General features: G+C 41.1%; 2 protein-coding genes and 1 non-coding gene across 6 annotated transcripts; 2 read left to right on the top strand and 1 right to left on the bottom strand.

Annotated features, from left to right (window-relative positions):
* Positions 1-8,387: 8,387 nt before the first annotated feature.
* STAT5A (signal transducer and activator of transcription 5A) lies at positions 8,388-32,246 on the top strand. Its single transcript, XM_001366365.4, has 19 exons — positions 8,388-8,523; positions 9,924-10,061; positions 10,754-10,910; positions 11,963-12,052; positions 13,430-13,604; positions 14,792-14,922; positions 15,396-15,547; positions 16,043-16,198; positions 17,072-17,251; positions 17,656-17,743; positions 17,883-18,005; positions 23,033-23,125; positions 23,755-23,961; positions 24,460-24,554; positions 24,721-24,851; positions 25,532-25,687; positions 28,703-28,754; positions 29,335-29,442; positions 30,656-32,246. The coding sequence occupies exons 2-19, from the start codon at positions 9,934-9,936 to the stop codon at positions 30,780-30,782; spliced, it is 2,349 nt and encodes a 782-aa protein (XP_001366402.2). The 5' UTR covers positions 8,388-8,523; positions 9,924-9,933; the 3' UTR covers positions 30,783-32,246.
* MIR12322 (microRNA mir-12322) lies at positions 17,010-17,069 on the top strand. The gene is given in 1 exon segment (NR_162857.1): positions 17,010-17,069. It is a non-coding gene; the product is annotated as a microRNA mir-12322 (primary transcript).
* A 3,043-nt stretch (positions 32,247-35,289) lies between the features above and the next one.
* Positions 35,290-103,715, bottom strand: STAT3 (signal transducer and activator of transcription 3). Of its 4 annotated transcripts, none has more exons than XM_056816738.1 (24): positions 103,574-103,715; positions 59,752-59,903; positions 56,571-56,715; positions 55,763-55,861; positions 54,287-54,382; positions 54,017-54,098; positions 53,691-53,785; positions 53,374-53,525; positions 51,391-51,549; positions 51,175-51,267; positions 50,161-50,220; positions 49,129-49,158; positions 48,940-49,033; positions 48,807-48,854; positions 47,610-47,693; positions 46,523-46,621; positions 46,247-46,382; positions 45,478-45,530; positions 45,077-45,171; positions 44,782-44,921; positions 43,944-44,156; positions 39,402-39,444; positions 38,998-39,113; positions 35,290-37,676 (listed from the first exon to the last, which is right to left on the bottom strand). In XM_056816738.1, the coding sequence occupies exons 2-24, from the start codon at positions 59,877-59,879 to the stop codon at positions 37,621-37,623; spliced, it is 2,316 nt and encodes a 771-aa protein (XP_056672716.1). In that variant the 5' UTR covers positions 59,880-59,903; positions 103,574-103,715; the 3' UTR covers positions 35,290-37,620. The 4 variants fall into 4 exon arrangements, with proteins under 4 accessions (XP_056672716.1, XP_056672718.1, XP_056672717.1 ...); XM_056816740.1 differs by having other exon boundaries at positions 38,998-39,063; XM_056816739.1 differs by having other exon boundaries at positions 43,947-44,156.
* Positions 103,716-107,374: the final 3,659 nt, after the last annotated feature.

Genomic DNA, 107,374 nt, shown 5'->3' with positions numbered 1-107,374 from the left:
CAATTCTGAGGGACTTGTGAGAAAGAACACTATCCACATTCAGAGGAAGAGCTGTGAGAGTAGAAACACAGAAGAAAAACAACTCCTTGATTACATGGGTCCATGGGGATATGATTGGAGATGTACTCTAAACGATCACCCTAGTGCAAATATTAATAATGTGGAAATAGTGCTCTTACAACAATGACCAATATGGGAGTGTTTTGCATGACAACAAAAATTAAAAAAATTTTAAATACTTCTTGAATAGAAAAAGTAGAACAGTGGTGACAGAATGATTAGGGGAGGAAGCTAAGTTCCCACTTAGGTTGCTGGCATTACTCCCCTAAGAATATCTGTCTGTAATATTTTTTGTTCTATTCTCTGGGTAGGTATGGAGATGAAAATGGAAGACAAGCAAATGTAGGTTCGAAGCAATGGAAGTCTTACTGACTCCTTTGAGAGCATTTCTTCTTTCCCAACCTCAAGCTCCAAGTTTGGGCTGACACTGGATTACTTTGCCCTTTCCATCCATCTTCCTAAATCAATGGAATGTTACCTAAATAATACTGACAGAATGGGATAGCAGGAATTGTCTTAACCACCCCCCCTTCCCTTTTTTAAGTCCTTACTCCTTTAAATGTTCTGCCATCTGTTCCTGGAGGAATGTGTGCACAGATGTTAAAGACCAAATGTTCTGGATGACTCCCTCACTAAGAAATGTCAGCCAACCTGGGTCCATGGAAGAACTTCAGCCATTCTTCACCTGGAGATCACTTGGAACTGGAAAGGTTACTCTGAGAGTAAAAAAGATCTCACAGAAGCACCCCCTGAGTTGATGTCAGGCTCACATTTAATGCTTTATACTGAGAAATTGCCATAGGGCAAGCTGGCAAGAAAAATCTAACCAAAGTGTTTTATAGATCAAAAAAGAACAGACTGGGTCCTAGGTCCTGGAACTAAATGTAGAGAGCTTCCACAGAGGGATACATGGTAGCACACCCTCCTCTTAAAGAAAGGGAAAGCAAGATCCAGAAAATCAGATTGAAGGAAAGGCTTCTGGAGAAAGGAGCAGAAATTCATTTTGTAGTCTTGCCTGTGTTTTACTTCCATTTTTTTGTGCTGTACTTTACTTACATTTCATCAAGCCCAGCCTTTATATCACCAGCTTTCCATTCAGGGATAAAAAGTGATATTGCATAGAGCATCCACCCCCTACTTCCCTCTCCCTCATAATCCCTGCTTAGACAGAGATAGACCATGAGACCATTTTCTGGGAAAGTAATTAAGTAGAAACCAGAACCCTGCAGCTATAGGGAACAGAGTTTTTAGCTCATACTGCCTCCCAAGACTCCAGATTGCCAACTTCTTTCTGAGGTCTAAGGACTAGGTTTCCCTCTGAGCACTGCCAGGGGCAAGTAAGGAGGGTGGTGAGGTAGGAAAAACAGACCACACATAGACTGACAGAGGGAGGGCCTTTCAGCTTTAGGGAATTGAGGACCATACCAGTTTTTCTTCCCTACTTCTAAATTGTAGAAAACTACTAACTGCTAAGTTAGTGCAGACTGGTAGAGCTAAGAAGGGAGAATTTGCTATCCATAGAAGAAAGGAAAAACAGGTCTTCAGAGGCCTTCAGTTTGATAACTCTTTCCTGCATCTGTATTTGGGGGCAGCAACACCAGTATAGAGGTATGTCATGTCTCACATTCAATCTAACCCTAATCATTACGTTGGGAGCCAGACTGGGCCAAGATAGGGCTGGGTTTCTAGGGTACATAGGAGACAGGTCCCTGCAGGAATTCCCAGGCAGGAGATGCCCCAACCAGCCTTAAGAGCACTCTTCCAGAGCAGGCCAACATAGGGTGGCTCCCTTATTGCCTCTTCCTTCAAGAGATCTCTACCTGCCTGGGCTCCCTTCCAGCTTCTTATGGGGGTGGCTCTCCAGAGAGGCCTGAGGGCCCATGACAAGCTGCGGTCTGGGACAGGGTCACCCTGCCCTTCCTACCTGTATCCCTGGAGCAATGGCACATCATTCAGGGAGGGTGGGGTCTACAGAAAGGAGGGGGCATGGTGCCAGCCCAGCCTCTTTGGATTGCAGGTCTGGTTGAGAATTCAAAAGGCAACTTAGTAGCAGGCAAAGAGTTGGCTGCTTACATGGGGTGTCTAAAACTATCAGTGGGATTAAAAGGGGCACAGGCTAGACTGTAGGGCCCAGGGTCTGAATGGTGTAAGCACTGTGGTATGAGATGGGGCATGATCTGCAGGGAAATAAAAAGACATTAGGGTGGGGACCTGACCTGGATAACTTTGTGGGGATGTTTATGAAAGGAACAAATAGACAAATTTCAATAAGCCCATACCTGGATATAATTTCAGATAAAAAGGAGATGGAGATGAAGACAGGTTTAGAGCACCGATCAGAAGGCAGGAGATGTAGGACAAGAAAGAAGCAAAGCAGTATTGGATCTACCAGGGCATCTGCTCCAACTCTACCAAAGACACTTCCCCCACATCTTCCAGGATCTGGGTGCCCTTTGTTTGAGGGGGGAGGGGGGAAGGAAATGGGTGTGTCTGAGCTCTTGTGAAACTGGGGAACAATAAGAAACAGAGGGACTGAGAGAGAGAGGAACCCCCTCAAGCCATAACAAAGTGGGAAAGCAGTTTAGATGGCTGACAGACCACAGGAGGGAGGGAGGCAGAAAGGGAAGGAGGAGAGGAAGATGTACACACCCCTACTCCCCCAGAGGGCTTGAGATCTGGTATTGGGTTGAATAAAGTACAAAAGGTTTCCTGTTGGACTGGAAGGAGAAACCCCAGTGAGGGAAAGAAGTGGGGGTGGGGGGAGCAGAATAATAGAACAGATCCTATAGGAACCTGGAACAGCCCCTCACTCCACACCTTAAACTTTGCTACCTTTCCCTTATCCCTGCTAGATTTTTTTCTTGCTTCCCATGTACCCTCCCTCCCTTGAAAGAGGGTGATGCCCAAAAGTCTGACTGAGCCTTTCCCTCTATCCTTGGCCCTTTCCCTCTATCCTTGGCCCTTCACCTCATGGAGATTTGAGAAGCTAGCACAGATCCATCAATAGCCCTCTCTCCTTGAGCAGGGTTGTGCCATACTTCTGGAAGGCAGGGTTCCTGGGCAAATGGTGGCAGAAGACTCACAACTGGTATCTTCCTTACTCTCACCAGGGCTTCACCTTCACACCCTACCCAATCCTGTATCTCACTCCCCCCCTCCCCCATATATTCCCGGAAATATCAGGGACAGACAATATGCCTGGGGCAGGATGGGCTCCTTTTCCCTAGGTAACTTCACAGTAAATTGGCTTCTCTGAAGGGGGAGGGAGGAAAGAGAGATAAAAGATCCTGCACTATGAAAGTCTGCTTTGGGATGGGCGTGTGCCATTTCTCTGTTTATAGGTACAAACCCCCTAACTAGGTAGTCAATAGTTTACCCAGAACTCTCCAATATACCTCTCTGTTGCTCTCCATCTCCACCCCTCTCCAGGCTCAGAGAGCTGTCTCTGCATCTTCACAGGAAGACATGGGGGAGGGGACAATTATACTGGTCCCCATTGGACAGAGAGACTATAGCCTCCATGCCAGAGCTACTTGTCACCTCTCCTGGGTCCCTCCAGAGCCCATGGAGCAGGGGAGGAGGGAGAAGAGTGGGGGAGGAGGCAGAAACAGGATGTTTGCTAGCCCTGAGGCTTTGGTTCTCTCTGCCTCAGCACAGAGCAGCTTCCCAGAATGGCCCCAGATTTCTGGTGAAGCCCCCTCACAACCCATCCCTCCCTTTGGCTCCCCACCCACTAGGAACTCTCCTTGAAGAAGAGATTCAGAATAGAGAAAACAAAGGTAGTTCTGTACTTGCACCTCCTCCTCCTCACCTCAGGGCCAGTCAGGTCACCATGACCTCAATCAGGTTTTCTTAAGGGGATTTAGCACCTTCTCCCTGGGCATCCCAACCTCACCATGCACCAGTCTGGGACGCTCACTCTCCAGCTACTTACTCCATCCCAAAGCAGCACTGCTACCCCAACCAGAGGAAGAATGGAGGGGACCCTTGAAATAATAATTTCTTCCCATGATTCTCCCTACCAAGCCAAAAACACAGCAAACCTGACCAGTGTTTACATGGTAGGTGTGTATATAGGAGTGGTGAATGAATTAGGGATGAAGGGGAAAGCATCATAAAGGTTGGAACAGGTCAGGAATGGATAGCATCAAACTCGGAAACAGTGGAAAGAATACAGGAGTGGGAGTCAGAGTACCTGGCTATGCTAAAATATCCATTTAGGGTGGGGCAGCTGGATGGCTCAGTGGATTGAGAGCCATGTTTAAAGATGGAAGGTCCTAGGTTCAAATATGACCTCAAAGGTTTCCTAACTATGTGGCTCAGGGCAAGTCATTTAACCCCAGTTGCCTACACTTAATCATTCTTCACTCTTAGAACCAATAAACAATTTAATTCTAAAATGGAAGATAAGGTGGTTTGTTTGTTTGTTTTTAAATACCTGTAGGGCCTTAGATAAGTGACTTCATTTATCTGGGCTCTAAAAGGAGGCAGGTGGACTAGGTGACCTCTTAGATCCCTTCCAGCTCTAAATCTATAAAATGGGTCTATGATTTAGATTATTCAAGTAAAGGGAGATTCCTACAAAGGGAGAATTAAAATTAGAATTAGAACTGGTTCTATAGGTATAATATTAACTAATAATGTTGTATGTTAACGTGTACAAAGCAATTTACCAATATTATCTCGTTTGATCTTGGAAATATCTTTGTGGAATATGACAGGTCTTAGTCTCCCTTCCCCCAACACCAATCCCTATTATTTTCCTCATTTTTACCAGCTTGGCCAGTCACACAGCTAGTGTCTTATCTACTTTGTGTAGCTATTTGGAGAAAGTCATAGCAGTAGGGTCCCTAAGGCCTCCAGAAAGGGGACTAGGTGTGTGTGTGTGTGTGTGTGTGTGTGTGTGTGTGTGTGTGTGTGTGTGTGTGTGCGTGCGCGCAGGGGTCGGGGGCAGGGTGATCTACCCCCCAGCCCTGTCAGATTCAAGTCTTGGGCAGTCCCAGGCCTTCCTCATCCCTGGGTAAATCTCCAGACCCAAGCAAACCAAAGTGTTTTGCAATTTTTGCAATGGAAAACAGAAAGATGAAAATCCCACAATTTTCAGGCAATTTTCATAGCGTTAGTCCCAGATCTTACAAATTAGTCAGTCAATAAACATTAATTAAGCACCTACTACATGTCAGGCACTGTGCTAAATACTGAAAGTTACCTCTTATTAACTAATTGTGCTAAGCATTTCCCTCTTCTCTCTAACCCGGCTCTTACCACTCACCTCCATAGCTGTCAACTCTCACCTGGCCTCTTGCCTTCCCTGAGGAGCCTCCATCATTTTAGGAAGTGCCCACCTACCCAGAAATCTTAGCAGAGAATCAGAGGTGAAGGTAGGGAGAGACAGAGAAATAGGCTGAGACAGTACTACAGAGAGGCAAACAGGTGGAGACAAAGAAACAGAGAGCAGACTCAGACGGAGAAATGAAGATGGGGTGAAAGCTTGGAGAATAATTTTCTATTTTTGGACACAAAGGTAGTCTCATTCCCTGGTCCAAACTGGGGATCTAAGGTAGAGAGTGGGTCTGGGGGAGGTGGAGAAGAGAGGACAAGTGGAACTCAGAGGAGAATTTGATTCAGACAACTGTCAAGAGCCAAATCTCTTTTGCTGTCCATCATCTTGGGGCCAGCTTTCTGTAATCCAGGACTTCCTCCCCACTGAAATGGTAGGTGAGAACTGTGAGCCAGGGCAGTGACCTGAGAAGAAGCCAGGAGTGGAGTATTCCTAGAGGTGGGGTATTAAGGGTTCTAAGGCTGAGTATCAGGAAGGGGAGAGGAGGACCCAATAGTCCCAGAAATAAGGAGGGAGGAGGACAATAGAGATCCCTTCCTAGTCCTACATACTTACTTGTAGATGAGAGATCTCCCAAAGGGAGCCAACTCTTTGGAATGCAGGATATGAGAATCAGAAGAAATAGATAGGGATCTCCCCATGCCCCATCCCAAGTTCCTCAGAATTCTATTTAGAGTCTAGTGCATCAAACTCTAGTTCTGAGGGAACAGAGCTAATTACTAACATTCCACCTCATCAAGGCTAGGCAATGAGAAGTGCTGGAGAGTAAGAGTAAGTGCCTGCTTCTCATCAACTCCAAGTCAAGCAGGGGCTACAAACTCCCTCTCCCTAGGAATCAGTCTTTAGTGGGATATGGGTGGGTGGGGAAGTTTCTTTGATCTTCTCATCCTCTCTCTTCCATACCATGTTTGCACCTCCACAAAGGGGTGTACATACCTCTATTTCAATAGTATCTTATAACTATAGCACACATGACACTTTACAGAATTTTTTTCCTTAAGAACTGATGGAGTCTGCAGATCAAACATACTGTTTTTCACTTTATTTTGTGTGAGGTTGTTTTCTGTTTTTGCTTTTGTTTTATGGGAGTCTTCTTCCACAGCATGTCCAAGGTGGAGATATGTTTTGCACAATCACACACACACACATAACCTGGATCAAGTTGTTTGCCATCTCAGGGAGAAGAGAGGGGAGGAAGGTAGGGATAGAATTTAGAACTTGAAATTTTGTAAAACAAGTGTTAAAAAATCGTCATTATAGAGGGTAGCTGAGAGACTCAGTGGATTGAGATCCAGGCCTACAGACAGGAGATCCTAGGTTTCAATCTGACCTCAGATATTTCTAGCTGTGTGACTCTGGGCAAGTCACTTAACCCCATTGCCTAGTCCTTATTGCTCTTCTGCCTTGGAACCAATACACAGTATTATTCTGAGGTGGAAGGTGAGGGTTTTTTATTGTTATTACATGTAATTAAATATAAAATATATTAAATAGAAAAGAAAATATTTTCCTTACATCAGGACTGTTAGATAAGTGGTATAAATTTTATTATTTCCATTTTACAGCTGAGGAAAATTAAGCTCATTTTTTTCTAAACAGAAGAGTAGTTAAATGACTTCCTCACAGCCACTCAGTTAAGCATTCAAGCTAGAAGTTGTCCCTAGGTCACCTCCAAGTCCAGTGTTCTTTTCACTTTCCCTTTTCCCTTGTAATCCCTTTCTTTATTAATCTCACCAACTAAGTGATCTAGCCCAAGGGAGTGGAAATGGAGAGTAGTTAAGAGGAGGAGGAGGAGGAGGAGGAGGAGGAGGAGGAGGAGGAGGAGGAGGAGGAGGAGGAGGAGGAGGAGGAAGAAGCAAGGGGTGGAGAAATAGGGAAGATGCATTATGACTTCTGCTGATATTTAAAACTTTTCTTCTGAAATGAAGAGAATCGAGTGAGAGGGAGAGGGATGGCATGAGGTAGAGACAGAGATGGAAAGAAAAAGAATGGAGTGACAAGGAAAGCATGATGAGAAAGAGAGAAAAGGGCAGAGAGGGAAATAAGAGGAGGCAGAAGTGAATGGTTACCCCAGGACGGCTCAAAACCTTAGCCAAGCAGGGTTGGGGTGGGCAGTAGCTGCTCCTCCCTTTGGTCCTGCCAATGCCCAGTGGCTGGACAGTGGCCAGAGAAAAGGGAGGTCTGAAAAGAGAAGGGAAGCTGGGCAAAGGGAATGGAAGCCTTCCAAGTTGGCCTTACCCAACAGAATCCAAACTCAGCCTCGAACTCAAGGCTGGAGATGGGGGTGGGAGGAGGGTCTGATAAGATGGTAGAGGCTTCCACCAACTGTTTGCTACCTGAACTGGCAAGACCTTTAGGAGTCTTCACTGGAGAGTCTGTTTTCAGTCCTTTGCTGAAGTTTTGACAGGGCTCAGTCTCTGATGGCTAGGGGAAGGCAGCATAGCTATTTACTGGAACATATAGACAATCCCTTACATAGTGATTGATATCCTGATTACTTGGGTGTGGTGGGGGATAATTAGGGTTCCTCAGTCTTCCCCACACCTTTCCTATTCTAGTAGCTGTGCCCTTAGGGGTCAGTGGGCGAAGTCCCTACGTACTTATTTGGAACTCCCAGAGTCTGATTCCCCTTGTGGCTCCCTAGGGCGGCTGGTCTGGGATTCCCCACTTTCCTCCGGTCACTACTTTCGGCACTTTTGTCGCAGCGTCTACCACCCACCCCCTCCGGGACACTCCCACAGGAGACGCCAGAGCCCTTGAGTTGGGACCTTGGGGCGGGGGCACAATTGGTGGGACAGCCCCGTATCTCCGCTCCGCCTGCACTTCGCTGGGCTCCGGCGAAGAGAAGGCCCACGCTACAGAGCCAGTGGTAGCAGCCACCGCTATTAGTAGGATAGTACGCCGGATAGTACGCGAGCTAAGGAGGGAGGGAGACAGGGAGGGGAGCTGTCGAGAGCTTTGCGCTCTGTGTTTGGTCTGTTGGAGGCAGCTGACCTTTGAGGAGGAAATCGCTGCTCTCTGCTCCTTCCTGTAGTAGCAGCTCCAGCCGCAGCTGTTGCCGCCGGCCGAGGAGAGGAGAGCCCGAGCGCGGAAAGCCGCGATCCGCTGCTGGGGGCCAGGAGGTGAGGGCAGTTGGCTAATGCGTCCAGAGCGCACGGCGCGGGTCTGGGCTGGGGCAAGGAGGGCTACTCTTCTGGCCGGGTGAAGAGGGCCCTCGCGGTTGCTGGAAAGAAGAGGGCAAGGGGGCGCTCGTTTCATCTTCCGGCGCCTGGGCATCTCAGGGCTCCAGTCAGGCTGCTCTGGGTCCCGAAAACTGAACCAAAGGCTTAGAGAATTTTCCACAGTCCAGAGAGAGAGACAGCGTCTCGAGAGGGATGAGGCATGGAGATAGCACATCTCCTTGCCACTGGGGAGAGAGCAATGCCCAGGGTGGGATCAAAGGGGTTTGGAGGGTAGTTCACCTCTGGCTTTCCTTATCTCTAGCCACGTGGGATCATCTCCCAGCAGGGTGGGGAACTCTGGATTGGGGAAGGGGGTCTCCGTTGGAATATCCCTACCCACGTTGGGCCTCAGAGGGACTGTCCCACTCCTCCAGCTGGGGACTCCTGGGGCTTAGCCACCTGGTTTCCCTTTCTGTTTCTAGCACTACTACCTTTGGGGAAGCCCCAGTTAGGGGGCATAGGGAAAGGGGATGCAGGAAAGAGAGACCTAGCCATCTGACCCTTGATATCTCACTCCATCCTTTATTTCAGCCCCTGGCACTGGGGGATGGCTGGTTCTCTCATATACCCACTTCTCATCATCCTGCTCCCCCACAACAACAACAAAAAATTATAGGGCCCAAGAAGCTTAGAATTATAGGATTTAGAGCTAGAAAGGACCTTAGAGAACACCTAGTCTAACCACCTCATAGTACAGGAAAGGAAACTAAGGTCTAGAGGAAGAAACTGCCTTAAGTTACATAGTATGCAGCACATTAGAATTTTAACCCAGATCCTCCATCTCTAAAACCAATGCTCTCCCCATTATACCACTTAAGGGATGACGAGATATTGGTAGAAGGGAAAGGGCAGGATACCCTCACTATGTAGATAAGAGTAACCAGAGTTGGTGGATAGGAATGAAAATGAGCCCCTTTCCAGGTCCCTTACTCCCACTTTGTCCTGGTCTCATTTGTCACTTGTGCCCTTTCTCACTCTCATCTTTTTCTTCATATCCCCAGATCCTGGAAGGGTGCCTTGTACAAAGTGATAGCTTATTAAGTACTGTTGAATTAAATTGAATCAAATTCACCCATCTTTAAATAAAAAAAAACTCTAACTTTCTGTCTTGGAATTGGTACTAAGGCAAAAGACCATCAAGGGCTAGGCAATTGGGGTTAAGTCACTTGCCCAGAGTCACACAGCTAGAAAGTGTTTGAGGTCAAATTTGAGCCTAGTTCCTCCAAACTGTAGGCCTGATGCTCTATCCTCTGTGCTACATAGCTGTTCTGAATTCTTCCATTTTAAATTTTCTCCTTCAGGTGCAAAGTCATGGCAGGCTGGATCCAGGCACAGCAACTTCAAGGGGATGCTCTCCGTCAGATGCAGGTCCTCTATGGTCAGCACTTCCCCATTGAAGTCCGTCACTATTTGGCTCAATGGATTGAGAGTCAGGCCTGGTAAGTTATCCATCATCCATTCTTCTCCATTGGGAAGGATGGAGAAGGACTGGTCTCTTTCTCTAAAATTTTCAGATGGTCATCTCAAGCTTTGATCATGACTTTTTTGGCTTAATTGAGTTCTCTCTCTCTCTCTCTCTCTCTCTCTCTCTCTCTCTCTCTCTCTCTCTCTCTCTCTCTCTCTCTCTTTCTCTCTCTCAATTCTTAGTATCTATGTGTGGCATGTCTAACTTGGTATCTTCCTATTCTTTTTCTTTGTGGCTTGCTGTCTACACTTCCTCTCCCCTCCCCACCTCCTGCCCCTTTTCTGGCTTGGGCTGTGCTCATATATGTGGTATATTTGACTGCCTCTCCATCTTTCCATCTTTCCTGGTCTCTTAGTGGCACTACTATCAATCTCTTTCAGGTTTTGTCTCTTTCTGCCTGCTCTTTCTTTGTCTCTGCCCTGTGACTGTTAGAGGAAGGGGTGGTGTCTCTATAGGAAAGGGGAAGAGGGAGCGGGAAGGGTAGTGGGAGTTTTTCTCTGATTCATTCTGAGCAGTTTAGAATGAAATCTGTGGGCTCTTAGAAGACTAGAGCAGAGTCTCTAATTTATGTGAACTCACCTACAATTTCATTTGCCTCCAAGTCCTCTACTTTCTCCATAGGTGGGATGGTCGATTACTGTCCTTCTACTTCTCTTCCCACTCTAGGAATACCATTGACCTGGACAATCCCCAGGACAGTGTCCAAGCTGCCCAGCTCCTAGAGGGCTTAATCCAAGAGCTGCAGAAAAAGGCTGAACACCAAGTGGGGGAAGATGGGTTTTTACTGAAGATCAAACTAGGCCATTATGCAACTCAACTGCAGGTGAGTATGGAATCTAGGGCCATCTTCCTGGCACATTATGTTCTCTTTTCTTCTTCTTAGCATCAAAACATTTGGTTTCTGGTCTTGGACTTGCAAACTAATTCACTCTGTGACCTTGAGTCAACTGCTAAACTTTTCTGTGTTTCCATTCATGCCTCCCACCCCCTTCTTTGTGACTTGTATCCCAGCTTGTTTTTCTTATGTTACAAGGTAGAAGGGTATTGTCTAAAGGAGGATGATAAATGAAACAGTATCAAGGACATGAGACTGTGAGAGTTTACCACGCAGTAGGAAGATTAAAGTCAAAGTGGCTAATTTGAGAAAAAGAAAAAAAAAGATGACTAGATTATGGAATAGGAGGGAGAAGGAAGTGGCAAGGTCACCTACTAGAGGATCTTTTAAATAGGAGATTCCCATCTGGAGTAGGGGTAATCTGCCTTCTGAATTTAAAGTTAAGAAGACAAAATGTAGAATGTGGAGGTCCACTCCTACAGAAAAATTGGATCTTGGAGTGATTGGAATGAGAGAAAGGGATCGAATTTATTTTAAAACAGGCTAAGAATGAATAGAAATGACTCTGTGTGCCAAGGTTTGTCCTAGTCATGAACAATGAGGCAAGTGCTTGATAAGTATTTATTATTTTGAAATAAAATTTTATGTAGAGATGAGATATCTCTTTATATTTTATATAAATACATATCTATATCTATGTATAAGCACAAAGGGTCATGATGTAAATGAAATGAACCAGTCATGCAGAGTCAAGGAGAAATCCATTCCTTTCCTCTTTTAATCAATTCTTAATATAGATGAAGGATCAAAGTCCATGAGGACTTTCTGAAAGAACTAAATGCTGCTTTAGGTTTGAAGGATATCAAGGCTATAGGTTAGTTGAAAGGAAGAGAGGTAGTATTCTGGAATAAGGAGAGTGACAAAGACTGAAAAATTTAAAGTTAATGTTTTAGGGAAAATGGGTCTAGTTGGAACAGGAGACCATGAATGGGAATCTTAATGGTGGGAAGGTTCATTTGGTACTTGTTTGATTCCTTCAGAGTACATATGACCGCTGCCCCATGGAGTTGGTCCGATGCATCCGCCACATATTATACAATGAACAGAGGCTGGTCCGAGAAGCTACCAATGTGAGTGTGCCAGAGAGCTCTTTGAGCACATCCTCTCTCATCAAACTCTCTCTGTACATTGAGTGAATTTCACAAAAGATGGTTCCAAGGGCTGCTGAGGGGATACAAAAGAAATAAGAAAGATGGCTCGTGAATCCAGGTGGCTTACCATCTAGGAGGAGACATAGGATGCCCATGTGTCAGATGATTTGATTTGAATAATAAAGGCTCACAAAGAGAGGTCAATGAATACAGTTCAAAGACAGGGAGAAATGCTGAGGCTAAAGGTTTGATGAGGCAGGGAAAAGTGTTTAGGGAAGAGATGCTGGAAGAGGTGATCAGTTTAGAGCCAGCCCTTTTGAAAAACATTTTAAATTTTGTTCCTATCTTTTGGTTTTGAATCACCTTCTTTCCTGAATTATGTCCTTCCCCCCATCCTCCTCTTTCTTGTGGATGGCGCCATCCCTTGGAAGAGAGAAAGGGAAAGTCAGTCAGTCAGTCAGCAATCATTTATGAAGCAGTTGCTATGTTCCAGGCACTGTGCTAAGAAAGAAGTGCAAAGAAAGAAAAATAGCCCACAGTTCCTGCTCCCAGGGAGTTCACACTCTAATGGGAAAAGGAAAAAGGCAATTTAGCAAAACTAATCAGGGCTAACTGCGTCTGATAGCACAGAAAACTATTACGTTCCCCCATTCCCTCATCTCCTATCTCCTCTGGGAGAAGCTACCACCCCTGGGCAGATGTGATGTAATAGCAGTAAGAATTAGGCTTTGGTTGTGAATGATTATAATCTATGAGGGATGAGGATGATGCTGGTTTAAGAGAGACTGAGGACCCCAAGTCTTCTTCATCTAGGATCCTCTCCGTTAGAAGTGGGCTGACTGATAGGCTGGTTGATAAAGAGCAGAATGTCTTGATGGGAATAAATCACTGGGTGGTTGGTGCTATGGAAACCTGGTGCTATTAGCCTTGAAAGTCAATGGGCGTGTGGGGAGGAGGGGAGCTGAAATCTCTAGGGAGAATGCCATCTAGATGGCTAGAACACATTATTCCATAGCAAGAGGGAAGCAGCTGAGTGATTCAGCCAGGTGGGGTCTGCCTGCAGAGTCCAGAAGGAGGAGTCTTCGTTGTCCATGAAAGTCCCCAAAGGGACTAACCCCTGTCCTTGGGCCCTCTAGGGAGCCCACTGAGCATCTCCTCGGGGGAGACTAGGTCTGAAATCAACGGACTCCTTTTTCCTTCCTGGGGCCCAAATGGTAGGTGTCCCAGCCTTCTGGCTTTAGGCCCGGAGTCTGTGGAGTGTTCCCCCGAGAACCACTGGCTTTGTCTGAGGCTCCCCAGACTGAACTGGCCACGTGAACCTGCTGCCTCTCTCCCTGCCCCTCCCTCTGTGTGCAGTGTAGTTCTCCAGCTGGGAACCTGGCCGATGCTCTGTCCCAGAAACACCTGCAGATCAACCAGACATTTGAGGAGCTGCGACTGGTCACTCAGGACACAGAGAATGAGCTGAAGAAGCTACAGCAGACTCAGGAGTATTTCATCATCCAGTACCAGGAGAGTCTCAGAAACCAGGGTGAGGCCAGTGGGGCTGAAGGTGGGGCCAGGAAGCCCAAAGAGAGCTCAGGGCTGGAGAGCAAAATGGGGCCCTTGGTTTGGGGCAGCAGCCTTTGGCTGGAGCTGTCAGGGAGTCCCCATCCCTGACCAGGTCAGAACCCAATGGAAGGCGCTAAACAAGAAGGAAGAGACCCGATCTCTGTCCTCCCCTAGATCCCAGATCTATAGGGAAATAGGTTCCTCTCTCAGAAAGCTCCCCACCTGAGCTCAGCACCTACATTGGAGGCACTCCAAATGGGTCAGCTCAGCCCCCCAAGCGGGCCAGAACTTGTGAATGGCGATCCTTAGAGTACACGCCATATCAGGGTCTACTCTGCAGGGACGGTGGGAATTGCTTGACTTTTACCATTTGTGGGAGGGCTTGTTTCTAGAAGGCTTCCAGGTGGAGGTGTCTGTCAAGCAGCTCAGCTGAACAGCCCTTCCCCTGAGCAGGGGATAGTGTCTGCCTTGTGCCCAGGATGAAGTGACCTTCTGAGCAGAAGAACCAGGCTAGGGGCTGTCTGTGGAAGAAACCAGTTGTGGAGCTCCAGGAGCTCCCTCTCCTGGTGTTCCTGAAGCCATTGTCTTGGGCTGGAGCCTGGCCTTGTCCCAGAGGGAGCAAGATGGGCTTTGCTGTCAGAAATGCCAGCCCAAGTGCATGTGCTGGTGGGAGGCAGCCTGAGCAGGAGCACCCCCTGTCCATGGGAAGCTGTCCTGAGACCAGTCAACTTGCCCTCCCTTTGCACCTTCCATGGGAACATGGGATTCTCGTGCCCCTCTTTTTCCTTTCAACCACACACGTGTGCTCCGTTCCTCATCTGAGAGGAGCTGTCACCCCCAGGCAGAAGGCAGGGAGTGTGGAGCTAGAATTGGGCTCTGATTGCCCATTGTTGCATTTGAGGGGAAAGGATGAGACTGTTTCTGGAAGACCTCATGCCTCCATCATCTGGAGGCACTGAGGAATGGCTGAGAAGCTGCTGGTTGAAGTTGAGAGGAGAGTCAAACTTTGGGGGGGCTCAGAGAGGTGTCTCTCTTTTTGGGGGGCGGGTAGAGAGTATCCCCTCACTGTGGGCCTTGCTGTCTCCCAATCAGATGGTGCTTGGGTCCCTGAAGCTTCCTATGTGGAGGCTAAAGGAGGGTGCTGTGGTGTGTTCCTTTCCCCCACAGCTCAGTTTTCCCAGCTGTCACAGCTGAGTCCCCAGGAACGCTTGACGAGGGAAACAGCACTTCAACAGAAGCAGGTGTCCCTGGAGGCCTGGCTGCAGCGTGAGGCCCAGACTCTCCAGCAGTACCGTGTGGTGAGCTCCTTCCTTCCCACTCTTTCCTGGGCCGAATTGGGGGGAGGCAGGAATCAGAGGTGTCCTCCGATGGGCAACAATGTCCTGATCTCTTTGGGGGGAGCCAAGGCAAAGAGCCAGGCAGCGTGGCTACAATGGATTCCTTTCCCTGTGGGGAATCTGGTCTGGGGAACTTGGGACAAGGGAAGCATGGAAGCCATTTGAGAAAAGAAGGCCTTCCCTGTCAGTTTGCCTTATTTAATGGGGCAGCAGAAGGCTGTCTTCTGAGCCTTCCAAGAGGGGACCTGACCTTTGCCTCTCGCAGTCAGAGGCCCTGGATTCTAGTCCCAGATCTGCCTCTTCTTCCTGCTCCCTGTGGGGACTTGAGATTGACCTCTGTGGACTTGTTTCCTCCTTGGCCAAATGAGGGGTTAGACTAGAAGATGTGGAAGGCCCCTGCCAGCTCTGAATCTCTGATCCACTGGCGTTGGCAGGAGCTGGCAGAGAAACACCAGAAGACCCTCCAGCTGCTCAGGAAGCAGCAAACCATCATTCTGGACGATGAGCTGATCCAATGGAAGCGGCGGCAGCAGCTGGCAGGGAACGGAGGGCCCCCAGAGGGCAGCCTGGATGTCCTGCAGTCTTGGTATGTGAGGGAGGGAACTTTGGGTGGGTGGGGCTTTTGGCCTTGGGGGTCAGCTTTCAGGGCTGGTTCTGGTGAGTTGGGGAGCTCTCTTCTGGACTGAGGGGTGAGGGAGATGTGACTAAAACCAGGCACCCTTCTCCCCAACCCAGGTCTACTGTGAGTTCCCTTGGTCCCTTCCCATGGTGAGAGAGGAAGTCCTAGAGTGGGCTGTCTCTCCCTAGACGAGTTGTGGATCAGCCTGTATCTGGGCAATTAAAAAGCCCCAAACCCTTATCTTCTGCCTTGATGTCAGTTCCAAGACAGAAGAGTGGCAAGGACTAAGCAACTGGGGTGAAAGGACTAGCCCAGGGTCACACAGCTAGGAAGGTGTCTGAAGCCAGCTTTGAACCCAGGTCCTCCTGACTCTAGGCCTGGCCCTCTGTGCTAGTTAGATGCCTCCATCCTGTGCAGTTTAATCCATTGCCTTTGTGTTGCCCCATGGGCCCCCACACCCAGGTGTGAGAAGTTGGCAGAGATCATCTGGCAGAATCGGCAGCAGATCAGGCGGGCAGAGCATCTCTGCCAGCAGCTGCCCATTCCTGGGCCTGTAGAGGAGATACTGACCGAGCTCAATGCCACCATCACAGATATCATCTCTGCACTGGTGACCAGGTAACTGCTCTGAGCTTCCCTTCTTCTGGGGGCAGCTCCTGGGGAGCTCGGGAAGCTTCTGGGGATTGCTGAGACTGTGACATCTGCCTCTCCTGCCTTGGGCTCTTCAAGCTGCTCTAGACTGAGCTTCACTGGTTGGAGACAGTGTGTTGGAGTGTCTGATTCTGAGAGAATGTCACACACACACACACACACACACACACACACACACACACACACACCCTTCCCTTGTTCCCTCATTCACACACACACACACAGACACAGACACACACACACACACCCTTCCCTTGTTCCCTCATTCACACACACACACACCCTCTTCCCTTGTTCTCTCATTCACACACACACACACACACACACACACCCTTCCCTTGTTCCCTCATTCACACACACACACACAGAACAGACACACACACACACACCCTTCCCTTGTTCCCTCATTCACACACACACACACCCTCTTCCCTTGTTCTCTCATTCACACACACACACACACACACACACACACACACACACACACCCTTCCCTTGTTCCCTCATTCCAATTGTCCCCAGCTCCTTTTGACCTTCTACCTTAGGTCCCTTCCTCTCTCTCTCACCTTCTTACTCTCAGTATTCTTCTTTCGGGTCAAAGCGGGGTCATTCATCTTTTACAGCTACAGTCTTCTTGGGGGAGACCCACCCATAGCTAGAAGTGTAAAGGGCCCAAGGCATCCCTCCAGCCCCCAGCTGACTGCCCTCCAAAGCACAAGAAGCACATCTAGTGATTCTCTCCAGGGATCTAGAGAGGCATGTAGTGATGCCTCCTGGGAAGGGATGATGTCATCTGGCATCAGCGGCATCCCGGATGTCTGGTCATTTCTCTTCCCCGCAGCACCTTCATCATTGAGAAGCAGCCCCCTCAGGTCCTGAAGACGCAGACCAAGTTTGCAGCTACTGTACGTCTCCTGGTGGGTGGGAAGTTGAATGTGCATATGAACCCCCCTCAAGTGAAGGCCACCATCATCAGTGAGCAGCAGGCCAAGTCTTTGCTGAAGAATGAGAACACTCGAAAGTAAGGATCCCTTTCCTTCCTCTGTGCCGCTTACGCACAGGATGCCTGGGTCATTTTAGCAGCACCACTGACTTAGTGTGATTCTTTTCTTACTCCATCACCTTCCTCCCTTTCCCTATTGTTTTCCACCTCCTGTGGAGTCCCAGCTGTCAGAAAGTTTCCAATGTGGTGAGGCAAATGCAGTCCCTGGTCTCGAGGAGTCCCAGGCTTATATGATAAGTTAGATATCAAATAGAAACTAAGCTTTTGGTAGGCATCAGTTCTGGATGCAGTCTTTTCTCCAAGACAACTGAGGAATCTGAGATAACTTCTTGGAGAAAAGAAATCTGGACCCGGGGTTGCTGGGAGAGAGGACACTGGAGGATGGTGAAAGCTTAATCTTGGTTTATCTCTTTGTCTTGCAGTGAGTGCAGTGGAGAGATCTTGAACAATTGCTGCGTGATGGAGTATCACCAGGCAACTGGCACCCTCAGCGCACACTTCAGAAATATGGTGAGATTGCAGCTCAGCAGAAAAGCAGAGAAGGTTGTTGGGGGAAAGGGTTTGGGTCTCATGAGTAGAAACTAGGTCAGGATGAGGCTAAGCAGGGAACTTCTCATCTCTTTTCGTACGTGATCTCTTGCAATCATAGTCCCTGAAGAGGATCAAACGGGCAGACAGACGGGGTGCTGAGTCAGTGACGGAGGAGAAATTCACAGTCCTATTTGAGTCTCAGTTCAGCATTGGGGGAAATGAGCTTGTATTTCAAGTTAAGGTAAGAACTAGAGGACTCCTTTCTTTCTTTTTAAAATTTTATTTAATTAGTCAATTTAGAACTTTCCCCCCTGATTACAAGAATCATGTTCCTTCCCTCCCCGCAAATGCACAATTCCACTGGGTTTTACATGTGTCCTTGATCAAAACCTATTTCCATGTTGTTGATGTTTGCTCTAGGATGATCATTTAGAGTGTATATCCCCAGCCATATCCCCTCGACCCATGGATTCAAGCAATTGTTTTTCTTCTGTGTTTCTACTCCCACAGTTCTTCCTCTGAATGTGGATAGTGTTCTTTCTCACAAGTCCCTCCCAATTGTCCTGGATCATTGCATTGCTGCTAGTAGAGAAGTCCATTACATTTGATTGTGCCATAGTGTATCAGTCTTTGTGTACAATGTTCTCCTGGTTTTGCTCCTCTCACTCTGCATCAATTCCTGGAGGTTGTTCCAGTTCACATGGAATTCCTCCAGTTCATTATTCCTTTGAGCACAATAGTATTCCATCACCAACATATACCACAATTTGTTCAGCCATTCCCCAATTGAAGGGCATCTAGGAGACTCTTCTTCAGAAAGGAGGGATATTCAGAGAAAGATGTGGATCCAAGTGTTACTCCTGTCCCTAGGCTCATTGGTTTGGGACTCTCCTTATTGGTGGACATGAAAGTCATATCCTACATGAGGGAAAGGGCAGAGTTGGTGAAAGGGAAGAGACCTTCAGATCTAGGCCAGTCCCTTTTAGGACTCTTCAAGGTTAGGATTCACCAAGCTTCAAGCCTTTTTAAAGTGTCAGGCCATGCTGGGAGCTTCTGGCTTCTACCTTCAAGAGAGAAGATAGAAGAAACCAACACCACTTCAGGTGTTTGAAGGCAAAAACTCTGGGAAAACATGAGAGGAGCTGGCAGTCTTCTTCGTGTTCCTAGTCCCAGTTTGCTACTTTAGACTGAGAGCAAGGACCTGCCCTTTTGGTTGAACTGAATTATCTCATTCCCAATGGGAGAGCTCCTTTACTTTGTATTGTCTGGTATATATTCTCCTATGTATACTGCATGGGCCGGGGGCTCTGAGACAAGAGTGACATAAGTATAAAGGTGATTTATCAGCCAGAAGTCACACAGCTAATCAGAGCAACGCTGGTATAAGAATGTCAGGAGTCCCCTGCCACTGCCGCCATCATCATCATCTCTATGACAGTAATAAAAACCATTGTGTTAAACTTCAATCTTTAGTCTATATGGTGAGGGACAAGGAGCCAAGAAAAAGAAAGACTGTCAGAATGGTGGATCCAATAATCAAGAAACAGACAAGCATTTTTTTTCCAAACTCTTACCTTCTGTCTTAGAATTGTAAGAGCTAGGCAATTGGGGTTAAGTGACTTGCTTGGGGTCAAGCAGTTAGGAAGCAGCTGAGGCTACATTTGAACCCAGGTCCTCTCAACTCCAGGCCTGGTACTTTATCCATTGTGCTACCTACTAGTCCTTCAACAAGCATTTTTAAGACCCTCCTATGGGTCAGGTATTGTGCTAGGTTCTAGGAACTCAAAAAAAAAATTAAAACAGTTCCTGTCCTTAAGAAGTATATATTCTACTTGAGAAAAAAGGATAAATAAATAAAGACATAGTAATCTAGGTGGAGTAGAGCCAAGCCTAGATCAGGAAGATTCATCTTCTTGAATTCAAATCTAGCCTCTGACATTTTCTAGCTGTATGACTCTGGGTAAGTCACTTCACCTTTTGTGCCTCCATTTCCTCATATGTAAAATGAGCGAGGGAAGGAAATAGCAAACCAATCCACTATCTTTTTCCAAGAAAACCTCAAATGGGGTCACAAAAAGTTAGACACAACTGAAAAATAATGGAACAACAAATGTATACAATATATGTTTTTGTTGGGGGGCACCAGCAGACTTTGGGATCAGGAAGGCTTCCAAATGAGGTAGAACTGAGCTGAGTTTGTAAAAGGAATAACAGATTCTAAGAAGCAGAAATGAGATGGGAGTACATTCCAGGATTGGGGGACATAGCCAGGGCAAAGGTGCAGAGAGAAGAGATAAGAGTGTTATGTGTAAGGAACAACAAGCAGGCCAGTTTGCCTGGATTAGAGTGTGGGAATAAATGAATGAAAAAGTATTTCTTCAACCCTGCACTGTGCTTAAGCACTGAGGATACAAAAAGAAAAAATGAAGCAATTGCTTTCAATGAGCTCATGTTCAAATCGGGGAATGTAGCACATAAAGGATTTAGCAGTGAGGTTGGAGGGCAAGATTTAGTGAACCTTTGGTTCACTAAGTGTTAGTTCAGTGGGAAGGGAAATAATAAGTTTTTAAAAGTAGGTTGAGTTTAGATTGTGAAAGCCTTTTTAAAAGCTAAACAGAGCTTATATTTCATCCTAAAAGCAACAGAGAAAATGATGACCAGGATGATTTCAGAAAAAACTGGAAAGAACTATATGAACTAGTACAGAGTGAAATAACCAGGAGAACTCTGTACACGGTAACAGCAATGGGGTACAATGATCAATTGTGATAGACTTAGCTACTCTCAGCAATACAGCGATTCAGGACAATTCTGAAGAACCTATGACAAAGAATTTGATCTACCGCCAGAGAAAGAACTAATGGAATCTGAATGCAGTTGAAAGCATATGATCTTTCACTTTATTTTATTTGTGTGTTTTCATTTTCAGGTTTCGGTTTTATATAAATATTTTCTCACAACATGGCCAATATGGAAATATGTTCTACGTAATCATACATATATAACTCAAATTAAGCTGCTTGCTATGGGAGGGGTGGGAGGTGATAGGAGAGAGGGTGACAACTTGGACCTTATAATTTCAGAAAAAAATGTATGTTAAAAATTTTAGTACATGTAAATTGTAAAAATAAAATATTAAATTTTAAAAAAGTAAAGGCAATAGGGAGCCACTAGAATTCATCGAGTAGAGGAGTGACATGGTTTGACAGAGGCTATAAGAAAATCACCTTGACATTTGGGTGGAGGATTGATTGGATAGAAGAGAAATTTGAGACAAGGAGACCAATTAGGAGGCTCTTTCAATAGTACAATTGACAGATGAAGGCCTGAGCAAGGTGGTGGCCAGGGAAATAGAAAGGGGATAGATGTGAGACATTATGGAGACAGAAAAGACCAGATTTGACAACTGATTGGATATGAAGGCTGAGGGATATCTAGAATCAAGGACAACAATTCCAAGATTTCAAACTTAGGTGACTGGAAGAATGGTGATACCCTTAATAGAAACTGCGATGTTCAGAAGGCAGGTAAAATTTAAAAACAATATTTTATTTTTCTCCCAATTACATGTAATAATAATTTCAACATACATATTCCAAAATCTTGAGATCCAAATTTCCTCCCTCCTTTCTTTCCCTGCTCCTTCCCTGAGCTGGAAGTAATTTGATCTAGGTTATACATGTATGCAAATTGTGTACATGCAAAACATACTTCCATTTTGGTCATATTGTGAAAGAAGACTCATATAAAATAAAAAAACAACAAAAAAAGCATACACACAAATAACTTGAAAAATAGTGTGCTTTGATTTGCATTCAGATTCCATCAGTTCTTTCTCTGGAGGCAGATGGCATTTTTTATCATAAGTCTTTCAGAATTGACTTGGATCATTGTATTGCTGAGAGCTAGATCTGTGTTGATGAACCTATGGCATATATGCTGAAGGAGGCTGCTCCCCTCCCTCTCTCCACAAGCACCTAATGACATTTCTCTCATCACCTGCCCCTCCATCCAGCAGCCCAATGGGAGAGCTTCCTCTCTCCCCTGTCTGAGGTAAGGTGGGGGGCTTACATGCGGTGTGAGAGTTGCAGTTTGGGCACTCGGTCTCTAAAAGGTTCACCATCACTGAGCTAGGTCATTCATAGTTGATCATATACAATATTGTTGTTATCGATGCCAGTCAAGTTATTTCTTTTTTTAAACCCTTATATATATACTGTATATTATATATATGTATATGTATATGTATATGTATGTATATGTATATGTATATATATGTATATATATATATATATATATATATATATATATATATATATATATATATATATATATATATATATATACTGTGTATTGGTGTACAGTGTTCTCTGGGTTCTGCTCACTTCACTCAGGCAGGTGAATTTTGGGGAAAAGGTTTTGTTTTGGATATGTTGAGTTCATCCATTTTGAAATATCCAGTTGTGGGGGATGATCATTTAGATCAGAATACAGACTAGGTTTGGTTATATAGATTTGGTAATCATCTGCATGGAGACAGTCATTAAACCCAGAACATGGGTTTAACAGCTAACATTTATATAGTATATCAAGGTTTGCAAAATATCAAGTTTTATTGTTGTTCAGTTGTTTCAGTCATATCCAGCTCTTCATGATTGCATTTGGAGTTTTCTTGGCAAATATACTGGAGTGTTTGCCATTTCCTTCTCTAGCTCACTTTTTAAAACCCTTACCTTCCATCTTAGAATCAATACTGTGTATTGGTCCTAAGGACAGAAGAGGCATTAAGGGCTAGGCAATGGGGGTTAAGTGACTTGCCCAGGGTCACACAGCTAGGAAGTGTCTGAGGCCAGATTTTAAACTTGGGAAGATGAGTCTTTTTTACTTCAGATCCCATAGTCTATTCACTGTGCCACCTAGCTTCCTTGTACAGTATCTCTGTTGTGTTTGTCACAAAAATCCAGGGGGCATAGGTGTTATTTTTAGCTCTGTTTTGCAGATAAGAAAACTAAGGCTTAGGGAGGTCAAGTGCTTTACTCAGGATAACACGGCTACTAAGTGGTGGAATTTGAACTTTGTCTAAGCCTTGGAATTGTTTGTGTTGCAGGAGAAAGACAGTCTCCAATCTATGCTTGAAATTAATCAGTCAGGAGCCCAGAAGGGGCATTTCTGTAGGGGAATTTAGAACCCTCACTTCTGATTTGAGAAGCAAAGTGGATCCTATACTCCATCCCCTTCCCCAAACATTTGCTCTTTTCCCTCCTGCAGACTCTATCCCTTCCAGTGGTGGTCATTGTTCATGGGAGCCAGGACCACAATGCCACAGCCACGGTGTTATGGGACAATGCATTTGCTGAACCCGTGAGTGAACCCTTTTCTGTTATCCATCCTGGAGTGCAGGCTTCAGGATTCTTCAGAGTGTCATTCATTATTACCTGCACCCAGGGCCAGAGCTGGGAGGTTGGGAGGATAACTAGACTTGAGATCTGAGGAGCCAATAGTGACAGCTCCCGATTTCTGTCCATTTCTCCTCTCCTGGGGCTGGTATCTGTCTCTGCCTTGCCCCCCTTTTTTTTAAACTCTTAGCTAAGCTGGGTGGCTTAATGAATTGAGAGCCAGGCTTGGAGAGGGGAAGTTCTAGGTTTAAATGTGGCTTCAGACACTTCCTAGTTGTGTGACCTTAGGCAAGTCACTTAATTCCCATTACCTAACCCTTACCATTCTTATTCCTTGGAACCAATACCTAGTATTTATTCTAAGATGGAATGTAAAAGTTTTGGGGGAAGGAAGGGGAAGAATCCATTCTAGGTATCGGTTCCAAGGCAAAAGAACAGTAAAGATTGTGCAATAGGGGTTAAGTGACTTGCCCAGGGTCACACAGGAAGTATCTGAAGCCACATTTGAATCCAGGCCTGGTTCTCTATCCACTGTGCTACCTAAGTGCCCCTCTGACGTGCTCTTCATCTCTCTGTCATTTTTCCCTTCTCCAGGGCCGGGTGCCATTTGCTGTGCCTGACAAAGTGTTGTGGCCCCAGCTGTGTGAGGCTCTCAACATGAAGTTCAAGGCAGAAGTCCAGAGCAACCGAGGCCTGACAAAGGAGAACTTGGTGTTCCTGGCTCAAAAACTGTTCAACAGCAGCAGCAACAACATGGAAGACTACAACAACATGGCCATCTCTTGGTCCCAGTTCAACAGGGTGAGGGGAATGGGGGGTGGGGGTGGGTATCACACAACTGTACGGTCAGAGCCAGTTGACCCTGCCCCACTCTACTACCCTTCACCAAACAGACAGCTTCCTTATCTGCCCTCAGCCAACCCACCTTGACACCTGTCCTGTAACAGCAGCCACCTAATTGGCCTGTACCAGGATTTGGAAGAAAATGGACAGAAAACCTTAAAAAAAGTAGGCAATACGAATAATATGAATTTTAAAAAACCTTTATTTTCTGTCTTAGTCTAAGACAGAAAAGCAAGGGCTAGGCAAAAGGAGTTAAGTGAGTTGGCCAGGGTCACACAACTAGGAAATGTCCGAGGCCACATTTGAACCCAGGGTCTCACAACTCCAGACTTGGCTCTCTATCCACTATGCTACCTAGCTGTTCCCAAGCTATATAAATGATCTAAGTGAAGATATTTTGAGAAAGAATCTTAAGTCTCTTTGTTTTTTTGGGGGGGGGTGGTATGGGTTTTCTAGGAGAACTTACCAGGCTGGAATTACACATTCTGGCAGTGGTTTGATGGGGTGATGGACGTGCTGAGGAAACATCACAAGCCCCATTGGAATGATGGGTGAGGAGCTATGGCATGGGATAGCACTAGGGGATTGGGGGTGGTAGGGATGGAACTGGCTGGAATCTGGCTATGGAATTTTGGGAGCAAGCAGAGAAGTTAGATATGACAAGCTCTGAGCAGAGGGTAAGAAACCCTCCCTCCCCCAATGTTTCTCATCCTTTAGGGCCATCTTGGGTTTTGTGAACAAGCAGCAGGCTCATGACCTGCTCATCAACAAACCTGATGGGACCTTTCTGCTTCGATTCAGTGACTCTGAAATTGGAGGTATCACCATTGCCTGGAAGTTTGACTCCCGTGAGTTCCCAGGCTTCCAGCATCACAAGTCTTTCAACTTTCTCTCCTGTCCCTCTACCTTTCCTTTCCTTGACAACTCTCTGACTCTCTTTCCTCCACTCTCCACCTTGCTTGTCCTCTTTAGCATTCCCCTTCCAGGATCTTAAAGAGACATCAATTGGACTTCACACTTAGGGAAGGGAGTTGATCAAAAGTAGATTCCCTTCTAATCATTTTACCAAATGGGCAACTTAATTCAGATAATTCCTTCAGCCTTGCAGATAGCTAGATATCTGGAAATATTAAAAAGATTAGATTGTTCATCTTGGCATAAAGCTGATGTGGCTTTTTTCATTATGCTGGGGAGACTACGTGGTAGTCAGCCTAGTAAAAGTCCTGCTTTCTCAGAAAGCTTCTCATTAATAATAATAGCATTTATATAGTTCTTTAAGGGTTGAGGAACACTTTACAAATACTATCTTATTTGATTTTCATGAGACAGTGCTATTATCATCCCCATTTACAGATGAGGAAATTGACTTGTCCAGGGTCACATAGCAAGTATCAGGGACAGGAATTGAACTTGTCTTCCCAACTTCAAATCCCATGCTTTACCCTCTGTGCCATCTAGCTTCCTGTCCTCCTTTCTCCTCTGCAACTCTTAGGGTATCCGGATAGGCATGTTGTGTCTTTTCCCATAGCGGACCGGAACCTATGGAACCTGAAGCCATTCACAACAAAGGATTTCTCCATCCGATCCCTGGCTGATCGATTGGGAGACCTAAATTATCTCATCTATGTGTTCCCTGACCGACCCAAGGATGAAGTTTTCTCCAAGTATTACACTCCTGTGCTTGGTGAGTCCTGTCTCAGACATAGGATTTTTTCTCTTAGTGAGAGGGGTTTAAGTTGTCAGTGCTTGAGAAGAAGGTTGGTATTACAGGGGAATGATAAAGTCTATATGATCCAGATCCATAGATGTTCACTCATATATTGAGCAAAAGATGAAATGACTGAGGAAACAAAGGTTTGCTCTTTTGGGCATATCGATTTATTAAGCAATGCATGCCAGTTGCCTAACAAATTGGGACCAAGTCCCTTTCTTAGTTTAGGACTGGACCCTAAATACAAGGGAAGACAGACTTTTGTATATAATAAAAATATCAAATAAGCCCAATTAATTAAAAGTAAACAATATTACTTTGGTAATCTGGTTTCAAATTAGAGGAAAGAGTAGGGACTTTCCAGGTTGGGAAGGGAAGAGTAAACAAACAGGCAAAATTCCTTCAATTCAAGAAAAGAGGTGTCTCACTTTTGAAAGTGTCTGTCAGCAATCAAAGGAACATAGAAACAATAATTGATTGATCATTAGGGGTCTAGTTTTCAGATAAGACATATAGGTTGCTTGTTATGTACAATTATGAGAAAACCTATATCAATCTTAGGACTGACTATATTTCTGGTCAATATAATCTAAATCCTTGGTTAAAGGTCTCTAAATAGCAGATATAAGTGGTTTAATTTCCCAGCCTTGAAGGGCTGGTTTCAAACAAATGTGATACATATACAAAGATTGACCATGTACTAGAAATATTGCAAATAAATGCAGAAAAGCAGAAATAATAAATGTAACTTTTTTAGATCATAATGGAGTAAAAATTATAATTAACAAGAGTCCATGGAAAGGCAAATTTAAAATTAATTGGAAACTAAATAATCTAATTCTTCAAAACTTGTGGGTCAAAAAAGAAATCATAAACAATTACTTTTTATTAAAGAGAATGACAATGAGAAGACAACATATCAAAATTTATGTGATACAGCCAAAGCAGTACTCAGGGGAAATTTTCTATCTCTGAGTGCCTATAACAATAAAATCGAGAAGGGGGAGATCAATGAATTGGGTTGCAACTTAAAAAAATTGAAAAAGAACAAATTAAAAATCCCCAGATAAAAAGTTGGAAATCCTAAAAATTAAATCCTAAAAAAAATCCTAAAAATTAAAGGAGAAATTAATCAAATTGAAAGTAAAAGAACTATTGAACTAATAAATAAGACTAGGAGCTGGTACTTTGAAAAAACAAATAAAATAGATAAAGTACTGGTTAATCTAATAAAAAAAAAGAAGGAAGAGAATCAAACAATTCAATAAAGTTTTCTCCCAATTCTTGCAATTGAATAAACTTTTCTCTAAAACAGAATTTGGCCTAGGCTTATAATTGAATAGAAAGGGAACTAAGCTAGCTCCAGAACTGAGTCACAAGATGGAGTCAGTGTGGTTCACTTAGTTCCCACAATTAATCACTCAGTTCCCACAATTAACCACTTGTCCTAATTTCCTCAATTCCTTCAGTTTTCCTCATATCCACCAACCTTGAAACAACTTTTCCTTCTTAAGAACTTTCCTCAAAAGGGATGCTAGCAAGCAGCAGAATAAACTGGCTAATATCCCCTCTTGCCTCCAAATCAATTTGTGGAACAGTAGGGCAAATATATGGCAGAGTAAAAATAGAATTTTACAAACATGGCCCTCACTGACTTTGATTTATAAACAAACAATAACTACTAAACTTTTTAAGTACACAGGAAGTAAGGAAGGAAAAAGGCACAGGACAAATTGGTAGCTCCTGTCTTAATTTAATTAACATTCCTAACTTTACTCTTATAAAAATGTACATAGTTTGGAGTTAGAGTTTATTTGAGAGTTCATTCCTTATTTGGTTTGCAAATTCATATTTGTTGAAATTATGAAGTCTAGAATTTTGAAAAATACCATCTTTTTATTTTAAAAAATCTTTTTTTTAAGGAGAGCAAGGAAATATTTGACAAAATCCAAATTTAGTTCTGGAAGGGATCTTAGAGATCATCTACTGCAACCCCTTCATTTAACAGATGAGGAAACTGAGGCCCACAAGCATTATGTGACTTGCTCAGGGTCACACATCTAGCCAGTGTCTTAGGTGGGATTCAAACTCAGATCTTTCTACTCCAAATTATACAGGGAATAAATAAATGAGACATCATTTGAACCAAGTCCCTTTCCATCCAAATCCAGTGCTCTTTCTCACTAGATGGATGGATTCTATTTATAGCTGGATAGTTCTTTTTTTCTTTTAATCACACGGAGAAACAATTTTTGACAGTTGTTTTCTGATATTTTATAATTTAGATTCTCTCCCTCCTCCTCCCCAATTTCTGACAGGTGGTAAATAGTCTGACATAGGTTATTCCATGCAATAAATATTTCCACATTATTGCTGGATAATTTTTAAACTGCATTATCGATCCATCAACAAGTACTTCATATTTCTCCTAGGCTCCTGCTGCCCTGGGAACAAATTACACTGAGAGGAACAGCAAAAATTATTTGATAGAGAACACATTAGAAGAGGGGGCTGGCACTTAACTGCTCTTAACCTCAGCTTCCCTATCTATAAAATGAGAATAATAATAGCTTTTACTTGGGCAGCTAGGTATAGCAGTGGATAGAGTACCTCACCTGAAGTCAGGAAGACCCAAGTTCAAATTCAGCCTCAGACATGTCCTAGTTGTATGACTCTGGGCAAGTCACTTCACCCTGTTCCTCCCAATTTCCTCATCTGTAAAATGAGCTGGAAAAGGAAATGGCAAACCATTTCAGTATCTTTGCCAAGAAAACTCCAAATGGGGTAGCAGTCAGACAGGACTAAAAATGCCTGAATGACAAAAAGCAACAACAGCTACTAGTAAGGGTTGCTTTGAGATAATGAAACTCTGCTTTTGCAGACCAATATTGCTATACACGTTAACTATCATCATTTTTTATTTATAGTATTATATTTATTTCCATTTACCAGAGATTTACATTTCTTTCTCCTTTCTATCCTCGGTAGGTAAAGCTGTGGATGGATATGTGAAACCACAGATCAAGCAGGTGGTCCCAGAGTAAGTGTCCGGCTCCTGTCAGTATTTACATTTGGATTTTCTTCATTTCCATTTGGCTTCCCTTACCCATAACACTCTCTCCCCACCCCCATCCAAACATATAACCCATAAATCTACCCTTCCCCAGACTCAGATGCTGCTCAGTGATATTGGCTAAGATCTCACATTCTGTCCTGATTCAGTAACACCCTCAGTTCGCTGCTCCCATTCCCTGAGCCTTCGGAGCAGAGAGGGCACCTCCTCTTTTTCCCCACTCTTAAAAACAATTTCCTCAGGAAAAGTGACTACATGGCTTCCTGACATGCTCAGCCTCAATTAGCCGTCCATTAAAGAGCTGAGCCCAGGGGAGCTTCCCAAAGGATGGGAGCCAAGAGTGAAAGGGCAGATCTGGACTTCTCTGATGATCTAGCCCAGGCAGCCTTGTTGGGCAGTTGTGACAGGCTACACAGATGCTTAGCAAGTATGCTTCCCTCCAAGTCCAAGCCTTAGAACCATAGGATAGGAAGGGGTCCTAGTAGGCTTTCAAGTCAATCCTTCAGAAGGATGGGATTGAAGATTCTGTTTTTCCTTCTTCCTCCAGGTTCATCAGTGCATCTGCAGATTCTTCGGGGGGCACTGCCACATTCATGGATCAGGCCCCATCCCCAGCCGTGTGCTCCCAGTCTCATTATAACATGTATCCCCAGAAGTAGGTTGCACTCGCAATGAAAGTGGAGGGTGGTAACTGTGTGGAGCTGGTCTCAGATGGGTTCCCATATTGGGCCAGGTTTTACTAGTTTTAAGAGTAGGTTGAGGGAGAAACTAGGTGGTTCAGTGAATTGAGAATCAGTCCTGGAGATGGGATGTTCTGGTTTCAGAATTTGGTCTCAGATACTGCCTGGCTGTGTGACCCTGGGCAAGTCACTTAACCCCCATTGCCTAGCCCTTACTGCCCTTTTGCCTTGGAACTAATACAGAGTATTGATTCTAAGATGGAAGGTAAAGGCTTAAAAAAAAAATAAAGAGTATGTTGGTGGTTTGGGTCCAGAATCAGTGTTGGAAGGGACCAAGAATACCTTCTATATCCTCCTGGACTATTGGCCATGCACCCTTTGTTAGAAGACCTCTGTCTAGCAAAAGAGAATCTGGGTATAGCTCTAATTGTCCAGCTCTGCTGCAATTTCCAGAACCCCAAAGAGAGGGGTCTTTACCTTCAAGCCTTTAGACCCCATCTCAGAATAATTTTTTTTCAACCCTTACCTTTTGTTTGAGAATTGATACTAAGTATTGGTTCTAAGGTGGAAGAGTGGTAAGGGCTGGGCATTGGGGGTTAAGTGATATAGCTAGGAAGTATCTGAGGTCAAATTTGAACCCAGGACCTCCCATCTCTAGGTCTGGCTCTCTAACCACTGAGCCACCTAGCTGTCCCTCAGAATAATGTTTTTAAATGCATTAAATAAATGCACAGGAGCACAAAGGAAACCAAAGGTTAGTGAAAATGAATGTGTAAGTTCCCCCCACCCCATCCTGTGTATGGACTCCCCAGATTTGTGTCTGCAGACTCCTTGGGGAGTGTTGAGGGGAGCATCTGCGGGTCCCAGGCTGCCTAGGTATATAGCCCTGGACTCCCACTTCCCCTCAAGTATAGTAAGTGTGAGATTCTGAAAGAAAAACCTGGTGGTCACTGGGGGAGGAGATGAAGGGATGGAGTCGCCACTGCCCTTTGCACTAAGATTCCCCCCACCTTCCTGGAGCACACTAAGCCAGAACCCCGGGGGTCCTTGGGCAATCTGCCGTGTGGAGGGAGAGGGGAAGAGGCTGCCCTCTTTGGGTGTGCCCCAGACACACGCCCTGAGGTGCCCCAGGGAGGGGAATCCATTTTTTTCCTCTGGACTCTCAAGGCTTCCCTTTTATCCCACCAGCCCCGACTCTGTCCTTGACCCTGATGAGGATTTTGACCTGGACGAAACCATGGACGTAGCGAGACACGTGGAAGAACTCTTAAGCCGACCAATGGACAGTCAGTGGATCCCCCACACCCAGTCATGACTCGGACCCCTCCAGCCCATGTCTCATCGCCCTGCCCCCTCTCCTCACTGGCAGATGGGTGTCCTCTCTGTCTGGAGGCAAATACTCCTCACTCCAAGTGTTGATGGTTGCTGGGACTTCAGCACTTCTGTGTATGTGATGCCAGTGGGGTGGGTGGCTTCTTCCCCTACTGTCTAGTGTTTGCGGCATCTTCAGGGCCTTGAGGACTGACTCTTTCCTCTTGTCTAAAAGCCAGTCCATAAGCTCCGATGGTGGAGAGGGAGATAAGGGGGTGGGTGGGGAATGTCCTTTCTCTCCTTTGCCTAAAGAGCAGCCGTGGCCTGAGAGAAGGGGGAGAGGCAGGACATAATTGGCCCATGTATACCAGTTGGGTAGTCTGAGTGGCTCCCCAAAAGCACATGTATGTCTATGTGTCCACTTGTCCTGGCTCTCTCACACACGCACAGATGTCTAGATGCATGCAGACATGGATTAGTCTGTCTGTGTCATACAGTAGAAAGCCCTGGGGTTTGGAACTAGAGGGCCTGGATTTTAATTATGACTCTTCTTCCGTGTACTATTGTGCAACTCACTTCATCTTTCCACATCTGTAAAATGAAGAAGTTGGACTAGAGGACCTCCATGAACCCAACTAGCTCAAAATCTATGATCCTATAATCCCTTGCACAAAAGGGTTTGGGCTAGAACTCCTGGGAAATGTTTTGTCTTGACTCCTAACTATTCTTAGATTTCTCCGAGGGGTTATCTCTGCAGCAGCCATGCCTCCATCCTGGTCCAGAAAAGGACCATGGCGGAAGAGTTGCCTTGTTCCTGTAAGTGGTTGCCAGATCGCTTCCTCTCTTTTGGGTCTGAGGTCCGGATTGTTGTTTCGGCTTGACCGTCCTTTCTCAGAGATTCTGCCTTCTTTTCCTGACTCACATCCCCTCCCACCCCAAGACCGGCTCACGTACACCCCTGACCTCGGCAATGACAGATGACCTGAAAGCAGGATGGCTTTGGCAGCCGGAGAGGGGAGATGTCTGGGACCCAGTAAGCGGGACTGTCTTTAAAAAAAACCAACAAAACAGTATCAGAGAAAGGAGAAACTTTCTCTGATTTCTCTGAAGCGCATGACTGATTCGAGAAGATGTTTTCACTCGTCAAGTCCTTTTCCATGGTGGTCTTGGAAATCTCATTGCAAATGAGTAACTGGTTTTGGTACCCAAAGGAGTCTTTTCCCCCTATCCTCACATCTCTGAAGTCAAGTTCCCAGCATTCCTTTCAGCTCACCTAGGCTGGGGATTAAAGAGTCAGGTTTACAAAGTGGGAGAACATCCATCTGGGCTGTAGTGGGATGTAAGGGTTAAGATGAGGTTGGGTCAGATGAGGGCCAAAGGATGACGCCACACACTTTTTGTACTTTGTACAAAACATTTCAATGAAGTGAAGAAATGCTATTTTTGAATAAAATGCTTAAAAAAACAACCACCAAATGGCCTTGTTTCTTAGATGGGAGGAGCTGAAGTGCATACCTAGGGGGTGAATGAGGAGTGTGGAATAAATGTGACCTGAACATTTCACAATTCATTCTCTCCTTTGTGTTCCAGTGTGGGAAATTTCCAACTTGGGGCCATAAACATCACATATCTGAACATTTCTGAGATAGTTAATTATCATTGTTGTTCATTAATTTTTCAGTATTGTCTGATTCTTTGTGACCCTGTTTGGGGTTTTCTTGGCAGAGATACTGAAACGGTTTGCCAGTTCTTCTCCAGCTCATTTGACAGGTGAGGAAACTGAGGCAAACAATGTTGAGTGACTTGCCCACAGTCACACAGCTAGTTAAGTGTCTGAGGCCAGATTGGAACTCAGGAAGATGAGTCTTCCTAACTTCAGGCCCAGCGCTATCCATTGTGCCACTTAATTGCTCAGCTTGGGGAATGCCAAAACTTTCCCAGCTGTATCAGGAAGGAGACCAGGGACTCTCAGGAAACCAGTATGGGTGGAGACAGGTCTTGGGGGGAAATAGAGATGGATAGGGATTAAGAGGCACACTGAAATATGCCCAGTTTCATCACTATCACCAGAAGTGAATTCTGGAGTTGGGTCTTGCCCGAGAGAAAAAGAACTCCAAATCCTTTCCCTGTTGCTCATCCCTTGCTAGTATCTTAGTTGTGATTGCAGTGGCCTCCTTCTCCCCCCTCCTCCAGAAGACCAGTAGGTGGCAACATTGTCCCATGGCTGTTGTTTCCTGGACACTGCCCTAAGGTGTAGATGGGTGGTAATGTGAAGGCATCCTCTATCTACCTCTATCCTAGTCAGCCTGGCTCACTCTGTGAACAGCAGGCCCTACTTAATGGGATCCAGAGAGGTCACCCACCTAAAAATAAAGCTCATATCAGTACAGCTGGGAAAATTAGCTTAAGGTTGCCATCACCAAATGTTTAGATGTTGGAGTCACACAGATCCCCGATTCAGTGAAAGGTACTGACCCCAGTGGCAGAAAAGGCTTTTTTTTTTTTTAAATAGCTCATTAAAAAAAAAGGACAGGTCTTGGGTACATGCTACCAGGCCCTGGGGAGGAAGGCTTGGAACCATCCTGGGCTGTGTTCAAGGATCATGGCAACTCCTGGCAGGTTTGCAAAGGGCTGTGACTGTGGTTGAAGAGGGAAAGAGGGTGGGCTTGGTTCAGCAGAAGCAACATGATCCATCATCCTTTTCATCTCTGCAGGGGAGGCAGCTGGCTATCACGCACCCATCTCTGTCTCCATGGAGCTTGGGAGAGGGAGGAGGGAATGGGAGTAGCTAGTAGGCTCTATGGTGAGGGAATGAGAGCAAATTGAGCACCAATGAGCATTTCCCTGAATTATCTACCCATCAGCCCACCCTGCGTCCTTGCTTGTCAGAGCAGCTCCAGTCAAGTGTTTACATCTTGCAATCCCCAATGACAGACCTGGACAATAATAAAAGAGAGGCAGATAGTGGGAGAAGGGAGAGAAATTGGGGCTGACATCTTCTTTCCTTAATTTAGCAACTTCAGATAGGGCTCAGGGAAGCTATGGAAGAGGTGGAGAATCCCACTCTTTTATTTTATTTTTAAAAACCCTTACTGTCTGGGGGCAGCGGGGTAGCTCAGTGGACTGAGAGCCAGGCCTAAAGATGGGAGGTCCTAGGTTCAAATCGGACCTCAGACACTTCCCAGCTGTGTGACCCTGGGCAAGTCACTTGACCCCCATTGCCTAGCCCTTTACCACTCTTCTGCCTTGGAGCCAATACACAGTATTGACTCCAAGACGGAAGGTAAGGGTTTAAAAAAAAAATCCTTACTGCCTGTCTTAGAATCAATAGTACATTAATTCCAAGGCAGAAAAGCATTCAGGGATAGGCAATTACAGTTATGTGACTTGCCCAGGGTCACACAACTGGGAAGTGTCTGAGGCCAAAGTTGAAACCAATTCCTGATCTTTTAAACTAAAAATGCCTTTCATCATAGCCACTGGTTGTACCTGGAGTCATATATCGCACTAAGGGAGTCAGTAGAATGGGGTACTCCCAAGGGCCTTGACTTCTGAAAACAAGACTAAAGCCTTGTGAAAGGCTGCAGTCCAGATAATATTCCTCATGGGATTTTGCAAGTGTCATTCCACCTCCTGTACCCCCTAGGTTGGCACATGCTGCTTCCCAAGCTGGAATATTCCACCCTTCTCACTCTTGTCACTTGGAAACCAGATCTTCCTCTGAAGTTCAGTTCATACCCAACTCTAAGAGGACTTTCTTGATTCCACCAGTAAGTGGTTTCCCTCAAACCCCCACCTGTCTGCTTCTCAGAGTACATACTAGTTCTTCCTGGTAGAATTTAAATTAAGAGTAGGGGTTATTTCTTTTTTTTATTTTGCCTTGGCATTCCCCAGGACCTAACAATGCCCAGCAGTGATGGCAAACTATGGCACACTTGCAAAAAAGGGCACACAGAGCCCTCTCTGTGGGCACACCTTCAGTCACCTGCCAGAGTTCATTACTAGAAAGCCAGAGGGATTTGGGGAGGAGCTGTTCTCCTCCCCTTCTCCATGTGCCTGAGGACATTCCTTACTTCCTAGGGCACCTGTGCCCAGCGGCCCAATGGGAGCTCTTCTTCCTTCCTCCCTTGTCTGAGGTAAGGGAGGATGGGGGAGCTTAAGACTTGGAGGCACTGGGGGGATGTGGTACTAGGTCTAGGGGGGTGGGTTGGGCATAGCACTTGGTTTGGGGGTGGGTGGGCGGGGCTCAGCACTCCATCTCTAAAAGGCCTAGCACATGATAAGTGTGTAATAAAAGCTTGCTGAAGACATGGTTCTTCCCACCCTGGACCACTGGTTGCAGAATTTTTTTTGCAAGGCTGTTTGGGGAGCTTAGTTTTCTCTCTCTAGCTCTGACTAACTAAAGCCCTATAATATAGGAAGTGACAACAACAGGGGGGTTGGGGGAAGGGGAGGAGATCTCTGTCAGGGCAGATAGTGAGAGGGGGCAAGAAGGATGTTACACGGTCAGATAATTGCTTTAAAATGTTTATTTCTAGAAGTTAAAAGCAGATAGATATACAGCAATAAAATATACAAAAACCAACTTTTTTTTTTTTACAGTATGAAGTATACACTGGAATCAGAATGCAAGGAGGACTTAAAAGTTAGCAGCTCAGAGGTTGTTTTATAAACAAAACCAATGTACAAGATGATCTGGTAAAAGGGAAACCCCTTGGGGGCATGATGAGGGGGGAGAGGGGTTTGAAAAGAGTTTGAGAAGGGCAGTAGACCTACCCAAGATACTGTTCTTGAGAGGAAAGAACTAAATGTAGAAAAAGCTAAATCAAGTCTCCTTTTACAGCTTCTGTCATCACAAGAATTAGAAACATAAAGATACATGCCACCATAAAATCAATTTAAATGCTTGCCCTCCCTTAGGGCATTTTGAGGCACCCATTCCTCCTCCAGCCCCACATTGCAAAATAGCAACCAAGAGTTCTCCCAAGCACAGCCCTCAATTTTCCAGCCTATATAAAAAGGTGCTCCTGACTTTTGCTAAAAAGGGAAAAGGATTTACACTGGGTGCCAACTTCACCTCATCAGGAAGATGAATCAGATAGAGAATAACTTCTTTAGTGCTCCTCAGGAAGTAAGTCTTCTCATTCAGCTCAAAGGTTTTGAGGATAGGGAACAACTGAGAATATACTTGTCAAGGTCCTTAAATCCCAAGCTGCTGCCTCTGGAACAGAGTAGACCTAAATCCTCTTTGAGAAAGCACCTGGGACAATACTACAGATGTGCACTACCATTTGGCTGGCTATTACTAGGAAGGCAAAAAGAGAAGCACCAGAAGAGGCCTGAGAACAATTTAAGGCCAGACGAGAAGTGGGGTCTTCCCGATCTGAAAAGGGGGACCTCTAACTCACCACTAGGCTTGGGAAAGCCAAGAACACAAGCCGAACCAAAGTACAAGCTCTGGTCTCAGCAGAAAGTCTCCTGAAATTCCTTTGAAGTGGAACATTCTACAATCCTGTATGTTTCCACAATAGAAGTTAACCATTTAAAAAGTGAAATAAGTGCTGAAAATGTTCAAGAACCCAAGGAGAGAGCCATGTCCCCTGAAACCAACAGGGCACCTTGTGAGGCTCATGGCCTGACACTATTCTTGGTACCCACAGCTCTTTTATTTATCTATTTCACAAGGCTCCAAGACCAGGATTCCTAAAACAATGGGATTTAGAAAGCAGAAGGGAAGATGAGGATGTGCTGCCAGAAGGGTCATGCGGGCTGAAGAGGGAAGAAACCCTCTAGCCCAAATAAGGCACCCTAACAACCAAGCTCAGAACCAGAAACTAAGGCCTTAAGGTAAGAGACTAGCAAAGGGAGTAAAAAAGATTTACCAAAAAAAAATTATATATATACTTATATATATCTATATATATCTATATCTCGTTTTAGGCTCTTCCCAAACATGTCTGTTCTAAAAGCCAAGCGATAGCTTTAGAGCTTCAGCTACCATTTGAGGTAATCAATTGTAAGCTCCATGAGGACAGGGATCATGTCAGATTTTATCTTTGTGTCCCCAGCACTTTAAGCATGTTTATTGAATGAATCGATGAATGAATTCATGAACCCACTCTAGGAGTCAAAGTAAAGATTGCTATCTGGGACTGCTAAATACCTGCAAGAAGTCTCTGAGGAATCTTAAATACATTTTACAAAAAGCTTTGATACAGGAGAGAATAGGGTTTCTCTGCTTTTGCTTTTAACTTTCCCAAGTTTAAAAAGAAATCTAGAGGATTCAAGAATCCTCCCTTCTATTTGGATGGTAGCAAGATAATAGGTGCAGTGGGTGCTGGCAGCATGCAGTCAGACACAGCCTGGGACAGAAACTTACAAAACAGGCACTGGATGCAGCTGGCACCAGTAGGCACTTGTCTAGCAAAACAAAAACAAAACAGAAAAATCCAGAATACACACAAAAATCCCCAAATAGTTACTGAGGAAGAAGGTCGGAGGGAGAGCATGAACACACATTCCTTTCTTCTCCCTCCTGCCTCCCCCACCCCCATTCTCCCACCCCAAACAATCACAGCCTCAAAGGATGAACCATTGGACTGCTGTTTGGTTAATAGCATACAACCTAGAAGCACTCATTTCTCTAGGAGAAAGCTGCCTAATTACATAAGGATAAATGAGATGCAGGAGATCAAAGGAAATGATCTGGAGCCACAAAGGTATGAGTTTCAGTTGATCTGGGGTTCAGTTGTTGGGTCTGGGGTTTTTGGTTTTTTTTTGGAAAGGGGACTAGGATCTAGGTGCCTCCGGTACATAATTCTGTGGTTTCCATTCTTAGCCCATCACATGGGGGATGCTGCACACTCAGAAGTCAAGTCCATGTCAAACGTGAGGGTCTCTGGAAGGATACAGAGGGGAAGGAAGGACAGAGAGAGAAAGAGAGAGAGAAAGAGGGAGAGAAAGAGAGATAGCTCAGTGACCTGATTTTCTCAAAGCTAGAAGGGCAGATCCCAGCCCCTTACTCTGCCCCATATCCCAGGATCGCAGGTACAGTAGCTAGAGGCCTGGATCATTGTTGTTTCCACCCACTTTTCCATGTGGCTTTCTTTCAAAAATGGCAACCAATTCAGGTTAAACTCCAAGGAAATATGTCCCATTACCCTCTGGGAATCACACCTTGACCTCAAAAAAGGATCTCACATAAAAATTCTGCAAACAGGTATGAAAGGAAGTATTCTGAAACGTAAAAGTCTTAAAGCCCCTTTAGAAAATGGCATCATGCACTGGATGAATTGATTAGTGGGAGCCTGGAAGAATAGTCTCAGGAGCATGGACATCTACTTGCTCGGCAGTATTGGAAAGCAGATTTGTGTTTAGGTATGGATTGGACTAGAGTGCCTCTGAGCTCCCTTCTGGTTTGGAGATTCTATAGCACGACATAATTTTACATCTGACTTTGAACTTCATATCTAAAGGATAACTAACCTCAAGGTTTGGTTGATATGAATATTATATATAAACAGAGAAGTCTCTAATAACTTGCATTATCTGCCACCTTGACAAAGCCACAGCCTCACAACTCCTCATTACTACTGTGAGTTCCTAGAAGGTCTAAGAGATCCTTTTACTTGGTAAGGGTTGCCTAGTCTTTTGTTTGGTGTTAAAGTGGGTAATATGTGTAAATGAAATGTTTTAGGAGTCCAGAAAGCTACCTTCCAAGTTGTGGTAAGGTACCGTGTCTACTAAAATGAACCCACTGTATAAACAGCTATATAGCTGAGGCAGGGCAGCTAGGCAAGAATGCTGAGACTGAAGTTAGGAAGATTCATCTCCCTGAGTTCAAATCTGGCCTCAGATACTTACTAGTTGTGTGACCCTGGGCAAGTCAAGCAACCCTATTTCATCTTCTGTAAAATGAGCTAGAGAAGAAAATGGCAAACCTTTGCCAAGAAGACCCCAAATGGGGTCAACAAAGGGTTGGATATGATTGAAATGACTCAACAACAATAAAATATGGCTGAGTGATTTAGAGGGCGGATTACTTATCAGTCTTAAATGCCATCTATTCTGCTCCTTGTATACATAGAGCAGTTTTGGTCAAAAGCTAGTTAGGGAAAAGGTTAACAAATTGGGCTGAAATGAAGTGTGAAAATTTTTCACAATGATCTAGTTTCCACTCCAAGGAAGAAATCTGGGATTTTTGCCAACTGTACACTCACCAAACTGTCCCCCTCCTGATGAGGGCTCAGCTCCTTCACCATTATTTCCAAACTGCATCAATGAATCTAAAGTGCGGGGGGACATCGGCAGGTCAATGGTATTGCTGCAGGTCGTTCTGTAGGAAATGGGGAGCAGGGTGGGGGTGGGGGGAATGGGTGGGGTTGACACGACATAATAGAGAAAAAAAGAAAAACAACACACACACAACAAGCCATCAAACTCTGGTTTCCAACATAAAAAACAAAAGCTCAAGCTTCTAACACACAGAGGTCATTTTAGGAAATGACTGTGGTTTTCAGGGGACCCCTCCCTAGCCCCTCAATAGTTCTCTTTCACCCAGTTTTCTACTATGAGGGTAACTCAGGGCACAAGGAATGGAGGAACAATGGGGAAAAACACTTACGGGGTCACACAGATAAACTTTGTCTTCAGGTATGGGGCAGCACCTGTGAAAAGCAAGGAAACCCAGTCCTGTTAAATGGGACCTGAATTTACAAAAACATAAGAGAGCTATCCCTGGCCCAAGGAGACTCTATGATGTCAGATTTTCACTGCATCCTAGGCATCAGTATGGGATAGAAGTATTCATGAATGCTCCTATCTTCATTCAAATCACTGTCTAATAGAGTAGCATGAAGTTACCATCACCTTGCCCCCATCTGGACTTGGAGATCCCCATAAATCCTCCTCCCCAACTGATTCCAACTGTTTTCGTATTTACCCCAATTCTTCAGGATTTCCGAGCTTACTTTTAATTCAGACCCTGGCTGAACATTTTTGCTTCTGTTCTTTTACTTATTTGTTTGTGTCATGATGTGTCTAAAATCTAAAGGTCTCAGGAAACGAGGGCCAGATCCACAGAGCTCTCTGCAGGATACTCAGAACCACAAGCAATTATGGGTAATGGCCTGGGAATTTGTTAAAAACAAATTTGCCTTCCATTGTGTTTTTAAAAATACTCTAGGCTTACAATAGACTTCAAAATGAAAGTATCAACCTAATATAGTCCTCAGCAAAAACTATTAGCCCACAAAATGTAATACAAAGATAGTTATACTGGGTATTTTATAAAGCATACTTGATGGAGTGAGGAGAATGAAGTTCTACCCCTGGCCTATTAGGTAACCCCAAGTAAATCACCTACTATCACAGGGACTCAATTTCTTAATCTGTAAAGTGAAGATGTCTAGCAAAGGCAAATTATATGTAAGGTCTCTTTCATTCCTAATTCCATTCTGATTCCTGTTTGGGACAGTACAATTTGGCAAGGGCTGATTTAACTGAGTTTTAGATATTTTAAATGCTCGTATCTATGCTGATGGTACTTTAGGCCTTAGAATTCTGATGTGAGCTTTGTGCCCCTCAGGCAGGCAAATAACTTGAGAGTAAGAAGGCTGACAAGGCAGATATGTGAAGATAAGGGCTTAACCAGAAACTGAAATATCATAAAGAATGAAGAGGGATTGAATTAAGGGGCTATACAGGGAATTTCTCAAAGATAGGGGAGGTGTCAAGCAGAACCTGCTGGGTGAGGGTTCTGGTGGCTATATGAAAGGCTTCAAAATATAGAAGAAGCTACTATAGGCAGATGTGCATTCCAGAAAGAAAAGATCTTTAGTGACCAAGGTTATGGAAAGAAGGATCTTTGGCTTTTGTGAAGTGGGTATGGTGGATGAGAAAAGAGAATAGATAATCGCTTCACTCCTGGTAAAGTTATGAACCTGAAAACATCTATGAATGAGATTTACTTAAAATTGTAAGAAGTTCAAATTCTGAAGTTCCTTTAACTGGCAAACAGTTTGTGATTTTTAAATGGCTATGTTGTTTTAGAATGTGGAAGGAGCCATGGGGGGAGGATCTTAGGAGGAGACAGACTTGCCATCATGGGACCTAACAGTGGAAGCAGAAAATAGTGATAGCCAGAAAGCTCTTTGTTGGGGGGCTGTCTTGACCCTTTTCTTCATGCCACAAACACGGACCCATTTATTTTCCCATTCTTGATTTTAACTGCCTCATCATGTGCAGAAGGTACATGATCTGTGACTCATCCACTTTCCTCCTAACAAAGGCAATCGAGTTATTGCATGATCAGTTTCTTTCTTGTGACTGACATCCTTCCCCAGGAGACAATGGGAGCCTCAAAGAAGGCCAATCCTTCTCCAAACATGATAGGAAGAGGAAAACGCTAATCAAGGATGGTGTTTTAGATTGGGATCTTAGATCTTAAAGCATAAATAGCCAAACTACCAGCCAAAGGCCTGGATGGTCTCTACAAAACAAAAAGGCAGAAGTGACAGGGGCTGATTAACAGATCTCCAACTGAAGGGCAAGGTGGAGAGAGAGAGATAAGGAGCAACCAGGAAGCCACGTCATAAACTGCATCATGAACAAACTGAATTGGCAAAACAAAGAAAGGCAAAAGGAGACCTAATTAGTTCAGGTCAAAATCTCCTTCTCTACTTCCCCATTTCACACATGCAATTCTTAATGGATGCTTTTAATTTGTAAGAAGTTCATATTCTGAAATTCCCTTAAAATCGTGGTAAAACAAAAGGAAAATGGGACTAGATTAGGGGAAAAGAGGAGCAAATGAAGCTGACTGCAAGAAAGAACATTTTCCATTTTGTATTCTGTGAATTTTAACATAATTGTAGAATCTCTACCATGACTTGGATGAGTCCTCTAGAAAGTCTGGAAAATTACAGCAGAAAAAAGACCTAGAGGGGTGTGAATGAAAGCCCTGCACTCCCTCTTGGAAGGGGATTGAATGATGCAGCCATTGGTTTCAAGTATAAAAATATATAAACACAATAATATATAAATAAATATATATTTATATATATGGAATTTTTATGTACACATATCAAGGTCCATGGAATTCCAATTATAGGAATGAAGTACAGTCTGTTTATAACTTAGAATCTTACCAATGGATCAGTAGTCCGCAAATATGAACAAAATGTCCTCAAAAGATAAACTGTAAATTATTAACTCTAGAAAAGTCTGTTTTAAAGGGCTAAGAAAACTACACATTGAAACAATCATGAGGCTTCACCAAATACTAATAAATTGTCAAAGATGACAAAAGCTAAAAATAGTCAAAGTTGGATGGGCTATGAAGCCCATCTGTGTGCATTAGTGGAGGAGCTACTGTCATTATGGAAAGCAATTTGGAATTATTTTAAAGAATAAATGACTGGAAATATCTATACTCTTTGATTCAGAGATCCTTCAGCTAGATATATCCCCCAAGGGGGACAGAAAGGACAAGTCCCATATGCACCAAAATATTCAGAGTAGCACTTTTTTGTGGTAGCAAAAAAACAAAACAAAATGCTCATTGACAACAGAATGGCTAAACAAATTGTGTGATATATGTATCTACTAGAATTAAACTTCATTTTAGAAAAAAATTTAAGATGAAAAATTCAGAGAAACATGGTTAGATTTACATGAACTGTTGCATAGAGAAGTAAACCAGAACCAAGAAACAATATAAACAATAACTTTAGCAGTTAATAAAAAGAAAAGAAAAGGAAACTGAATTTTTAAAAATTATAATGACCAAGCTTGGCTTCAGAGAACAACTGAGGAAATATACTTCCATCTCTTCCCTGAAGAGGCAGATAACATGAATATGAAGTACTTACTGCATAAACTGTCAAATGTGATCAATATGTTAGACACATTGGTTTGAGTAAGGCTTTAAATCTTTGTTACATGGAATTAGGTAGGAGAGAGGAAGAGGAAGATATTTGGAAATCAAAGAGACATAAAAATGAGAGACAGCAATTTAAAGAAAACTTACAGTCTTAAAAGAACTGCCCACAGTACCAATAATTGCCTGGTTACTCTCCTCATGTTAGAAGTGGGACTTGAACCCAGGTCTTCTAGATTCTAAGTACCTCCCTCTGGTCACTATGTAGACTGTATTTCCTATGTTTGCATATATGAGAGTTCATGAATGATTTGTGATTGGTTTTACATCATGGTGGGAAATTCTTGGGGAGGAAATTCTAAGCAAAGCCAATCAAAACCAGCAATGCCTTAGAGTTTTGCTTACGGCTCCAGGGGTTAAGGGACTTGCCAATAGTCATCTAGCTATTAAGTTTCAGAGAAAAACTTAAACCCAGTCACTGGTCTCCCAATCTCACACTCTGTCCACTAAACCACACTACCTCTCCTATCACAAACCCCCAAAGAACAAAGCCTTTCCCTCATAGAATGTACATACTACTGTCTCTTACCTAGCCCACTGCCCCAACCTGCGCAAGAATCCAGATGGAGTGTGGTCAGTTGTTAGGGGGTTAGTCTTGGAGTAAGGAAGACCAGGGACAAATTCGATCAGATACCCCCTATCTATCTATGATTCTGGGGAAGTAACTAAATCCTCTGGGCTTTAGTTTGTTTCTTTCTGTGTAAAATAAGAGTTGGACTCACTGACCTCTAAGGTCTTTTCCAGCTCTAACTCTACAATCCTATGGTCTTACATTTCCTTCCTTCAGTGCAAATTAAATGCTTACCACATCCAGGAAATCTGTGACTAACCCCAATGCACTATTATCCCATCCTTTGCTTTAGCTCCTTTCACTTCTCATCTAGTGTTGCCACCTACAGTAAAAAAAAAACTTAGGAAACACAAGGCAGAGTTCTATGTATCCAACTGTTGCTGCAGCTCCTTTCTCAACATTGTCTGAAGGTTTAAGGTTTTGTATGTTTGTTCTGTGCCTCTCATTAAACTAAGAATTCCTAGAATGAATGACCCATTTCCTTCTTTCTCTGTATTTCTGCCACAAGGGCTCTCATCTATGGTGGTGACAGCAGTGAACATCACTGACTCACTAGATCATAACACATTACCTTTCTATCCTCCAGGGACCCAGTGACTTTCCACCTCTCCAAAGGGACTCAGAATTCAATTCCTGGTACAGGGAAAATCAACGACTACCTGGGTCAGCTTCAGGATGTTCCTGGCTCTCTGGCCGGCAATACTTTCCAAACGCCTCCTCCTTGGGAATGTCAGGGTAGAGATAGACCAGGGGAGACACCAGGATGTTGGTGGCATCCATGATTTTATAGCCCATGATGATCTCGGCAAAGGACATATTGTTCAGCTGCTGTTTGGTGTATGGTTCCACTGACTGGATCTGGGTCTTGCCTGTGGTGGAATATGAGAAGGGAAGACCATTAGCCATATGCTTACAGATCCCCTCAGAAGGACAAAATGACAATAACAATTACCAACACCTTACATTTATATGGAAAAGCATTTTATACAAAGTCTTTCATAGGTATGGTCTGAGGCTCTGGACACAGTGCCCAATGGTCTGGTGTTGGGAATCAGAAAGAGCTTTAGGGAACAAAGAGAAAGGAGGACAACCTTGAAGGTTAGTCATGGAGCCCCCTCTGGTGGAAAGACTTTATAGCAAAAGACTGAGCAGTCAGTTTCTTATTCAGTAAGGTAGGTTGGGAAATGTTCTCTTAGAAAATGTCCTAATCACAAGATCAAAGAAATGAAAATAAAGAGAATCCTTGGGCTAGAAAAGAACATGTCCGGCCATCTAGTTCAGCCCTTGCCTCTTAAATGCCCTGGGCAGATGAGACTTGTCTTAATTCAGTACTACTGATATCACCATAAAGGAAAACAAAGCACCTAAATGTCCCTTTGTAACTGAGGCAAGGCTGCTTAGAATACATCAAACACCACAAGGGGGCAGGCTGTGGATGGTCATGGTTACCAACAGCAAGGGGCGTGGTGAGGGAAGGCCTTTGTTCCAGCTCACCACTAATATCCTTCTCCACCCATGTGAAGGTGATGCCTCCCTCTTTGCTGCTCTCGCTGAACCTCAACAGGAAGGTCCCAGGGGGTTTCGTGCTCAGGATGGCTCTCTCTCGTTCCTTGCTAATGAAGCCCATTATATATCTGTGGCCAAAAAGGGCAAAGAAGAGAGTTAAGACCCATCCTCCTCACTACTCCAATGCTACATGTCAAGGAGCTTCTTCAGAAACTAGAATCCCCCCCCCCCCCCAAAGTGTGCTTTCTCTTCCTCCTCCAAGCAGCTGAGAGTATTGGCTTACCCTTCATTCCACAATGCCAAGATATACTTTTTCACAAGGTCAATAATGTTGTCCAACCAAACCCAGAAAGAGAAACCTTTGCCAGCCATGTTTTCCTGGGGAGAAGGATGTGTTAAATCTAGCATCTGCAATGGCTGTTACAATTCCTCACTCCATACAGTACTAAACTCCCCCCCAAAGAATACAGTGCATGTACTGAGAGTGTATGACTAATGCTCCCTTCTCACCTTAGACTAAGGTACACTGTCCTCCCCAAAATCTGAGTATATAGCTACACTCCATTATCTCAACAGAGAACCAATTTCTATTCTCAGAAAGATGTCAAATTTTCAAGGATACTCCTTCCTTCCCATCCCCAACTATAGGCAGGCCAACAGAGGCTCAATAACAGGAGTGCTTACTTTGCAAAATTTGGCCCATGTGATCTGGCACCCTGAGTAATTCACACCAGGTCCTAAAAAAGGGAAGAGAATCAAGTGGTGAGATTTTTAAACTCCATATCCAGGTCTGATTTCCTAAGAATAATCCATATTCATACTATTCTGGGTTATGGACACACACTCTGTAGTACCTAAGTATCTTGAAATTCTTTTTAAAATTATCTTTTGTCTTAGAATCAATACCATGTATTGTTTCCAAGGCAGAAGAGCAATAAAGGCTAGGCAAAAGGGGGAGGAGGGGAAGCAAGTAAGCAAGTGCCTTGTTCAGGGTTACACAGATAGAACATGTCTGAGACCAAATTTGAATCCAGGATCTCCCAGAACTGGCTCTCCCGGCCATTAAGCCACCTAGCTGTCCCTTGAAATTCTTCATTAAAAGAAGTCAGGGAGTTTGTAGGAGGACTGGACATGTGATGCTGTGACTTTGACTTTATCATCTAATGTGGGAACATAAGATTCCAGAGGGTAAGAGATCATGGGGAGGAATAACAGGAATCTCAAGAGAAGAATTTTGGCCCCTAAAGCCCACAGAAAGGCCTCCCTCAAATGTAAGTGCTTCTCCTTCCCCTATTCCTAGCCTCTATGGAGCATAAGTTTGTTGACACCTCATTCTCTTATACATCTGCAGTTAGATTTTCTGAATGAATAGCATTATAACAATAATTTTATTTTTTTCAGTGAAACATTACATTTCTAAAAAGGCAGAGAGAAGAGACAGAAGGTTACCCACCTAAGAGCTTCTCTGCTAGTGTAGTCAACTGCTCAATGCTCAAGCCCCGCTTTGTGGTAGAAGAAAACTGCCAGCTTAGCACTTCAGCAACTTGATCCCATGTCCCGATAGGGGGCTTCGTGAAAAAGTTAACGTTCTGCTCAAGAAACAAACATCACACACACACATCAGTGAGATGGCAAGAAGGTTAGGTTTAAAGATACCCACAGAAGAACAGGAAGCTACCCCTAACCACAGAAAAGAGCCACATGGCTCCCTTTGTGGCTGTACACTAACCTTGGGGTTATTGGTCAACATATTATACCAAAGGATTGAAGCCCAGGCATTTGGCATCTGACAAATGTTAGAGATCACCACAACAGGTAAGGAGTGTGTCTGTGGAAAAAAAATAAACAGAACTGTCAAAGTATCTTCCAACCTCTCAATCCCCCATCTCCTGGGAGGATAAAACATCCTGCAATCACATTTAACACTAATCTCAACCAAATGCTCTAGGTCTGCATCCTTGCACAGGTTAGTTTGTGCAAAGAACCCCAGGTTTGAAGTCAGAAGAGCAGAATGCTAGTTCCAGCATTGCTACTAACTCCCAAGGTAACCCTGACCAAGTCATTGAACTGTATGAGGTTTCAAATTTCCAAACTGAAAAACTAGGGGTATTTCTAAGCAGAGCTTCTCTCCTTTTACTAGACCCAGTGCTCTCAACAAGTGCCTTATTTTATCTAATGGAAGTGTTTCTGAAAGTTGGATGTGTAAACCAAACTGCTACAAAGAAAACTGTTTCAAATATGTTAGGAGTTTAAAAAAAATGACTTAAGGAATTCTATAGTGAATCCTTTTGCAAAACAAATTAGTCTCTTAGGCTTATCCAAATTTCATGTTAAGTTGGCTTAGATTGGAGAATTACTTCTGTTTCCTCCAAAGTGTCTAATTCAGGGTCATGCCTATAGAAATCACTAAGAAAGGGGGTAAGGCAAGTTGGAGGTGAGGACACAGGGAGAACAAGAAGCTCCAAATGATAACTGTTTAAAATGAAGTTGCTGGGAGCAGCTGGGTAGCTCAGTGGATTGAGAGCCAGGCCTGGAGACGGGAGCTCCTATGTTCAAATCTGGCCTCAAACATTTTCTATCTGTATGACTCTGGGCAAGGCACTTAACCTCCATTGCCTAGCCCTTACTGTTCTTCTACCTTGGAACCAATACATAGTGCTGATTCTAAGATGGAAGGTAAAAGCTTAAAAATAAATAAATAAAATAAAGTTGCTCAGCAACCAATACTCAGGTTATCTTGTCTCTAGACAACCCTGCCTGCCCTACTTTTTTCCTAAAGATGCCCCTCCCCACTCAGCTTCTCCTGTAAGGCTAACCTCCAAGTCAATCTTTAGGCCTTGATGGTAAACTTCTGTCTCAAAGGTGATGAGATGAAGTTCTTCAGTCACTATGAGAGAAGCCTGTAAAGAAGAGATAGAGATCCAGTTTCAGAGATCAGAGAGAACAGTGTTATCCACCAACATCAGCAGAAAAGGGAGGGAGTAACCTTTTCACCTCCAGTTTTCTATCTCACCAGGTAATATATCACTCAACCTTCAAGAGTGCTGCCTTTCCCAAGAATGAAGCATTCCTTGATTGCTTCCCTGCAATGGCCGCCTCCCACTTCTAACTTTAGGAAATTATTTTTTAACCTTACCTAATGACCTCACATGACACTTGGATTGTGTCTTATGCATTAATGGTCTATTGTATGTTTTTGTCATTGGTATAGATTTTGTATCCTTCCACTAAACTTAAGCAGTAGGAGGACAGGAATCATGTTTCCATTCGTTTTTCCATCTCCTTCAATGAGTACAAAGTATGTTTCTTTGCATATAGAAGTTAATTTTAAAATGTTTGTTAAATTAAACTAAATTAATGTACTGAGACCAAATTAGTCATGCAGAGGCCAAAAAATATCTGAATACATGCTCAGGAAGATCCAAGCTATGGAAGATATGATGCTTGTCCTCAACAGGGCTTAAAAGCACAATCCCAAAAGGTTGCAATCTGCAGTTTTAATGGCAGGAGGATTTTTTTCCAACAAAATTAGATGAATTAAGTACTCGAGTAATCACTTGAAGTTGAAGGATAGTTGGATACATAAAGAGTAAGGAAGAAAAAGAAAAGATAACCATATTCTCATAAAAATCTCCAATGTGGTACCCTCTCCCCATTTTTCCTACCATAACTATCCTTCCTGGACAGATAAAGTACTGGCCCTTAATTGGCACGTGTTGGAAATAAAACCTTTTAAGTTCCAGGCAAAAATGGGAAGATTCTGAGGGTTGTGTATAAGAGTTAAGGGAAAGCTGGAAAGTCCCCTGACTGATAATGAGTGAATTCCCAGAACAATTCAGAACTGGCATTTAACCAATAATATGGCACACCAGAATGATTTCTGATAAAGGCCCATGATTTACTTTTCTGAATGGTTGCAATACTAATCACTAGTTGCTTCTCCGTACTCACACTTGCTTGGTAAAATTAATACCTCCCAGGTCAGCACTCCCTCAACCATCCTGCCAACTTACATCACAATTGGCCCGGCCTCCATTGCCACATCTCTGCTCCCTCAGGGTCTATGGGAAGAAACATAACACATCACACAAATGTTCACTTCTTGCCCTATCTCTGAAAATAAGAGAGAAGTTGTTTCCTGCATACCAAGTGTTTGAACTCTGCAGAGAGGCTGCCATTGTTAGATTCCTCCATGTTCATCACTTTCGTATTTGTTCCCAGAATGTTGAATTTCCGGGATCTGAATCACAAAAGAAAAGCATCTGAGTGGCTGGGGAGTAGAGATATGGAAAATGGAATTAAAAGAATTAAAGGAATCTTCAAGAGAGAACTTACCCTCTTAATGCTGCAACGTCACCAGAGTCTCTGTTGAGAATAAGCAAATATTTTCAATAAAACAAGTCCCACTTTCCTTCATGAACCCCTGTTTGCTTACTCTGTATTCTCCTGTGGAAAAATCACTACACAGTTCTTTTTGAAAACTGTTCTATTTGAATGTGCTTTAAATATATACCCAGGATCCAAAAGTTGCTATTGCTTAAAACTGTACTGAGACTTTAGGGACAATCTATATATATAGCAATGGGATGCTCTAAGTAAAGAAAAAGGAGAAAAAGAAAGTTCTGAGCCCTTAAAAAGCAAAGTTAGAAACAGATTTCTTAAAAAGCAAGGTGTCTGTAAGGGTAGCTAGTAGTAATTTCTATTATTTTATTCAAATTGTATTTTGTATTAATTTCTGTCTTCAAAAGCAGTAAAAATTGGGTCAAACATGTTTTATTGAACAAAATCACATTGGAAAGAGACCATTGTGGGATTTTAGGTCAGTTCAGTGAGAAGTGCTGAAGTTTTCCTTTAAATTGTATGTTTTTGCCACAAGAGAAAGAAGTAAGGATATTAAAAGAATTAAAAGGGTTTCCCCCCTAAGGAGTTAATTTGAATAACAGCTTTCAGAATAAGAGAAAATCCATTATAAACACTAAAGATAGTTAGCAACCTGATTTTAAAAAATGATATTACTTAAACTCCAAGATAGTTGGAGGTAGATTTTAAACAACCCAAGATGCAATACTTAAACTGGAGGTTTTTTGGGAAGAGATTCTGGATTTTCCTTTTCTTTTCTGACTTCACTTTTCTGCCTTAGAAGCTATCTGTGCACACTCAATAAGTGAAAAGGACTGTCAGGTACAGACTTTCTAAATGAAGGGATTTTTTTTCCTTCTTTAAAAAAAACTAACAGTTCTGAATGAAGACTGAAGACTGAATCTTCACCTTTAAGCAGTCTTCGGAAAGTCCTTTCCTCCCACCCCCTCATTCAAAAAAACCAACCAACACAAAAAAATACCCAGGCTGAAGTCACAGGTTACTTACTTGTCAATGCACACTTTAATTTTGAGTTGATAGTTTAACTCAGGAAATTTGACCAATAACCTATTAAAAAAGTTGATACAGTTTCTTAATAGTCACATAGAAACCAATTATATTAGGGGGCAATGTATAAGTCAAAGATTCCCCAAGACAAAGAGAAGTCTAATTCTATCACGAAATCCTTATTTCCAGGTGATTACTTAATAATTTTAATAAAGTTTGGCAAATTCTGTCCCTCAAAAATCATGACATCAAATTACACTTTCATAATCCCTAAACCACTGTCTTTGTCATCTTAAGGTTGGGTATTTGTGGTGTTTGTAGGGAAGTCAAGAACTTAGGGTTATGGAAATCTGTATGAAGAGGCCATGAAAATGTAAAAACAACTTAATGAAAAGTATTAAGGAATACATATATCACAGCTGAAATACTGGTTACTAAACCTGAAACCAAAGGCACATTAACTGCACTTCTACAGAGGGAAATTCTGAGGGTGGCAAGGCAAAACCCTGACCTACCTGCTCAAGGACAAAAGTGTGAAATTAATACTCCCACTTACAAGTCTCATTGGTGTCTGCAAGGTGACATTTACTCCAACCTTCAATAAACTAATAATCAAAGAAGAATAGCAGTTTCTTTAGCAGCTAAAAGGAGAAAATCCTAGGGGCCTGCTAGTTTTTTCAACAGCTAAGCATAGATCCTCACCCAGAAAATTGGAAGGGATCACTGGCTAACCTTCCTGGAAGAACTCTCCCTAGAGGATAATATGAATAGAAGGCTAGGAAGTAACCTGCACCATTTATTGTTGTTGTTGGGGGACAGTGAAGTTATCATTGGAAACACTGGGAATCTTGCCAACTGGCCTAGAATCATAGGTATGTGCCAGGATGGATTTGAGGGGGGCTCACTCTTGCTCCTCACACTGATGTCAAATGAAAAGCCACCCATCTGGAAATAGAGAATCTTTTCCAGGTAATGCTTCTGCCTCCACCCTAAAAACAGCCAGACATGACCCACCTGACTTTGGTAGTGAACTGAACACCCGTCTTGATGACCAAGGGCCGATCAGGGTGCATAGGCATGCAGGGCTGCCGCTCCACAACAAAGGCACTAAAAAGAGATTAGGGCAGGGAGAAGAGAAGCAGCTTAGATAGAGGTTAAATTTGAGGCCCTCCTCACTTCAGGCTGAATAAACTGGGAATGACTTCTCCTAGATGACAAAGTCTCCATTACCTTTTCATTAAATTCCTAAACAGCTCCACAATTCTCTCTTCCAGCATCGGTCGGTGTTGGACAATGGGGTCCCCTTTGTAGGAAACTTTCTGTTGTAATTCTTCTAGCTTCTTTATCTGCTGTCGAGTCTGAAGCTGAGATTCAGCTAAGGAAGTTATCCTGCAGACAATATCAGTGACTCCAAGTTACATTAGTAGGGATGGAGATTTTGTGTATAGATGAATTTTCAAGGAGATAGGAAAAGAAAGGCTAAGGTATAAATACCATCCCAAAACTCCCCACACTGCAATAAGCCCCTGTCTGTTGACTGCAATTACTTTGTAATTTAAAAAATTTAAAAATTTAAATTTAAAAAATATAAAAGGGAATCTTTGGAAATCTTTTATTTGAGATCAAAGCTTATATTGAGAGGCATTATGAAGCTTGCACTTAAAAATTATTTACAAAACTGAACCCCGGGATCCAAGGACAAAGGATTTGAAATTTAGGGTAGTATTTCTCTATTAATAAATCTGTTCACAAGAGGCAACAAAGGGTGGTGGCAGAGGGCTGGCCTGGAGTCAGTAAGACCTAGGTTCATGCACTGCCTGAGACATATGCTAGCTGAATGATCATAGGCAAATACCTTAGCCTCTCAGTATCCCCAGAGTTGTTAGAGGTAGGGGTATTACAGTGGGAAGTGTGCTGGGCCTGGAGTCAGGAAGGTCTTACTACCCACTGGCTGTGTGATCTTGGACAAGTTACTTTACCTGTATGCCTCAGTTTTCTCATCTGTAAAATGGGGATAAATAACCACACTTTCATCCCAGGGTAGTTGTGAAGATCAAATGAGATAATAAAGTACTCTGAAAAACTTAAAAGTGCTATATAAATGCTGGCTTTTATTATTACTATAATGTTGGAGGAGGTTTCCGTATCAGTAGTTCCTTGGAGATATGAAGCCATAATCCAAACAACAACAAATTCATTTTTTCTAAGAGTGATAACATACACACAGATGGGGAAAAGGTCAGCCAGGCTGAATTCACCCTAGAGAAAGTGAATTAATGGGTGAGACAAAGAACAAGTGGTTAAAGACACTCACTTTAGCTTTTTCTCTTGATGGTCCAACACAGATAAAAGGCTCTCAAAAAAACAAAAAACCCAGAGGAGGAAGGCAAGGCAACCCTAGGGATTACTGAGCTTCTCACCAGGCACTTAGCACTCTATCTCAAGTACTTCCTTCCTTCCATTCCTAGTAATTTCCTTTATTCCCTGATACAACAGGTTTTTGAAAACATTTTGATCACAAAACTAAATTCCTGTGTCTATTTATTATTTTTCTAAAGCTAGGTCTTTCTGTGCAACCTAGATATGAAGAGCAGTATCCAAGGGTCTAGCCCCAGAGCTGATCAGCACAAAGTTCAAACCTGCTCCACTTTCAACCTGGACCAATTTCCCCCTCCCTGAGTAGCCTGATGGCCCTTCTGATTGGAGGTTCACCATACTGGTACACGACTAAAGACACCTGATTGGCTTTAATTCAGAACTTCTGATCTGAATCGATCAACCAGTCTCATCATGGGCCTCCCCAGTATTAAGGATTATATAGACCTGCTACCATGTTCAGTATAAATCTATATATATGAAAGTCCCCAGGCTTAGTTAATCTTTTTTTTTTTAATCCTTACTTTCAGGCTTAGTAACAACTCTAAGAGAGAAGGGCATGGGCTAGACAAATGGGGTTACAAATGGGGTTGCCCAGGGTCACACAGATAGTAAGTATACAAGGCCAAATTTGAATACAGCCCCTCTTGATTTAAGACATAGTGTTCTTATCCATTGAGCCACATAGCTGCCCCTATGAATGACTGTACAAGCCAAATAAAAGATCCTTAATCCTGGAGTATTTAGTCTTAATCCAGGGTTTTGGCCTATAGCTCTGACTATATCATAGCACAGCTCTAGGGAAAAGAGCAAAAAAAGTTCCTCCTTATGCTTTACCAGTTCTCTAGGCGATCTAGGCAGATGTTGGGAGGGCCTCCAATACAAGCAATCTGTTGTCTCCTCTTCCAGTCAGCTAGCTCCTCATCTGTGAGAGTCTTCTGCACGTACTCCATCGCTGAAAGAAGCCCTGCTAATTCACTCACAATTCCCTGTTTGGAATCCGGGACAAAAATGGGGAACGTTTGGATATTTTAACCACACTCTACAGTCAAGTCAAAATAAAGAAGCTGTGAAAAGTGGGACATGCAAGGCCACACTGTTACAAGAAAGCAATGCTTGGGATAAGGATCAAGGAAAGTGTCTAATCCTCCTACCCTACGCATCTGGTCCAGGGCAGTCAGCATCTGTTCCAGCTGCTGCATCTTTTGCCTAGTCACTGACTGGTTGTTTCCATTGAGATCTTGCATGTCTGTAGAGGAAAAACGAACTGCTTACTAACCAGGCAACAGATAATCTGTGCTCTAGCAAGCTCTTAGTGCTCAAGTACTGACAAATTCTGATGGACCTCAGAGCCAAAGAGAATAGGTATTGGGAAACAAAGCCACCCTCCAATGCCCTCTCCTCATTCCTTCACTCTCCTATCCTGAATTGACACTTTTTAGAGGATTTATTCCCCCTGACATCTCCAATATCTACGTGCCTCCTTGACTTTTTAGTGTCTTGTAGTTGAAATCAAAGTCATCCTGGAGATTCTCCACCACTTTCATCTTCTGTTCCAGATCCTGAAAAACATTCCATGTGTGGATTTATTTTGGGGGGGTCGAGAGGGGTAGAGAGGAGGAGAGAGGAGAAAGAAATCAATATATTCCTAGAGGGAACTAAAATGAGCCTCTAACTTTCAAGTAAGGCATACAGATGAGACTGAAGTGCCATGCACAGACTCCCTCCTTCGCAGGTGGGGCTCATTTACCTGTACTCTTTTCCTCACATCCTGCAAGTGTTGTTCTAGCATCTGTTGTTTTTCTGTCACCACAGCAGCTGTGGGGTGGTTGGCTTGCCCTCCTTGCTGCCATAAAGGGAAAAAAACAAGTGAGTACAGGTACAAAATGGGGGGAAATCCCACTCTCCATTCCCAGCAGCTCCTTGGAATTCTGCCATACCAGCATAAAACTGAAGCTGTAATGAACCTGGCACTGTGCCCAGCAGCCATATAATCACCCAATGCTCCCTGGGTGCTGCAGGCCTGAGCATCAACAACACTGACAACCAGCAAAAATGTTAACCCCAAGAAAACCGAGTCAGAGGCACAATGCTCCAGACAAGGGGACTGTGTTCTTCATTTTTATCTTTGTATCTCCAGTGTCCAGTAGAGTGCCTGGCCTATAGCAGGTACTTAATAAATGTGTGTTGAAGGAATTCTTGCCTTTAAAAGTTTATATTTGAGGCAGCTAAATAGCACATTGAATGTAGAGCCAGGCCTGCAGACAAGGATCTGAGTTCAAATTGAGCCTTAGATACTTCCTAGGTGTGTGACCCTGGGCAAGTCACTTAATCCCAATTGTTCAGCCCTTGCTGCTGTCTTAAAATCAATTCTTAGATTCTTTAGATCTTAAGCTACTTCATATGCTTATGTATTATGCTTAGATAAGTACTGATTCTAAGACAGACAGGTAAGGTTTGTTTTTTTTAAAGTTCATATTCTAAGAAAATATGTAAAGAGAGAAAAAGACAGATAGAGAACTCATCAGAAGAATTTTTGAAGAATGCAGAAATTGAGCATCTACTAAGTACAAATTGCTAATGTGGATGAATGTAAACTATCTTGTCCTCATGACAGAACCAATACCTGATGGGCTTGGCAATTTGGAAATACCAAATGTCAAATTAAGTGTTGCTTTTTTTTTTTTTAAGTCAGGAAAAGAAATATGACCCTATTCTGGGAAACATGAATTAAGACAATTAATCATACAGCTGGAAATGAACCACAAATATCTTCTGTATGAATAAATACCCACAGTTGGATACACATGTGACATTCCTATTTTTACTTAGTATTCCTATTACAAGTAAGAAGTTTAGAGGATTTACTCTTAAATTCCTTTACCTAAGGAATAGCCCAGCACTGACTTCCAGTATGGGAGCATACTACTAGTGTCTTGGATAATTAGCACCCTATTCTAACCAAATGAGCAAAGCAGGGTCAGGGTTTCATTCTTTCTATGGACCAATTAGGCTCACACTGCTCCAAGACAGAAGTGAGATTGCATTCTTAAGGCTCCATATGTCTGTCTCACAAACATATATAGAGTGATTGCATGAAGAATGTTGATAACTCAGTTCTGACTACCAGAAAACATCCAGAGTTAACAATACATAAGTAGTAGCAAATTATTACATGACAGAGAGTACATTATCAAACATTATTTTGTTCTTGCCCATGTCTCACCTGGGCAGCTGTGGCTGCAGTCTGAAGGAGACGAGACTCCTCCCACAGGCACCGAGCCACAATCCTGGCAATCTCCATTGGCTTTTCAAGATATCTGCTCTATAATGAAGGAGAGAAGGGGTAGGGTTGGGGAGGAGAAGGGTTAGCTAAAAAAAATATGAGTGTAGGCTATTTATTAGTTTTTTTTCCTTTTTGAATACCACAGTAGGAGTATCATCTCTCCTATCTCTTGTTCACAAGCTATTTTACATTTTTATTTTAGCATACTGAGAATCTAGCATAGTATCTTGTACATATTAAGTGCAAAATATTTGTGGAACTGGACAATGAAAGTCATAGATCCTTAAGAGTCATACCATACCCTCTACTGGAAAATAACATGCCTCAGGGGCTAGGAGGAAGGAGGAAAGGATGAGATGTGAGTTGCAGTTTTGTTCTGTTCTTTCAGAAGCAAAGAACTGTAGCTTAAGTTCAAGTACACAGCCTGCTAACTTGACTTCACTGGGAGATTGTCCAAGTAGTACCATATATCTCAATACCACAGGAAATGCTATGTCCTATCCTAGAGCTACCTATTAACAATGGATGCAGCTATTCTAATAGCCTGAGAGTTCCAAGTAACAAAACACTAATGCTGCAGTTACTGAGATTTTGGAGAAGAGTATCTCATCACGTCAAATGGCCAAAACTCTTTGGCTTTCACCTAGAGAAAAAGTAAGTGGAGTAGTATTCTCAAAGATAGAAAAAAGACTATTGGTCCTGTCCTAAAGGTCAAGTTTCTCTTTTCATCTTAGTTTTTCTGCCCTACCTGCAGGAACTGCTTGATTCTTCTCAGGTTGTGTTGATAGAGGACATTTGACTCCTGTAGGAAGCGACTATATTGCTGGTCAATCTCACCCAAGAGGTTATGGAAGACCAAGGTGGCATGTGACTCTTTACTGGCAGCATATGCCCTAGAAGGAAAAACGGAATTAGAGAATGAGCCAAAGAAGCAAAGAGTTTTCAAGCGGTTCATTCAAAAAGAAAAGCACCACCAAGAAGGGAAAAAAACAAGAGCTAATATTAGGTCTTGTGGATTCTAGGTCATGTTCACATTGAAAGTAAATGTCTGCATGCCACTGACAACTTCACCTTCTCCTTAGTTTGTTTTTTAAATATATAATTAATTCTCCTTAGGGTTTACCTACAGCAAAGGCTTAATTCCTGGCTGATTTTCTCTAGTCATCCAAAAAAGACCTGAGTTACTTCTCTTCAGTCTACGCTACCTTGTCAAACTTATATTAACATCAGTTTAAGCCACAAATATGCTGCCAAAATTATTCTCATACTTTAAAGATAACTAGAAAAGATGATTTGATTCCTACTTTTCTGAGACAGCCCAATATTGAATTTATTATGCCTTTCCCTTACTAGATGTCCCTTTTCCATTATTTTTAATGTTTTTTTAATTGAAGTTTTCTGTTTCTTACATTTACCATAGTTTGTTTCCAATGTATCCTTCCCTCTCCTCCTATGAGAGAGACCATCCCATATAACAATGAGAAAGTCTGAAAATGAGTGCAATGTGTAACACTTGTGGACCTCCCACCTCCATGAAACGGAAAGCTAGCAGGGGAGAAGAATCTTCTCAAGTCTCTTCATTTCGAGTCCCACTGGATCTTTATAATACTTCATTTACTTTTGATTTTTGGTGCATGGCTGTTCTTTCCATTTACATTTTTGTAGTAGCTGGGTATACTGTTTTCTTAGCTCTGCTTACTTCATTCTATATCAGTCAGTATGGATCTTTCCAGGTTTTTCTGTCTTCATCACACACATCACTTTTTATAGCACATTATATTCATGTAACACAATTTGTTTAGCCATTCTCCATGTGATGTGAATCTACTTTGCTTCCTATTCTTAGCTATCATCAAAAGTGTTACTATAAATATTTTGGAATGAGGAATTTTTTCTTAATGAAGGTTCTTTGCAGTATAAGTCTCATATTGGAGTTTCTGGTTCAAAGGGTCTATGTATAGATGAAAATGTATATACATTTTATTTGCATAATTTAAAATTTGCTTTCCAAAATGGTTGTACCATTTCCCAGCTCTACCAACAGTGTATTAGTGTACTTATCTTTCTACAACCATCCAATACCAAAAGTTGCCATTTTTTTCCTTTTTACCAATTTGCAGAATATGAATTGACACCTCAGAGTTGTTTTGATTTGCATTTCAAATATTATTCAAGATCTGGAGCATTTTGGTTGTGGTTGTGAATACTTTGTAGTTCTTTTGAGAACCATTTGTTCATATCTTTTGATCATTCATCTATTAAAGAGTGGCTATTAATTTTATATATGATATCTATTGTTTTTATATCTTGGTTATCAAAACTTTATCAGAGAAATTTTATGCAAAGACTTTTGTTCCTCATTTGATTACCTTCCTTCTTATCCTATATATATTAATGTTGTGTATGTTAAAGCATTTCAGTTTCAAGTAATCAAAGGTACCTATTTTAGCTTTTGTAATTTCTTGTTTCATTAAGAATACATCTCTTCTGGGGGCAGCTGGATTTGATTGAGAGCCAGGCCTAGAGATGGGAGGTCCTAGGTTCAAATCTGGCCTCAAGACACTTCCCAGTGGTGTGACCCTGGGCAAGTCACTTAGCCCCCATTGCCTAGTCTCTTTTGCCTTGGAGCCAATACACAGTATTGACTCCAAGATGGAAGGTAAGAGTTAAAAAAAAAATACATCTCTTCCCATAGCTGTGAAAGGTATATGATCTATTTTTCTTCTAATTTTTTTAATAGTATGATCTTTAATATTAAGGCCACATATCCATCTAGAAAGGTATTGTGGAGTGCAGTATAAGGTTTTAGTATAAGGCCAATTTCTGACAGACTACTTTCCAGTACTTTCTATTTTTTAACTAATACCAGATGGATTTGATGGCTACTGCTTTATAATATAGTTTGGGATCTGGAAGTGTTATTCTCCCTTTGTCCTTACTTTTTTTTCATCATTTCTTTTCATAGACTAGATTTTTTGTTTTTGTTTTCAAATGAATTTTGCTATTACTTTAGCAAGCTCTGTAAAGAATCCTCTTGGCAATTTGATTAGTATAGCATTAAAAGTGTAAATTTATTTTGGTAGAATTGTCATTTTTATTATAATAGCAAAGCTTATTTTTTAATTTTTTAATTCATTAAGAAGTGTTTTGTAATTTAAGTCTTTTTTTGTATCCCTTTTATTTTAAAATTTTTATTTATTTATTTATGATTTAAACCCATACTTTCCGTCTTAGAATCAATACCATGTATTGGTTCCAAAGCAGAAGACTGGTAAGGGCTAGGGGTTTAAGGGACTTGCCCAGGGTTACCCAACTAGTAAGTATATGAAGCCAGATTGAACCCAGGACCTCCTGTCTCTACTCCTGGCTCTTGGTCCACTGAGATACCTAGCTGTCCCCCCCTAAAAATTATTTATTTTAAACATTTAAAAAAATTTTCACGTTTCAAATTCTCTCCATCTCTTCCATCTCCTCTGATACCCCCTGAGAAGGTAAGCAATATGATACTGATTATATATATGTGAAATCATGAAAAACATATTTCTATATTAGCCACATTTCCAAAATAGGCAAGAAAAATAAAGTGGGAAAATTATATTTCAATTTGTACTCAAGAGTTTATCAGTTCTTTCTCTGGAGGATACCATTTTTTCATCATGAATCCTTATTTAATTGGCATCAGAGCTTGCTACCATATAAAATAAACCCAGTGGGGTTTCTTAAAGCCTGAAATGAACAAATAAACTGACAAGCATCAAATTTCATTTTACTGGATATTTCTCTGACCTCTCTCCTCTTCCCTATACCACATTTTGCTATACTGGTAAACAGGTGAAGTTAGGGCTTAACTAAGAAAGGTTTCTCTCAACTCAAAGCAAAGCTCAATTTTTTAGGGAGGAGTCATCTGACTCTCAAAAAAGAAGCTTTACCAGTCCTGGCTCTCTATCCAAGGGGCCAGGAATTGCCGCAACTCCATAGGAAAGCTGTCGCTGTACAACTGGTGAAGCTGCTCCAGGTATCGTGTATCGAGCTGCTGCAGCTGGTTCCATTGTGCCATCTTGCTGGAGAGGAGGGTTGTCAGCTATAAATCAAGAAATATATAAGGTTGATGTGAGTCCTGAGATAACTATTGCAATTAGTAGGGAACAGCAAGACCACTCTCAGAATTAGCCAGACTACCTATTCTGCACACAACTCAAAGCATGAAAAGGGAAGATAATATATTTTTCTTTTTTTTTTAAATTATATTTTATTTGATCATTTCCAAGCATTATTCATTAAAGACATAGATCATTTTCTTTTCCTCCCGAAGATAATATATTTTTAAAGAGAAGCCTTTTCATTACTTTGCTCCATCTGGGTGATGCATACACTGATAATATGTCTCCTGGTTTTGAAAAACAATTTTAGGGGCAGCTAGGTGACTGAGTGGATAAAGAACCAGATTGGGAGAGAGAAGGTCTTGGTTTCAAGCTTGGCTTCAGACACTTCCTTGCTGTGTGATCCTGAGCAAGTTATTTAACCCCAATTGCCTAGCCCTTAGCTCTTCTGCCTTAAAATCAATACTTAATACCAATTCTAAGACAGACAGTAGGGCTTAAAAAAGAAAAGAAAAGCAATCATGGTTTCCTCTAGGTGACAATGTTAACAATGTACATATTATGCAAATTTCTCAGGTAATTTAGCATAAGAGAAATCAAGATTGTGTTAAGAACACAGTAACAGAATAAGTTTGGAGAGAAGATAGAAGTGGGAGGCTAATTCTAGTGCTGTACTTTTAAATTTTTTTCAATTATCAAGCCACCTCTCTCCCCATTGGGAAAAAAGAAAAAACAAATACATATCATTGGACAAAATGTTAGTTATGTCCACAAATTTGTGCCTCATTCTGCATATTTAGACTAAACACTTTAAAATGCATACAAGGATTTATCCACAGCCTTTAACAACTCAATTTTAAATGCTCTTTATTGATGGGTTATTTATAAATAGATAGAATGAGAGTTTCATGAAACCAGTCCTACTCCAGGTTCCAGAAAACATGAATGAAACCTTCAGGTTTGAAAAACTAATTTGGCATATTAGATAACATGTTTCAAACCATTCTTAGACCAATCTGGATCATGACAGTGGAAACTCAAATGAGACCACATCAAACACCTGCAAAAGAGTAATGACTAATAGTGCCTTTAACTTATTTAATGGTTTAACAATCTGTAATTATGTTGGTGGGGGTATTTCCTCTACCAACATGGATCACAACCTTGTGAATCCTCAGCAGATGGTCTTCATGATTTCCTACAGCTAAAATATGTATCTTTCTGTAGCCAAACTGGTGATGAGCCTCTCTGAAATCAGACAGGCTGATCCTCAGTCCAAAGACCTGCAATATACAGTCTGTTATTAGGCTTGTTTTCAAAACTTTCTTTCTTGGCAGAATGTTGAGAACCCAAGCACTGGAGAAAGCCTCTCATGGAGGGATATTTAAAATGAGGTTTCAGAGTTATCCATGCACTGTTAGACAAAGGAATGCTTCTTCCCTTCTCACTTGGTAATAGCTTTCTCAAGGAGTTTAATCACAAAGAAGAGAAATAAGACAGTAACTAGCAGAAATGGTTGGAACAAGGGAAGTTTTTTTTTTTTTTAAGGATGGGGAGATCACAGAAGTGTTTAATAGAGTTAGAGAGCCAATAAGTAAGAGATGACTGAAGATTAGAGATAATGGGAAGGGGCAATCTGTTGGAGGAGACAGCAGGATCAAGGGTTCAAAAGGCTTGCCATGGCAAGAAGAAAAGTGAAGGAGAAAGTAGGGGTTCAATGTTTAAGTGATGTGAGTTGAAAAGGTTGGGAAAAGAGAGTTCTAGATGAATGGCCTCAATTTTTCCTGTTAAATATGAGGCAACGTTCTTGCCTGGGAGGTTGCAGGGAGAGAGTGCTGTAGACATGTGCTCTCCTACCCAGGTTCTGGACTAGTCAATAAATTCAAACTGCATGAACCTCAAAGAAGGAGAAGTTGCTTAGTGATGTGGTAGGAGGAAAGTATGGAAATGACAATGAAAAGAACAAAGGGTATTCCAACAGTGTAACAAGTGTTGGAAAGGGTGGCCAGGAAAGCAGCTTCATGAAGAGGGAGCCAAGTCTCAGGGGCTTCAAGAAGATGGAAGAAGTGAGCGGAATGTAATAATTATCTTCAGAGGTAGTGACATTCAAATCTTCATTGCCATTGACAATGACATTAATTGACATTCAAATCTTCATATAGCAACTTTTGGGTCAGTAAAAGAATTCTATAATTCTCTGAAAGCAATTCCAGTTTCCTTTCCTCCTCCTGGTTAATTTGAGGTGCAGCTCAATGTCCACTTGTACAAATTGTTGAACAAGTTCTACAGTGTCCATACAAAGGCATGGTTAAATCTGGGCAATTGATATTCTTCATCTACTTGGGTCATACCTATGTGGAAGGATGGGTGTGAGAAAATCAAATTGATTCTGATCCATTTTGTAATTCATTCTATTCTGTATCACTACCAACATTAGTTTAACTACCTAATGTCACATTCCTTTTGTCTTTAAAGTTCACAAACTTAAAAATTCAGTTCTCCTATAAATCACTTTTAATCGGAAGCAGCAATCTGTATAACACCAGCTATTCCTGACCAATTAGAGGAAATCTGTTATCTCTAGACCACTAGTTGTCTATGTACAATTAGAGGAAATATATTACCTGTATACCATTACCTACTCTTCAAGGATGTAGGTGGGCTCAATCAATTGTCATTTTCCTGGTGACAGGATTGGAAAGGTTGTTGCTAGCCCTGAGTTTCTGATGTCCATACAATCATATTGTTTTCTATGTCCATGATGTTTCTGACTTTTTTGGAACCAATCATTGTTTTCCCCATCTGCCTTCTACTTTTTGGAGGTTCCTCCTTTTATCTATAAAAATGATCTATCATCCTTCTCTCAATGTCTTGCTGAGGAGTTGAAAGACTCCCTCTGTTGATAATTGCTAGTCTTACCAATAAATTGATTGTGCTTGGAGCTCTGTGTCTCAGTTTATTTTATTTTCAATCAGGACTGGTCGAACTCCTTTGAGATGATTCCCAATCCCTTACAGGAGGTTTTATAATATTCCAGAGCTTAATGGATCAGCACAATATTATTTGCAAATAAGAGTATCTGGAGAACCTCCACATGCACAGAAAATTATCTCTTACCCAGATTCTGTATTGTATCTACTCTACCACCATGGTAAATACCTTTGATATTCGCATATCTTCCTGCTTTTACCTGGTGTTTATCATCAGATGACAAATGGGATTATTTCTGTTGTTAGATCTTCTAAGAAATCTTGAACAATTTTAATGAATGGATGGAAGATACTTTGTTCTAACAGCACTTTAGTTACTGTTTTGTTCTACCAAATCAAATGCTTTTCATCATCAACAAAAAATAAGTACTATTTTCTCTGTATCTTTCAGTTAATTGTGAGATAGTAAAAAAATAAGGCCTATTGTTGAACATTGCTCATGAAAGCCTGCTTGTTGCTTACTTACATCCTCCATCAAGATGCCTTTGCTTCCTGTATAGATGATTCTCAGAAAGATTTTGTATAGACAAGAGAGGGGAAATTCAGGTCAGCAATTACTAATCTTTTCTCACTCATTTTTTTCAGTATTAACAAGTTCCAATATTTTTTCCATGTCTCTGGTATCTTTCCCTCCTTCATATACCTCATATATTAATCCTTCAAACTGTTGTAATTGTGTTGCATCTAGCAGAGACCTCTTTATAAATTTGATATAATTTGGGTGCTTTTCCCATCTTTGTTTTATTTGCTGCCATTTCTACATCCTCGATAAGCACATCAAAGACTGTGATGTTAGGGATCAACAATAATGTTTTCCACAATTCTTGATGGAGAAAATGGTTTAAATAGTTTTTGTCCATCTTTTCCACTTTTTTCTGTCTATAGTCCTGTTTTCATCTTTCAATGTCCTTATGATGCTACTGCTTATCTGGAAAGCTTCCTTAGCATTCTTTAAATTGGTATTACATTCCCCTGCTTCTCTCTGTAGCATAAGATATTACTAATGCATAATCACCTATTATTGTTCTTCATAACACATCCTATTATGGAGTTACCTTTGGTAACCATCTCTCTCCAATTGGCAAGTAAGTCAGATATTTGCTAAGTTATTTTCTGGATTCTTTTAGTTAATCATGATTGTTATGTATAATGTACAGCTTCCCAAAAGTCTTAGTGCAGCTTTAGACTCTGAGACAACATATATATCCATCTCTTTATATCTATATCTCTATTACTTTGAAAGAAACAACAGCCATTAGACTAGTGCTCCTATTTTTTTTTTTTTAGCGCAGGAAGCTTATTCAGCTAGAAGAATAAGAAGTTTAAAGGGTTATATATCTGATAGGTTAGAATACTGATTGTGCTGTGAACCTCCTTTTTCTGGGAAAAAAGATATGCTTGGAAGCAGCTATAAGCTGGCCAAAGCCTAAATTGGATCCTTACAGGGAAGTACAGGTAAAAATATCATTGAAATTGCTGCTGCATTGAATAAGGACTGGAGAAGAAAAGGTACCCTTCTTAACTATTTGGCTACTAAGGATCCTATCCAAATCTTTTCTTTTTTCCTCAAGGGCTAGGAGTTGCTATTTAATTCCACTGGTAAAAGATCATATAGTGGAAAGGCCTAGACAATTTTATTAAATTGGCTTGTGCCAAATATTGTTTAAACTGAAGGATTCTATTACTGCAAAAATTGAGAACCAGTACTCTCATAAAGTCCAAGTAGGAAGATTTTCAAATGTTCAGTTATCCTGTTGAATTCCACTAAGATCATTTCAGACTATTTCTTCTCTCAGGTGCCTGCAGGTGCTAAATACCCTTGGATTACTCTATTGCCTTTTTCTAGGGTGCTAAAAAGCACCCATCCTTCTTCACAGAAACAAGGAAGATTCTAAATTACGGCCTGCCCTATGTTCTTTTTACTATCAAGAGGAGTAGAAATAGTAAAGAGAGAGCACATCAGTCTATTTCCCATTATGTCCACTGAATTCCTTTCTATCTATAGGGAAGGTCTAGTAACAGAGAAGACAGAAGTCAGATGCCTATTCTAGAATACAGTCTGAATTCTCATTTCTCTTCTTTACAACTTCACAACTTTAACCCTTACAAAAGTAACTTGTAGTTAAGACTTGAAGGTAACTGGTATGCCAAACAAATGTGAAAGGATCAGATTTTTAAAACAGCAATGTTTGGGGGAGGGGGGTTGTGTTAGTGTTGGGAGCTACAGGGTTGTTGTAGGCTACAAACCTCATCTAATAGCTAGGGAAATTAAAAAAAAAAAGAAAGAGAAATTTCTAAAAGTAAAAGTAAAATTTGAAACAATGCCAAAAAAAAGAGCCCTTTCCTGGGGTGATCAGTGTAGGAAGAATGAACTGACTAGAGGTGGTGGAGGGTGACCTCAGCTTTAATCTTTACTGCTGGAGTGTCTCAGGGTACTCAAGCACTAAAACATTTTAGAAATCAACATTTCCAAAACATTCTAGATTTTCTGTGGTGGAGTATATAATACAAAATACAACAACAATAATGATATCAGAAGGGATCACTAAAATGAAGGGTTTTAACATGTCATAACTCAGAATTTTTTAACTTAGAGAAAGCTGTTTTCTCACTATGAACAAGAGATTTGTCTTTATAGCAAGTCACAAAAAATCTATTATTGTGAATAATATTTAAGGGAGTGTAATCTCTGATAAATATTAACAGTGTGCTGATGTGAATATATTATTGGATACATATATAATGAATAATATGATTTAAAGTCAGAAAACAATTCTTCCTGGTTAGAAAGATGCTTAGGTAACTAGAGAGCTTCCATTTCAGTTTACTGCTTATACTGCTATGCCCCCAAACTTTGATCACATCTTGATAAACTGATAATTTGTTAGAAGGTTAAGGAAAGAGGGCAGGGAAGAAGAGGAGGAAGTATAGTTTTTAATAGCATTCAAGTTCTTTCTGCATCCAACTTTTAAAAGCCTTTCCTCTCCAAGAATTACCCCACCACTACCCCACAGTTAATGGGGTGATTGGGAAGAGAGGAGGTGGTCTTGATGTCACAGGTACAATCCTTCCCCCACTCTGCTTAATGACAAGGTTGTGAGGTCTTATCACGACTACACAGGCTCTACCTTTATGCTGCTGTCTGGTTTCTATCCAGAAATAGAGAATGAATTACTCTCAACTTACAGTAACTGCAGGAGGCGGAGACTACCAGGAATTTGAACAGCAAAGGAGGAAGGAAAACCCACTGTTCTACTCTGTAAGTGACAATCAGGATCAAAAACCTACCAGAAGAAACAATATCCAACCCCTCCCTAGGATATCTTCTCCCTTTGTGGGGCTAAAAGTCCTTTTTCTTTGGAGTATTTAAGTTGTCAAGCAATGGGAAGGATTATTAAACTGCTCATTATCTCAAATCCAACAACCTAGAGGATCCAAAGCCAGTATGCCTAATTCCCTTCAGGATGGGTTCCAAAGTTGACAATGCAAAAAATTTTTGAGCAAGAGAGGAAAGACAAGCCAAAAACTTTTACCTAGTGCTCCAAAATACAAAAGCAGGTATACCACTTCCCACAGACAGATTTAGAGCTTAGTAGTATAACTACTTTATGGCAGAGATCCTTTGCCACTTATGGAAATAATAAGCCCCACAATTCAGAACAGCAAAAGTGCCTTAGTCCTAGGATAGGTCCCTGCCAAAATTGGTCTTTTCAGACTTGTTACCTTTCTCCAACTTTACCTGCAAGTGTCTCATGTCCTCATGTTTCCTTGCTGCTTCTTTCCTAGGCAAGGACTCGTCCTCCACCCACTTTCCTTTCTTCCATCTAAATTTACCTGCCTAAAGTCCCATTCCTTCATAACCCCAAGTTTCAGAAGCAGTGGAAAGAGAACTGGATTTTATTTTATTTTAATTATTTTTTAAACCCTTATCTTCTGTCTCAGAATCAATACTTTGCATTGGTTCCAAAGCAAAGAGTGGTAAGAGCTAAGCAATGGGGGTTAAGTGACTTGCTCAGAGTCACACAGCTAAGAAGTATCTGAGGCCAGATTTGAACCTAGGACCTTCCTTTCTTAGGTCTGGTTCTCAATCCACTGAGCCATCTAATTGCTTAGAAGAGTACTGGACTTGAGAGTCAGAGGCTCTGGGTTCAAACTGTCATTCTACTATTTGGCCACAGCTATTTGACTCTATTTAAATGCTTCAGCTCAATGACTTCGGCTCACTCATCGGTAAAACGAAACGATTGAACAGCAATCTCTATGGGTCCTTCCAGCTCTAAATCTATGTTCCCTATGACTAGCCAAGGTATTGAGTCATCTCCATGTGCTGCCTCTCCCATATTTGCATTTTAATGGAGAATTCTGAGAATTTCTAGCACCTGGAGGCTAATGGAAGAAATATGAGAGAGAGCATTTTAACTGAGTAAGCCCTGTTTAGAAGAATTAATAAGTTGAGTAATATTCAAAGTGAAGGAACCAACCAGGTGAAATTTGATAGGATTAAGTAGAGTCATAGATTTGGGTCCTACAAAAATTAGTTGTACAGGTAGAGAGGGGAATCTGATCTGAGTAGCAGTTAAGAGAAAAAAACCTAAGAATTTTAACTAATCATGTTTAATAAAAGTAAACAAGTTAAGGCTGTCTTGTTCTCTCTGATCCCCCTCAATCATTGTCTACATTTGAGTCAACAAGCATTTGCTTACTTCATTAAAAGAAATGTATCCCAAAAGTTTTAGTGTAATTTAAAGCTCTTATGTGGTGTCTCCAGAATAATGAAGGTTGCATTTATTTTACTACTGGACACTATTCGGAGTAATGTGTTCAGTTCTATGTTTCATTTTAAGATAGACACTGATTAACTAATGTGTGTCAAGGAAGGAAATTAAGGCAGCAAGAACTCTGGCAATCATTTCATACGAGGGACAGTTGAAGGAGTTAGTGTTGTTTAGCTAATAGAAAAAGACAGAGATGGGAAGGAAAAAAGAGAATGTTGGATGGAAGACCAGTAGCTATTTTCAAAAAGCTAAAGATCTGTCATGTGGAAGAAAGAACAAAAAAATTTTTTTTCTGAGTTGCTCAAGGTAAAGTCAGGACCAATTAATGGATGGGTATTACAAAAAAGCAGACACTAGTTCCATATAGTCCTCTTAAGTGAAAAGGGTTACTTCCCAAAAAGATTTACACAAGCAAATTCTAGATGCTCATTCCTCAGGGATACTGTGGCAGGGGCATTCTTGCACTAGATAGAAATCTGTTTGTAAGATCAAAGACTGAACTTCATATCAAAGAGCTAGAAAGGACTTCAGGTCACCTAGATTCCAACTTCTTCTATAAATGAGAACTTTGAGGCTAGGGAAGTTTAGGAACTTGTATTAGTTTACATAAGAGAGTTAAATTGGAACCCAGCTCTTCTGGCTCTAAAGCTGTTCTTTAAAGTCTCAGATAAGCCAAGATGATATTTTGTGGTTCTTTTTAATTCTAAGATCTCATGAATTATGGATGAAGTCTAATTCCTTGAAAGAAATCCAGATGAAAAACTCAAGAACCATGAGCCTGATGGAAGAAGAGCTACCTCAAATGTTCTAGGTATTTTAAGATATTCTTATAAGGAAGTTAGATAAGGAAACTTGGCCACTTTCCATAACACAAAGATATTTGTATTCTGATTTGTAGAGGAATGACATTTCATTCATATAACAGGAAGAATATTAAGACCGGGAAGAGACCTTGAAGAGAGTCCAATTGTGACTAGAACTAACTAGATGCTGTGTTAATAGCTTTAAAGGACAAAGTTCATAGATTCATAAAATGTTAGTTAGAGGGGACCTTTGAGATCAACTATTTCAGCCATATTGTTTTAGGAGAAGGAAACCAAGGCCCAGAGGGGGAAAGTCATTCAGTGAGGTCATCCAAATTCAAGTTTTCACTTTCTATAAGAATATAATTCTAGAGGAAATAAGGTTGTCTAGGTCACTATGTTAGTAATAAGCAATGTATAAAAATACAATTAAGTTTTGCTGTGCAACTCATTATTTGATTTGGAACTAACCGATACTCAAGCATATTAAGAAGTTGCCTTTCTGGAAGGCAATTTGGAATTGTACCCAATGGGCTTTAAATGACTGCCTAACCTTTGATCCAGCCATACCACTGCTGGGTTTGTACTCCAAAGAGATAATAAGGAAAAAGACTTGTACAAGAATATTCATAGCTACACTCTTTGTGGTTACAAAGAAATAGAAAATGAGGGGATGTCCTTTGATTGGGGAATGGCTGAACACATTGTGGTATCTGTTGGTGATGGAATACTATTGTGCCAAAGGAATAATGAACCAGAGGAATTCCATATGAACTGGAACAACCTCCAGGAATTGATGCAGAGTGAAAGGAGCAGAACCAGGAGAACATTGTACACAGAGATGGATACACTGTGGCACAATTGAACGTAAAGGACTTCTCTACTAGCAGCAAAGCAACAATCAGGACAATTTTGAGGGATTAAAGAGAAAGAACACTATCCAAATCCAGAGAAAGAACTGAGGGAGTAGAAACACAGAAGAGTAACAGAAGAAGAAACAGAATTTTAAATAATCCCATATCAGAAAAAGAAATTGAAGAAGCCATCAAAGAACTCCCTAAGAAAAAATCCCCAGGGCTGATGGATTCATAAGTGAATTCTATCAAATATTCAAAGAACAGCTAATCCCAATACTATACAAACTATTTGACATAATAAGCAAAGAAGGAGTTCTACCAAATTCCTTTTATGACACAAATATGGTACTGATTCCAAAGCCAGGTAGGTCAAAAACAAAGAAAACTATAGACCAATCCCCTTAATGAACATAGATGCAAAAATCTTAAATAGGATACTAGCAAAAAGACTCCAGCAAGTCATCTCAAGGGTTATTCACTATGATCAGGTGGGATTTATACCAAGAATGCAAGGATGGTTCAATATTAGGAAAAATGTCCATATAACTGACCATATCAATAAGCAAACCAACAAAAATCACATGATTAACTCAAAAGATGCAGAAAAAGCCTTTGACAAAATACAACACTCATTCCTATTGAAAACACTAGAAAGTATAGGAATAGAAGGATCTTTCCTAAACATAACAAAGAGTATATATCTAAAACCATTAGCTAACATCATCTACAATGGGGATAAACTAGATGCATTCCCAATAAGATTAGGAGTGAAACAAGGATGCCCCTTATCACCTTTATTATTTAACATTGTACTAGAAACACTAGCAGTAGCAATTAGAGAAGAAAAAGAAACTGAAGGTATTAAAATTGGCAATGAAGAGACTAAGCTATCACTCTTTGTGGATGATATGATAGTCTACTTAAAGAATCCTAGAGAATAAACTAAAAAAGCTAGTGGAAATAATCAACAACGTTAGCAAAGTTGCAGGATGCAAAATAAACCCACCTAAGTCATCAGCATTTCTATATATCACCAACACATTTCAGCAGCAAGAATTAGAAAGAGAAACTCCATTTAAAATCACCCTAGACAATATAAAATACTTAGGAATCTATCTGCCGAGACAAACACAGGAACTATATGAACACAACTACAAAACACTTTCCACACAATTAAAACTAGATGTAGGGGGCAGCTGAGTGGCTCAGTGGATTAAGAGTCAGGCCTAGAGATGGAAGGTACTGTGTTCAAATCTGGCCTTAGACACTTCCCAGCTGTGTGACCCTGGGCAAGTCACTTAACCTCCATTGCCTAGCCCTTACCACTCTTCTGCCTTGGAGCCAATACACAGTATTGACTCCAAGATGGAAGGTAAGGTTTTAAAAAACAAACAAACAAACAACTAGATCTAAACAACTGGAAAAACATTAACTGCTCATGGGTAGGACGAGCTAACGTAATAAAAATGACCATCCTACCCAAACTTATTTACTTAGTTAGTGCCATACCCATCAAACTACCAAAATATTTTTTTACTAAATGAGAAAAAACCATAACAAAGTTCATTTGGAAGAACAAAAGATCAAGGATATCCAGGGAAATAAGGAAAAAAATACAAAGGAAAGTGGCCTTGCAGTACCAGATCTCAAACTATACTATAAAGCAGTGGTCATCAAAACAATATGATACAAGCTAAGAAACAGAAGGGACGATCAGTGGAATAGACTTGGGGTAAGTAACCTCAGCAAAACAGTCTATGACAAGTCCCCAAATCCCAGCTTTTGGGACAAAAATCCACTATCTGATAAAAACTGCTGGGAAAATTGGAAGACAGTGTGGGAGAGATTAGGTTTGGATCAACACCTCACACCCTACACCAAGATAAACTCAAAATGGGTGAATGACTTGAACTTAAAGAAGGAAACTATAAGTAAATTATGTGAACACAGAATAGTATACATGTCAGACCTTTGGGAAAGGAAAGATCTTAAAACCAAGCAAGACTTAGAGAGTCACAAAATGTAAAATAAATAATTTTGATTACATCAAATTAAAAAGGTTTTATACAAACAAAACCAATGTAACCAAAATTAGAAGGGAAGCAACAAATTGGGAAACAATCTTCATATCAAAAATCTCTGACAAAGGTCTAATTACTCAAAATTTATAAAGAGCTAAACCAATTGTACAAAAAATCAAGCCATTCTCCAATTGGTAAATGGGCATGGAACATGAATAGGCAATTTTCAGATGAAGAAATCAGAACTATTAATAAACACATGAAAAAGTGTTCTAAATCTCTTATAATCAGAGAGATGCAAATCAATACAACTCACCCCACACCTAACAGATTGGCTAATATGACAGCAAAGGAAAGTAATGAATGCCGGAGGGGCTGTGACAAAGTCGGGACATTAATTTATTGCTGGTGGAGTTGTGAATTGATCCAACCATTCTGGAGGGCAATTTGGAACTATGCCCAAAGGGCACTAAAAGACTGTCTGCCCTTTGATCCAGCCATAGCACTGCTGTGTCTGCACCCCAAAGAGATAATGAGGAAAAAGACATGTACAAGAATATTCATAGCTGCTCTCTTTGTGGTGGCAAAAAATTGGAAAATGAGGGGATGCCCTTCAATTGGGGAATGGCTGAACAAATTGTGGTATATGTTGGTGATGGAATACTATTGTGCTCAAAGGAACAATAAAGTGGAGGAATTCCATGGGGATTGGAACAACCTCCAGGAATTGATGCAGAGTGAGAGGAGCAGAACCAGGAAAACATTGTACACAGAGACTGATACAGTGTGGTACAATCAAATGTAATGGACTTCTCCATTAGTGGCCATGCAGTGATCCTGAACAACCCAGAGAAATCTATGAGAAATAACACTATCCACATCCAGAGGACAAACCGTGGTAGTAGAAACACAGAAGTAAAACAACAGCTTGATTACATGGGTTGAGGGGATATGGCTGGGGAAGTAAGACTCTAAATGAACATCCTAAAGCAAACACCAACAACATGGAAATAGGTTCTGATCAAGGACACATGCAATACCCAGTGGAATTGCGCATCGGCTATGGGAGGGATGGGCGGAGGAGAGGGAAGAATAGAATATGATTTTTGTAACCAAAGAATAATATTTGAAATTGACCAAATAAAATAAAAATTAAAAAATAGGAGAAACACAGAAGAAAAACATTTCCTTGATCACATGGTTTGATGGAGATATGATTGAGGAAGTAGACTAAGTGATCACTCTATTGCAAATATTAATAATATGGAAATAGTTCTTTATCAATGGTACATGTAAAACCCAGTTGAATTGCTCGTTGGCTACAAGAGGGGGGAGGGAGGAGGAGAGGGAAAGAATATGAATCATGTAACCATGGAAAAATATTCTAAATTACTTAAATAAATAACTAAATATTTTTTTAAAGTTGCCTTATGTGAACAATGCCCACAAATACATGGGGCAAACTTTTATCCAAAAGTATTCCTACTCTACCCATATCCCTAGTTATGTTGGAAAGAGAGCCATTTCCTGAACTGATGATGATAAGATATTAATCTAATTTGTGCTCTTATTCAAAAATCTCATTTTGGGAAACTGGCATATTGTATCAACTTCTCACTATTGGAATGATTTAAAAGCCTAAAACTCAAGTCTGTGGTTAAGTGATAGTATCACTACATTCTGAAAATAAGACAAGAAACAACTCAGATGACTAAATTTCATTCAGAAGGGCTGGTGGTGTGAATAGTACTCAATGGCTAAATTGGGCACTCAAAGCAAAAGTTCTAAGCCTTTGCCAGGAGAATAATAATTATAAAGTCAAAATTCTGCCTATTCTTCAAAGCCCTGAGATTCCAACTAGACAACCAATACAAGTGGAGCAGCAGAATTTTTTTTTTAAACCCTTAACTCCTGTCTTAGAATTGATATTAGAAATTGCTTCCAAGACAAAAGAATGGTAAAGACTAAGCAATTAGGATTAAGTGATTTGCCCAGGGTCACACAGCTAGGAAATATCTGAGGCCAGATTTAAACTAAGGACCATCTGTCTCTATGACTGTATCCACTTGTGAATTTTAGATTTACTAAACCCTGCTTAGTGTAACAAAACAGGAATGTCTACACCCCTACTTAAGGATCAAATGTTGAGAAGGATGGCCTATGACAGACATGTGCTAGCAAATGACAAATCAGAAACAACTGACAGACCCCCTGGGCTGTCTTAAGTCAAGCTTAAACTACCATTGGTACATGTGAGATGGAGGAAGTGATGTAAAAAACTGTCTATATATTTTGTGTCACTTCCTCTCTTGGGTCTCTTTTCGCGGAGAGATGGCTCTGGCTCTTGTGGCAGAGAGGTGGCCAGTGGCAGCGTGCTGAGCATCTTGGCATCTTGGCATGGCTGCAGCTATTGTCCGGGTTTGGCTGTGAGTGTCCTTGATACAGTAACTGGGAGAAGCTTAATATCATAGATCAGGTGAGGCATCTTCTCTGAGCTCTCTTGGAGTTTAGGCTGATTCTTTTTTTTTCCTTTACCTCCTAAAAATGCCATCCTCCTAGGAGGCCCCTCATCTCAGAGGAGGCCTCATGGCTGGAAGGTCTCTGAACTCCCCCTTGGCTCAGGCTAGGCAAGAAAAATCCTATACCCTTTTCCCTCTCTCTTCTTCTTAATTCCTTCCCTCTATATTAATTAAACCACCATAAAATTTCCAAACTGACTTGAGTATTTGGGATTTTGGATTAAATCCCTGGCGACCAATTAAATTTATATTCAGTCTCAACCCTATATTTACCCTTACAGACTGAACCCCAAGCACCAGAATTTTTGAGAGCTCAAACATCTAGTCCAACCTCTTCATTTTACAAATGAAGAAATTGAGGACTTGAGAAGTTAACCTGTCCTGCAAAACATAACTAGTTATTGAAAAACCAGAACTCAGGTGTCCTGAACATAGCTTCTTCAGGGCAACAATCATTGATGTTTATGTTTGTTTGTTTGTTTGTTTTTATCCCTAGCTCCCAGCATGACATCTGGCATAATTAGGTACTTAATATTTACTTATCTTTGTCTTTGTGTCTTTGTGCACAAAAACACACAAAGACAATAGTCATCCTCGGTTACCAAGAGACGACGACTACTACTACTACTACTACTACTACTACTACTACTACTACTACTACTACTACTACTACTACTACTACTACTACTACTACTACTACTACTACTAATTTACTGATCTACTGTCTCTTTTCATTACGCCACGCTTCCTCAGGGTGAAGAAAAGGACATGATTTAGGTTTTGACTTCATGACAAATAACAATGTGATGCAAGAAAACCCATTCAAACAAACAAAATTCCTCACTGTCTTAGAGTCCTAGCACAAAAGTAAAAATCACATATCTGGACAAGGGTTATAGCAATGGTTCTAAGCAAAGTGATCTCTAAGTGTTGAAACCTGTCCCTGGTCTGACTATATTAAAATTCAAGGTATAAAATAGTACTGGGAATTTGTGGCATCTCAAAATAAAAGCCCAAGAGTTACACTAATTAAGATTCCACAAGCTTAGTACTGATTCTTAGACAGAAGGGTTTTAAAAAAAGAAAAAGATTCCACAAACATTAATAAATGCCTATTACATGCAGAACATTGTGCAAAGCTCCAGGAGAGATACAAAGCTATGATATAGCTCCCTAAAAGAGGAGCTGTCATTTTGCTTTGGATTCTTCTTAGAAACTTTTAAACACCACTGATTGAGACACTAGGGAGAATACCTAAATTTTTATTCAAATGACAAAAAAATCAATAAAATGAAAAGCAGGTGTAGGTTTCCCAACACCCATTCCTACTCATGGCCATCTTTCCTTCATTACTATTGCCACTCTACTACAAGTTTCTGGGAGGTCAGGCCACCAATATATCCCTTTTCCTTATGCAAGGGCTTTTAGGTAGTAAAAAAGTGTTCCAGTCCATATATAACCAAAGTTCTGAAACACTAAGACAGCAGAAGGGAAAAAAACCCAAGATGATAAGTGAGAGGCAACAGGCTAAAACCAAGGTGAAGGGTCAGAAACATGGAGTAGAGGTTGAAAGGTGGCATAGGACCATATTCACGTGGTTTGATTCAAGAAATGGAAAGTGAGACTCAGAATTATTCCTCATTAGGAATTTTGAAGCAAAGACTGAACAGTGGCAATTTGTGTTCAGGTATGGACTGAAGGTATCTCTCTTTCTTTTCTGTCTCTCCTTCTCTCTGTCTCCCTCCCTCTTTTTGTCTATCTCTCTGTCCTTCCCTCTCCTCCCTCTTTTTCCTTTTCTTTCCCTTTACTCTTTCTTCCTTCCCTCCCTCTTCCTTTCTCTTCCTCTCTCCTTCATTAATGACCAAAATAGCCCACACTCAGATAGGGCTTTTGTCTTACAGGGAAATCAACAGGGAGGCCAACAGTATCTTGAGGAATTTATAGCCTCCCTGTCCCGGCTGGCTCTAAGTCATAAGCCATTTTGTGAAGGAGAGGAAATGGACTAGAAAAAGACGAGAGATATAGACAGAAATAAACCCCAGCTGAATTGAGGATGCATTGTCTCAGTCCTGCTAAGATTCTGTACATCTGACTTATATAAAACATCAGAGCAACCTATAATTGCCTTCTAAGTTTAAAGGTTCTGGGTAGAGTCAATCTAAGTCTACAGAGTCTCTTTATACATAAAATACTGAAAATCTTATTTGAGAACAATAACAAAAAAGAAGATATTTCATTTCCAAATGTACTAACCACCAAGTAACATTTTCCTCCCCCAAAAGGTTTAGAAAAAAGGGTGCCCATTATCACCTCTATTATTTAACATGGTACTATTAACACTAGTAGTAGCAATTAGAGAAGAAAAAGAAATTGAAGGTATTAAAATGGGCAATGAGGAGACCAAGCTATCACTCTTTGCAGATGACATGATAGTCTACTTAAAGAATCCTAGAGAATCAACTAAGAAGTTAGTGGAAATAACCAAAATAAGATTTACTTCTGCATAAGCTCATGTTACAATGGGAGGAAAAATTATGGAAGATTTCTTCTTGATGTCAAATTACACAATCTTTCTTAAAACCCAAAACCAATGTGAGAAAGATCACTTGTCTCTAAGATGTTAGGCATCTTGCCAGTTAGCAAAGTGTTTCTTTAAAATATTACTGAGATTACTGCTTAGCTAACAGTGACCATGGTATATTATGGCTATACAGCTGATATCATCTATTAGCTTCCACAAAAGATAAGGTAAAGAAAAGGCTAATTGATCAGAGAGTCAGCAGTCCAGGCAGTGAGAGTGGGGTGACTATCATGACTAAATTTTTGGAAAGACAAATTAATTAACTGCTTGGAAAGCATTAGATCATGATTAATTCCAACAGAGAAAGGAAAAAAGGAATACCTCACTAACAGCTAGAATTCAAAACTGGTGAAAAGTTTTGTTCTTAGTTTTCTAATAAGGCCCTTGGTCCAAAGCGTGCACAGAGCTCTTAATAACTGAGTGCAGAAAAACAAAATTGCAGTGGGTTCCCTGATAATCTCATTTATTTGCATGAGTTACTAAGTCCTTCAGATAATTCTGGTCACCTAGAACTCCAAAGGCAATATGACTTCCAAGAGATGCTGCTGTTGTTAATCGTTTCAGTCATGTTCTACTCCTTATGATCACATTTGGGGTTTTCTCAGCAGAGATGTTGAAATAGTTTGCCATTGCCTTCTCTAGCTTGAGATGAGGAAACTGGGGCAAATAGGGTAAAATGACTTGCCTAGGGTCACACTGCTGGAAAGTGTCTGGGACCACATTTGAACTCAGGTCTTCCTGACTCCAAATATGGTGCTTTATCTACTGTGCCATCTATATCAATATACTCTTGGGAATTGGAGGATCATTATACAATATACCCCTAGAGTTATTTCCAGAATATTCCAAATGGTAAAAAGGCTTTTTTCCATCTTTAGATGGACCATGTTAGTCAAATTTTGAGCTCCCTGTTAATAATGCTTCTTTATAATAAAGATTGGTTTCTTCCTTTCCCTTTTTGAATGTGTTACTCAAACCATTATAAGGTCAAATAAACTAAGAAGACATGGATATATTATCAAGACAAAGATGGAAGGTAAACAAAATACACATTTGTGTGATGAAGTAATACTTCAGTTATACAATTTGGGAAACAGCAGCTTTTCTAGAATTAACACAGATATTATGTATATAATCAATAAAATCAAACATTAATAAATCCTAAAACTGGATTTATATATATTTTCCTGTCAGATTCTGAAGCATTCATCCTCATAAAAAAATGGAGGACAGGAAATGAAAAACACAGAGCAGCTGACATAAAAAAATATATATTTTCCATAACTAAAATGGAGATTGGCAGTTAGTGGAAAGTCATGGGTATTCTGAAACTGGGGGGAAGGAGGAACAATTAACTAGGGAGTAACTAAAGAAATGATTGTATATGAATGTAACAGCATATTATATCATAAGAAGTGACCACAGGGATGTTTTCAGAGAAATCTGGGAAGACTGAATGAAGTGGAACCAAGAAGACAATTTACATAATTACACTGTAAAGAAAAACAATTCTGAATTACTTAACTCAGATCAATTCTATGATTAACCATGATTCCATAGGACTGAGGAAAGAGAAAAAAGGGCCAGAGAAGTATTTTTTAAATGCCCAAAATAAAACAGGCCAGAAAAAGACAATCACAGACAAACAGAAAAGTTTTGAAAGTTACATATTGAACTTATTATATTTAAAAGGAAAAGCAAGCTTATATGATAAAGATTTGCAGTTTTATTTTAATCCTCTTTTTCTGTTCTACATACATATGTATTGCTCATTTTATTAAGCTCATAATTTCTTGAAAAAAAGAAAAGCCGTGGTCAGTCATATACCCAACGTATCCTACATGAAACTGTCATCTTGATTTTCAGGGAGTCTTTTCCCAAACCATCTAAAACACTTAACTTTCAAATTCCAGGGAGGTCACTTAAAAAGTCTGAAAAGTATCTCAACACTCTTATTCACAAAATATAGAAAGGAAAAGCACTCTGGGTCAGGGCTATGGGGACCTGAGTTCTGGTGCCAAATGAATTATATTCAATGTTTAAACATACACTGAACATTCACCTACTATATGCAAAGCATTAGGAAGAAGGAATAAACAAAATATCTGCCTTATACTGTTTTGTTTTGTTTTTGTCTTGGAATTGACAGTTACTGTTCCAAGACAGAAGAGTGGTAAAGGTTAGGCAATTGGAGTTAAGTGACTTGTTCAAGGTCATAGAGCTAGGAAGTGTCTGAACCCAGGAACTCTGTCTTCAGGCTAGGCCCTCTAACCACTGATCCATCTAGATCAGTGGTTCTCAACCTTTCTACTGCCGTGACCCCGCAAATACAGTTCCTCATGTTGCAGTGACCCCAAACCAAAAAATTATTTTGGTGGCTACTTCAAAAGTGTAATTTTGCTACAGTTATGATTCAGAATGTAAATACCTGATATGCATTATGTGTTCTCATTGTGATCTAGAAGCTCCATCTCTACTTTTTCAAGAAGCTTATAATATGATTACATTTATGAGCCATGGAAGGTATGCAAATAATACAAATAACCACAGTATAAAAGAGAACTTAATAAGATGAATATGAATACTGTGTTACAAGTCCCCAAGAAAGAAAAATCTCCAAGTAAGAATGTGGGAAGACTTTATGGAGATGATATTTGAGTTCAGTCTAGACACTGCTATTCTGTGGCTTTGGAGAAGTCACAAACTCTTATATCTCAGATTTCTTATCTGTAGAACAAGGGAAATGGACAAGATTATTTCTAAATTCCCTTCCAGATATATGGTTTTATAGATGCAAGCAACTCTAACCTAGTTAAATACAGAATGTTTCAAGACAGAAGTGTTGGTATCCTGTTGATGGCAATAGCAATAGCTAAATAACTGCCAAGTCTTGTTTATTCTACCAGATTGACATCTCTCAAATTCATCTCCTTCTTTCTACTCTCAGTCACCACACTTTTTCAGATCCTCTTCACTTTCTTACCTGGCCTCCTAACAGGTCTTTCTGCTTCTAGTCTCTTCTTTTTCTAATTCATCCTACACATAGCTGACACAATCATTTTCCTTAAAGTACAGATCTGATCATGTCATTTCCCAGCTCAAAAATTAAGAGGCTCCTTACCCTTAAAAAAAAATTTTTTTTAAGCTTTACCCTCCATCATATATATTTGTATATATATTATGTGTACATACAGTTTATCACTGTAACCTCTAGGTATACTTCTTCTAACTAACCCGATGATAATAACAATTTTTAAGAGTTAACCAGTATTATCTTTTCATATTGGAATACAAATCATTTGAACTTATTAGGTCCTTTAAGATTTTTTTTTCCCCTTTCTTAATTACCTTTTGGTAGTTCTCTTGAGTTCTGTATTTGGGCATCAAAATTTCTGGTTAAGTCTGGTCTTTTCTTCAGGAATGCTTGGAAATCCATTGTATTAAATGACCATACTTTCCCCTGAAAGAAGATAGTCAATTTTGCTGGGTTGTAGATCCAGTTCCTTTGCTTTCCAGAATATTATATCCCATGCATTCCTATCCTTCAGGTTGGATGCAGCCAGGTCCTGTGTGATCCTGACTGTGGCTCCATGATATCTGAATTATTTCTTTTAGCAGTTTGTAATATCTTTTCCTTGGTCTGGAAGTTCTTGAACTTGGCTATAATATTCCTGGGTTATCAATTAGAGGTTGAATGCAGGAGGTAATCTGTGGATTCTTTCAATCTCTACTTTACCCTCTTGCTTAAAAATATCAGGGAAGTTTTCTTGGATAATTTCCTGTAAAATGATGTCCAGGCTTTTTCTTTGGTCATGATTCTCAGGTAGTCCAAGAATTCTTCAATTGTCTCTCCTGGATCTATTTTCTAGGTCTGTTGTTTTATCAATGGTGTTTCATATTTTCCTCAATTTTTTGATTCTCTTCATTTTGTTTTATCGATTCTTTTTTTTCTTAACCCTTACCTTCCATCTTGGAATCAGTACTATGTATTGATTCCAAGGCAGAAGAGTGATAAGGGCTAGGCAATGGGGGTCAAGTGACTTGCCCGGGGTCACACAGATGGGAAGTGTCTGAGCCCAGATTTGAACCTAGGACCGCCTGTCTCTAGGCCTGGCTCTCAATCCACTGAGCTACCCAGCTTCCCCCAGTTTTATAGATTCTTGCTGCCTTGTGAAGTCATTCTCTTCTAATTGTTTGATTCTAATTTTTAAAGACTGAATTGCATCCTTGACTTTTTGATCCTCCTTTTCCTTTTGATCTATTTTTCTTTGTAGGTCATTGTTTTTATCTTTTACTTTCTTTGACACATTTTTGAGCTGGTCAATTCTGGCTTTCAAGAAACTATTTTTTTTGTTTTAGTTCATGTGCCTCCCTTTCCAGATGACCTCTTTTGCTTTTTAAGTTCTTTTCCCTATCTTCTTCAACTTCTCTTGTTTTGCAAATTGTGTTTTGAGTTTTTCCAGAGCTTGAGTCCAATTCGATGGAGTTTCTGAGTTTTTGCTTGGTGATCCTTCTCTGTTCCATTTGTTCTTTGTTCATTACCTGAATAGAAGCTGATGATTGTAATTTCTTTTTACTTTTTCTGTTGTTTACTCCTATTTTTTCTTCTTTCCCCTTCCTTATGGGTTGTATTCTTTTTTAAAAAAAAAATATTTTATTTGGTCATTTCTAAACATTATTCATTGGAAACAAAGATCATTCCCCCCACCCCCACCTCTCCCATAGCCGACGCGCGATTCCACAGGGTATCACATGTGTCCTTGATTCGAACCCATTTCCATGTTGTTGGTATTTGCATTAGAGTGTTCATTTAGAGTCTCTCCTCAGTCATATCCCCTCAACCCCTGTAGTCAAGCAGTTGCTTTTCATCAGTGTTTTTACTCCCACCTTTTATCCTCTGCTTGTGGATAGTGTTTTTTAGATCCTTGCAGATTGTTCAGGATCACTGCATGGCCACTAATGGAGAAGTCCATTACTTTCGATTATATGACAGTGTATCAGTCTCTGTGTACAATGTTTCCCTGGTTCTGCTCCTTTTGCTCTGCATCACTTCCTGGAGGTTGTTCCAGTCTCCATGGAATTCCTCCACTTTATTATTCCTTTTAACACAATAGTATTCCCTCACCAACATATACCATAATTTGTTCAGCCATTCCCCAATTGAAGGGCATCCCCTCATTTTCCAATTTTTGGCCACCACAAAGAGTGTAGCTATGAATATTCTTGTACAAGTCTTTTTCCTTATTATCTCTTTGGGGTACAAACCCAGCAGTGCTATGGCTGGATCAAAGGGCAGACAGTCTTTTAGTGCCCTTTGGGCATAGTTCCAAATTGCCCTCCAGAATGGTTGGATCAATTCACAACTCCACTAGCAATGCATTAATGTCCCAACTTTGCCACATCCCCTCCAGCATTCATTACTTTCCATAGCTGTCATGTTAGCCAATCTGCTAGGTGTGAGGTGATACCTCAGAGTTGTTTTGATTTGCATCTCTCTGATTATAAGAGATGTAGAACACTTTTTCATGTGCTTATTAATAGTTTTGATTTCTTTGGCTGAAAACTGCCTGTTCATGTCCCATTTATCAATTGGAAAATGGCTTGATTTTTTGTACAATTGATTTAGCTCTTTGTAAATTTGAGTAATTAAACCTTTGTCAGAGGTTTTTATGAAGATTGTTTCCCAATTTGTTGCTTCCCTTCTGATTTTAGTTACATTGGTTTTGTTTGTACAAAAGCTTTTTAATTTGATGTAGTAAAAATTATTTATTTTACATTTTGTGACTCTTTCTAAGTCTTGTTTGGTTATAAAATCTTTCCCTTCCCAAAGGTCTGACATGTATACTATTCTGTGTTCACCTAATTTACTTATAGTTTCCTTCTCTATGTTCAAGTCATTCACCCATTCTGAATATATCTTGGTGTAGGGTGTGAGATGTTGATTCAAACCTAATCTCTCCCACACTGTCTTCCAATTTTCCCAGCAGTTTTTATCAAATAATGGATTTTTGTCTCAAAAGCTGGGGTCTTTGGGTTTGTCATAAACTGTCTTGCTGAGATCATTTACCCCAAGTCTATTCCACTGATCCTCCTTTCTGTCTCTTAGCCAGTACCAAATTGTTTTGATAACCACTGCTTTATAGTATAGTTTGAGATCTGAGACTGCAAGTACTTCTTCCTTTGCATTTTTTTTTTCATGATTTCCCTGGATATCCTTGATCTTTTGTTCTTCCAAATGAACTTTGTTATGGTTTTTTTCTAATTCAGTAAAGAAGTTTTTTGGTAGTTCAATGGGTATGGCACTAAATAAGTAACTTAATTTGGGTAGGATTGTAATTTTTATTATGTTAGCTCGTCCCACCCATGAGCAATCAATGTTTTTCCAATTGTTTAGATCTAGTTTAAACTGTGTGGAAAGTGTTTTGTAGTTGTGTTCATATAGTTCCTGTGTTTGTCTCGGCAGATAGATTCCTAAGTATTTTATATTGTCTAGGGTGATTTTAAATGGGATTTCTCTTTCTAATTCTTGCTGCTGAAATGGGTTAGAGATATATAGAAATGCTGATGACTTATCCGGGTTTATTTTGTATCCTGCAACTTTGCTAAAATTGTTGATTATTTCGAGTAACTTTTTGGTTGATTCTCTAGGATTCCTTAAGTAAACCATCATATCATCTGCAAGGAGTGATAGCTTGGTCTCCTCATTGCCAATTTTAATACCTTCAATTTCTTTTTCTTCTCTAATTGCTACTGCTAGTGTTTCTAGTACAATGTTAAATAATAGAGGTGATAATGGGCATCCTTGTTTGACTCCTGATCTTATTGGGAAGGCTTCTAGTTTATTCCCATTGCAGATGATGTTTGCTGATGATTTTAGATATATACTGTTTATTATTTTTAGGAAAGGCCCTTCTATTTCTATACTTTCTAGTGTTTTCAATAGGAATGGGTGTTGTATTTTATCAAAGGCTTTTCCTGCATCTATTGAGATAATCATGTGATTTTTGTCAGTTTGCTTGCTAATATGGTCAATTATGTGTATGGTTTTCCTAATATTGAACCATCATTGCATTCCTGGTATGAATCCTGCCTGGTCATAGTGGATGACCCTTGTGATGACTTGCTGGAGTCTTTTTGCTAGTATTCTATTTAAGTTTTTTGTATCTATATTCATTAAGGAGATTGGTCTATAGTTTTCTTTCTCTGTTTTTGACCTGCCTGGCTTTGGGATCAGTACCATGTTTGTGTCGTAAAATCAATTTGGTAGAATTCCTTCTTGGCTTATTCTGTCAAATAGTTTGTTTAATATTGGGATTAGTTGTTCTTTGAATGTTTGATAGAATTCATTTGTGAATCCATCTGGACCTGGGGATTTTTTCTTAGGGAGTTCTTTGATGGCTTGTTCAATTTCTTTTTCTGATATGGGGTTGTTTAGGTAATTTATTTCTTCCTCTTTTAGTCTAGGCAATTTATATTTTTGTAAGAATTCATCCATATCACCTAGATTGCCATATCTGTTGCCATATAATTGGGCATAGTAGTTTAATGATTGCCTTAATTTCCTTTTCATTAGAGGTGAGGCTCCTTTTTTATCTTGGATACTGTCAATTTGGTTTATTTCTTTCCTTTTTTTAATTAGACTGACTAGTACTTTGTCTATTTTATTTGTTTTTTCAAAGTACCAGCTTCTAGTCTTATTTATTAAATCAATAGTTCTTTAACTTTCAATTTTATTAATTTCTTCTTTGAGTTTTAGGATCTCTAATTTAGTCTCCAACTGAGGATTTTTAATTTGTTCACTTTCTAATTTTTTAATTTGCATGCCCAATTCATTGACCTCTGCCCTTCTTAATTTGTTAATATATGAACTCAAGGATATATATTTCCCCCTGAGTATTGCTTTGGCTGCATCCCATAGGTTTTGAAAGGATGTCTCATCATTGTCATTTTCTTCAATGAAGTTATTATTTCTACGATTTGTTCTTTAACTAACTGGTTTTAGAGAATTGTATTGTTTAATTTCCAATTAATTTTCGATTTACCTCTCCATGTTCCCTTACTAATTATTATTTTCATTGCATTGTGATCTGAGAAAGTTGCATTTATTATTTCTGCTCTTTTACACTTGTTTGCAATGTTTTTATGCCCTAATACATGGTCAATTTTTGTGAATGTACCATGTGCTGCTGAAAAGAAGGCATATTCCTTTTTGTCCCTATTTATTTTTCTCCACGTGTCTATTAACTCTAATTTTTCTAAGATTTCATTTGCTCTCTCACCTCTTTCTTATTTATTTTTTGGTTTGATTTATCTAGTTCGGATAGGGGAAGGTTCAGATCTTCCACTAGTATAGTTTTTCTATTTCATCCTTGAACTCCTCTAGATTCTCCTTTAGAAATTTGGATGCTATGCCATTTGGTGCATATATATTAAGTACAGATATTTCCTCATTGTCTATACTGCCTTTTATCAGGATGTAATTACCTTCCCTGTCTCTTTTAACTAGATTATTTTTACTTTGGCTTTGTCGAATATCATGATTGTGACTCCTGCCTTCTTTTTGTCAGTTGATGCCCAATACATTTGGCTCCACCCTCTTACTTTCACCCTATGTGTATCTACCTTCCTCATGTGTGTTTCTTGTCGACACCATATGGTAGGGTTTTGGATTCTAATCCACTCTGCTATTCGCTTGCGTTTTATGGGTGAATTCATTCCATTCACATTCAGAGTTATGATTACTAGCTGTGTATTTCCCAGCATTTTGATTTCTGCTCCTGTTCCTGCCTTTTCTTCTTTCACTATTTCCTTCTACATCAATGTTTGCTTTTAAACAGTCCCCCTAGTTCTCTCCCTTATTTTAGTTCCCTTTGTACCCCCTCCCTTCTTATCACCCCCCTTATTTTCCCTGTAGTCTTTCTAAAATTAACCCCCCCGTCCCCTCACTCTCTTGTACTGCTTCCCTCCCCACCAGACCATTTGTTACCCTTCTACTCCCCTATAGGGCACAAATCTATTCTCTGTCCCCAATGGATTGGTTAGTTTTTCTCTTTGAGTCAATTTCAAAGCATGTAAAAGTTGAGTATTTCCTGTCCCTGACCTCTTTACCCTTCCAGTGTATTGATGTTCTCCCCCTCCCACCATGAGTTTCTTTGTGACATATAAATTTGCCCCCGTTTGTTTCTTTTTCCATTTCTTTTAATATTAACCTATTTTAAGCTCTAGTTATATATGTGTATATATATATATATATGCATACTCATGTGTACGTATTTATGCATGCATATAGCTATATATCTATTTATGTCTTGTCCTTTCATCCTATACAGTTTGTCACTGTTCCCTTTAAGTGTACTTCTTTTTGCTGCCCAGGTATTAACAACAGTTTTTAAGAGTTACCAATGACCTCTTTTCTTATAGGGATACATATCATTTTAACTTATCGAGTCTCTTAAAATTTTTTTTGTTTTGTTTTTCTTTTTTCCCTCTTTTTTAATTACCTTTTGATGATTCTCTTGAGTTCTGTGCTTGGACATCAAATTTTCTGTTCAGGTCTGGTCTTTTCTTTATGAATTCTTGAATCTTCTATTTTGTTGAATGACCATACTTTCCCCTGTAAGAATATAGTCAGTTTTGCTGGGTAGTTGATTCTTGGTTATAGACCTAATTCCCTTGCTTTCAAGGAACATCATATTCCATGCCTTTCGGTCCTTCAGTGTGGATGCATCCAGATCCTGCGTTAATCTCACTGTGGTTCCATAGTATCTGAATGACTTCTTCTTGGCAACTTGTAATATCTTTTCTTTGGTCTGATAGTTCTTGAATTTGGCTATAACATTCCTGGGTATTGTCAGGTGGGGACTAAGTACAGGAGGTGATCTGTGGATTCTTTCAATCTCCACTTTTCCCTCGTGTTCTAGGATATCGGGGCAGTTTTCTTTAATAATTTCCTGTAATATAATGTCCAGGCTTTTTCTTTTGTCATGGTCTTCTGGTAGGCCAATAATTCTTAAATTGTCTCTCCTTGAATGATTTTCTAAATCCTCTGTTTTGTGAATGAGATGCTTCATATTTTCCTCAATTTTTTCATTCTTTTGGTTTTGTTTTATAGTGTCCTGCTGCCTTGTGAGGTCACTTGATTCTAGTTGTATTCTGGTTCTTAAAGACTTGATTTCATCCTTGGCTTTTTGGTCGTCCTTTTCCTTTTGGTCTGATTTTCTTTGGAGGTCATCTTTCATCCTCTTTACCTCATCTTTCATCTCCTTTTTCTCATCTTTCATCTTCTTCACCTCATCTTTCATCTGCTTTGCCTCATTTTCCAGTTGGTTGATTTTGGCTTTCAAGATACTATTTTCTTGTTTTAGTTCCAGTGCCTGTTTCCAGATGACTTATCTTAGTTTTTAAGTTCTTTTCCCAATTGTCTTCAGCCTCTCTTAATTGTGTTTTGAATTGCATTTTGAGTTCTTCCAAAGCCTGTATCCAATTCACTGGGATTTCTGATTTTTCCTTTGCTGATCCCTCCCCCTCTGTTTTGTTCACTCTTTGCTCATTACCTGTGCAGAAGCCGTCTATTGTAATTTCTTTCTTCTTTTTCTGTTGTTTGCTTGAGTTTACCCCTTCTTTGCTCCCCGTATTTGTCTGTGCTCTTGCTCCTCTCATTTTGGGGGGGGTTTTGGGGCTGTCAGTCTCCCCTCTTGGAGCTTTATCAGATCTCTTGGTACAGTCTCTAGGGGAGGAATGTTAGCTTCCCTGTCCTCTGGAGGCTTTTGATCGGATTAAGTTCAACTGGGTTGGGCTGTGTGTGCTCTGAGGCCGAAGACTCCTGGAAGGCTGGGCCGCCCAGGCTCTCTCCAGTTCTCTCCAGCTGCTTCTCTGCTGTCCCCGAGGTTCCCCAGTGCCTTTGCCCGCCCCAAGGTTCCTGTCCTTGCTGGAGGCCCTGCAGTCTAGGGGGAGAGGGGTCCTGGCCTCCCTGAGCTCAGATGAGTCCTGATGGGATTAGGTTCAACTGGATTGGTCTGGATGTGCCCCGAGGCAAAAACCTCCCAGTGAGACTGGAGCCAGATGGAAGGACCCAGCCATGGCCCAGTCTCTCCCTGGCTTCCTCCACTCTGTCCACGCTGGATGCTCCAAGCCTGGCTCCCCGTTGCTCACAAGGTAGACCCTCCAAACCAGCACCTTTGCCCGCTCAGAGGTTCCTGCTGCCGCTGGGGGCTCAGCCCTCTGGGTTGGGGGGGAGGGGTCCTGGGACCTTCCCTCTGCCTTCCCCTTCTTGGATTCCGGTTTTTGAGGGGGCGTACCTTTTGATTTGAGTACAAAAGGAGGGTTCCCTGCCTCTGTCCTGTTGTTAAGTTTGAACTTCAGTCCCCTAGGAGCATTCAGTTTGTGACTGGTAAAGAAGGGTTTTCAGAGGTCTGAACTTTTGATGCTTCTAAGCCGCCATCTTGACTCCGCCCCCTCATGGGTTGTATTCTTGCTCCTCTGCTTACTTGCTGGATGAGTTTGGGCTTTTCTGCCCTGAAGGGGCTTCTTCTCAGCTGATTAAGTGAATTAGGCTGATGGAGCCCACCAGTTGAATTAATGTGCCCTGAGGCCAGATCTTCCCAAGCTGTCAGAAGAGGCTGAAGGTACTTCCCCTCAGTCCTCCTCTTTACTCCTTTCTGCCAGCTGCCCAGTCAGAACCCTGAGCTTCCTGTGGTGGTCCCAAGGTATTCCATTGTGGCTCACCCTGGGATCCAAGTCAGCTAAATTCCTATTGAGGGTCTTAGCACAGTGGGTAGGGGAGGGGTGTTGGATCTTTCCCTTATACCCAAGAATTTAACTTTTATCTGTGTATCTTTCAGGTTGTATCGAGCAGGAGAGACCCATGGCTCTGTCCCACTGCCAAGCCTGATTCTCTGTCCACTCTGCACCCTTGCTCCTCTGGTTTTCTGACAGCTCCATGAGACTGAGCCCCTCTGCCCTCTGGAGGCTTCTTCTCTGCATTATTGATAAACTTGATTAAGCCAATTGAGCTGATCTACAGAGCTGAATGTGCCTTGAGACCAAAATTTCCAAAGGTAGAGGCCCAAGATGGACGTGTGGTGGCTAAAAGCTGCAACCAGCCTGCCCTCTTCTCTGCTTCTCTCCTCCAGCTGCCTCCTTGCCAGCTGTGGTCAGAGCCCTGAGCTTCCCATAGTTATGGTAGCAAGGTACACCATCCCAGTTGGAGCCCTCGCCCTGAGATCCCATGGACCATCTAAGTCTCAGCACAGTAGGTGGGAGAGGGGTCTTGGGACCTTCCTTCTTTCTTTGCCTTAAACCAGAGAATTCAACCTTCTCTGCATACCTTTTAAGGTGAATTGAGGGGGAGGTCTGTGACCCACATGTGTGATAGTGGGTGATGAATCAGAATTGACTGATTGCCCCCTGGGCAGTCCTAAGCAAAAGCTTTAGCTGTAATTGGTACATTTCAAATGAAGGAAGTCACAGGAAGTGATGAAAAGAAACAGTTGGGCTTGAGATCTCAGACTGCTTTCCTTTGGACTGACACCTGGTGAGTGAAAGGCTGATTCCCTTTCCTTGGATTTTCTGAAGGGACTAACCTCAGGAGAGACCTACCCTCTTGAGAGAAGCTCCCTGCATCCCTAGGGCCTTGGCTCAAGATACTTTACCCTATACTCTCTTTGATTTTCTTACTTTCACTCTTTCTATATTTTATAAATAAATTGTTAAAATAAATCTCTTTGGAATTAACTAAATTCTTGGTGACCCTACTCTTGAATAAGCTAGTGGAACCTTTTATATAAATCCTTCAACATTTCTACCCTTTATATCCCTGACTCCGCCCCTTCATCTTAGAATCAATACTAATATATATCACATTCTCTAAATAGTCCAACCCCATGTCTATTTGATTTTCTCTCAGTTGTTTCTTTTTGCTAATCTTCATTTGAGTTAGGATGTAATATATTAAATACTTAATCATTAATCCTAGCAAGACCCCATATCCACCTATTGGCATAAGCTTTAGTAGATCTAATACTGTAAGATAGAGGACATCTAGGCCTGACTTTGGGAATGGGAGTTCTCTGAAATATCTAGGAATCCTTTTAATAAATACTTGAGTTATGTTTCCTAGAATCATGTTCTTCGTTACCATGATTCCTGTCAGTTTTCTTTTTACTGTCTTTTTCATATATAAATGTTCAGGTTCTTATCCTTTTGGCTCGCCCATTTTTATGATTATATTTGATCTTTATTGATTATGGCCAGTTAATTGTCAGTTGGTACTGATTAGGTGGTATAGATTCCGCTAAAGCTGTTAGGGATTAGCTAGTTCTGGTGGTAGATGAAACTGGCTAGAGGCAGATTACTACAAAACCTATTTATTAATAACTATGAGAAATATGAGGGACAGGATAAGGAAATATAAATTTATTAGGAGATATATTACCCTAAAACTAAGATTTCTAACTGAACCCCGACCCCCTCTGTCCTTCGCAGGATTTCTTCATGTCTGATAAAAATCAAGCCTAATGACTCCCTTACTATCTAATAAATACAGTATCTAACTTACTAAGCTAATCTACATATAAATCTCCTTAAACTTCTTCAATTATATATTAGATATTGACAGATTGAAGGTAACTCTGTCTGCCCAGCCTCAGAGATTCACCTCCTGACAGATGCTGCTCTCTGTTTCCCCCTGAGGTGTTCTAGGGAACAGCCTCAGCCACTCTTTCAGTTGAATTACTGTCACAATCTTCCAAAGCTATCTACCACCAAAATCTTCAAAGATTGATAAGAGCCAACTCCCTAGATACCTACTCCTAATGAGGCAGCTCCAGAGATTGATCTGCTTTCCAATGGTCCTTTCCTAGAGGTTTCTGGGAATTCTTATTAAGAAACCCCCTGAACATTATTCTCTCTCTTAAGGTAAATTTTTAAACTCCCTAAGCTGGAAACTCTTCTTCTAAGCAGAACCTATTTTTTAATTAATCCAATTAACTAATTAATAACTAATTCATTCTTACAGTTCCAAGACAGAAAAGTGGTAAAGGCTGGGAAATGGGGGTTAAGTGACTTGCCTAGGGTCACATAGACAGGAAATATCTAAGGCCAAATTTGAACCCAGGATCTCCCATCTCTACCTCTAGCTCTTAATCCACTGAGTCACCAAGAGCTGTGTCCTCTACTGACTCTTAAGAAACAAACTTATCTTCATGGCTCTGGTTCCACCCTACCTTTCCAGAATTATTTTCTATCATTTCCCTTCATTTATATTCTGTTCTGCACACTTGGTCTATATGTTAGTGCCCAAACTAGACTTTCTATTTCCCACCTCTGTGTCATTGACCCCCATCCCTAGAAGGTACTTTCTCCTTCATCTGCCTCTTAGAATCCTTAGTTGCTTTCAAGGCTCAATTTTAATGCCATCTTCTTTCCATGTGAAACCTTTCCTGATCTCCCAGGTCGGTGATGCTTCCCCCCCCCCCCCCCTTTGTTTTAAACCCTTACCTTCCATCTTGGAATCAATACTGTGTATTGGTTCCAGGGCAGAAGAGTGGTAAGGGCTAGGCAATGGGGGTTAAGTGACTTGCCCAGGGTCTAACAGCTGGGAAGTGCCTGAAGCCAAATTTGAACCTAGGACCTCCCATCTCTAAGCCTGGCTCTCAATCCACTGACCTATCCAGCTGCCCCCTGGTGATGCTTTTTCTCAAATTATTTGGCTCTTAAGTAACTTAAAAACAAACAAACAAACAAACAAAAAAACGCCCCTTACCTTTTTAGTGTCAATTATAAGACAGAAGGGCAAGGGATAGACCAGTGAGGGCAAACCTATGGCACCGGTGCTAAATATGGCACTCAAAGAGCTCTCTATGGGCACGTTCCTCACCACCCCCCCAAATCATTACTAGAAAGGCAAGAGGGACTTATGTGGAGCTGCTCCCCTGTCCCTCTCCACCATGCCTGATGACATTTTTTCCCATCCCTAGCCCCTCTGTCCAATAGCCCAATGGGAGCACATAGGGGGTAAGGTAGGCGGCTCAAAGGCAGAAATCCCCATTTCTACACTCCCTAAGGACATTCCTCACTTAACTCACCCCTCTGCCCAGCAGCCCAATGGGAGAACTTCCACCCTCCCCTGTGTGGGGTAAGGTGGGGCTAGCACTTGGTGGGAGAGAGGAGCATGGCACCCGGTCTCTTGGGAGGAGGGACAGAGCCAGCACTCGGTTTGGGGGGGTAGAGTGGGAAGTGCACTCGAGCTCTAAAAGATTTACCATCACTGGGCTAGGCAAATGAGGTTAAATGACTTATCCAAGGTCACATAGCTAAGAAGTCTCTAAAGTCAATTTGAACCCCAGGTCCGGTGCTCTATTCACTGTGCCACCTAGCTGCCCCTTATTTACATAACTTTTTACTTGTTGTATCCTCCAGAAAAATGTAAGTATTTTAAGGGAAGGGATTGTTTGTCATTTTTTGTCTTTGTATTCCTTATGCCTGGCACATAAGGATAGGGAATGGACTTGTGATTTCATTGGTACAAAGAACACTCAGCTATAGAAACTTCCTCTACCAATGTAGGTAGGCATCTTCTCTGAAATTTTAACCTCTAGCTCAAGGTTACAAAGCCAGTATACATCAGGGGGAGGACTTGAACCCAGGTCTTTCTGGTCCCAAGGTTGTCTCTCTATTCACTATACAATGCTACCTCTTTGGAGGTGCATAAAAAAATGCTTTGGTTTGAAGTTATTATCACTTTATTACCAGGGCTATTGCAGTAGCTTTCTTTTCTTTTTTAAGCCCTTACTTTCTGTCTTAGTAATAACTATAAAACTGAAGAGCAAGAACTAGGCAATAGGGATTAAGTGACTTGCTCAGGGTCACACAGCTAAGAAGTGTCTTATGCCAGTATGAACCCAAGTCCTCCTGACTCCAGGCCTGGCACTCTTTCTACTGTGTCACCTAGTTGCCCTTGCTGTATACAGCTTTCAAACTTGTCTTTCCTCCTCCATTTTCTCTCCCTCCAGGTCATCCTTTACATTACTTCTATTTTAATCTTTTACAATAAATCTGACCACCCATCTGTACAAAAATATTTTTATTAAGTCTCTACTGTCCATCAATTTAATTCAATATTTTAGCAAGGAAAGTTTAAATTCCTTAGCCTGACATTAAAGCTCCTTCACCTTCTGGTGTCTCTACCTTAGTTCACATTATTTCTTCTCCTTCCAGTCAAACTGAAGGGCTTGTTATCTCGGCATATATATATACATATACATATACATATACATATATATATATATATATATGTGTGTGTGTGTGTATATGTATATATATGTGTGTGTGTATACATATATATATGTGTGTATATATATATATACACATAAGGTACTTTTTGTCTCTATGCCTTTCCTACTCTTTGCCTGAAATTCCCCTTGTCCCTCAATTTCTATTGAATCTTTAAAGAAAAAGTTCAAAAGATATTTCATAAGAATTAGAATTGGAAGGGACCTGTCCAAGTCCCTGATTTGCAAGTTATGGAAACTGATGTTCAGAGTGGCAGAGCTGCAAGAGGTACCAGGCACAGAATGAAATTAAGACCCTAGTTTCACGATACACTATCCATTTACTAAGTGAAAACTATGTAGGAGGCACTGTGCATGGAGATTGTCTGGTAAATCTTTAAGCATTATCTATATATGTGAGTTATTATCCTTGCTATCTAAAGCTGACTTTGCTAAACCAAAAAAAAAATTGCTGGCAAATTCACTAAAACTTCGATTTTTAAAAGCAGTAATTAAGTACTATGGTTTGTAGAAATGCACACACACATATCTACCAATATTTTATGAAGATTCTTCCTGGCAGTTGCTGTCTGAAATCCAGGTTCTCACCACCTCACTCAGAATATTACACCAGACTACCTCATACCTATCAGATTGACAGTAAAGGAAAATACACAAAGGGCTTTAAAAGAATGCATACCCTTTGATGCAGCAATGCCATTGCTGGGTTTGTACCCCAAAGAGATAATAAGGAAAAATGCTTGTACAAAAATATTCATAGCTTCACTCTTTGTGGTGGCAAAAAAATTGGAAAATGAGGGGGTGTCCACTGATTGTGGAATGGCTGAACAAACTGTGGTATCTGATAGTAATGGAATACTATTGTGCTGTAAGGATTGATGATCTGGAAGCTTTCTATATGAACTGGGAGAACCTCAATGATGCAAAGTAAAACAAGCAGAACCAGAACATTGTATACTGTGAATCTTAAAATTTCTCAGATTTGTGAATGTTACAAATTCTCAGACTCTACCTTAGAACACTTGGTTAAGACCATTCCCCATTTTAAACAATGCAGGTACTTGATCAGGAATGTGAGGACTCTAACATTACTCCACCCATACTTAAGCATACTTTAGGGGGAGATAAAGTTGTAAACTCCTTACTGAACAATGGAAAAGTACTTAACCCGTACTTAAAGTAAGGCTAAAAATCCTTAAGCTAAGTCTATTTTTAGATCTAATACAAAAAGGTGCTAAGTACCTATGAAGGTCAAATTAATCATTAAAAGGTCAGGCAACTTGCAAACTTGCAAGGGACAAGCTTAACAAAAGAGGTGTGAAATTTTAGTCTACTCAGGTGTGAATTACTCAAGAGTTTTGGTCTATTCAGGTGTGAATTAGGAATGGTCAGTCCTGTAAAGACATCTACTGTGATTGGTAGATGTGAGAACTTGGGGGAGGTGACATAGGAGAAAATGCTCTTTAAAAGGAGGTCAAAAAGGCCTCTGAAAAGGGTCAGCTTGCCAAAGCTGAATTGGAGGGCTTGGTGGCTGAACTTAGTGGGAGCTGAGGAGCTAAACTGGAGGGTCTCTCTGAACACTAGAATCTTGCTTGGGACAAATCTTGTGGTGAGTGATTAAAGACTGACTGATCTCTCTCTTAAGGCTTAAGCCTAGGTTGGCCTAGGCTGGCCTAGCCCTTTCTCATTATTTCCTCTTACTCTCTCCCTTTCCTTAATTCCTTATTTGTATTAATTAAAATCTCCATAAAACCCAGTTGACTTGGGTATATTTAATATTTGGGAATTTTCCCATGGTGACCACTATATTTTGATTTAACTCAAGACACTGTCTTGAAACCATATTTCCTCAGTCACAGTTTAAGGCAACTACTCTATTGACTGTAACAATACAGAAAGTAAAACATTGTGGAAAAATCCAATGTAATAGACCTTGCTACTAGTAGCAATGCAACAAGTCAGGACACTCCTGAAGGACTTATTTAAAGAATGCTACCCACATTGAGAGAAAGAACTATGGGAGTAGAAATGCAAAAGCAAAACATATGACATCACTTATCACATGTATTTCTGGGTATGTGATTTGGGGATTAGGCTTTTAAAAAAATCCCTTTATAGCAAAAATGAATAATAATATCAAGTGACAACATTTGTACAACCCAGTTGAATTGCTTCTCAGTTCTGGGAGTGGAGAGGGAAAGAAAATGAATCATGGAAACATGGAAAATATTCTTAAAAAATAAATTAAAAAAAAGAATATTACACCAGAACTGGGGGAAGGGGGGAGTGTTCTATAAACAAGATAACTATCAACATGGTAAGACATCAAGTGGTTAGTCTTAGATAAGGGCAGGATTTCCCTACCCTACTCCCTCTCACTAGCCTCCCCTATACCAATCCAAGTTAATTTCCAGAAATTGAAACTATAAAAACTACCCAAACTCCACCTCCGACCATTGCCTGAAGGGCCTCCTCCACAGTCAGGTCATGGCTTATTTCCCAGGTTTACTTTCTGTTTCAGATACTGCTCAACCACTTATGGCTGTCCCTAAAGAACCAAGAAACAAAAATAGCTTCTCCTTTAGCACAATGCCTAGCACACAGTGGGAAATTTATAAATGTTTGTTCCTTTACCCATTTTTCTCCTTTACTTTTTTATTCAAAGATATTTAATTTTCCCAATTACATGTAATAATTTTAACATAAGTTTTCCAAAGTTATAAAATACAAATTGTCTCCCTCTCCACTCTTGGAGATGCTAAGTAATTTGATCTGGGTTATACATGTATTATAATGCAAAACATATTTCCATATTATTGATTTTTGCAAGTGAGTAATCTTACAAAACCAAAACCCCAAAATAAAACTGTAAATAACCTCGTGAAAGATAGTATGCTTTGATCTGCATTCTAATTCCAACAACTCTTTCTCTGAAGGTGGACAGCATTCTTTGTCATGAGTCCTTCAGAATTGTCCTGGATCACTGTATGGCTGAGAGTAGCTAAGTCTTTCACAGTTGATCAATATAAAGTAACAGCAATATTGTACTATGATCAACTATGAAAGACTTAGCTACTCTTTCTCCTTTTCTAGTGATATAATGGATAAGGCTCTATACTTGCTATTGTGATCATGGGCATGTTACTTAACTGCTCTAAGCCTCAGTTTCCTCATCTGTAAAATGGGGGCAATGTGGTATCCACCTTACAAGTTTGTGAGGCTGAAATATGGGCACATTTATAAATGTGTAGCTTTGAGAGTGTTGTCATGTCAATGATCACCATTGTTATTATATTTATTATTTAAGACCTCAGAGCTAGAGTGAGAGAAACAATTTTAGATTCTTCTCAACCATAAAACTCAGGATAAAGGTTATCCAGCAAATAAAGCCAATGAGGGAAGTATGTAAAAGTAGCATTTGCCAAAAAACAATAGAGACAAGGGAAACTCGGCTAGACTCAGTCCATAGCTGTGAAGTAACTGTGGCTTCAGTAGAATAGGAAAAGGCAAATTGGGACACTTAACAGAACTCATGACAAGTTCTCTGCACCTGAAGTATCCTCTTCTCCACTTTCAATGTTCCTTCTCTTTACCAGCATAAGCTGTCAGTCCTTTCTGCTTTTATCTTGGCTCAGATCTCATTTCCTCCAAATAAGTTTTCTGAAGTTCATTCCATACTGCTCTGATCACAGCATCTTAGGGTCAAAAGGGGCCTCAGAGGCCATTTAGTCCAATTAATATCTAAAAATGTCCTTCTACAATATACTTGAAACTCATTTATACACCTCAGGTCAAATGCCATAAGATATAACTCAACCTAGAGATGGGAGGTCCTAGGATTAAATCTGGCCTCAGATACTTCCTAGCTGTGTGACCCTGGGCAAGTTACTTAATCTCCATTGGCTAGCCCTTACCGCTCTTCTGTCCTGGAACTAATACATGGTATTGATTCTAAAATGGAAGGTAAGGGTTTAAATACACACACACACACACACACACACACACACACACACACACACACACACACACACATACATATCCAATGGAAGAAAGATTTAAATTGTTTCATTTTATCAAATGTTGCTTAAAATAAATGAGCTATATAACATGGAAGCAAAATGGAGTGGTAGAAAAAGGACTAGATCTGAATTCAAATCTCTCCATACTTAACTGTCAAGTAATTCAATCCAACAATTTATTAAGTACCTAGTATATGCTGTAAGACTAAAAATGAATACTCCAAGAATTTAAATTTATAGGATTTAATAACAACAAAGTGAGAAAGGGGTTCCTTCAGCCGAGTGAGCAGAGCAAAGAGCCAGAGGACCTATACTTGCCATGCTGGAGCCAAAGCAAAAGCCCAAAAGCCCCTGCAGCATGGGTTTCAGCAAATTTATAAACAAACCATGCCAGGGCCAGGGTGCAACACAGGGATGCAAGACAAGGGAATTTGGGGAAGAGTAAAGAAGTTGGGAAATGAAGCCCCCAGGGTACAAATTTTTTAAAACACACAATGCCAAGCACTGAGCTAGGGCAAAAGTTAAACAGTTTCTGCCTTGGAGTAGCTTACAATCTAATGAGGGTTGAAGAGCATGTACAAGTATAAGTATATACAAAATAGGAAGAGGAAGGCCCTAATCCTAGGGGGATTAGGAAAGACTTCATGCATAAAGTGGTCCTTCAGTTGAGTCTTGAAATAAACCAGGGATGGGAAGGGTTGTCGGGGAAGAGGGAGCACACTCCAGGCATGAGTCCAGGAGAGAGTGAGTTGGGTGTAGTAACAGTAAGGAGGTCAATTTGACTGGCCTGGTATGTGCTTGAATGGAAAGGCCAGAAAAGTAAGAGGAGCTTAGTGAATAGGGTAGTGAAAGGGTCAGAGCTGGAACATTAAGGCAGACTGTGATAGGGAGAGAGAAGAAAACAAAATGAAAACTGATGCTCCAAGAGAAAGGACAAGGGATAGTGAGGAGCTGGATTAGAGGGATGGATGTGTGAACGGTGAGAAGGACAAAGCAGAGAAATGTTGTGGAGGAAGGAATAACAGTATTTGGTAAGTCCAGGATAAACACCAAATTTGTGAGCCTAGGAGGCTGCCCCCCCCCCCCCCCCCATCTAAAACCCTTACTGTCAGTTTCAGGATCCACATTGATTCCAAGGCAGAAGAATTGTGAGGGCTAGGCAATGGGAGTTAAGTGACTTGCCCTGGGTCACACAGCTAGGAAGTATCTGAAATCAAATGAACCCAGTTCTTCCTGTCTCCAGGACTGACTATTCATTGAGCAACCTAGCTTCCCCTGAGGCTGTCTCTTCAATTAGAATGTAAACCTTTTGAGGACATTTACTCTGTCATCTCCCCAAGTAAGTAAGATCAAGTAAGTAATATTGTGTTCCTTCTTCCAAATGCATAACCTCGACCAGGAGAGTAGGCTCATTATCAAGTATTTCCTAAGGAGACTTGGAAATCTGACAAATTGGTATGTCCCCATATCTTCATATATACAAAATAAACTATAACATTTTTTCCCACTGAAGGGATTATGCAGGTGTTACAGTTTGGACCCACAAAATCCCAAACTCACACCTGGACACTGTGATGGTAGCTGGCTACTACAAGGAAGTAAAGTTAAAACTGAAAGGAACCTTAGAGATCATGGAGTCCCCAATCAGGATTTTGCAGATTCTGGAACTGAGGCCAAGAGAGATTAAGAGATTTGCCCAAATTCACTTAGGCACATAGCTGAGACTAACATTCAGGTTTCAACATTTAATCCAAAATACTTTACCATTACCATACATTGAAGCCCTGACACATGGGCTCCTGGGCCTATTCATTAAAAAAGTCAACAAAGATGGGGGGAGTGGAGAGAGGAGATAAGGAGTGGGGGAGGTGGAGTTGATGGCAGGTAAGAGATTTAAATAGTCAATTCCACTAAAAAGGGGGGGGAAGGGGGTGACAGAGGAAAGCAAAGGTGGGATAGAAAGTTTGCTCTGCTCAATCCACATGTAAATGAGAACTTAGAGTAAAAGTTGACTCTTACAAAAACTTCAGAAATATGCTCCAAAGCAATTATACCAGATAGTCCTTTAGACCAAAGTTCATGATATTAAACTCTGGTTTCTACCAACAAGTACATAACCACAACATTTCTTGTTTTCACTATTACTTTAAAAGACACCCAAAAAGCTGAGTGATTTTGTTCTCTAGTTCTCACGATATCCAGGTCTGTCTGGAGACATCATGCTGTCTAGAGATCCTAAAGATTCTTCAGAAGAATACTCAAGGTACTGAGGAATGGTCCAAGGGCTGTAATCAGGATTTTCAAATACAGACCGAAGCTAAAGATGTTAAATACTTCTATACATACAAGTACAATGTGCCTTCTGCAATGAAAGTAGTCATTCAGTAATGCTGCTACATCTGTTCCCATAATCATATTTCAATCATAGAGCCGGAAGAGACCTGGAGGTCACTCTGTCCACTCCTCTTTCTACTCTATCCAAACTCTACCCACTCTTTAAGAGCCTGTTCAAATTTCCTCTTCCTTTACAAAGCTTCCAACATCATTCTAGTTTGTGGTCATCTCTCCTAGTTTCCTGTCAGAATTTAGATACTTCATTACATAGAGGAAGTCAGGTGATATGGGTTCAAATTCTACCCCTGAACTTAACTACTTACATGTTTCATTTGAACTTCTGAGCATCAATTCCCTCAACTGTAAGATGGGAAAATAATACCTGTAGTACCCAACTGGGTTATTTAGAAGGTCAAATGAGTTGGTGGATGTAAAGCACTTTGAAAACCATAAAAATTCGCTATTATGACTTTATTACTTCCTTGAAACATTTATCTTGCCATATTAAACTTATTTCTCTCATCTAAATTTTCATTCCGTTATATGTTAATTTACCTTATTTCTCCATTCCCATTGGAATCCCGCCTCTCTGAGTACCCTATAATGACCTTAAGAGTAAGAAGGGTATCCCTTTTGTTTTGTTTTGTTTTTTAAAGCCCTTACCTTCTATCTTATTATCAACTTTAAGACAAGAGCAGCAAATACTAGGCAATTGGGATTAAGTGACCCGCCCAAGGTTACATAGCTAGGAAGTGTATGAGGCCATATTTGAACCCAAGCCCTTTGTCTCCAGCCTGGCACCCTATTCAATGTGCTCCCTAGCTGCCCCTGGCACCCTGTTTAATACTTTCAAATCTCTCTCAATGACTACTATAATGCTTTAGCACACTCAGAGAATTCACTATTCAAAAAGTGCTTGCTGGATTAGGTTGGGACTTTATTGGTTGAATGTTTTGTGGAATGCCATAAACAAAAGGATGCTGCATAAAAGCTTCTGGAAGACAACCTGATGTTCTGCATTTCATAGCTGGGGAAACAAGAAGGCACACAAATGACTTGTTCAAGAAAAGACCGAGAAATGATGTTAGAAGAGAAACTGTGCCTCCAGAAGTGTGCTAACTCTCAGTACTCAGACCACAACTGACCCTAGCAGAGTGACACTTAGGTCATGAATCTGTAGAATCTTTTGAATAAAGTAAACAGTCCTTCCCATTAGTCAAGTAGCTATTTATTCTGAAAAACAGTTCTACTAAGGTATTAAGATAAACTATTACTTAAATGATCTTTAGCAGCCTGAGAGGAAAGTCGCCCAAATTAGATCCTATTTATACTTCTGTCAACCTTTGACACTGAATCAAGTGTATTTCAACATACAGAAGAGAAAGTAGCCTAATACAGGGAAAGATGCCCAAAGCCACTAGCCAGTGGCAAATGATCTCCCTTCTCTGAACCTTAGTCATAAAATGACGGGGTTGGACAAAATGCTCTAGGATCCTGTATAGCTCTGAAATACTATAATTCCTGAGAATGTCATTATGTCACTTCTGTTTCCTAGCAGGGACTTGGACTCAATCAAATTTTCACTCTCAGGTACATTTAATTTAACCAGGCCAGCAGAACTGGTACATGGAAAGAGCACTGGATGAAGAGTTACAAAGCCTGGAGTTTTTCTATGACCTGTTCCACTTCTTGGTTAATATGTGATTTGGGGCAAATCATTTCTTTCTCTGAGCCTCTACTTTCTCATTTGTAAAATGGGGATAATATCACCAGTCCCTTGTGAGGAACTAAGGAAATCAAACATGTGACAGACAGCCAAAGAACAAGAAAGTATCCTAATCAAATAGTAACTGAGAATAGGCCCTATGACCAGAGCAGCTCCGCCCTTATCAACTTCTGTACTTCCAATTTCCAGTAAGTGGCAAGGCACTTCTGACCTGGCCCTGCTACCAGGCTATGACTGTGTAAACAGCAGCCTGAAGAGCAGCAGAGTACTTGCGGAGGTAACATAGCAGAGTAGAAAGGGTAGTGGGTCTGAAGGAAGAAGGCCTGGGTTCCAAGTCTAGTTCTACTATTTATTACTGGGGAGACCCCAGAGCTCAGACCACAACTCCCTTGGTACAATAACATTTAGGTCATGATTACCTAAGTGAACCTAAGTCTAAGGACCCTAAGTCACTTGATCTCTCTGAACCTGTTTCCTCATATGTAAAACAAGGAAGTTGATCTAAGGCTTCTTTAAGGCCCCTTTCAGCTCTAAACCTACCTATGATTCATTGATTATTTTGTCTTCTAGCCTCTGTTATTCTGAAATCCTGCATTATTATATTTGAAAGCCACACTAAGACATAGCTGCATGCTACCTCCTTACTCTTTGATTTGAAATGAGAAGTGACTTTAACACTGAGGAGCAGGTTTCACACAGAGAGAGGGCCTTGATGTTCATTCATAGATTTGAATTATCTGCATGGTAATGACCAGTCATGAATTCTGTATATTCTTTACAGGTAAGACAACAGATTACTTCTCAGCACGCTGGATAAGAAGTACCCTAAACAAGGCATATGAGGAGGATCTGGGGGGGATGGAACAGGGAGGATGATAGCCTAAATCTGTAGCCACACACTTACTTAATGGAAACAATAGACGACAACATGCACTAGATGTGAAAAAGGCAACCTGAGTAAAGTATGCCCTATATCAAATCACATGCCAAATGTTACTTAAATTTGTACATGAGGCCTCACTAAGACTTGCTAGTCTTTGTTTCCTTTTCCTCCTGCATTTACCCAAGATCTTGGCCCTGAGACAGGATACTCCCACTTGTTATTACTTCACTCTGACCTGTACAATTAAGCAACACCACAATCCAATAAGTGCAATGGTTCAATTATTTATCTTCTGTCCTTTATTGGGTGTATATATATTTTTTTTTAACGAACAACAAATAGTAAGGGGAAAGCACCCAAGGGAAGTATTACATTTCTCTGAAGTTGATGTATTAGTTTGTTTGGATATGAAATATAGCTAATAACCAGCAAGAAAGAGTGGAAAAGAATTTAGGAAGAGTATCTGCAAAGTCATTTATGTCCACTCAATTACACTGGAGAGAGTGGAGTGGGAGGGAGGGGAGTACAAAAGGAAATTGATACTCATGCAATTCAATGATTCCATACATTCTTGCCAAAAAGTAGGATCATATGATTTAGTGCCTTAGAGATAATTAAATGATAGGAAAACATTTATATAGTTCTTTAAGATTTATAAAGGACTGCTCTCACTATACATCCTGAGGTGGATAGTACAAGTATTATCCCCATCTTATGGATGAGGTAGCTAAAATTCAGACACAGATTTGAAGTGTCAAAACCAGGATTTGAATTAAGGCACGAGTTGGTATAGTGGAAGGACTTGAGGTCAAATCCTGACTGGTTTACTACCTATGTGATTTTGGGAAGGCCCTTAATCTCTCTAGTCCTCAGCTACTTTATCAAATCATAAAGATAGACTAGATGATTTCTAAGAGCCTTTCTAATTCTAATTCCCATAAAAACTACCTAAGTGCCTGACTGTAAATCCAGCACTCTTTCCACTATCCCAGGCTGTCTCCCCTTCACCCCTAACTGGAACTGAGGCAGGGACATAGTTGCCTATATAGAACAGAAGCAAAGAGTATAATCTTAAGTCATCTCTCAATTCTAGCCTCCCAGACATTTTTCTGATAAGACCCCTTAAAAGAAGGAAAGGAAGAATGTTCTTGGAAGAGAAGAATTGTCTATACTTAAAGAATGACAGATGGGAGAGAGAAAAGAAAGGATGGGGAGGGGAAAAAATTGTATTTCCTTGTTGAGGAGGAGTTAAGACTATCTCCCCATGAAGAATGGAAGAAAGGAAAGGGAGGAAGAAGAGGAATAGGAACATATTGACATTCTTTTCTTGAAGGAATACAATAGCATTTAGCACAAATTGGCTAAATTAAGCTGGCACTTAATGTTTCTTGACTGAAAAGATCTCTCCCTTCAGAGGTGAGATGAAGCAAGAGTGATGACAAAGTCTGTTATGCCTGTTATGTTATGAGGGGGAATAATGGGGAAGCCCGATTTTCCTTAGAGAAGACCCAAGGATCTCTCCCCATCACATGTTAGAGAGAAAATAAGGGGGAAGGCAGGCGAAGATATAGAGAATGGGGAATGATGGGGAAGTCAGTCTTTACTAGGAGAGAATGGAAGGGAAGACTCCCTTCGCAGATGAGAATAATTGGAGATGGGAGGCCTCTCTCCCCAGGGATGATGAGAGGAAGGAAAACGGGAAGGGGGAGGACTCTCTAGGTGGGACAGGAAGGAGATGAAAAAAGGTGGGGGGGCTCTGTCTTCACGAGGAGGGGCGGGAGGAGGGGGAAGGAATAGAATGGGGAGAAGGGAGGAAGGAGGACTCTCTCCCTTCCCGACAGCCCCGCCCCTCACCTGGTCCCGAAGCTGTGGCCTGTGACAGGCCCCGCGGCCCGCTGCTGGAGTGGCCCAAGGCGCGGGCCAAACGACCAGTCCTCTTCAGGTAGTGCAGGCGACGGGGAGGCTCCGAAGCTGCCTCGGCTCAACAGAAACCGAAGGCCAGGAGCTGGAGGCGGCGGGACCCGGATATGGCGGGGTTATGTCTCCTGGCCGGGGATCAGACTTCAGGGGTACCTTCTCAGTTTAACGTCGAAATCCACTCCGCCACCACCGCCGCCGCTCCGGAAACGGCTGAGTAACAGCCCACCTAGCCAATCGCCACTAGGGTTCCGACCAGCCAAAACCCGCCCCTAATGCATAATTCATAAGGTCACCCCCCCAACCTCATCTGCCACTCAGAGTCCTGGGTCGACTAATTTTACCTCAGGAACCCCGCCCCGAGAGCCAATGAGCAACTATCGCCCCGATAAATTATGCAGAATAAGTGACGTGTTGTGGAGGACGCCCCCGTGCGGGCTGTTCCCTAGCTTGCGCTGCCCCTCCCGCCGGAGCAGCCGGGGAACAGACGGGCCTGAGGCCGCGGAAGCCCCGGAGGGAGGGAGGGAAGATGACGGGAATGTACTGCTGAAAACTCAGCTGAGTTCCTGGCAAGGCGTGACGTCAAAGGCACTTTAAATGCCCCTGGAGCGGCTCCCTCCTCCCCTCCCCCTCACCCCCACCCGATTCCGGACCCCTGTCCCTGTCAGATGCTAAGCCAAAGGAACCCCTGTGGGAATAGGGCCCTTTGGCAGTCTCCTTCCAACCCCACCTTCCCCCATCTTTCCCAGGGTACTGGGTGCCCGCTGGAAGGTCCAAGGCCCAGATCTGAGGAGAAAAATGTGGCACGGCCCTTGTCCACCTACAGGCTGATGTGTGACACGGGACATGCAACGCAAGCAACACCCTTAGCCCCCACACACGGAAATGAGGAAAGACGTGACGCGTAAATAAAATAAGGATAAAAATGAGCAAAAGGAGGGACTAGATAGTCACTGATTACCTCATTCCTTCGGATGCCCCCCTCCCCAAGTTTTACACTTGACCTTGGATAGACTATACAGCAGCCAGTATCTGTATTGGGGATCACATATTAGAATGATTACCTTCTTCAATGTCATTTTATGTGTTCACTTCACTTTCGGTTCCCTTTGCTCTCTCAGCGCCCTCTGCACGTTTTATGTTCATGGAAGAGCTTGCACCTATCTTAAGAGACTTGTTAAAGTGTAGGCGCCAGTATTTTTAGAGACCTGGGTTGGAATGTAATCTTGACTTCTCTGAGGCTCAAATTAATTTCTACACCCAATAAAAATATTTGTTTTGCCTACTTTGGTGTGATTAACTAATGACTATAAGAAGAGGGATTAAAACTGCCCTAAGACTTTGGGGATAGTCTGTACTACAGAGATATATACCCTCCAACAATACTGGTCCCAGTCCATTCTTCACCTCATCCTGTTCAACTTTTATCCCCTTCCTTTAATAAATCCTCTATAAGGAATCCACTCAACTTGTTGAACTGGAAAGCTCTTGAAACAGAATAGATGCTTGTTTAAGGCACTGGCTAATGATGATTTCAGAAGAATGATGATAAAAAATGTGTAGTACTCACCTCTTGACAAAGCAGTAATGGAAATAATACACATTTTTGGACATCAATAATATATCCCTTAGAATATAAGCTCAAGTGAAGGATATGTTACTTTTTCATTTGGATCCCAAGCACCATCTGTTTTGTTTTGACAAGCTCTTCACCCCATCCCACATTTGAACATTCATTTGGCAATGTGTTTTGCTTGATTATGCTAATTTTTTCAACAAAAGGGTTCCCCCCCCAACCATGGCAGGAAGGGGATTTTAAAATATCATTTTATTTTTTGACTTTTTAAACATTATTTTATTTGGTTATTTACAAACATTATTCATTGGAAACAATGACCATTATCTTTTCCTCCCCCCCCCTCCGCCCCCCTCCCACCACTTCTCCCATAGCCGGCGCACAATTCCACTGGGTTTCACATGTGTTCTTGGTTACAACCCATTTCCATGTTGTTGGTATTTGCACTAGAGTGTTCATTTAGAGTCTCTGCTTAGTCATTTCCTCTCAGCCCCTGTAGTCAAGCAGTTGCTTTTCATCGGTGTTTTTACTCCTACAGTTTATCCTTCTTTTGTGGATAGTGTTTTTTAGATCCCTGCAGATTGTTCAGAGACATTGCATTGTCCGTAGTGGAGGAGTCCATTACCTTCTATTGTACCACAGTGTATCAGTCTCTGTGTACAATGTTTTCCTGGTTCTGCTCTTTTCACTCTGCATCACTTCCTGGAGGTTGTTCCAGTCTCCGTGGAATTCCTCCACTTTATTATTCCTTTTAACACAATAGTATTCCCTCACCAACATATACCATAATTTGTACAGCCATTCCCCAATTAAAGGGCATCCCCTCATTTTCCAATTTTTGGCCACCACAAAGAGCGCAGCTATGAATATTCTTGTACAAGTCTTTTTACTTATTATCTCTTTGGGATACAAACCCAGCAGTGCTATGGCTGGATCAAAGGGCAGACAGTCTTTTATCGTCCCTTGGGTATAGTTCCAAATTGCCCTCCAGAATGGCTGGATCAGTTCACAACTCCACCAGCAATGAATTAATGTCCCGACTTTGCTGCATCCCCTCCAGCATTCATTATTTTCCATAGCTGTCATGTTAGCCAATCTGCTAGGTGTGAGGTGATACCTCAGAGTTGTTTTGATTTGCATCTCTCTGATTATAAGAGATGTAGAACACTTTTTCATGTGCTTATTAATGGTTTTGATTTCTCTGGCTGAGAACTGCCTGTTCATGTCCCTTGCCCATTTATCAATTGGAGAATGGCTTGATTTTTTGTACAATTGATTTAGCTCTTTGTAAATTTGAGTAATTAAACCTTTGTCAGAGGTTTTTATGAAGATTGCTTCCCAATTTGTTGTTCTCCTTCTGATTTTAGTTATATTGGTTTTGTTTGTACAAAAACTTTTTAATTTGATGTAGTCAAAATTATTTATTTTACATTTTGTGACTCTATGTCTTGCTTGGTTTTAAAGTCTTTCCCTTCCCAAAGGTCTGACATGTATACTATTCTGTGTTTACCTAATTTACTTATAGTTTCCTTCTTTATGTTCATGTCAGTCACACATTTTGAATTTATCTTGGTGTAGGGTGTGAGGAGTTGATCTAATCCTAATCTCTCCCACACTGTCTTCCAGTTTTCCCAGCAGTTTTTATGAAATAGTGGATTTTTGTCCCAAAAGCTGGGATCTTTGGGTTTATCATATATTGTCTTGCTGAGGTCATTTACCCCAAGTCTATTCCACTGATCCTCCTTTCTGTCTCTTAGCCAGTACCAAATTGCTTTGATGACTGCTGCTTTGTAATATAGTTTAATATCTGGGACTGCAAGGACCCCTTCCTTTGTATTTTTTTTTCATTATTTCCCTGGATATCCTTGATCCTTTGTTATTACAAATGAACTCTGTTATGTTTTTTCCTAATCAGTAAAGAAATTTTTTGGAAGTTCTATGAGTATGGCACTAAATAGATAAGTTTGGGTAGGATGGTCATTTTTACTATATTGGCTCGTCTTACCCATGAGCAGTTGATGTTTTTCCAATTGCTCAAGTCTAGTTTTAGTTGTGTGGAGAGTGTTTTGTAGTTGTGTTCATATAGTTCCTGTGTTTGTCTCAGGAGATAAGATTCTTAGATATTTTATTTTGTCTAAGGTGATTTTGAATGGGATTTCTCT

The sequence above is a fragment of the Monodelphis domestica genome, chromosome 2 (genome assembly GCF_027887165.1).
Source record: "Monodelphis domestica isolate mMonDom1 chromosome 2, mMonDom1.pri, whole genome shotgun sequence".
NCBI lineage: Eukaryota > Metazoa > Chordata > Mammalia > Didelphimorphia > Didelphidae > Monodelphis > Monodelphis domestica.
The sequence above is the reverse complement of the archived record's forward strand: the minus strand, read 5'-3'. Positions and strand labels throughout refer to the sequence as shown.

What these genes read in the sequence shown, in the direction of transcription:
- STAT3 (XM_056816738.1), bottom strand. Translation starts at nt 59,879, where the DNA reads ATGGCACAATGGAACCAGCTGCAGCAGCTCGATACACGATACCTGGAG. An exon ending in GACGTTGCAGCATTAAGAGG is followed by an intron (nt 49,034 to 49,128) that starts GTAAGTTCTCTC and finishes TTTGTGATTCAG; the next exon opens with ATCCCGGAAATTCAACATTC. An exon ending in ATCAGGAGGGGGACAGTTTG is followed by an intron (nt 37,677 to 38,997) that starts GTGAGTGTACAG and finishes GTATCCTTCCAG; the next exon opens with AGACCCTCACGTTTGACATG.
- STAT5A (XM_001366365.4), top strand. Translation starts at nt 9,934, where the DNA reads ATGGCAGGCTGGATCCAGGCACAGCAACTTCAAGGGGATGCTCTCCGT. An exon ending in ATCTCTGCACTGGTGACCAG is followed by an intron (nt 16,199 to 17,071) that starts GTAACTGCTCTG and finishes TCTTCCCCGCAG; the next exon opens with CACCTTCATCATTGAGAAGC. An exon ending in TGCCTGGAAGTTTGACTCCC is followed by an intron (nt 24,852 to 25,531) that starts GTGAGTTCCCAG and finishes CTTTTCCCATAG; the next exon opens with CGGACCGGAACCTATGGAAC.